At 37.4% G+C, this 112,680-nt stretch overlaps 4 protein-coding genes and 2 long non-coding RNA genes across 14 annotated transcripts in view; 3 read left to right on the forward strand and 3 right to left on the reverse strand.

Annotated features, from left to right (window-relative positions):
* Nucleotides 1-20,070, reverse strand: part of LOC133531897 (uncharacterized) — a 20,768-nt gene extending 698 nt beyond the window's left edge. Inside the window, exons 1-5 of the mRNA XM_061870309.1 lie at nucleotides 19,518-20,070; nucleotides 10,257-10,359; nucleotides 9,104-9,210; nucleotides 1,635-1,700; nucleotides 439-675 (exon numbers count right to left, since the gene is read on the reverse strand). Coding sequence (XP_061726293.1) covers nucleotides 439-675; nucleotides 1,635-1,700; nucleotides 9,104-9,210; nucleotides 10,257-10,356 — 510 coding nt within the window. The 5' untranslated portion in view covers nucleotides 10,357-10,359; nucleotides 19,518-20,070. The remainder of the gene's footprint in view (nucleotides 1-438; nucleotides 676-1,634; nucleotides 1,701-9,103; nucleotides 9,211-10,256; nucleotides 10,360-19,517) is intronic.
* LOC133531891 (uncharacterized) lies at nucleotides 13,015-14,613 on the forward strand. The gene has a single exon (XM_061870299.1). The coding sequence runs from the start codon at nucleotides 13,152-13,154 to the stop codon at nucleotides 14,610-14,612; it is 1,461 nt and encodes a 486-aa protein (XP_061726283.1). The 5' UTR covers nucleotides 13,015-13,151; the 3' UTR covers nucleotide 14,613.
* Nucleotides 20,071-31,840: 11,770 nt separating the features above from the next.
* Nucleotides 31,841-37,280, forward strand: LOC133531902 (uncharacterized). 3 transcript variants are annotated; one of them, XR_009801618.1, is made up of 3 exons: nucleotides 31,841-32,138; nucleotides 32,856-35,415; nucleotides 36,896-37,280. It is a non-coding gene; the product is annotated as an uncharacterized LOC133531902 (long non-coding RNA). The 3 variants fall into 3 exon arrangements; XR_009801617.1 differs by lacking the exon at nucleotides 36,896-37,280 and having other exon boundaries at nucleotides 32,856-33,226; nucleotides 35,235-36,461; XR_009801616.1 differs by lacking the exon at nucleotides 36,896-37,280 and having other exon boundaries at nucleotides 32,856-33,226; nucleotides 33,707-35,225.
* Nucleotides 36,406-109,972, reverse strand: LOC133531901 (uncharacterized). Of its 5 annotated transcripts, XR_009801615.1 has the most exons (4): nucleotides 107,745-108,107; nucleotides 106,734-107,091; nucleotides 102,748-103,869; nucleotides 36,406-36,746 (listed from the first exon to the last, which is right to left on the reverse strand). It is a non-coding gene; the product is annotated as an uncharacterized LOC133531901 (long non-coding RNA). The 5 variants fall into 5 exon arrangements; XR_009801614.1 differs by lacking the exons at nucleotides 36,406-36,746; nucleotides 102,748-103,869 and adding an exon at nucleotides 103,876-104,741 and having other exon boundaries at nucleotides 107,745-108,115; XR_009801613.1 differs by lacking the exons at nucleotides 36,406-36,746; nucleotides 102,748-103,869 and adding an exon at nucleotides 103,876-104,744 and having other exon boundaries at nucleotides 107,745-108,115.
* On the forward strand, nucleotides 44,646-54,101 carry LOC133531892 (uncharacterized). 3 transcript variants are annotated; one of them, XM_061870302.1, is made up of 3 exons: nucleotides 44,646-44,812; nucleotides 52,161-52,359; nucleotides 52,584-54,101. In XM_061870302.1, the coding sequence occupies exon 3, from the start codon at nucleotides 52,736-52,738 to the stop codon at nucleotides 53,954-53,956; it is 1,221 nt and encodes a 406-aa protein (XP_061726286.1). In that variant the 5' UTR covers nucleotides 44,646-44,812; nucleotides 52,161-52,359; nucleotides 52,584-52,735; the 3' UTR covers nucleotides 53,957-54,101. The 3 variants fall into 3 exon arrangements, with proteins under 3 accessions (XP_061726286.1, XP_061726287.1, XP_061726284.1); XM_061870303.1 differs by lacking the exons at nucleotides 44,646-44,812; nucleotides 52,161-52,359 and adding an exon at nucleotides 50,541-51,383; XM_061870300.1 differs by lacking the exon at nucleotides 44,646-44,812 and having other exon boundaries at nucleotides 51,986-52,359.
* On the reverse strand, nucleotides 55,508-97,765 carry LOC133531900 (pro-neuropeptide Y-like). The gene is made up of 3 exons (XM_061870313.1): nucleotides 97,560-97,765; nucleotides 60,491-60,661; nucleotides 55,508-56,961 (listed from the first exon to the last, which is right to left on the reverse strand). The coding sequence occupies exons 2-3, from the start codon at nucleotides 60,655-60,657 to the stop codon at nucleotides 56,838-56,840; spliced, it is 291 nt and encodes a 96-aa protein (XP_061726297.1). The 5' UTR covers nucleotides 60,658-60,661; nucleotides 97,560-97,765; the 3' UTR covers nucleotides 55,508-56,837.
* Nucleotides 109,973-112,680: the final 2,708 nt, after the last annotated feature.

Consider the following 112,680-nt stretch of genomic DNA (forward strand, 5'->3'; position numbering starts at 1 on the left):
TTAGAGATATATTCAGTCTCTAAATGTCGCACATGTACACAAAAAAAAATTATGGTAAAAAATATAAACAACAAATACTAAAATTCTTTAGATATGTAAAAGTCTCGAGGTGTCAGAGATAAAATATAATTAAATAAAAAAGCGGCCAAGTGCGAGTCGGACTCGCCCATGGTTCCATATCATTTATGACGTATTAAAAAAAACTACTTACTAGATCTCGTTCAAACAAATTTTCGGTGGAAGTTTGCATGGTAATTGTATATCATATATTTTTTTTACATTTTTCATTCTGTTATTTTAGAAGTTACAGGGGGTGGGGGACACACACATTTTTTCACTTTGGAAGTGTCTCTCGCGCAAACTATTCAGCTTAGAAAAAAATGATATTAGGAACCTAAATTCCTCATTCTTCACTTTAAAAATCATATTAACGTTTACCTGCATAACCTCAACGTCGCTCGCCCTCCACATATCCAAATCCCTCAACTGCTGCACCTCCTTACTCCTGACATTCTTCTTCTTCTTCAGACAGTACACCGACAGGTCTTCGCTAGGTGCTATGGAGGTTTCATCAAATTGTATGGAGTTGGCATCGCAGGAGGTCGCGTCGTCGTCTATTGGGAGGGTTTCATCGTGTTCGATGGATGATTGGTTGGTTAGGTGTTGGTAGTTCATCTGTGGACAATTACGTAGATTTGTTTTAACCAATGTGTGGCGGTCGGCTTCAGCGTCAATCGTGCAAGCTGAGCGTACGTTCACGGAGTCTGCCGCGAAAATCGACAGTTCGTTATCTGCCTCTCTTTGAGATGCATGCCTATCAAATATATCAAAACTATAACGAATTGTTAAATTAGAAGCGACCTCCGGACTGTATTCTGTAAATACGACTGGAATCCCGCAGACTTATTGAATAATGAATTTATTAATTTCTGGAGGATTTGTCTTCTATACCTAGGGAATTGTTCGAAGTAAGGTCAACGTAATGAGATAAAGAATGTAAACGAATCTTTAGAGATTATATACACCGTGGGTTGGTAAAACCTGACAGATTTTAATTTGATGTTTTAGTCTCTAAATGCGGTCCAGGGATTCTTGACCGCATTTAGAGACTAAAACGTCATACAAAGTGTTCTGAAATCGGTCTTGTTTTAGAGATTATGTAAATTTTTGTAAAATTAGTTTTTGTTATAACTTAGTGAGAAACGCCTTTTTGGCTGCGACGCTGCACTATGTGACTTGGTTTAGTCATACTTACTGACAGACATTTGTTTTAAAGAAAACTCTCAATTTATATCAGTAAATAAACAAAAAGTTTTCTTATTCGTGGTTATGTTTTTTTTCGCCAATAACAAAAAAAGAATTTTTTTGGGCAAAATTCAATTTGACCAAATCTCATACAACATTTTTTGATCCTTTTGACCTGGTGCTGGTGGTTTAAATCTGTCGGGTTTTACCAGCCCACGGTGTATAATATATGTATGTGACGTGGCCAGATCATAGAATCTGATCAGTTCATGATATGGTTAGATTAAATTTGACTTTTACATGATGTCCGATCATTTCATTTCAATAAAACCTGATCCTACCAATGATCATTTTCAAGATCTGGCCACGACATACGTATCTTAACTTACCAGTGGATCATCTATAACACTGCTTTGACTAACTCGTCTGGTCGGCGTAGGCTTTTCTGAACCGATCTGAAACAACATTGATCATAACTATCATAAGATGAGATTAGATATTTTTTTTATCAAGTAGGCATATTACAATGCGCTTATGAACGTCAAATAAAGCTACACCGGCTCTAACCCTACACCTCTGACCCGAGAAGATTTACATCCCTCCTAAATTGTAGGAGAGGATATCGCAATATGGGACCGGCAAGAAACTCGACGGGATACATCTTATCAAAACATTAACTCTTATAACTAACATGCATTAAATAAAAAAATACAATTTAAATTAATATGGAATTAAAAAAAACATACATAAAATAACATACAGTAGCTAATTTCTTATAGAAATTGGATGAACTAGATTGCTAATGCAGGACGTTATCATTGCCAAATATTCCATACAGGGTGTAATGTTGAAATGGGTGAGTTTATTTATTTATTTAGACACCAAACAATCATATAAGCATATAAAAATGCAATACAAAATGTACCCCAACAAAAGGAAAATACAACAAAAAACCTGGAGATGGGTTTAGGATCGGCAACGCGCATGTAACTCCTCTGGAGTTGCAGGCCTACATAGGCTACGGAGACTGCTTACCATCAGGCGGGCCGTATGCTTGTTTGCCACTGACGTAGTATAAACCGCTGCAGGGGACCATTGAATGCGTGGACTTCTGGCCGAAGGGTGTCGTGTTTCGGAGGTTCCGGGGCAAACTGCCGAATCCGACACAAGAGCAGCCGATTCAACGGAGCCATCGTTTTGTCGCCTAAATAGTGTTTAGTTGTAATTTTATAAAATATATATGTATGTTAGTCTGTAAGGTATTTGTAATATGGGCCTTGTTGCCTGAATCAAATTAAAAAAAAAAAAAGAATCATATTTATAAATTATGTTAACTGAAATAAGTAAAATTATATCAAATACATATTTATATCAGAGTTTTGGGTAAAATACCACCACTAGTTTTAAAGATACTGATGTTGATTAATCAATCAATCAATTGTCATAATACGGTTTACATGGATCTTGATCTAAATAATAGTACATGCGTATTCAAATTAAAAGTAGGTTTTAATATTTACCAGACTAACGGCCCGATTCGAAGAATGATTAAGACACGTTTAAGATCTTGGACAGATCTTTAAAAGATCGATAACTAAACGACATGTCGTGACGTTTATTTCGATTCCGCTGTGATCCCAATAAGATCTATCTACGATATTTCTAACGTCAAAGTGACATTGGTTGCCCGAATCAAGCTGCTTCTGTCAATTATACGGCATAGAAACGATATCTAAATGAGAACTTATCGTTATCGTATCTTATTCTTCGAATCGGGCCAATAGTGTCAGCAAAGAGAATGAAAAATCAATTCTAAACTTATAATTTCAAGGATGGTTTTTGGTTGCTTAATTTAAAAGTACACGGGTTACGAATAATCGCTGGTGTGTTATGAAGTATTAATTTATTTTTCGTGACAAACTCGAAGTTTTTGGTCTTGTTTATAGGATCGATGAAAAGTAATCATCTGCATTGTAAATATTTAAAGAAAACGCTTGTACCCGTTCGTGGTACACATTCCATTTGTTCGCACTAAACGGTTTGCCTCCTCTTTTTTGTTACGGACGGCTAAAGAATGGAATGCGCTCCCGCCCTCTGTATTCCCTGATAAATATGACCTCGGTCTCTTTAAAGCAAGAGTGAATAGGCTACTACTGAATCGGTGAGCTCCATCTTAGGCCCTGTCTTCACTTTCCATCAGGTGTGACTAGAGCCAATCGCCGATCAGTTAAAAAAAAAAAAAAATAACGAACGTTCAGGCAAAGTCAAGTTCCCAAGTCATTGTTCCAAAAATATGGTTGAGGTGTCCAAAAGGGGATGTTGTTAGTTACTCGAGCGCGTCACATTAAGATATTTATGAGTGATATCTTGCTACCCCGTGGAGTCTACGTGGCGCTCCTTTTTTATATTTAAAAAATTAACAAATATCAGTGAAAGTATAGGGATCAAAGTCAAATAGCGTTCTAAAAGATGGCAGTAAATTTACTGTGGTTACAAAGTTTTCTTTGATAATCCACCTCTACTTCAAATTCTCTTTGGTAATACTTGGTCTTTTACGACATAAGTCACCCGATAAGCAATAAAAAATGCTTTCATCTTTATATCGCTGTAGCATTCATTCCTTTATAATTATTGGGTCGTGTATCGTAGTATACAGGATGGAATAAGAGATGTGAAAAAATGTAACGACATAGTATAATCTTTTTGGGTTGGTAGTAGGTATGGAGTGTGGAATTAAAAGGAGTGAAATCTCTTATGGTAGACCTGTTGCAAAAATGTCCAGCTGTCAGCTATAAATAATAGTTCCAAATCTCTCCAGAGTAGCGCTAGAGTAGCTAAGAACCTAGGCGTTATTGACGGAGTGAAGTGCGCAGTCTATGATTTGATTCTTTTTTTCAAGTATTCTAGGTATTGTAGCGCCACCTATTTAAGGTTTTTTGATAACGCTTTTTGGGACCTGAAAATTCCATTCCTTACCTCCACCTTTCATAGTAGGTAGGTATAGTTCTTGTCATCCACGATAACTCGCAGATTTGTCAAATCTAACCTTTAATTATATGCCATTACGAGTCAAGTCACGTGTCGTCGTGAATGACATGATCTATATGTACTTATTATAATTATGCACTTTGAATTTTTAATGCTCATTATGGTATTTTTCAAATAGCTTGGGTACTGTGACAGCCGTCATCTTAATACTTTTTGCGTTTTAAGGTTATAAATTGTACGAAAATGATAGCTGTCAATGTATCCAAGCTATGTGAAAAATAATAGAAATTGGTCTTTATGTGTGGTTTTTATGTACTCTTTTTATGGTCTAAAGTTTAGTAAAGCAAAGTTATTTTTTACACGAAAGTCCGTTTATTCCATCAGGTATCAGGAGGCCTACCGCGAAAATCAAAATTCGCATATTGCGGGGATCTTTCTCTTTTACTCTCACTAAGACGTAATTAGAGTGACAGAGAAAAATGCCCGCAATTGACGAACTTCGATTTTCGCGGTTATAGCCCTGAACCGTAAGGGAAATAGTGACATAAGAATAAGGTATTTTTAATTTAAGGCCCACACTGCGGCCCAGACTATACTCTGCATCTTTAGGTATTTAAATCAAAGTATAAAACAAAATCTACCCTCAAATGGATCCTTAAGTTGAGGGTAGATGAATACATTACATGATCAAATAATGTAGCTTATAGTCAGGTCGTTCAGTGACAGATCCGGGTGGTTTTGTATTTGGTTGGCTAACCAATAAATGTTATAACTACCCGAAAATGTACAAATGTGTGTGTTACCTAAAGATACAGAGTATAGGCTATGCCTGTCACGTGTAGGGAGTGCTCCCGGTACTATTTTTCTATACAAATACACTTAAATACACCGGAACCGGGAATACCCAGGTTCATACCGGGAATACATAGGTTGCCAGAGCTCATCGAGGGGGGGCGGGTTTAGGGTCGGCAACGCGCATGTGACTCCTCTGGAGTTGCAGGCGTACATAGGCTACGGAGACTGCTTACCATCAGGCGGGCCGTGTGCTTGTTTGCCACCGACGTAGTATAAAAAAAAAAACCCGGTTCTCGCCATAAAAACTCAGTACTAGGAGCATTCTCTAGTCACGTGGCAGCCGGATTCGATTTAAAAAGGAGTAGTTACAATAAAATAGCTATTTTGGCTTAGAACGCACTGTGATTAATTTCTTGAGGTTTCTGAACCACAAAAAGTGTAACGTACGGCACGCTTCATAAGCGCGAGCACTTGCAAGACTGAAACTGCAAGGAGTTAATAGCAGCATTGGATTCTAAGCCTTTCTCCGGTATCATATGAAAGGAAAGGTTCTTGAGTGGCGCCCGCGAAACTGAACGCGCGCGACTCCATATACAGCTAGCGTGACCTCAAGTGGACTGGCGCGTTAGAACGCAACTCATGCTAGTTTGACGATCTGGTTAGAATTATAGGGAGCGAATGGATGAAGGGAGCACACGAACGGTTGTTAATGCTACTGGGAAGTCCTTTGAAGAGCAGTGGACATCTTTCAACTGATACATGATGGCGACAATAATCATTAACCGCCGAGCCTAATATAAAACTATAATTGTCCATTATATTATAACTTTTTAATCGATTTTTACTTGTGTTCAGCTGACATAATTACCCTGTATAGTAACAAGCCGCCAACGGAGTTCCACGAGTGTTACTCGATGCCGCGAAGTTTCCAGAAGCTTTTAAAGTAATTGGGCAGGAACGTTTTGGTGTAAGTGCTTGGCAGTAACTTGGCAGATAGGTTATAGGCGTTCCAAAATTGATGTGCTTATTTTACAAACAAATTATACACCTAAATCTTCCTAAAGAATTACTCTATTGATAGGTGAAAACCGCATGAAAATTCGTTTAGTAGTTTTTGAGTTTATCGCGAACATACATACACACGAGACAGACGCGGCGGTGGACTTTGTTTTATAAGTTGTAGTGATAATCTCATGAGCTTAAATTAAGAAACTTTCTGAAAGACACCGGTGTTCTAATTAACTTTATTTCGGAGATAATCAATAATTTATTTTTATCTTATAAGGCCCTTTCTATGAAAATATACATTTTTTTTAACTATGCCTAAAAGTTTCCTTAAACGTACTTACTCATACCCCAGAGTTAACGGAAATCAATAAAAACACGGTGTATAATATCATTGGCGTACCTCGTACCTAAGTACCGGCGGATGTATTTTTGACACAATTGTATTGTATCTTGCTGTAGCAATAACGTACCATCACAAAAACTTTCACTTAAAACATTTTCAATCTCTGTTTTATTTCACGGAAGCCACATAAATAATAAATAACCCGATGAACTGAATATTGGAAAACACGGGAACTTCCAACATCGTTCGCAGCAAGTTTATTGGAATAGAAAAAGGAAAGTCGAGCGATTTATTAAAAAACTTGGCTTTTAAAAGGAAGAATCGAAGTATTTTCTTGTAGCTTTGATAAGCTTTTAAAGTAATACAAAGGCAATGTCACTTAATAGATTTTTCAACACACTTGCTCAAAACAACGTTTTTATTCCATCGATTTTTGGCTCATAATCCTAGATATTAAACACGCGTGCTTTTTCAGTATATTATAACACTTGGGCTTTTTCATTATATTATCCGACTCAGTTAAGAAGGTAACTGATTGCAAATAATATGCATGGAAACGGAGCCTTCTTAATTTGGTCGAGTAATACATTTTTTTAAACCAACTATTAGGTTTCTAATGTTAGTTCAAAGAGGTTTTATCCCACCAAACATATTGTATAGATTACCTAAATTATCTCGTAGATTACATTAATGAATAAACATAAAATGTTATCGATTTGATCTCCATCCGTCGAATAGAAATACAAAAATATTAGCTTTTTTACATTTTTTTAATTGGCTGTTTGTCGATTTCGTTCGCGCCTTTGCCTTGCGCGCGCATTGGAATCGTGCGTAAAAAAATAACGCGCCAACCATTTTCCGTATTTGTCATAAAATTGGAATAGTTTGGCATGTTTTTAGTTTATATATTGACGAACATGTCATTTTCAAGTATTGAAAATGAAGAACACATAAAATTGACGCTGCCAGTAATACTAATAGAGGCAAGAGCCGAGAAGGATAGGGAGCGTGCATGAACTGTAGGAGGCAGCACAGGAGCCGTCAGATTTTTGGCGCGAGGCGTAAATGTGATGTTTTTTGTTCCGATGTAGCCCACAAGATGGCAGAACCTACTATGCACAAGAAAACACTTGACGTGTAAATGTGCCTGTTTATGGTTCCGATACAGACCACAAGATGGCAGTCCCTCCAACGCGCACGGTCCCTATAGCTTTTTACCATCGAAATCGGCTGAAAAATAATTGGTGGCATATGAAACTTTTATTCAATGGAAAATCAGCAAAAACGCCCAGTCCGTCTTGGAAAACGTGTTAGTAGCTTATTCCAATGAACTGGCAAATAAGTGCCTACAAGCCCAGCACGCTTTGGTGCAATTATTCGATGTCGAAACTGTAAGCCACCATTTTGAAAATTGTAGGTACCTTTACTGTTTTGACAAAAAAATCTGATTTATAAGTTTTGTTTTTTCCTCGCAGTGTGTTGAAAAACGTCGTATGAAACGCGTGTGCAATCGTCATTACCCACATCGGCTTTCTTATTGCGCGCTCGCTTACACAATATCGCCTCGTGTGTAATGACCAACATAGCACACTTGTATCATAATGTACTATTACATTCTTATTACATCTATATTACTATTATTACATTCTTTTAATGTCCGAAACCGGACCCGGATATGTCCATAAACAACGTACAAAAGAGAGTTATGGGCATTGTGAATATCATCTCGCTTTGTGTGGTAGGGCACAGCACAGGGGATGTCATTCGCGATCTAGAGCAGAGCCCAACTGGGGAAGTAACTACACCTTACAGAAAACCGCAGCCAAATAACACTTAACCCTACTCAAAGTGTTGTGTTCCTGCCGGTGAGTTAGGCTGCCACTTGCCAGAGAGCGTGTGGAGTGTTAGGGTCGGCAACGCGCATGTCTGTCTGGGTCTCCTGTCGAAGATGCCATCTTATGGACTGCTCGAAGAACTGTGAAAATGGATCACTAGCTTTTTGTCCGGCAGATTTATACGTGCCGTAGTAGACGGTAGCTGAGGGCCTACCTACCGCGAACCAGTCACCACGTTCGACGTGTTGCCTCCCTGTCACACTTACGCACGAATTTATAAGTGCAACAGAGAGGCAACACGTCGAACGTGGTTCGCGGTAAGGCCTCTGCTCACTATCCCCGACGCTGTTTTGCTGCACATCAATGACAATGTTGTCTATAGATAATATTAATTGCTATGCGGACGACAGTACTGAGGATGCTAATTACACAGGCCGTGCCAACATCCCTCGTTCCCGTTCACAAAACCCCTGCTACATTCTGTAATTTGAATTTCTGGAAATAAAGTTTTATTTTTATGTATAAATCTCGTGTGGATGGGATCGAGTAGCGTCTCTATCATATGTTTTGTCGTGCGACTATCTTGCGATTGTCTTGCGCCTATTGTTGGATAGTCGTGAAACTGTTGTGAAAATACAATAAACTCACGTCTTCGTCGTCGCTGTCGAGCTGCAACACTGATATGTCTGGTGAGTAGAAATATGCATCTGAACTCGCACTCTAACCTTTACTCGTCGATCTAGTGGTGTCTGTGACTATTGTGCGACCGTCCCGACTAACGTGCGATTGTAGAGCGACTATTGTACGATTATCGTGTGACTGTCGTGCGACTAACGTGCGACTATCGTGCGATTATCGTACAATGTTGTGAAAACTATAATAAACTCACGTCTTCATCGTCGCTGTCGAGCTGCAAAACCGATATGTCTGGTGAGTAGAAATCTGCATCTGCACTCTGCCCTTTACTCGTCGATGGTATTGGGGAGCCGGGCGTCGCTGTTGAAAAACGATTACGATTACAAGAAGGAAAAAACATTGAGCCCCCTCGGCTGTTTCTTTTTATAATATTTTGTTTCACTTGTAAATAGCTTCCTTTTTGAAGGTCTGAAGCCAGAGATACACTAGAGGACAAATGTCGTATCGTGGGACATTTGTCTCCTAATTTATACCTGACTTTAGGGCTCCTCTACACGATGGCCCAGCTTAGGCCAGTCTAAGGGACGTAGCTATGCGGTGGAATGAGATAGCAATATCAGTTGCTCCCTCTAACGCATAAATGCGTCCCTTGGACTGGCCTACGCTGGGCCATCGTGTAGAGGAGCCATTTGGGGCTTTTGGCAAACAACATTTTTTTATTGCCCTGATTCACGATTTCTTCAACCGATCTATCATATTAGTACACATAGGTACATAGATTATATAATAGTTCTCACGAACAGATACGTATCTCTATAAGAAAACGCAAATACCGCGTGCGACAACCAACTGGCTGGCTTTTGCACCTCATATGGTGAGAGAATTTTAGGCATACTCTTAAATCCGAGCGCACGCGGAGAGTCCCACAGGCCTGGCAATACACGTAGGGTCATTTTTGAGGCAAACTTCTATATTCTAATTCGTTGTATCTAGTTCGGACCTGGTGCTGTTCTGCAGCAGGTTCTGTATGGCAGGCTGCTCCTGTTGATAAGGACTCCTGGTTATAATCAGTTAACTAGCGCCATCAAGCAACCGACACGAGTTTATACTGATGTCTGTAGTGTTTGTACCTAGTTCGGAGCTGGTGCTGTGCAGCAGGTTCTCCATGGAAGGCTGTTCCAGCTGATCCCGTCTCCTGGTTTTGATCAGTTAATTAGCGTCATCTAGCAACCGACACGAGTTTATTCTAATGTATGTAGTGTTTGTACCTAGGTCGGAGCTGGTGCTGTGCAGCAGGTTCTCCGTGGAAGGCTGTTCCAGCTGATCCCGTCTCCTGGTTTTGATCGGCTAATTAGCGCCATCTAGCAACCGACACGAGTTTATTCTAATGTATGTAGTGTTTGTACCTAGGTCGGAGCTGGTGCTGTGCAGCAGGTTCTCCGTAGAAGGCTGCTCCTGTTGATCCCGACTCCTCGTTTTGAACAGTCCAAACTTAACTGGCGCCATCACCTAGCAATCATAGACACGGTTACTTTGATATTTTAGTATACAATCGCTATTGTATCGGAAAAGGTGTTCACAAAAAGCTGTACTAAGCCCCTATTATAAATGTACATGTTCAGATATTTTTGAGCGCATTGGCCGCTTCGATATATCGGTTCTTAGGCGGCGTGCGGCGCGGAAAGCGGCCGCCGCTGTCGTCCAAAACAAATTAATTCAATTCTACACCGTGTTTTTTTTATTTCAGTTAATTTCAAGGGTGCACCCCTGAGCTTAAATTATGTAACTTTCTCAAAGACTTTCTAATTAACTAAATTTCGGAGATAATCAATAATTAATATTTATCTTATAAGGCCCTTAAGAGCGTGTACACTTACCTTAGGGCCTGTTTACATATTGATTAGTGTTTAGTACGAGTTCATACATTTATTGCTAGTAAACGTAAGTACTATCTCGAACGATCGATGTGCGAAATGACATTGATATGTCACAATTTTCAATTGTTTAGTTGAGTTAAAATGCCTGTGTTACAACAACGTTAAAAAAAACGAAACAAAAAAAAAAGCATTTTTGTTTTATTAATTATGCCATTAAGTTTCCTTAAACGTACTTACCATTACCAATACCCCGAAGTTAACGGAATTCAATAAAAATACGGTGTATATATTTTGATCGTGCCGCGCGAACCACCGCTCGCATCGCCGGCTCCGAGCGGCACGATCAAAATGTATAGACTTGAATGAATCTGTTTTGGACGACGGTCGCTGCCGCTTGCCGCGCCGCCGCCGTCCGCGGCCCTGTTCACTGCGACGCGCGCCGCATGCGATCAATCCGCAGCATTATGCACATGAAGGGTCCTTATGCTTCATGGGCATAATAACCTTTCCATCAGAAAAATGTCCTTATATAGGAGGTAAGGAATGAAATCTCCATGTACCAAAAAGTGTCATCAAAAAACCTTAAATAGGTGGCGCTACCATAAAGCGCAAAAACAGAGGGTTGCACTCCGGGAGTGCCGGCAGAAGTGAAAACTTGAATATTAACGTTGTGCATTTTTGATATTTTGGAATGGTTAGGGAATAATTTTGGAAAAAAATATTTTGCACGAATTGTTTTAATTATTAGTATAAAAGTACTGTCATTTATTTGGTAAAATACAATATTCATTGCAAGCGCCCTGCGCCGCCTAAAACAGCAGGCATACATTTTCGCCGCGCAGTAGAAAGAGAGGGGGATACTTCCTCTCCTACGCCGCGCCGCCGGTCTACTGGCTTCAATGACATTATAACAGTTTTTCGATCAATTCACGTGTCCGTCTTACGAATTTTCAATCTGACGAATCTGTCGGTCACGTGACCTGTCGCGAGTTTAACTCCCCGTCACAAAAAGTGCACAGCGCCGCTAAAGAAGTTTTCACTTCAATATGTTATGGGTTTGGTTTTGATACGACTTTCTCGATCATCTTGCTGATCTTATCCACGACTTGCACTTCATTTCTGCACCAATCAGAGTGAGCGGTCTTCAAGGTAATATCAAAATACGATCTAATTCGTAATTCATTGTTACATCAGAATCGGCCTCAAGGTACAGACGTTCGACGTGTTGCCTCCGTGTCACACTGACGTACGAATTTACAAGTGGGAAAGTAATAAATAATAAATGGAATGAATTTGTTTTATTCGTAGGGTTACACAGCTAAAAACAAATTACGTATTTACTACTATTTGACGGTTGAATGCTAAAACCTTGTATCACAATTTGACGTTTAAAAACAAAATCTATCTAACTTTATCCACTTCAATAACAGCCTTAACAATATCGCAATCAAAATTTTTAATAAATTAAGTACCGACATAAAACAATGCAGTAATCTAAAAACCTTTGACATAAAAGTAAGAGATTATTTTATAAATAGACCATTCTACACTATTGACGAATATTTTGCCAACGCACTTGATTAAATTGTTTTATGGATACATTGTAAGGTTCACTTTTTATTATAATAATATTTGACATTCATATACCACAAGATTGACTCGGGTGTCTTGGCTGAAGGTCTATGCTGGGTGACGTTTGGGCTACCTCCCAGGAGGTGACCCTTATGACGCCCAGCATTGGAACTTCTACCGAGAAAACACGCTGTCTCCAAAGCGACCGAGCGGGTGGGCAGGTTGCGGATAGCCCCTTAGTCCTAATAAGGACCCGGACAATGGAGGTTGAACCCGAGCAAATCCCAACTCGTGGTACAACTCCTCATGAACCATTCCCAAATCCTTAAAAATGGGTCTTAGCAAGGCACTCTTTAAGCCGCCGCCTCGCGTGGACACACTTCCGACGCATCGACCGGGGAACCAGACGTTACTCTCCTAAAATCCGGTAAGAGACTTGTTCTCAGACCGGATAAAGGGAGACAACGTCAAGGGGCCAAGGTCGATGCAGCGGAAAGGTGTCCTGCACGGGGAGGCTCGGAGATTGAGGGCCATGAAAACGACCCATTTATCCCTTCCTATAAACCTCCAATTTACCCATAAAACCTTACCCAGACCAACCCTCCTGACTCCCCTTCCCATCTTAATCCACTTATCCACATCCCCCCTTCCTGGAGGAGACAACCTCGACCCCAAAAACCCTAATCCAAGGTGTAACTGATCGTGCCGATGGATGCATGGCTGAGAGGGAGCTCAGTCGCGAACGATAGGCCTCGGGTACCGGGCGAAACCCGTTGTATATAGCCTTGTCTACGCAAGCGGGGCTCTGCGTAGTACTGACCCTTTATATCCCTAGCTACTCGTGGGAACCATATGAATAGCAATAAATCAAAAAAATATATAACTAAAAACCAACAGAAACAAACGACCTCCTTAGATGAGACGGCACATGCTGAAGCACTAAGGGGGGCGAAACAAACAGAGAGCGGGAAGGCTAAGGAAGAGCCATCGAAGCTGGAGAGGCCGCTGAAAGCCGGGGTACCTATCGGAACCCCAGCCCAGGTGACTAAGCCAGAGACGATGGAGCTTTCAACAGCTGGACCCTCGACTGAAAAAACGATGGCGGCTGAGAGTGGGACGACACCTGTTGAACCCTCAAAGCAGGTCATAGATCCCGGCTGGGAGATCAGGTGCAAACCAAGAGGGAAGCCTGCCCAGACCGAAGAAGACGCACCTATGCGGAAAAAACTTTCGCAGAGGAAGAGGCAGCGGCTCCAAAAGCGAAGAGAAGCAGAAAGCCGCTCCTCTGGAAACAAACAGGAGGTTGACGCCCCGGAGGGACAGGGCGAGAGAGCGACGACCCCTGCGGAACAAACCCAGGCAAAGAAGAAACCAGAAGGGAAAGCCAAGAGGGCACGCCTGGATGAAACCATATCCCCCAGAGGCGACCACAAAAAACAGCGGACAGACGCCACCTCGGGGAACAAAGAACTACCCTCCTCCTATGCGGCGGCAGCAGCGGCAGATCTGACGGTGGCGATTACTAATAACCGCACGGGCAGACTGACGCAGCAAGATGCAGCAGAGGTGGAGAAGAAGATCGGGGACGCTATCTTCCAAGCAGCCATCGAAACCGATCTGGACACCGCAGCGGAGGCCCCAGCGTTCTCAGGTAGACCCAGTTTTGTGGATGGGTACCTGAAGCTGTGGTGCCAGGACGCGAACACCAAGGCGTGGCTGATGAAGTGGCTGGAGTCGGCCACCCTTCAGAACGGAGACCAGCTCGTTGGAAAGAGGGAGGACGAGATGGTCCGGAACACTAGGTGCGGTATCCTGATCCCGTCCCTGGAAGACAACCTCACCAAAATAGGCAGGGTCCTCAACTTCCAGAACCCGTGGGCCATGGTGAGGAAGTGGACTCTCCACCAGGCGATCCCCCTGAAGAAAAGGACCTGTACCCTACTCCTGGTGGGAATACCTGAAGACGTTGTTCCTACTGTGATGGAAAAGGGAAGAAGACTGAACTACCTATGTGGGACAGTCTACATCCGTTTCCAGCACGGCGGAGGACGCTTCAGAGATTCTCCACCGGAGAAAACCGCAACAGAGGCGAACACTGACGGAGGGGAGAACAAATCTGCAGAGGACGCGCCTGAAAAGAATACCCCCTCTGCCATGGACACCGACTGCGCGGAACCACACACCTCAGACATCGAGGAAGGCATTTTGCTGGACTCTGAGGACGAGGATGGCTTACCAAAGGGGATCAGTCTCCTGGACCTAAAGGGAAGGGCGGCGGAAGGGATATCCCCGGATGGCGCCTTCCCACTGTAAGGTCCTCCAGGTTAACCTCCAGCACAGCGAATCTGCAACGGCTCAACTTCGAAGATGGCTGGAGGTTAACCCAACATCCATAGCCCTGATTCAAGAGCCGTGGATCAGGAACACACGCATAAACGGCCTTGGTAATACCGGAGGTAATTTATTTTACAATACACATTTCAAACCAAGATCTTGCATATACATATCTCGTAACATAATGGCACAACCACTAACTCAATTCTGTTCCAGAGACGTGTGTGCCATAAAACTCCTCAGAACACAAAACTCAAGTCTACCGGAGATAGTCCTGGCGTCCACCTACATGGCGGCGGAGGACGAACCACCTCCAGTGGAGATGAACAACCTCATACGCTACTGCGAACGAGAAAGGCTCGAGCTGGTCATATCTGCAGACTGCAACGGCCATCACAACCTATGGGGAATGGAAACCAACAACAAAAGAGGTAACGATATTGTTGAATACCTTATGTCAACTAACCTAGATATATTAAACACAGGATCTAAACCAACTTTTGTCACTCGTAGGTGTAATACTATAATTGACATTACTCTAAGCACAGGACTGGCAGCTCAACACATATCCAACTGGCACGTGTCGGACGAGCTATCCTGCTCCGACCACAGATGGATTCGGTATGACCTGACAGCTGACATCCAAACATCCACACCTAGAAGAAACCCGAGACGCACGGACATAGCGGCGTACAAGGAACTTCTGGAAGGTAAACTACACAATAACACACACACTGACAGACCTAGCAATACGAAGGAATTGGAGGAACAGGTAAACTTACTTATTAAAAACATAACTGAAAGCTATGAAAACACATGTCCGCTATCGACTCCATCGGCTAGAGGAAAAGGTAGTAACAATAACAACAACAGCTGGTGGGGACCGGAGTTGGAACGAATGAGAACAAGAATGAGAAGGTTACTTAACAGAGCAATGAACACAAGAGCTGAAGAGGACTGGGACAGGTACAAAACAGCTAAAACAGACTACAAGAAAAGACTAAGATACAGAAAATCAGCCACATGGCGAAACTTCTGCGACAACATATCCACAGTAACCCAAGCAAACAGAACAAGGAAAATCCTTGCAGACCAACCAAGACAACTACTGGGCACCCTGAGGAGACAAGATAATAGTACCACCAGTAGCCCAGCTGAGACAGAAAGGCTGCTGGTGGAGACCCATTTCCCAGGATGCAAAGTAGTAAATGAGCAAGACCCAGAACAGGATACAATGAACTATAATCCAACGGAAAGCGAATGGAGAATAGCAGAATGTATAACAGAACATAACAAAACGACCTGGGCAGTAAATAGTTTTGATAACTTCAAATCGCCGGGAACAGACGGAATTTACCCAGCCCTACTAAAATGGGGTGGACATACATTAATCAAACATCTATCCAATCTACTGTGCAGCTGTATAGCCTTTAGATATATACCACATAAATGGAGGGAAGTGAAAGTGATTTTCCTCCCAAAGCCAGGCAAAACCGATTACTCGGATCCCAAGTCTTTCAGACCAATCAGCCTTACATCCTTCATGCTAAAAACACTAGAAAGACTATGTGACAGAGAACTGAAGGACACGGCCCTAAAAAACATAGAAATCCATCCAAACCAACACGCCTACAGTCAAGGGAAATCAACTGACTCAGCTCTCCATGCTGTAGTAAGCAACATAGAGAATGCGCTAGCAAGGAAGAACTCATGCCTAGGCACCTTCATCGACATAGAAGGAGCCTTTGACAAGACAAACTTTAGCAGCATTCAGCAAGCATTACAAAGACATGGAACCAATCCACTCGTAACCGAATGGATAATGAATATGTTAAGACAGAGAATAATAAGACTATCCGAAAACCAAACTCATCAAGCACTAGTCATGAGAGGATGCCCCCAGGGAGGAGTACTCTCACCACTGCTTTGGAACCTGGTGGTGAACGAATTGATAACAAAATTAAACAACAAACACTTTATGACTATAGGGTACGCAGATGACTTAGTAATACTAATCAGCGGCCTAGTAATAAACACACTGTGCGATCTCACACAGACAGCACTGAAAATAGTAGAGAAATGGTGCAAGGAGAATGACCTATCGGTAAACCCAAAAAAGACCGACACAATTCTCTTCACACACAAACGAAAACTGGGTACATACGAACTGCCAACCCTTTTTGGCACAAGATTGACACTTTCAAAGGATGTAAAATACCTAGGCATAATCCTGGATGATAGACTGAACTGGAACAAACACCTGGACAATAAACTAAACAAAGCAACAGTAGCCTTTTGGCAATGCCGGAGGATGGTGGGCAAGAGATGGGGACTTGCTCCTCACATCATACTGTGGCTATACAAAATGGTAATAATGCCAATGATCAGCTACGGCGCGGTCGTATGGTGGCCCCGCACCCAGTTAACCACGGTAATAGACAAACTAAACAAAACACAAAGACTAGCATGTGTGGCTGCGACGGGCTGTATGCGAACTACTCCGACTGCGGCGCTAGAAATAATGCTAGGACTCCTACCATTACACATATACATACAAAAAGAAGCGGCTGCCACGGCTCTTCGGTTGAAAAAGCTAAACCTATGGACATCCTTCAGCTCATCGCACAAGAAGATCTATGAAAATATGATCTCAAAACTACCCATGCTGGAGGCGCCCATCGACAAAACACCAAAAACTATGATCTTCTGGAAAGAATACGCCATATCATTAACAGAAGATCCTAAAGAAGGACTAGACCAAACCAACCTAAGAATATTCACAGATGGCTCAAAAACATTTGAAGGGACAGGATGTGGTGTCTTCTCGGAGGACCTGAATATACACATCTCAAAACCCCTGGGAGAACATAACACGGTATTCCAAGCTGAATGTGTGGGAATAATAGAAGCTTGCAATGCTATAACAAGACGACAAGTGAAACACGAAAATATACTAATACTATCAGACAGTAAATCAGTACTACAAGCGCTATGCAGCGACAAACTTAATTCAGAACTCATACTCGAATGTCATCGAAGCCTCACGGAAGTGAGCAAAGAAGGCAACAAAGTAACAATTCAATGGATAAAGGGGCATAGTGGATCAAGAGGAAACGATGCAGCGGACGAACTGGCCAGGAGAGGCTCAGAAACGCCGGCATATGGACCCGAGCCCATCATACCCCTACCAACATCCTATATACACAACCAGCTAGACCTACATCACAGACAACTGCACAATAAATACTGGAAGGAAATGGACACATGCAGGCAGACCAAGGATTTTCTACCGGAACTGAACCTCAAACTCACCAAAATACTACTGAAAACACCTAGACATCAACTACGTAAAATAGTAGGATTAATTACGGGACATAACACACTTAACAAACACCTACACAATATGGGAAAAACAGACAGCCCCATGTGCAGAGCGTGCATGGAAGAAGAAGAAACAACAAAACATATTCTCCTAGACTGCAAACAGGTAGAAGTATACAGGAACAAATACCTAGGGACTCCGTGCACACTAGGAGAGGCATTTAGCAACCTGAAAACTTTCCTAGGCTTCGTGGAGGAGCTGGGGTGGTTAGAGTAGCGCTACCTCGTTTCACGCAAAATAGGCACAATGGTTGTCGATTTGCGGAAAATGCCCAGAAGCACTAACTAACTAACTAACCACAAGATTGATGTAATATATTGTAAATAATTGTATATACCCGTATAACTGTATTTGCATGTACATGTACTTATCGCAAATAAAATAATCTGAATCTGAAAAGGATGTTGCCTTACAGGACTAGGTGTGTAAGGGCTGATTTAGACGACACGCGGACTTGCATGCGGGTTTAGTTACATTGCGGACTATTGAGGTTACAACCAATTCAGCTGACCGAGCAAATACCGCAATGTAATGAAACTCGAGTTCTCGCACCGTCTAAATGAGCCCTAAGGCTGTATTAAATTCCTTTAGATATCATCTTCACTCATCGCACCGGATACGTAATATTTCATTGCAAGTTTGAGAAAAAGTTATATGCATGTCAAGTTTCGTGCTTTCTGCCGGATGAGACCATACCTCTATACTAAATCGAGCTAAGAAGTCGCACTAATCCTAGTTTTATGACTTGAACGAATTTAACAGTACATAGGTATGGTGGTACTTTACCGCCCTAGTGCGGTAACTAGCACTATACGTGCGTATTTCGAAAATTTAAAGGGCCATATGTACTAAAACGTTGTACAATACACGTGCGAAAAGGTAATTTGCAACTCGTGTTGATTTAAAATACTTCCTCCGGTCGTGTTTTAATGTATCGCCACTCGCTGGGAATTTCCAACTTTTCGCACTTGTATCGTAATGTACTAATTCAGGAGCCTTCAGCAATTGGTTGAAGATTTTTTTTATATCAGTCGTTGCATAATATTAGTATGCTCGAGGGGGTTACATTGTTTTATTGTGGGTAATTACGGAAAAATCAAATTATTTAAATTATAAAAAACAGTTCTTTCGAATATCTAGCCATTAATTAAAAAAAAAACAGCATACTTTTCTTATTATAGCGAATTAACTGTAACTTGGTTTATATTTTGGTCATAAATGTCATAATGTATTTAATTAATAAGTTCTTTGCTTTAAAATATAACAAAACGTAAAAACGTGTGTTTCTATTATTGTAATGTTCTTAAACATAAACGTAAATAAAAAAATAAATGGTTCATTTATTTCTTTGTAATAATATAATAATACCTATCATGCATTTGCATACCTATATTAGGCGCCTAAACTATTTATTATTATTATGTATAATACATTAACATACACTTACTAATATTAAAAAAAAAACATTTTGTTAAACTGCATTTGTAACCCTAAATACTCACTTTTAATTATAATAAAAAATAAATTAAAAAAGAACACAATTTCACTACACTACACTTTATTTATTTTTTCTACACCACACACTAATACACATCAAAAAGGTTAAAATACGGGTATACGTCAAAATTCTAGAAAGTTCAGGTCAAAAATATAGCACGAATAGATAAACTGGAGTAAAAAATAGTGGTTTTTTGTGAAAAAGGGTAAAATTGAATATTTTATTGGTAAAAATATGCGAGCTCACTCGCCACATGAAAAATACTGCGAGGTTGTACTGAGGTTGTTTATGGGAGGGACGCACTACGTAGTATTTTGGAACAGGTATCTAGGATAGAGTATTTTTCATGGATATTTTTCACTGTTTATTTCTGAAAACTGGAGCTTACAAAGAAAACAAATACAAAACAGCGATAAATCCATTGTCAATTATAGGAAAGAATTGTAATTTTTTAGAAGAAATAAGTGTTTTCCTTAATTGGTTTGATTTCTCGAAAAACAAATTTTCATGTTCTTATTAGGTAAGTACCTATTTTTTTTTTAATTATGTACATACAAAACTACACGTTTTTAAAGTATGCCTTAATATAGAAAAAAAATATTCGCACCTTTTTCTACTGAGAAACTTGTTTGGTCGGCTATATTTAGATAGGTACTAAGCACGTACTAAGCAAAGATACATTTTTATCAAAATTGGCGGCGTATTCAAGTACCTATATAAAATAAAATGTAAATATTTTATATTTCTAAATAGCAAGTACGGCTCTAGCTTTACTAATAATAATTTACTATATTACTGTAGGTATTATTTTTGCATTTCTTCTATGATTGTTTTATAGGTCGTGTATCGTTCCCGTTTAAGTGAAATAATCCACCCTTCTTTTAAAATCAGGCTTAAAATTTCTAAAATATATTTTTAACTTCCACGCAATTACTCTAGTTTTAATTCACTGTTATATTAACTAAGTGTAAATACTTGCATCAATGTTTGACCCATAAAACACCTTCCGATTTTATGGCTGCGCGCGCATCGTGTTTATAATCCACTTTGCAGCGCTACAACGTATTTAGGGTAACGGGATAATTTGGAACTAATCATTTCGCGTGACTCTTATGTATATGATCTTATTGTCTAAATTCCATAAATCAAGTTGATTCGTGAAATGCTTTTGTATACAATACTGTAAGATAGTAGCGCCAGTGTCAAATGCAAATGTATGTTTGTTTTGCTATAGATTCGATCAAATCGAACTCTAGACTTGACTGTATTCAGAATTAGGATTTATTTCTAAGGCATTAGGGTACTATATATAGGGTTATCGTTGGGATACTGTTTGATTCGTGGTTATCGATAGTCCTAAGTCACAAGGTCACATGTCACTATGAAATTTGTATGGGAGTTGGGAATACATACTTCGCTCCGCGAATATTAAGCTATGTGCGTAGTGGTGGAAACGAACGAACCGCATGGAAGAAATATAAATCTTCATGGGACGAAATCTTAGAGATGGAACGGTAGCGGCCGGAAATATTCGGCCACTATTCTGTTCGGCCGAATACCGAATAATACGTTAACACGTAGATAACGGTAAACGAGAGCACAGATCATATAATACTAGTACAGATACCCAATCCCATACTAAAAACGCGCACCGTCCTAAGTATCCAATACCTGTAGGCTATTTTTTAGTTCACAGTAACGAACTAGATGGCGCACGGAGCTAATAAAACTCTCACAACTAACATGCGTTGAAATGGCGTCGAAATACCTCTCTTGCGACATCTGTTGTAGCTTTCACGCACTAAACCTAGAGGTCACATATATTGTTAAGGTCAATTATTACTAGATGGCGTTTCAGATATCGATGACGAAATTAAAATTTATTTACAAATTAAGTCAATTTACAATTATGATGTCAATTATAATTTTATGTTACTTTTTTTTGTACTATAAATAGTAGTTTGATTTGGTACTTTAAGACATCAAAGTTTCGTTACAAATCACAAGTCGTGTTCTTATCGCTTACCTTGCTTCGGCGCGACGACCATTCGAGTAAACCAGCGTAACTATGACTTTTAGATACACAATAACGCATAATCAAAGAGGACTCTTATGCTGGTTTGAAGGTATCTAGTACCTGGCGCTTCACGTTAGGGCAAAAAGAACACGGCATTAAGCGGTATGATTTGTTTTAATCACTCTTGGCGCTAAGCGTTGCATTGGTTGCTCGGCACGTGGCCTTGAGAGGCCCAAGGTTGCGCTTATACAAATGATTTAAAACGTTCGTCAAAATCGAAAGTAAAAAATATGTGCATATTCAATAAAAATATATATTGGTACCTACCTTAGAGATATATTAGGCAGTATTAATTGTCTTAGATTTATTATAATATAAAAAAGAGCATGTATACAGGAAAGGAATGAGTATTTTTAAGGATGATCAATTGATAATTTTGTGTTAAAAAATAAAGGCCACCACTTACAAAAAATAGGTACCTAAATATGGAAGTGTCTCGTTAGACAGTTTACGCACTTGCGATTTCCGTATGTGGCTATAGCGTGATAAGTGCTTAAGAGGAAAGAGGACGGCCGGTCCTCCATACAAACGTAGTCCCCATTTTCCTCTCTGGATGTTGACATTTAGGAAAATATTTTTAAGTAATTTGATGTATATTAAACATACCTTGTCTTTTCACTTTTTTCGATTTGTGTATTATTATAAAAATTAGGAGCGAAAAATAGAATTCAGATTTCATACAAATTTTTAATGCTTTTTAACTCCTATCGAAAAAAATCAAACGTAGAGGCATACTTGTGGTTGATATACAACAAATTGTGTCAAAATATTTTTAATAATGTTAATATCTAGAGAGAAAAATGTGGACTATGTTTGTATGAAAAGGTGATTTCGCGTGCGTCCTCCACTTTCTTCTTAAGAGGGAAGTGTGCCACGTGATTGTCCATACAAAAAGAGAAAACGTTTTTCCATGATTTAGTTGTAGGTTATTGACACAATGACAAACTAGATTCATAGGTTTCCTATTTTTAAATGTGCAAAACAAAAAAAATGTTTTTTTTTTTCAAAAAGCGAAACTTATAAACCTCTCTCTGATCTCGGAAACGGCTCTAACGATTTCGCTGAAATTTGGTATATGGGGGATTTTGGGGGTATACAATCTATCTAGATTAGTCTTATGTTTGGGAAAACGCGTGTTTTCGAGTTTTCATGCGTTTTTCTTTCGACGCAGAATATGGTCGCTTATTTCGTGTTGCCGGCCACTGTCCGTTTGGTCCAGCGGGTTAAGACGCGGACTGTTGAACGAGTGTTACGGGTTCGAATCTCACCAGGTGATAAACTTTTGTTTTTTTTTATATGTTCAAGTTTATATATAATTTTTTTAATTTTTATTGTTTTAGACAAGTTTGATTTAGTAAAAAAATCACCTATCTAATAAGAGAAATTGACAATAGATGGCTGACTCTGTGACAAGTGCTGTAAGGTTAAAATCGATTGTAAATAATAATAATTGTCACATTTTACTTTTTAAGTTCATGTAGATTATCACCTATACACCGCCATATTACAATAAATAGTTATAACCGAGCAAAGCTCGGTCGCCCATGTACTATATCATAATATGAACTAGAATGTTTAAAAAGGAGTACGGATTTTTACAGATATTTCTTAAAGACTTTATTCAAATATGGGTCGCATGAAAAATACTAGGTTTCTACGTACCGTACCTTCCCATCGTTTCATTATCTGATTTGTGCACTACCTAGATGATAAGAGAGACGATTAGCGCAACTCGCGCTATTGAACACTGTGCGAGTTGTGCGGATGAACGAGCTTGATTCTGAACGGGTGTTGCTTTGCGTGTTTAACATTCTAACATTGCAATAAAAAAAGCGTGTAACGTTTTTTTCCATAATTTTAAATTAATAAATAAAATAATTTTATTTCGTATTTATTTAATTTAATTTTTTAACCACCAAAGTGTGTTTTGTAGCTTATTCAGTACGGCTACCATGAGTTGGCATTTGACGTTTACCTAGCGTAGCCGACTGCTTGAACTTGATCGCAGTTTATCTCGCTCGCATTAAAGTAGGTATTGGTGCGATCGAGTTCACGCAGTCTGTGGCGTAAAAGTCAAATGTCAACTCATGGTAGCCGTACTTGTCCTATCATGTAAATATTTTTTTATATTTTTTGATATATGATATAAACAGATTATTCAACATGTAAAAAAAAAACATCAAATTAAAGTCACTGGAGCGCGTCAGCGGGTAGTCAGTCGCGCACCATGTATCCGAAAAAAAGAGGAGGGGAAATAATAAGGGTAGGTATGTTAATTTACATGCTCAAGGTGGTTTTTAATATGTAAGAGAGTAGCAGGGTCACAAAGTAACAAAAAAACGTGACCTTGATTTACTCGAGCGCGGTCGATCTTTTTTTTTTTGTAAATGTAATGAAGATTTCTTATTAGAAAACAATCAACTTGTAACGTTCGAGTTCATTATTTTCAACTGACCGAAAAATATACGGGAATACCCTCAATACCTCTTTAACTCCATTAAATAAATAAAAATCTTTTTTATTGTTCAGATTCTTGCCAATCAATTCAAACTATTAAAAGTTAACTTCATGTTAAAAAATTACATTGTCGTACAAAAGGCAGTTACACAATGCAAAAGGCAATTATGTTATAATTTTCCGTATGAATATACAACGTAAGCAAAATAATAGACTAATAGATAATGTTTTTTGACGTAAGTCGCAAGTATTAAGAGGAATTCCTAGTTGCGATTTTTCCATACAAACGCTCTCGACTGATTCCTCCCTGGATTTTTAACCTAGAGCAGTGATTTTTTCAAATAAGATCAATATCATCAATATCTGTGCCGCTATGTTTTGCTTTTTTGGATTATTTTATTTTGACGAAAGATACAGCGCCTCGAAAATCGCAAAAACGGCTAAATTGAATTGGCTGTAAAAAAAGGCACAGTATACAAATATGACAAAAAATATCCAAAAAATCAAAACATAGAGGCATAGATTATTTCTTCCTCTTGCAATTTCCAAAATTTCATAATGATTAGTTGCGTTTTGGAGGAGGAAACAGTCGAGAGCGAAACCTCGATTTTTGAGTTTTTTGCGAGTGAATTTCGGTCCGAGCTGCAGTTGTCCTTATCGCACGAATTGGAGGCGGAGACAGTTTCTAAATATACGTACACAGAAGGAATAGTGATGGGCATAACATCCTTATTAGGGATTGCAGAACCGGTACTGTTTTAAAGAACCGGGATTTCCCGGTACTTTCGGAACTGGTCTAATTATTTCATTATTTTAAATAAAACGACAGCATTTTGCGATTTGACCACCTTTCGTATTATAATTTAATAATCACATTTTCTTTTATTACGTAGTAGGCAATTTTTTTTAAGAAATATAGTATTTTACATTGCTCACACTTGTGCGTCACAAGTAAAAGATAACTACTTTGATGTTTGCCACTAGATAGCAAATTTAATGAAATTACATTGACGAGGGGATTTATATATAAGTATCGCAGTCGTATTGTATAATCCGCCGTATTACATTACGGCTAGCCGATATCAAAATAAGGGCCATTTTGAAATGCGGCGGTTCAACGATTAAGGTATGTTGGGTAAATACCGGATGCGGGTGAAGAACGTAGGACATTCATTTCCCCCTAATTTGGCCTCGACAGTCAGTGTCCCCGCGTCGCTCAGGGAGTCGGGCTTGTGCTATGTGCAATCACAGAGAGCAAGGTAAATTTCGCGAATTCTTCCTTCTATCCGATCTTCGCTCTGTAATTTATTTTGCGTATTGTGATGAAACTGTGTTTGTTTTTGTAATTGTGTTAACAGACCTAGCACTGCTGTAGACCGATATCCGATCTTGATCCTTCCAGGTAAAGATCGGACCAGAAACAATCAGATCTTTACCTATTTAAAAAACAGCAGTGATTATCAAACTTTAAATTTTCTTCAATTTACCTACTGACCTTAATTACCACATTTATTGTTTTCTTGATCACACTTTCGTACCATTATTTTTATCCAGTACCACTACCAGCGCGATGGTTACTGACAATGTAATTTTTTTAATTTCCGAAACCCAAAGGTTGCCTTTTAGCGATAAGACCGCATGTTGTTTACCTGTGCTTATGTGTATGTTTTCTTTTGTATTGTTTTCTTTTATTGAGGTGTGCAATAAAGAGTATTTATATTGTATAGGGATAATGATTGATGATACATGTTGAAATTTATAACAAAATCGAGTAAAATAGATAGCAAATGAGCAATTTTTCGCAATAAAGTACCTACACATACGGATGCATATGTAGATGTGCAGGCATACATACATTGCTAGTTTCGGATACAAAATAGAGATAGGGCTTCGAAATTAGTTTCCTTAAAATGCTTCAAGAGGGCTCTCTTTTCCTATATATTTACTTTACTCTTTACATACGATCATTACATTTTATCAAAAAAAAAAAAAAGATTGTATATCAAATATATATATATATATATATATATATATATATATATATATATATATATATATATATATATACATAATTACAAAATTAAACCAACAAAATCGCAATTTTTATTATTTTCCATACTTCAAGATGGGCTCTCAGTGACCTTGACCTTTTTAAAGAACTACTTAGTCTTTTTGATTTCTAAGTTTGATTCTTATTTTTTTGGCGACCTTCATTAAAAATGACTGGGCACGATTATTTTTTATTTTGATTTTTGTCCCTCCTATTTAAGTACTTAATATCTTCTAGTACATTCCATTCAATAAACAATACATTTACACTTTCCCTAAACCTGTACAGTTCACGAAATCTTAAATTGTCAAAACTTCGCAACGTATCTATTATTTTAGTGGTTTTTTTTTATTACTTCGGGTAAACCTTACAATAAGAGGTTTCTTAGCACATTGTTTACTTATCAAATTGCCTTATGACATGGGTATCAAAGTTTGAGAGCTACAATTTTACCAATTTTTGTATCAGGGTTAAGATCGGATACAAAAGGGTAGACACCGGACCTATTTCTTTGTGATACCTTATTCTCTTTCCATTAGAAGCAACTTTTTTTCACCATCCAATGTTCTCCCTTGATGGCAAAACACTCGTTACCCTAAAAAAAAGTATGTCTCATCTTTACACAGGTACAAAACTAAAACCGTTCTATATTGAAGATTACCAAAATTCAGGCCGAATCTACGGTTATTATTTAACGATTCGCTACGTACTTCAAGAATATGTCACGTGTTGAGATCTCGAAAAAACATTTTTTCACGAGTTCTCTCAATTGGTCCCAAAATTGTCCGGCATTATCCCAACATACTTTACCCAGATTGTCATTGCAATACGTTCTTCAATAAGGCGGCCCAAGTTTAGCCTCATCGTACTACAAGTTAAATAAATTGTAGTTTAACCATAGGTATATTTATACCTACTTACAAAATTCCACAACACACCATGATAACTCCCAACTTACTGATACGGATAGTACAGTCAAGTGTAAAAATATGGGTGTACACATCTTACTCAAAAATATGTCCCATAGCATCTTATTCCAGTGTAATAAGAGCGTAGTACCATATTTATGAGACGATTCTTTCGATACATATTTTTGCACTTGACTGTACGACGACAACCGAAGCTGAGACATCATTCTTTTTTGCAGTTTTTACCTATATTATAATTAATATCAATCAATCAATCATTTATTATTTCGTCATCATAGGTGTAAAATACATTTAGTACAGGTGATAGGGTGTTTGGTATTAGGGTGTAATAGATACAGTATAATATAAAAATGAAAAACAATATTACGTGGTAACAACAAAAACAACTTGCGTCGGGCAGCGCAGAATAAATTCCGTCTGGCTCGCGGGCGATGTCGACGGAACGGCGCGCAATGAGCGAGCGCACGAGTCTCGCGTCTGTGAGCGAGCGCACGAGTCTCGCGTCTGTGTGCGCGCACTCACACTTAGATAGCTCCGGCTCCCGCCCACCGCAGCGCGACAGAAACATAGCTTCAAAAATTTGAGATTTGAAAAGTTGCTCAGCTAGGAATTGCTCTTAAGACGATTGTCGGCCCAATGCCCTTGAGCGTCGGGGCCTCGGAGCGAAGCTAAGCGCTCTGTCCCCGCGACAATCTCATGTCTCATGACGATCGCACGCAACGACGTTCAAAGAATAAGATGCAGTGCAGAGGCGCGCGGGTGGCGCTATACTCGTATTTGAGTATCATCTTTTGCAGACGTTTTGTTGTTTGATATGAGTAGATCATGCATTTGGTGAAGGTACCGTAGTAACCTCGCAGTAGGACACACATACAAAATACACCATACACCACGAATTATTTATGATTTTGTGGCACACTTCATATATCCGTATCGAGTGTGGTTTAATAAAAATATTAGTTTTTGGTTTCTATGAAAAAGACACGCAAATCAAAGTTGTAATTTTAAGATTTTTTGATTGAAATTGAGTTTTACGTGCATTTTTATGCTAATCTATGAATTTCAGACGATTAAACATGAAACGGCGCCCGGGGCATGTTACACCGATACTAACTTTTCATATTAAATTGGCGGCTTAGGCCGGTATAAAGCCGTTTGAGTAAATGTCCTGTTCATATCTCGACGACAAAAGCGATTGTCAGCCTTATAACTTACATTATTAGTTTCCAAAATAAAATTAATTTCGTAGAGTAGAGTATAATTTCGGAATTGCACCACGTTCGGAGGCATTCGAAACTAAGGTACATAACAGTATTTTTTTTATTTCTTATTGCGCAAATAAATATTTATGTTGCCGAGCGCCGATTTTATACTCTTTTTTTTTACAATCCTAGAAAAAACTAACCACGTTTTAATAGGTAGTTTATTAATCCTAAAAATTATATGGTTTCTGAATTTAATCGATTAATTATCTATATACAACGTAAATAGATAGCCTATGTTAATCAATTAATTATATTTTTTTAGGAATCGAAATTTATTACAAAACTCAAAATTCGAATGCCTATATGTCCGCGCATGTTAGAAAACACTTATTATACACATATTTAAAAAAGCTTTCTCAAACACAACTGGAAATAGTGTCATTACGTTCATAACAATAAGCTGCGAAACACCATGTTTCGCGCGCTAAAGCGAGTCACAACCCAGCTTTCTGCAGTTATTTATTCTTTGGCCGCAATTACTCCGATATTATAGCACTTGGGAAATGCACAAGCATTCATAGTGCAAGGAAGGCACGGAGCGACAAGTGATACAGCCTCCTCGTCTAAAAGCTGGCACACGACTGACGTTCACGTCTTTTTCGAACTGCATACGCACGAAATGTCAAAAAATGATCGATTTCTTAAAAAAAATATTAACTTATTAGCAAAAGCTGTGTTGTATTCGCAGAACCTGTTAAAAAATATTTTTTTAGTTTAAAAATAATTTAATCGATTAATTTAGTAGAAATGAGCAAAGTTACCCGCAAAATTGTCCGTGTCTTTTTGTATGTGTATTTTTTTTGCCGTGAAACTATAAATGTTACGATAAAAGTCAAATGATGCTATTGTTGTACATAAAATGAACATTCATATATATCTTTTCCACAATTTTTTGTTAACCCATTTAGAAGAAATAGCCTCTAGACTAGAAAGCGTTTTTCGACGAAAACGGCGCGTAGCGCCTTAATAAGGTTATGTCCTTCGCGCCACCGTGCACCGCTAATAATACCTAGTTGTATGGTAGTATGCTAACGCACACAGATGCACCTCGGTGGCCTTCAGGGCCTGCGTAAGGTTCGCCTACGCCTCTATGGTTCCTCCGATACGAACAATATGAAATCGAAAATGAGCCCATATTAAATTAAAAACAAATGCGAACCTACAAATATAATACGTCGTATTGTCAATCTAAATTTGCAAACGCACACTGGTAAATAATAAATAATAATAAATAAATATTATAGCACATTATTACACAAATTGACTAAGTCCCACAGTAAGCTCAATAAGGCTTGTGTACTTAGACAACAATATATATAATATATAAATATCTATAAATACTTACATACATAGAAAACACCCATGACTCAGGAACAAATATCCATGCTCATCACACAAATACATGCCCTTACCAGGATTTGAACCCGGGACCATCAGCTTCGTAGGCAGGGTCACTACCCACTAGGCCAAACCGGTCGTCATAAATAAATAAATATCAGTCTTCGTCTTTTGATTGATATTTTGTCAGATGATGATAGTTTATAGAGTTAGAGCAGCTTATTTAGATGCACCAGGTTTCTATTTTATCACCAATATAGTTGAGAAAGATGCATAATGAAGCCCTGTGAATGTCAGCTGCCGCGAATGAAGCAGTTAAAAGTTTAACTCATTTAAGTTTAACATCAAATAAGACTAATTATTGCTCTAAGCCTGTAAATTTAAATGACCAAGATGACCATAAATGTCACAAATGACCGGTCATTTATCAAAAACGAGGGTCTCTAAAAGTGAATATTTATGTTGCCGAGCGCCGCTTGACGGACGCTTTGCAACCCTACTTGTGTTGTGACATTGCTTTCAATGCTTACATTTGACCAGTTGAAGCACTTTTTAGGGCCACAAAGTTTGTGTCTAGAGTCATACTGTGTCGATATGTACTTCAAAAAATGGGCTATGTGCGTTTTAAACCACGCATTATGGAGGGTTAAACCTTAATACGATTCTAAAAGACAAAGGCAGCGCTTGCGCGGCATAGCGAAGCGAGGTCGAGGTATCGCTCGCTACCACTAGGTCGGCTACGATTGGCTCGCGCGCTCCGGCACGTCGACGGTCCAGCGCGCGTGGCTATGAATTTGGCGCCTTTTAAAATAGATTATACTATTATAATGCAAGATATTCACAGAAATTTCTAACTTTCCTTAATATTTCCGTAACGCATATTAATTTTTAAGCAACTATCCTATTTTTCAAAATTTTTAGCTTTGTCTATTAACTTAAGAACTTAGAGGTATTGTCATGGATTTAATAACTTTAATTTAATGTCCACAAAACAAAAAGCTAATTTTAGTTTAACAAATTATCACATTTAAAAAATCTAAATATTTGAAGCTTAAACTTTGCACTTTAATTCAATATTCAAAAACCATGTAATGATTAAGTAAATTTATCCTATTGTGAACTTTACGTCTTAGCGCTAAGGTTGCAAATTCCATGTGACTTCCATGACTATGAAGGGTACAGTTGTAACTGATGAGCAATTTTCGTAACTACATTAACTGTCACAATGGCTCAGCGGTAGATGCGTAGACTAGCGAGCGGGAGGTCCGAGTATCGAACCCCGGCGAGAAATAACTTTTCTCCTAACTTTATTTGGTTTTAAAAATAACTGGTTTATTTGGTTTTTCAATTTTCGAATTACCGAAATTTATAGTCATAAATCCGGGGATCCCACTTGTTGTGGGAGATTATTTTTTTGTAATTAAAGTGCCCCACTATTTCACCAGAGCGTACCGACCGCTATGACCTTTTTGGATGGATGCACAACAGTGCACACACACTAGGTAGCCAAAGAAACCCCGTCAAACACCAGGCAAAATCCCTCATAGCGCCCACATAATTTTAATCTTGGTTTAATGAGGATAATAGATTAGGACCTGGGCGACCGAGCTTTGCTCGGTTATAACTATTTATTGTATTATGGTGGTGTATAGGTGATAATCTTAACTATTTTTTTTTACTAAATTAAACTTGTCTAAAACAATAAAAATTAAAAAATTATATATAAACTTGAACATATAAAAAAAAAACAAAAGTTAGTCACCGGGCGAGATACGAACCCGTAACACTCGTTTAGCAGTCCGTGTCTTAACCCGCTGGACCAGACGGACAGTGGCCGGCAACACGAAATTAGCGACCATATTCTGCGTCGAAAGAAAACAGCATGAAAACTCGAAAACACGCGTTTTCCAAACTTAAGACTAATCTAGATAGATTGTATACCCCCAAAAACCCCCATATACCAAATTTCAGCGAAATCTTTAGAGCCGTTTCCAAGATCACAGAAATATATAGGTATATACAAGAATTGCTCATTTAAAGGTATAAAATAAAAAAAATATCACTTAGTATACTGAGAATTACATTATTTTACCTCCCTCGACAACACATAACAATCATTAATAAAATAATATATATACCTAATTTATATCTGACGCTCGTTCTAACTTTTATATTACAAATATGCTTAAAAATATGTCCCATGCCATATAATTACTATTACGCTGCACAAATTTCTTCAATGATGTATAATAACTAAGTAGTAGGCGTTATCATGAAGCCTTCGACCATGAATATTCAGAGTAAAAGCTAAAATTTCTGAACGCAACGGCCACGTTCCCGCGAACAGAACTGTCAACTTCATTGTGTTTATTCATGTAAGCCGACGACCATTAGGGCATAATAAAATAAAACGTTTTTAACTGAAAATAACAGTAAACATTTTATAAGAAAGCGAACGAATGTTTAATGCATACATAACTAAAATTCCGAAAAGGAACATAAACGTCGGGTAAGAAATACAGTGGAGTAATATCAAGTGCTAATTTGTTTGTTTTTTGACGTTTCTGCTATGCATTCTGGAGCACTATTCTAGGTGTCTCTGTGTGCTAACTGCATATGGTGGTTGTGCTGTGCATTCTGGAGCACTATTCTAGGTGTCTCTGTTTGCTAACTGCATATGGTGGTTGTGCTGTGCATTCTGGAGCACTATTCTAGGTGTCTCTGTTTGCTAACTGCATATGGTGGTTGTGCTGTGCATTCTGGACCACTATTCTAGGTGTCTCTGTTTGCTAACTGCATATGGTGGTTGTGCTGTGCATTCTGGACCACTATTCTAGGTGTCTCTGTTTGCTAACTGCATAAAATGGCTGAGCTAAGCAGTTTGGAGTGCTAACCTAGGTATCTCTGCTGCTATTTGCACTTGCCAATCTTTCGCATACTATACTAGGTGCGTTCACTGCCAGTAGCCTTGGGATATTGTGGTGTTATCAAATATCCCTTACCAACAGCACTAAGACATTGCTCATGTCCTACCCGCCAATGGGTAGTGGACCATAAGCCACCTACAAGTCTTACTAGATATAATACCTACTGAGTTTTGTGGCGTGTTAGAATAGACACAGCTCTTAACCTCAAGAATTAATCAATGTGGTATGCCAGACTAGGCTGTCTCTTGATATATACTTATCTTCAAGTAGGTGAATTTAAGTACTTACTCTAATTTCAGCAAGTGAAGAATGAAGCGAGTTAATTTTGACTTTGTTGGAAGGAGGCACCGCGCCAGAAGGTTGAATATGGGAATAATCCTTCTAGGACAATCTTGTTGTTTGCTTGCAGATATATAATTACGAACATTACAAAACAACAATGACCCGGACAAGATTAAAAAAAAAAAAAAAAAAAAAAAAGTCTGCCTTGTTAAATTACTGGTGCTCTGAAGATGAACCCAGAGACTCAAGCTGTGGCTGGTGAGACGTTTGTCAGTTGGGAACAAGGCTAGGTATCGAAATGAAACAAAATAAAGTTTCCTGTGACCTGTTCCCTCACTGTGATGATTTAGCACTCAATAAATTGTCTGCTGTAACCAGCTATGAAAAGGTAATGTCACTCTTAAGTGACCACTGGTTTTTTTTGTGTGATTATTATCACTGAGAATCTTACCTAAGGCAGCTGTTCAATTATTAAATCACAATCAATGGCATAAGAGGTTTTTAAATCATTTACTTAAACATGCTGTTGACAAGTGGTGTTTTAAGAAAGTTTAGCAGAAGTACTAATGACTTATAAATTATTGTAAGTCCTAAAGCCCGGTACTTTAAACTTCAAGGGCTCAACTATCAATATTTTTTTCTAATGTATGTTTTGCTGTTGCTTTTCTTTGTTATCATATTATAAAGTATTTATTACTTATTTACTAACAACATACAAAAACCCTGGTCAAAAGCAGCAATAAGGAAACGGAGCAACACTTTCCCCTCTGTGTCACAATGTGGTCACACTCAGCGACACCACAACAGCCTGTGTTCATTTAGAACAAATTCTTGAAAGTTGTGGTTAACTTAAATACACTTTTTTCAGTGCAATGACATCATATTTACAAGGAGTCAAGGATTTTGTCCTGGTTAATCATACAAAATTCCCTTGTGATCTGTGCCAATACCTACAGTTATTCTGAAAAATGATTACTATTGAGCAATCGACAGTCAATACTAGGAAGTTATGTGACTGTGATATATACTGTGTGTACAAAATATATGCCTATGATGTTCTTACACAAGAATATACACTTTACACAGCTTAATATTTAACTAAAACATTTTATGTACAAAACCCTAAGGGAAGTAAATACAGTTATATTTTTAATATAAGTAAATTGATTGCAACTAAGCAGTTTAAGTTAACAAAGCATTGGAATTGCCATGAAACTAATTGTTGCATGAACACTTTTTACTTGATTTTATGAGTGTAGAAAATATCTCTGATTCATGTGGAAAGCTGAGATTACAGTTTTAAGTCCTGTCATTAGACTATTTGACTATATGTCTCTCTAGCTATGTGTCAGACCTTTCATGAAGTGTCCAAGATCTAGAGGTCACACAATGAGCAACTGTTAGATGTTATATCTATTGTCCTTATGATAAATGTTTTTTAGACTATGTAGGTACCTATACAAGATGCACTCTATTATTCTTGATACCATATGGAGCTAGGTATAATCAAATTAAACTAGCTCCTTAGTACCTTAGAAAGCTGTCTAATATCTGGACTTATTTCTTTACCCAATAAGAAATAATGTCAACATATCACCTAGTGTGACTTATTTTGGTGGCTAATTGAAAGTAAAGGGTTATAAATATACTTTTTGAAGATATTTATTTACTATACAGTAATAGTTTATCGACCTGCTGGGGCAACCGTGTGGAAATGAGTTATCTGTGGGATTATGGAAGGAGCCTATTAATAGAATACATTACATTAATTTTATTCACCTTAATGGTGGTCTTTATATTTAAAGACGTTTCTTTCCGATTTACCAGACTGACATATTTCTGAGAAAATACAACACAGCTATCTCAATTATAAACCGCTTTGGTGAACTGAAATACTACTGTACAATATTTTTACCTCAAAACAATGTTGAGGAACAATTGGCATTGGTGTGAAACGAGACATAACAATATTAGTCTTAAATATTATAGATGAACTGTGTCATAGCTGATTGAGAGATAACTATATAAGATTTCGGAGATTAAACGTAAATTAAACAACGAATATTTAGAAATTTCCTGCATCATTTTGGAACTCATATACCGAGTTATTGGAGTCGCGCAGATGAAATATGTGAACGCTATATATATCCTGGTGTAGTAACCCAGATATTTTTTCTACATAGATGCTTGCACATTTTCTTTGATGAATTATTTTATCTATGCTTTCCTTCCATTCGAAATGAAATTTAAGGTACCTATTAAAGTTTTAGGAAAAGCAGAAGACATGGCAATAACCATATTGTACACAGTTTTTACAAATACTTACATGTTACATACAATTGTATAGATTTGAGCCCCAGCTCACATTTATAAAAACTTATTCCATTAACCGGCAGTTTCAGTAGTGTCCTTGCCTGGTTACCCCGGTGTTATCCGGGAAGTTCCATCACTGAAGCAGCGGAAAAGAGGAGAAGGAGAAAGGAGGAACTTTCGATTGGTGCGGCCAACAGCATGGTGGGGTGGAGTCTCTTATGCCCAACACCGTCAAGCAGTATCGTAAACACTTGAAACACTGGTGTATGTTTTGTGGAAATAATTACATTAATTATCTTATCGCATCTGTTCTAGCAATGTTTGCCATTCTGCTAGCATTATGTGATGAGGGATCTAGGTATGGAAGTGTCCATTTTTCTAAATCTGCTCATGTGCTTTTATTGGGATATAGACGACTCCTCAAATGATAGAGTGAAACGCTTTATGAAGAACGTTTTGTTTCGATTACACCCACCTCAACCTTAAAGTGTGACCTGGGACCCTTAATCAGTCTCAAATTATTTATCAACAATGCCACCAATGAAAATCTTTCATTACAGAATTAAGAGAAAGTTATGAAATTGCTTAGGCACTTACCTTATTTGCTATTGTTACTGCGCGCAGCGTGCAAACCCTGTCCTTGATAAAATATGTAATTTTTACTATTATTCTGATTTTCTGACCAAGTCCTTACAAAAATTTCAGCTACCTTTGCTATCCGTAGCATTTTTCAAGGAAAAACTAATTTGAAATGGTATGAGGCTTGCTCAGGGCGAATATATTTTAGCTATATATAAAAATAACGAATGGTATTCATTTGTGATGGTAGTTGTTAGTTATTATTTATTGCCCTCAAAAACCTCATATGACCATCACTTCCCAAACGATTTGTTCTTGATTAAGTCAACTTTTAAAGATAGTGGTATTGATATTTTTGTTATCACCACCCATTCAACCTATTATGCGTTGGTTTCAGCCAAAATCATTTAGGAGTAATATTGATGGAAAGAAAAACATCAAGTCCGAGTCTAATGATTTTGCTCATTTCATAATAAGGCCATAGTGCCATCCAATGATTGTGCTTGATCCTTAGTTAAGGAGAAAATAAGTGTTACTAAAGGTTGTAAGTAGCAACACACCGTTCTGTTAAATGGTATTAATGAAATACCTATTAATAAGGAACAATTCATTTTTTGTTTCAACTATTGTTGAGGATGCCTAAGCAGGTCTTCAAGGAAGACTTCTTATTAAAACTTTTGTACTTGTATTTATTTATATAATAAATAAATAAGGATCAAATTACAGTACAACTTGTCGCTCGTGTCTTTCAGAGGATTTATATATGATGATATATTCTTTTTGGTGATCTCACTAGATCTCTAAATAATGTTGTAAGAACTAAATATCTATATTGGAAATACAGTTAATGATAGCTAAAAAAGTTCCTTTTCTAAATGAAATCTTAGATTTCATTATTGAAATACAAAGCCAAAATAAAAACTTTGAAAACCTATCTCTAAACATCTACTTAGTTATTATACATCATTAAAGAAATTTGTGCAGCGTAATAGTAATTAGAAATTAAACGAACTTACCTGTAAGTGAAGTTCAATTCTAATTATATTAGCTGCACAAATTTCGAAATGATGATCCCTCCCGCCCAGTACCCGGGTTGTCTTGAGACAACCAGGGATTCTAATAGTCTAATCCCTGTCAAAGTTTTAAAGCAATATTGGCTTTGCAGATTTGTGGGCCAAGCTGTTCCATCTGTTGCCATATTCACTGCCAGCATGAGCTACGAGCATAGCGGATACCAAGTGTTTTTTCCGCTTTGTAGCGACAAGTGCCTGAGAATAGAGAACCCTAGCAGGTTACTGGCAGTGAAAGTGTTGTGTCTTGGCTTGTTACTCTAAACTAAATGAAGTTGACAGTTCTGTTCGCGGGAACGTGGCCGTTGCGTTCAGAAATTTTAGCTTTTACTCTGAATATTCATGGTCGAAGGCTTCATGATAACGCCTACTACTTAGTTATTATACATCATTTCGAAATTTGTGCAGCTAATATAATTAGAATTGAACTTCACTTACAGGTAAGTTCGTTTAATTTCTAAGCATAACTTTTCCATCTTTAGAATTATCATAACTTTTAGGGCAAAACTCTGGTCCCACTATTGAGCTAAGAAGTTACGCAATGCGACGAAATTAAAAATACATTTTAAGATCCCTGACAACATAATCTATAATTTGGTCGGGTTATGTGTAGGTACCACAAACTATACTAAATTCACGGTGGGAATAAAAAAATGTCCTCACATTTCAACATTATGTGACAAGGACAAACAATAATAACGCTTTCTTTGCTACTCCTACTGAAAGATAAATTAAATAAGACTATCCCGTTCGGTCATTTCCCTCCACCGCTCATGGCTGATCCAGTTGAATACTCGATTCATGCGTAAAACGTACTAGAATCGTGGTGGCTCCATCTAGTGACGATATTCATTATTACTTCGACAGCTATATCCGTCGTGCGCTGTTGCCCATAACGTAGTCAGTCGCAAAACTCGCAAATCGCAATATAATTGTGGTATCAAATTTTGTAAAATAATGCATTGAATTCGTGTTGTTATTAATGTTTACATTTCATTTATAGTGTTTTTAATTTATGGCACGTTAAATATCTCTTAATATGAAGGATAACAATTTCGTAATGGCTGATTGTGACATTTGGCGCCATCTATTGATATCGATTTAGAAATAATTATAACTAGTTCGAGATGGGAGGGCATGACGAGAGGTAAAAAAACGTAACAAACTACAAGTAATCAATTATTAAGACCAGTATAATCTTTCAAACTACCTACCTTTATGCTCATAGGTAGTACAAAAACATGAGAAAAATAATACAATAGTTATTTACGATACAAGTGCGAAAAACAGGAAATTCGTAACGAGTGGCGATGAATTAAAACACGACCGAAGGGACTTTTTACTCGCCTACAGATGGCGCTACACTTCGCTCCCATAAAGGTAGCCCCTATTTTACTTTTACTTAGACAACTCGCCTACAGATGGCGCTACAAGTCGCTCACTTAAAAGGTAAAGCCCTATGATGACATGAAACTACGAATGATGAAAAAGGAAAACGAGCTATTTTATAAAAATGTCCACCCGCCATCCTGACGTTAGATCGGGGGGTGGATGTTAATTTGAGCGTACCTCATTCTAGGGAGAGGTATACATATAGATTTTTAATAAAGGTGCACTGAAAGAATAGGTCTAACCATACAGAAATAAGAAGTAATAGAGTGCTCACTCCATACATCAGTTTTGGTACCAAAATGCTTATTATATGTATACGCAGTCGACATCTAGCATCGAGTAGTGGAACTCTCAGTATTGCTAATCGACAATAGATATCGCGGCAAACAAAAAGTCTAATAGTAACCGGAACTCTATTTTCAACTCCTACACTTACTCTGGTTATAATATTAGCTGATAATCGTCGAGTAGCAGTACTGAGAGTTCCGCTACTTGATGCTAGATGTCGACTGCGAATATAATTATTATATTAGTGTTTTTAATATGCCATAAATGGTAAGGAACCCTTCATGGGCGAGTCTGACTCGCACTTGGCCGCTTTTTTTAGTTTTTGTTCTAATACATAAATATTCTACATAAAATTGTCTACAAGAAAGATTTGGTCCACTTTTTCGCTAGGATCAATATTTTAAAAGATATCAGGGTGGGAAAGTTAATTAAAATCAATTCTACAGTCCGTTTTTTTTTGCGCTGGTGGCCTAGCGGCAAGAGCGTGCGACTTGCAATCCGGAGGTCGCGGGTTCAAACCCCGGCTCGTACCAATGAGTTTTTCGGAACTTATGTACGAAATATTATCATTTGATATTTCAGTCGCTTTTCGGTGAAGGAAAACATTGTGAGGAAACCGGTCTAATCCCAACAGGTTGGAAGGTCAGATGGCAGTCGCTTTCGTAAAAACTAGTGCCTACGCCAAATCATGGGATTAGTTGTCAAGCGGACCCCAGGCTCCCATGAGCCGTGGCAAAATGCCGGGACAACGCGAGGAAGAAGATTTAGATATTTCATTTTAACTTGTAAAAATTACGGAGCGTCAAGACCATTTTAAAAAAATGTTTAAAAATTATTTTATTTTTTTATTTTTTTTGTTTGTTTTAGTCCCGCTACCCCGCAGCAGGAATTGCAGTGCTGAGTTAGAATATGATAGGAGAAGTTTCAGGCAAATTTTCAGCTTGCCTCAAGGACCTACACCAAAATGTCTACCAGCTCTTCGTCTACATCCACGCCATCTGGTTTCCTACCGCGAAAACCGAAATTCGCAAATTGCGGGGATCTTTCTCTTTTACTCTCACTAAGACGAAATTAGAGTGACGGAGAAAAATGCCCGCAATTCATGAATTTCGATTTTCGCGGTAAGAGCCGTGATTTGATCAGACAATTTAATCAGATTGGCGAAAACTTGTTCTGGTCTGGACTGGCCTTAAGGGGTCTCCAAGAATCCTCCTCTTAGTCTTAAGGGATCTCACTCTCTCTCTCTTTAAGGGATTTATCTACGTTACTTACCTATTTACGTGTCCCAAAAACATGAATAATGATATATGTCTTTGAGACGACTAATATTATATTATGTATACCTTTTAACTCAATCGGTAGAGTAATTTAGGAGCAAATGACTGTGACAGACGTACCGGATCGCAACTAATAGTTTTTTTACAAAAACTTTGAAATAACCATATATTTCGGTTAATTTTTGCCTTACAAATGTAGGACTCAGTTGTGTTTTAAGATAACGACTTCTTATTATTAGATTTCCCAATTAGAAATGAAATAATTAACAAAGAACGAAAAAATACCGTTATCGTTCCCATACAAAAATACCGGTTTCTGATCCCTGAGACGGGCAGACAGACATACGAGTGATCCTTTTATGAAGAGACAGAGAAAGGTATCCGTTATTTTCAACTCTTAGCAACAATACAGCAAAAAATGTCCGGTGATCTAATAACCGCTTCACACATTTCCAGTATTAGGTACTCATTGGCCATCATAACTGTGATAATATTGTCATTAAAGGGGTTATCTTAATGACCCTACGCCAAATTAGATAAGAAATTTGTCATTTAGGCAACATGTGAGGGTTTATCCCAGTGCGTCATAACATAACCCATTTTTTTGGAATGTGGAACACACAGTGATACAAACAACTGTATCTTTTTCTTTTTCCTCGCGTTGTCCCGACATTTTTCCACGGCTCATGGGAGTCTAAGGTTTGCTTGACATTAATAACTTTAACTATATATAAACAACTGTATATATATTAATAACTTTTATTATTAGCATTCTTCAAGAAGCGGGTATTTAGGGTTCTCAAGGGTCGGCAACGCTTAAGTGGCTCCTATGGTGTTGCTTATGTCCATGGGCGACGATGACCGCTTCCCATCAGGTGGCTCGTCTGCTCGTTTGCTGACTATGCTAACATAAACCACAAAATATAATGGTTCCAACAACAATAACAATGCCAGTGTCAGGTTGAGGTTTTAGTAAATCAATTATTGCATATTGTTTTGTCTTATTTTTACCTTTGTTGTAAATAAGCCTACTATTGACATAATGAGCAAATGGTAGAGTATCTTCGGAGCATTTGATGTCACTTTACTAAGATGGGATGATTTTTGACAAAAGTCAGAAACTGCTTACTTAGTAACGAACGATCATATGGTTTTAAATGTTTTTTTTATTTTATATTTTGTACTCACGGACTTTCGGAGCGATTATATCCGAAAATCTTCACTTTAATAAATTAATGTGATTTCAAAGCCACTATTTTTTTTAACACGAGGTCATTCTAAAAATATGTCCGCGATCCATACAAAATGACAGAGTTTGAGACATGAAAACATTCATGGGGGTCCTGTCGGCAAGGCTGATCGACGCCACTGGAGACCATAGGGCTGGCGCCTTCCTCTCCCAGCGTATATCCCTGACAATGTGACAATACAGAGAGGTAACGCGGCCAGCGTCATGGGATCTTTGCCGCAGGCGGAGACTTTAGAAGGGGTATTCTTTTTATAACTAATTTGTTCATTAGTATATCTTTTAGTTTTAGTTTTATTTAATATTAGTTAAATTTTTAAGTAGTTTTATTTTATGGCTAATTTAGTTTTAATTTTATAGCTTGTTGGTAAAACCCTGTCATTGACAATTAAAATTTTCAGTTGATAAAAAAGAAAAGAGTGTTGGCAATTAGACGCAACCACATACATATTATCAGATACCTAATGACCCACCCAACGACGCCTCACACCATAGGATTGAAGCGAGAAAAATTGCCTTTTTTTATACTACGACGGCGGCAAACAAGCATACGGTCCGCCTGATGGTAAGCAGTCTCCGTAGCCTATGTACGCCTGCAACTCCAGAGGACCTACCTTCCTTGTGCTCAAAATTATTGTCCCCTTATACCTAAGAAAATATTTTTTTAGATCATAATCGGTTAATAACCTTTCTAGCATGATTTTAGATACTTACTATTACGGAAGGTGGAGATAAGGAATGGAATCTCCATATACCAAAAAGTGTCATGAAAATCCTTAAATAGGTGGCGCTACAATACCTAGAATACTTGAAAAAAAAATCAAATCATAGACAGCGCACTTCACTCCGTCAATAACGCCTAGGTTCTTAGCTACTCTAGCGCTACTCTGGAGAGATTTGGAACTATTATTTATAGCTGACCACTGGACACTTTTGCATAAGTTCTGCCTATGGAGATTCCGTTCCTTAACTCTACCTTCCATACTTACCTACTATCTTAAGCATTTGTTATCGAAATTTATGTGGAACTATTTATTTATTACAAACAAGAAACATGAATTAGAGTTGTATTTGGACAATCTCACCAATGACCAACAGTACTGTGCAAAGAGAATTTGAAATAACCGGATTGTCAAAGAAAACTTTGTAGTACAGTGCAGTAAATTTACTGCCATCTTTCGACACAAGATTAAAACTTTTAGAACGCCATTTGACTTCGATCCTCTTTTTTTCACTGATACGTGTTAAGTATCAAAAAGTGGCGCCATCTAATAGATCAAAGGCCAAAGGTATGGCGGTATCATTTCGAGCTATGGCGTCACAACCTTTAGCCGATGCCCGGTAAGATGGCGCCACTTTTTGATATCTAACAAGATTAACATATATCAGTGAAATAATAAGGATCAAAGTCAAATGGAGTTCTAAAAGTTTTAATCATGTGTCGAAGGATGGCAGTAAATTTACTGTAGCTACAAAATTTTCTTTGACAATCTACCGCTATTTAAAGTTCTCTTTTCATCACACTTGCTCGAAAAAGATCTTATTTCATGCAGGTGTAGGTACTAACGGATAAAGGCCTATTTTGTTCCCGTGGGAGTTATGGATTGTGTTTAAAATTCTGACGTTTATAATTTAGTATTTTTGTTTATGGTTAAAATTATTTAATTCGATTAATTTAACAGCCGTTTAAAATATTTTTACATAATTTTCAATCGTGGCTGAACGCCGAATAGGTCTGTGCCTTCGATGCCTAACCTGTCAAGAAATTACAAAATGGCGGACGAATGTTTTTTTTTTTTTTTTTTATTGGTATTCAGGACAACAACAGCCGTAGATATACAATTTACATAGGTATTTTTACATGGTATTAGGCCAATAACAGTTATCCGTTGGGTGCAAAATAATATACAAATATAATTAGTTAAACAAAGTAAGTAATAATCAAAGTGAAACTGTGCAAGCCCACAGTAACAGTAACAGTAACAGTAGGTGATAATCAACATGAACATTGAAGTTATATCACCGTATATAAGAATAATTGCGTTTAAAATTTAGTTTTTTCTTCGCAAGTGTGATGAAAAACATTGTGTCTAAGAATATTACAAGCTCGGGTCTTTAATTCCCACCTTCGTATCCAAAATTTCACTTTCCCCCTCGCTGCACAATATACTATTGCTATTACTTACCGGAGGACAGTTATGACAGCTTATTGCGTCGAAATAGGGTTTATTATTGGACAGGGGACAGCTGTGCTGTCAATATATGGTACCTAAACAGTATTATTATTTTAGTTTAGTAGAAACGCATCGCCAACAAACTGTTTTACAGTTTGGCATAACTTTAATTATAAGCGTAATGTTTTGTTGAATAAATAAATAAAAAATCCTCTCGGTAAGCACCATTTGGTAGGAGTAGTTGGGATGCCGCTGGGATAGTAACCAGCTCCAACCCCAGAGAATCAAGCTGAATGAAAATAAATAAATAAAATTATTTATTTCTAATGAATATTTACATGGGTACAGTTTTTACTAATCTCCACACTAGGCAATGCCTGTCCTGTGGAGGAGCGATTGACAATTTGAATATTATTTAGAAAATTTTGAAACAGTAGCCGATCGACAACCCGCCTGTTTCAACCAGGGGGCCGATTTTTAAATTTCGATCGATCGATTTCGTGTTCTAAGGTGGTTCGCTTTCCAAACAAAATACAGTAGCGTTTCATGAAGTCATTACACACTATTACTACATAAATATGTGCGCATCTATCTATACTTTTGAATATTCGTTTGCGCTTAATTGATAGAAAAACTTTATTTCATAGAGAAATCACGCAAAAAACGTTATTTTGGTGTTACATTGATAAAAATTATTACATTTTTTACGTAATTTCTGTATGAAACAAAGTTTTTCTATCAATTTCTCACTCAAGAATAATGAGAACCTCTTCACCATCATGAAACACATCGGCGAGATAGTTGGGTTCCCGATACAAACCAACAGTATTAATTACATATCCCGGATTCCTGTTCACAATTCTAAAGAAAAATCCATCATCGTTAGTTTCGTTAATCGATATATTAAAGAGAACTTCATTGCTTCGGCGAGACTGAGGAGGACTATATCAGCGGAAGAACTCGGATTCAAGGATTGTCATAACAAGATCTTTGTAAATGATCATCTAACACCTGATTATAAAATGCTGCTAACAAAAACGAAAACCGAATTGAAATCCAAGAACTATAAATATGTGTGGGTGAAATTTGCGAAGATTCACGTACGCAAGGATGACAACTCGAAAGTTCACGTCATTAACAACGAAAGTGATTTAAACAGATTACTTTAATTTGGATCTTAGTTTTCTTTTTGTCTTTAACTCTGTTCGCTAAAGTTGTGTCAACCTGTGCTAACAACAATTTCGGCCATGTATGCCAAAGTTTGAGTATCACTGCATGGCCCGGCCCGGCCGGTCCAGCTATTTATTGTTATCGGGTGCACGGCTTATCGCTATACGCATTCCAGATGCGCCGCTCAGGGCATGCTCACTTAATTATATTTGTCTTCGTCTATCATCGACCTTTGAAGTTATGCTTAATTACTCGCTCTTTCGCACTTACTAGAAAAGTAGAAACCGCTTATGTCCTCTTACGATTTCTACTTTGCGTTGCATTTATTTCCAGTTGCAAATGAAGTTATTTTACCTAATACGCTTGTTTAAGTTAATTCACTGTTTACCTAGCTCGGTTAATTTGTTGATATTTTATTATTGCGTATATTGCACCCGTAAATGGCTTTAAATAATAATGAGGGAGGTATTTATCCTACAATTTATTACCAAAACGTGAGGGGACTCCGTTCCAAAACTTCTTTATTTTATCGTTACTTAAACATTTCATCTAGTGTCCGACCGAAATTTCGGTTTCGGTTTCGGTTTCGGCCAGTTTCGGCCAAAAAATCAAGTTTCGGCCCGAGTTTCGGTTTCGGCCAAAAACGGCCGAACCCTTCGGCCGCGCCGAAACTTACAACATCGTACCTTCGGGTCGCGCTCGGCTAACGTCGGGCGCGCTCGGCACGGCTGGCAATATGGCGTCGCTCGCCTGACTCCGCCGGGAACTACCTAAATCAGTGCGCTTTGCTCGTGTAGACGTATCAATACGTGTTGTGTTTGTTCCGCCAATAATGGTAAGTAGTTTGATCAAGTATTTTAGTTTGTTTTTGTTGTGAATTCGTCATGTCATAGTTAATATTTAACGCTTTATTTTAATAGTTTGCTAACCTATTGACGAATATATTTAATTTTAAAGGTGTAAGTGTCAAGGTCCGTATCCGCATTGGGCTAGCGTGGGGACTATAGCCCAAGCCCTCTTGCACATGAGAGGAGGCCTGTGCCCAGCAGTGGGACGTATATAGGCTGAATTATTATTATTATTATTTGTATGTCTTTCCATATCTCGGGACCATGGGGTCCCGGACCTTTGGGAGGCATGCGTGGGGCCGAAGCCAACAGCGCAGAGGCCCTTTTAGACAAATTTGATGTTATGTAATACACCAGCTAGAACCCATTCACGGGTACAAATAGATACCCGTAAATCGGTCCCAGCTGGTGTAGGGGCTATTGTAAATAAAGTGGATAAGAGGGCCGGTTATGGTGTTGAACTTTGGCTGGTCAAAAGATTGGGCTATTGTAAAGAGGTCCGGACACCTGCCATAACAATGCTTAAACACGTTATTGAAGCAGGCGGTGACTTGCCGCTGACTAGATGGGCCCCTGAAACTGCCGTCGTAAAGACGACCAGGAGCAACACCGGTGTGAGTGGCTCAGGGGTGTCGAGAGGTGTGCGCCGCTTTCTACCCAGTGGCTGATAACAGCCACTGTGCCAACTCGCGTCTTTGACTTCCACCCCCGGAGCATATAGCTCTAACGATTCCCCTCTGGACGGCCAATGAAGGCAAGCCAGAGCTGAGCGTCCTGCGGGTCCCCTTGGGGTCCACTCCGACCGACAAAGACACGCCGGAGACGGAGACCCTGACCGACTCTCGGGAACACTCGGGTCCTTGGGGTCGTTACTCCCCAACAGCTCGCCACAAGCTGCCCTGCGGGCTTATTATTATTATTATTAAGTGCCAAGGTTAAGTACCTGCTCCATTAAAGTTTAAAATTCATCTTAATTGCGTGTACTATTAATGAAATAATAATAACGATTGTAGGAAGTAGAAACCTGTAATTATAGGTCGGCGAGATATTAATTTTAGAAAAAAACGGGCTTACTAAAATTTTTTCGACTTTTTAAGGATTTTTTTTTTATAAAAGGTTCGGTTTCGGTTTCGGTTTCGGCCGAAACTACAATGAAACCGAACCTTCGGTTTCGGTTTCGGTTTCGGCAAAAAAACATGTTTCGGTCGGTCACTAATTTCATCTTATGACATAATTTTACTAACAGAGACGTGGCTACTACCTAGATGGAGTATTGGACACGGAGTTATTTGATGATCGATATGTCGTTTGGCGGCGAGACCGTGATCCGCTTGTAACTGGCCAAAATCGAGGAGGTGGCGTTATTATAGCTACTCGCAGGGAGCTGGCAGTCATTCCAACCTACCTATCAATCAACAGCCGAGGATCTATGGGTGACCTTGACTATTAAGGGCCATCAAAACACATCAATTAAACTGCACCTATGTGTTTTATACTTATGTAAACAAAATAATCTTCTTCTCACAGCAATTATCTAATTTCCTCAACAGCCTAGGTGAAGCGGTATTACGTGGGTGTGATGACAAGTATTTAATAATAGGCGATTTTAATATGAGCAATATTATATGGACACATCAGCATTCTACTTTGATTCCCTCGAATTATAAAACTAACGATGAGTGTAGTTTAATTGATGAGTTAAACACGCTAAACTTAAATCAATATAACGATGTCCGTAACCAGTATGGTAAGTTATTAGACCTTGTCTTGTCCAATGATGTAGTACATGTTAGTGAGTGTTCGGACCCTTTAGTACCGATTGATCCATATCATAAAGCTATATTAGTTTCGATTCAATTTGCAAAAATAAGTAGTTTAAAACCCGCTCCTCGCATAAAATATTTTTACAATAAAGGTGACTATAGTTCCATTAACAACGAGTTGACCTTGATTAATTGGGAGGATGAATTCTCGCGACGCTCATTAGAGGAGTCGGTTAGCTTTTTTTATTCCATATTTAAAAAACTGCGATTTAAATATATCTCTAGTAAAATATGTCATACTGATAGTTTTCCTAAGTGGTATTCGCCCGCGCTAAAAAAAGCTATCAAAGAGAAATCTAAATATCTAAGAAAATTCCGTACATATGGTAATATATCAGATTTAATCTCTTTTAATTTTCAAAGGGACAGGGTCAAAAAACTTGAACAGTCATGTTTTGCAACATATGTTCGACGCCTCGAAAATAATATCGTTAGAGACCCGAAGCAGTTTTGGTCCTACATTAAGTCGCGTTCTAGCTCACATGGTGTACCGAGTTGTTTAAAGTATGACGAAAGATTGGTCAATACGGCCGCTGATATATGTGAGGCTTTCTCTAACTATTTCTATACAACATTTTCTGCGCCTAGTATTGATCAAGCGGTGCCGGTTGACTCTGTGGGTGGTTCTATCTCACATATAAGTAATATAGAAGTTAACTCAGATGCTCTTATAAGGTTACTGTTAAAATTGGATTCGTCCAAATCAGCTGGACCTGATGATATGCCGGCCCTCTTTCTGATTAATTGCGCGAATACAATTGTGATTCCAATATCTCTACTATTCAAGCGCTCATTTGCTGAATGTAACGTCCCTTCCATATGGAAATCAGCCTACATTACACCCGTTCATAAGAAAGGCCCAATAACGGAAGTAACTAATTATAGGCCAATCTCAAAACTCTGTATACCTGCTAAAGTACTTGAAAAACTAGTTTATACTCAAGTATATGCGGCAATTAAGAATTATTTTAGTCCTTTCCAACATGGTTTCCTGCGATGTAAGTCTACCGTTTCAAATTTGATACTCCTTAATGATTATGTAACTAAAGTCATGTCTGAAGGTAGTCAAGTAGATGTAGTTTTCACAGACTATAGTAAAGCGTTCGATAAAATTGACCATAGATTGCTAATCCTCAAGTTAAGTAATATGGGTATTCACGGTGATCTGTTGCGCTGGTTCACGTCTTATATTGACAATAGGTCGCAAGCTGTTGTCATTAACAACTATGTGTCTGGATGGGTAACTGTTCCCAGTGGCGTTCCTCAAGGATCGTTGCTGGGGCCTTTGCTTTTCAATATGTTTGTCAATGACATCAGTGATTGTTTCCACACTTCCAAATTGATATGTTTCGCTGACGACATGAAATTTTTTACCAAAATTAATTCATTGGATGACTCTGCTCTTTTACAAGATGACCTTACACGTCTTGTTGCATATTGCCAGACCAATAAATTAGATCTAAATGTATCTAAATGCTTTACTTTAACCTTCACTAGACAACAAAGTTCAATTCCAACTTCGTACAAGCTAAATGATCATGTGCTTAAATCTCTGTCATGTATGAAGGACCTGGGAGTCACCCATGATTCAAAGCTTTTATTTGATACTCATATAGATAATATAGTAACTAGTGCTACCAAGACTTTGGGATTCATAATGCGTAGTTCTTTACATTTTACCCAAATTAAAACTATAAAAGTTCTTTATTGTACATATGTCAGAAGTAAACTTGAATATGCGTCTCAAATTTGGAACCCCAGTTATAATATTTATATTAACAGAATAAAACGTATACAGAAAAAGTTTGTAAAATACCTCTGCTTTAAAATGAAAACTCCTTATAATTCATCCAATTATGAGAATATTTGTAAAAAACATCACCTTATCCCACTACATAAACGTCGACAGATTGCAGATATTACTTATATATTTAATATTTTAAATGGTAACATTGATTGTCCTGAATTGCTCGCTAAGCTCTCCTTCAATACTCCATCTAGGTCTAAAAGATACTTCCCTCCCCTCTCAATTCCTTTTTCATCACGTAATTTCAGAAAGAATAGCTTTCTACTACGAGCTGGTAAAAGTCTAAATGAACTAACGAAGGAGCGGGATATAGACGTTTTTAATAGCAACATCACAACTATAAGACGGATTCTAACAAACAAATTACTTGAGTGAGCGAGTCGTATGTGTTGGCATATTATTGTATCGATTAACGTATTTTCCTACTCCTCTACTGTTATCTGTCATTTATGCATTCATTAACACGAATATAAGAACATACATAAAAGATTTCAAGAAAAGTCTATATTGTCTACCACATAAAAGCTCTTGTGCTTTTATAAGCTATAACGTTACTGCGATTAATGGCTACCAACATAACAAAACCAAAACGAATACAGTTTTAAACTAAGTGCATTGATGCCAACTTACAAAATATTCATTTGGTTGCATAGTAAAAATAATTACTTCATAAGTCAGAAACACGCATGTGACACCCGTAATATAGCAACACCCATAGACTACGAAGACCGCTTAGCGTTGCTTGTTAGTCTCCGTAGGCTACGGTGGCCAACTTTGAGAAAAAACTGTCCAAAAAATTAATTTAGCAAGTAGCAAGTACCAGGGCCTCATAAGTTACGAGGAGGTGTCGCCGAGCGGCCGGCCGCGGCCCGGGGCGGGCCGGGCGCGTAACAAGGTATGCTCGCGCGTCTTGGCTATATACTTTTGCTGTAATTTGTTTACCTAAATTAAGATTTATTTTTGTTGACTCGTAGGAAAAATATTGTATGCAACGTTGTATAAGTAGGTCAAAAAATTCTCGTGGCGTATTCCTTTACAATGTTCGCCTACGCCTTCGGCTCCGGCTCACATTGTAACTCACGCCACTCGCCTTTTTTGACCCTTCTTATACAACTGTTGCATAAAATACTATAAGTTTACTAATAAGTTTTAGTTTCTTTGTTCAGTATATAATATAATAAGTAGTGACCGACCGAAACATGTTTTTTTGCCGAAACCGAAACCGAAACCGAAGGTTCGGTTTCATTGTAGTTTCGGCCGAAACCGAAACCGAAACCGAACCTTTTATAAAAAAAAAGTCCTTAAAAAGTCGAAAAAATGTTAGTAAGCCCGTTTTTTTCTAAAATTAATATCTCGCCGACCTATAATTACAGGTTTCTACTTCCTACAATCGTTATTATTATTTCATTAATAGTACACGCAATTAAGATGAATTTTAAACTTTAATGGAGCAGGTACTTAACCTTGGCACTTAATAATAATAATAATAAGCCCGCAGGGCAGCTTGTGGCGAGCTGTTGGGGAGTAACGACCCCAAGGACCCGAGTGTTCCCGAGAGTCGGTCAGGGTCTCCGTCTCCGGCGTGTCTTTGTCGGTCGGAGTGGACCCCAAGGGGACCCGCAGGACGCTCAGCTCTGGCTTGCCTTCATTGGCCGTCCAGAGGGGAATCGTTAGAGCTATATGCTCCGGGGGTGGAAGTCAAAGACGCGAGTTGGCACAGTGGCTGTTATCAGCCACTGGGTAGAAAGCGGCGCACACCTCTCGACACCCCTGAGCCACTCACACCGGTGTTGCTCCTGGTCGTCTTTACGACGGCAGTTTCAGGGGCCCATCTAGTCAGCGGCAAGTCACCGCCTGCTTCAATAACGTGTTTAAGCATTGTTATGGCAGGTGTCCGGACCTCTTTACAATAGCCCAATCTTTTGACCAGCCAAAGTTCAACACCATAACCGGCCCTCTTATCCACTTTATTTACAATAGCCCCTACACCAGCTGGGACCGATTTACGGGTATCTATTTGTACCCGTGAATGGGTTCTAGCTGGTGTATTACATAACATCAAATTTGTCTAAAAGGGCCTCTGCGCTGTTGGCTTCGGCCCCACGCATGCCTCCCAAAGGTCCGGGCCCCATGGTCCCGAGATATGGAAAGACATACAAATAATAATAATAATAATTCAGCCTATATACGTCCCACTGCTGGGCACAGGCCTCCTCTCATGTGCAAGAGGGCTTGGGCTATAGACCCCACGCTAGCCCAATGCGGATACGGACCTTGACACTTACACCTTTATAATTAAATATATTCGTCAATAGGTTAGCAAACTATTAAAATAAAGCGTTAAATATTAACTATGACATGACGAATTCACAACAAAAACAAACTAAAATACTTGATCAAACTACTTACCATTATTGGCGGAACAAACACAACACGTATTGATACGTCTACACGAGCAAAGCGCACTGATTTAGGTAGTTCCCGGCGGAGTCAGGCGAGCGACGCCATATTGCCAGCCGTGCCGAGCGCGCCCGACGTTAGCCGAGCGCGACCCGAAGGTACGATGTTGTAAGTTTCGGCGCGGCCGAAGGGTTCGGCCGTTTTTGGCCGAAACCGAAACTCGGGCCGAAACTTGATTTTTTGGCCGAAACTGGCCGAAACCGAAACCGAAACCGAAATTTCGGTCGGACACTAATAATAAGTATTAATATTTGAAAATATTAGTGGTAACACGTTGTAAAAAAAAAAAAGAATCTAGTGCTAACCACCAATTATCTGTTAACCTGTTGCTACCGGTGGGAACCTATAATTGGCTCTTTATATATATATAACTATTGTACAATTTATAGCTGTTAGTTCTCCGAACAATAAATAATAAATAATAATAATAATAAATTTAGCGCAAACTAATATTCGAAAGTAGATAGAAGCGCAAATATTTATGTAGTAATAGTGTGTAATGACTTAATAAAAGGCAACTTAATTTTGTATGGAAAGCGAACCACCTTAATAATATCTCCACTACTAGGAATTTAAATTCTACTAATAGAATTGAAAACGAGTGATAAATTCCACTGGATTCCTAATATCTGTGGCTCCCACTTCAAAAATATCATTTCGCCGTTTTCTACAGATTTTCGAGTGACGTAAAATTGGCCCCCCAGGGGGCCGATTTTTGAATCCGACCACTCGATTTCGTGTATTTTGTTCAATAATATTTTCACTACTAGGAATTTAAATTCTCCTAATGGAATTGAAAACGAGTGGTCAATACCACTCGATTCCCAATTTCTATCACTTGTATTAAATAAATAGCATTTCGCCGTTTTCTACAGATTTTGGAGTGACGAAATCAAGCACTCGAAATTCAAAAATCGCCCCCCAGGTCTAGCCAAGATGACACTTTACTCTATACAACATCAACATCAAGCACCACTTGGCGAAGCGAAATGCTCTCGCAAATCATTATATCGAAGAGAGGAAACTGCTGATGAAGATCAAAACCGAACTTCCTAACAAAACTTTCGACATAAGGTATTGAACTTGATATGTCTTAAACATTATCTTTTTCTTGTTAATGTGACCTCTGCCTTTACCCTCTTATCTCTCGCCTATACTTTGTTTACACGTATCATTTGAATATAAACACAGCACAAGCCATATTGTGAGCATTCGAGTCGGGAATTTGAATTTGAATCATCGTGTGGTCCAAGAAATAATGGACGTCTTTACGTTCCTCCCCATCGCTATACTTCTAGTGGCTCCGGCAGTCATCGGGACTCCAGTTTCATTCGCTACATCGATCGATCACCGTGTGGCTCGTGAGTTTAACAACACCACTGCTTTCACAAGAATAATACCTTCTAAAGACATAACCATCCGTGATGCTATCTACATCACACCTGAACTCATGTTTGTTGGCAAATCGAACGGCGATATTTTTAGATGTCTGTACAAAGATCCCAGTGTCTGCGAGATGTTCTACTCCTACAGCAGCTCTACATCTGTCACTGCAATAGTTATTAATGGAGAGTATCTTTATGCATCGTTGTTTAACGGGGTTATGCTGAGATGCGGCTTATACGAGAAAAACTCTTGCACGACATTCAATAACCACAATCAGATGAATGCCTTGGTCATATCAGGAGGATATATACACGCGGGTATGCAAGATGGACGAATGCTGAGGTGCGAGCTTCACCAACCGAACACATGCAAGAGTTTCAATACTTTCAACGGTGCTGTAACAGCATTAGCGGCCACGGAGAAGTACATCTACGCCGCGTTGGTTTCAAGGGATATCTGGCGCTGTTCAGTAAGTTCAGAAAACAGTTGTCGCTTGTTTGAAAGTGGCTCAGCGTTGTACAGTGAACTACGAGGACTCACAGCTAGAAAATATTCCGTTATTGGTGTTACGAATGGTGGTACGATGTGGAACTGTACTCAAGGTCATCCTTGCACGTCAAATTCACTGACTGGCTCAGGTTACACGAACACGGCAGTTTTTGACGGTTCCCTTTACGCGGTACATTCTTCAAACATAGTGAAATGCGAATGGGATGCGTTTAACTGCTCAGGGTACGATGTTCACCAGAGTTCTGTAAGCATTGCATTTGCCTATAAAACTTATAAAATGCAAGAGAGATTCGCAAACGAAGGGAAGACATGTTTGTCCGACGCTCGGTGTCCGCCATTTATGACTTATTACAACATTAACGAAAGACCGATTCTGGAGGTGTTCGTCAAAGAAGGAAGACTGTATAATTCGCAAGGGATTTTAGTGGACACGAGAGAAGCTGATATCGGACAGTCGGGGCGAGCGGCGATATTTGCCATGGGAGCAGATGGTCAAATCTTACTGTCAAATGTGCATAACACTGTTCTGCGGACCTCCAGCCTGTTTGCTGGTCACCCTGTGGCCTCCGCTGGTGAGATGGTAGTCGAAGAAGGCGTTATAAAGTCTATAAGGGCATGCTCCGACCACTACCGGCCCGACGTCGAGCTGAATCAGCAGGTGGTCGATGTTTTAAAGATGACAGGGTACACGGACAGGATTGAGTCTCTCCCGTGTTGCAGTGACAACGTGTGTGGCCAGGAAAATGTGGAAGAAAATACAGTTGAGAATCAATAGCTGATTTTTCTACCTTCTGTCTGTACTCTGTACACTGCCGAGTCATACACCAAAACGGGCGATGTGTCAATGTTGTATTATGTTGGTCTTAAAGGTATGTAATTTTTAGGCCCTGGACTCAAGAATAAAGTTTATTTTATTTGTTTCTACTTGTTTTGTTTTCATCGGCAACCATTGAATATTAGGGTAGCTTGGAAAACGATGTAATTTAGAAATTAACAAATATCTACGAACTAGCATTTTCTGCTATAACAACAGTAAGACCGCACTCCCTTGGATAGCGTTGCAGTAGCGTAATTGTTGCCAAAGTATCAAGTGCCTCTGGTTTAGTAGATATCTATTAGTGATTTTAAAATTTACCCCACTGCCCTATTGCACAGAATTCGTATCCAAGATATTAAGTAGACTTTTTGCCCTTTTTTCGATCCTGTTTGTGCCTTCTGCTTCTGGTTATTACTAAAGTAAATTCGTCTTCGATATTCCTCTTCTAGGATGTGAGCTGGCCATACCTTCACACTGTACTGGTCTTATGACTAACTCTTTCGCAGTCCAGGCTGGTCGTTTTTGGAATTCACTCCCTCTAAATATAAGACAAGCTCCAAGTAAGTTTTCTTTCAAGCGGATGTTACGTAAGCATTTGACGACCGGTTTGGCCTAGTGGGTAGTGACCCTGCCTACGAAGCTGATGGTCCCGGGTTCAAATCCTGGTAGGGGCATTTATTCGTGTGATGAGCATGGATATTTGTTCCTGAGTCATGGGTGTTTTCTATGTATTTAAGTATTTATAAATATTTATATATTATATATATCGTTGTCTAAGTACCCTCAACACAAGCCTTATTGAGCTTACTGTGGGACTTAGTCAATTTGTGTAATAATGTCCTATAATATTTATTATTATTATTATCTTTATTCATTCAATATCTTAGGTTAGGATTTTTTATAATATGGATATAAAAGTAAAATATAAAAACACTTACAAAACAATACAAAAGATATAAACACATTATAAAAAACCTAACCTAGGGTGCCGCCAGCAGCGGGGCAGGGCCCAAGCTGCCGGTGGTCAGGGCCGCAGAGAGAGGAACCGACGTACTATACGCGCCGTATTATTATTATTTATTATTATTTGCTAAAACAAGAGTTCGAATAATATCCATCATTATTTATAGTGTGTATTTCATAAATATGTGGTAGTTTATTTATATATATTTTTAATTATTTATGTAGTTTATAAGTATATTTTGCTTTTTTTTATTCATTCAATATATTTCTCTCTCTCTGCACCAACTGTAGGTATTTTTGTTTGGCCCTATGGTTGACTGGTAGAGAATGCCATTTGGAATTAAGTCCGTAAGTTTAAATAAATAGTTAATTAGTTAAGGATTATTGACAGTTCATACATACATTTGCTATATAATTACTACTCGCATGGCAAATGTATGTACTCGTAATAAACTTCTCAATGGTAAATAGGCCCCAATATGAGGGCCAGCCACCTCTCCTACAGACACACTTGCCCGTATTGACCTTACCTAAATAAAACAACTGTAACTTTGAAACTTTTGCATTTTCGAATACAATTACAACTAACCCATAACTGTTCATATTTTACACTACATTTTATTCGAATTATTAAATCCCTGAAAATAATTTATCACCCAGCCTGTAAATTATGTTTAGGGATATTAAAATAATAATTGACTAGACAGGTAGCAATAATTGACTAGAATAAATAATCGATTTATACTCGTAGATGTTTACAGAAAATTATTCAATTATTGTAAATTTTACATGTGTTAAATTTTCTTTAAAACTTCAAATTACTTTTGCTTTTTACATTTTTGTTTTAAAATTATTATAAAACTCAACAAACATTCTATGACAATAGTATATAATAATAACAAATATATCATTTGCGTCAGAATCATCCATTGGGCAACCTTACGGCTAATTTTAAAAGTCCACCTTCAGATACCTGTAGGTTTACACGAATTTTTAGTCAAATGCTAAAATAAATTATACATTATTTTATGTCCCACAAATAAAATTTATATGTAGATAATTAACAAATACATATTGCTATTTTATATCTTTCATTATTGCAACAGTAAGAGTTCATGAAAACAGTTTTAAATATTGATTTAGGTAATTTCTTTCTTTTAGTCACTCTTATAAAACAAAATATAATAAATTGTATTAACCATATATAATTTTTGAGCCTTTGCAATATTTAAGGTGTTTTATATTGCTAGCAATATTTCCAGGGAGATCATTCTAGAAATTACTAATCAATTGACATATATGGCAAAAATCAAATTAGTGTAAAGAAAATAATATTAAATTAAAACCTTATTGAAAGTTTTTTTTAAACAAACAGATCATGTATATTTTAGTATCTTCATTTGTTATACATTTACGGGTATTCGTAATGTCTTCGTTGATAGTGTCGGACCAAACTAAAACGGCACGGCATTGGCAATGACAAATTGTGGCAATGTCGTCATTAATGTCATTTTTAAACGAAAATATGACGTTTGTAAAGACACACCCTCGTTATTGTGTTCACGTCAGTGCTAATTCAGTTTATTCAAACTATTTTTTTTAAAGTAGTATTACAAATTATAATTTGCTTTCCAAAAAAATCGTCGGGAATACTACCAACAAAAATAGTCATCATATTTATGCTTCGCAAAAATCTTTGCTTAATACTCACTTGTTTATGTTTATTAACAAAAAATACACGGTAATGTATACCAGGAAACGTATTTAACATATACAATTCTAAGAAAACCTCAGCAATATTTCCGACTATTTTGATAATATTTATACATCGGCAATATTTCCGGCAATATTGCGAAAGTCTAATGCAGTCATCATTTTACTGGTACGCGAGGGCCTTAAATACTGTATCGTCGTTCAGGTTCTGAAGGCTGTGGTCGAAAAAAGGGAACTCCTTGAATATTACCGACGCGTCCGATATGTGCATCTGTCTTTTACCGTAACTGGAAAGAAAAGAGTACTTTTAATTAAGTGAAAACAATTAAAAACTCTAGTTTAATGAGTGAAACGAATCCGTCGCCAAAGACCCGCTCCCATTGAAGTTACGCTCTTGGGACTGGTACCAGTAATAGGATAGTATAGACAAATCCTGTAAAACAAGTATTTACCATCAGTTTTTAAAAGGTGGCAACATTTTACCATAAACAAGAGCCAAATAGCGATTTATGTAAAAATTACCATTGACATTTGTTAGTTTGAAAACTAATGGCGCCATACATCCCATGACTGGAGCATAAAAACATAGTTTTAATTTGTTAATAATATTGAAACCAATTGCAGTAGCTTTCATTATATAGGGTGACCTTAGCCATTGGACAAACCCTGAAATCCCACGTAGGGTTACTTCTCAGGAATGCTCTGACGTTAATATTTTTTTAATTAGAACAAAAGAAAAAGAAATCGAACAAAAGTTATTTGCAATAATCGACAACAAAAAGAAACAGACTGTTAATCTTTAGCAGTGTTTGTGACAATTTGTTCGAAATATTTGATAATGATGACATTTTTCAAAAGTCAGAAGCTTATTAGTGTCATAAATAAAAAAGATAATCAAAAAGGTCGAAGAAGGTTCCATACTATTCTTTGAGGATATTACCTTAGGAGCTAATAACACATACAGGCGGCTCCAAAGTAAAAATTGATAATTTGTTAATTTCTTCGAAACCGCTACACCGGCTGTTATGATACACTGGTTCTTTGTACACTGGTTCTAAATATCCTAATGCATATGTACATTTCGGCTTTGTCCAATGGCTAGGGACATACTGTATATATAGAAAACATAAAGGACGAAGGGGCATTCAACTTCTAACGCATAAAGCGGTAGAAATTTTACAAGTGTCGGTGAAATGTCAAAAATACTCCTTCTCTTAAATGTTCCATGATTGGTGCCATATAAACATTTATAAGTGGTATTCATTTTTTGTTAATAAAAATTATAATACAATGAATTAATGAATTGTAATTACTTTGTGTAGGTACCAAAAGTTTTAACCGTCTGTAGATGGCAGTAAATTTACTGCGGCTACAAAATTTTCTTTGATAATCCACCTCTATTTCAAATTCTCTTTGCTATTAATGATAGCTCATACGTTCGGTTTCATCAAAATGTTATGTCTGTAGGATACAAGAACATTTAAAAGTTATCATTGTCATAAGAAATCTAATACTATTTTTGTAGGAGTAAACGCCATCTGTAGTTCTATGTAGGTACTAAAAACATTCTTCACTAGCGACATCCCGCAGGGAGTAGCGGAACCAGCGAGAGTTGAGGACGTTAATTCCATGGTCTACCACAGTTATTTAAGGTAATTTTCTAGTTGGAGTGAAATTACTTTTTAAGGCTAAAACTAGTTTTTGTATTACATTTTTTTCTTTTATTACATAATACGAATCAGACCAAGATAAGCATCGGTTTTGACAGCTTAGACACTGCAGGTTATGGAAGGTGGAGGTAAGGAATGAAATCTCCATGTACCAAAAAGTGTCATCAAAAAATCTTAAATAGGAGGCGCTACAATACCTAGAGTACTTGAAAAAAAAACTAATCATAGACAGCGGACTTCACTCCGTCAATATCGCCTAGGTTCTTAGCTACACTAGCGCTACTCTGGAGAGATTTGGAACTATTATTAATAGCTGACAGCTGGACACTTTTGCAACAGTTCTACAATAAGAGATTTCACTCCTTTTAATTCCACACTCCATACTGCAGGTGTTATTTTAACCATCAAACTTCTATTGACATTATGACATTTACTTAAGAGGGAAGTATATCACGTAGGTACTCGTCAATACAAAAGGAGAAAATATTTTTCCACTTCTAAATATTTTCCATTCTCCATGATTTTTAGTATGTTATTGACACAATGAAAAACTAGGTTTGAAGGTTTTTCAAAATTTTCAAAACAATTTTTTTTTCCAGAAAAGCGAAACCTCTATAAACCTAGCATATATTATGCTGTAGCGATTGTTAGTGGACATCGTTTTCTCCCTTTTTTTCGTTAGGATCGCAAAGCTATTCTTCCCTCCTAACCACTTGCACAGGCTCGGTTATCAAAATCGCTGCCAACTTGGTCTGACTCTATATACGTATTTGACCATAATACCTTCTGATCACGTTAAACAGTAGGCCTATAGTTTCTATCAGGGGCCCATTTCTCGAACGGTATTAGTCTAATATTATTAGTGTGTTGCCATAGTAACCAATGCGATTTGACAGTTCGTGGTATAATACTATTACTCTAATACAGTTCGAGAAATTGGTCCCAGATCAATTAGAAGGTGCATCGAATTCAAAGAGGGTCTACCGTGAACACCGAAGTTCCCAAATAGGGAGTATTACTGCAATTCTGTCGCCAGAGTGCAGCACTAGCACCTTTCGTAAACCATTAACTTTATGCATACTGTGCCTTAATTAAACTAAAAGAAGGTGGATGTAAGGAATTAAATCTCCATGTACCAAAAAATGTCATCAAAAAACCTTAAATAGAAGGCGCTAAAATACCTAGAATACTTGAAAAAAAAAATTAAATCATAGACAGCGCACGTCACTCCGTCAATAACGCCTACGTTCTTCGCTACTCTAGCGCTACTCTGGAGAGATTTGGAACTATTATTTATAGCTGATAGCTGGACACTTTTGCAACAGTTCTACCATAAGACATTTAACTCCTTTTAATTCCACACTCCATACCTTAAACTGTTTTTTGACAAGTTTTCACAGATAATAAAATATGACATTGATGCACCAAGGTTTGTTTACAAAGGGCCTACCGGGAAACGCGCAGATCGGCAGAACATTGCAGTAATACTCTCTGTTTAGTTCTCATTTTAAAACTTTGCACATACAATGACATGAGGTAAGTATATCTAGGGCTGTAATTAGTTTATATTGCTCCATCCTTATAAAACAAACAAAATAAGAGGAAAACAAAGTTTTGTATGAAAATTTTAAATTCACTGTATTTTTTAATATCTGAGGCTACATAAACTAATTACAGGACTAGATATACCTTATCCTATTGTATGTACAAAGGTTCAGAGCAATCTCGCTAGTCGTATCAAAATGAGAGCGTAACTACGTTTGTATGGACAACCGAGCTTGCTGTGCCGGGAACCCGCTCGGCGGGTTTTCTGTTCGTAGTCGCTTTCCTCTGCAAAGTGGGAAAACGCTGGGTTCGGCTACGAGCGTACCGCTACGAAAACGTTGGCAGTAAATGTGTTAAGTTATAGGCTAGCAAGGCAAGTTAGTCAGAAGAAAAAGCCGGCAAATTAGAAAATAATAAACGCGAAGGATATCTCCCATACAAAATTTGAATTTCACGCCTTCTTCTCTTCTTTCTTTTTCTACTGACAAAGTTTTGGTTGACCGCTTAGCCCACCCCTGAATCGATTTATCATGGAGGAATTCGAATGCCCCTTAGCCTCCCTCTAAATAAGGGTACAATGCCAGATTATAGACAGTCTCACCGGCCCCGGCCGTGCACAGAGTAGTATTCCTGCAGCTCTTTCAGATAGTTGGAGATCTGTTCAGCCGTGTCGAAGCGCTCCGGGCGCCGCGGGCGCGGGCTCAGCTCGAGGCCGTCGCTCCACAAGATGGCGGACACGAACAAAATGGCTGCCACTAGTAGTCTCATGGTGCTGGAATGTGAAAGATTTTATACATGAATAATCATTTCGAAATTTTGAGGAAAGAAGCATTGGTACAAAGAGTTCAGTTTTCAAATAAAATATATTTTCTCTTTGTATTGACTACCGTTAGTGACTTTATAAAAAATAACGTTGTAAAAAACTTGGGAAGCGATGGAGTCCATCTGAACTAACTTTGCAGCGACTTGAACAAAAAAGTGAGTCAGAGCTATTATAAACGTCATATGATGACATGACCACACTTAGTCATTGAAAATGCTGTGCAGACGATTAGATTAGTTCGACTCTGATTCATTTGAATAAATTTTCGAATAAGTAAGTACAGTCAGCTGCAGAGAGAGGTGACACTCCCTGCATACAATCAATCTATGCAAGGGTGGTCATACATACATTCATAGCTACTTTCTTTGACTTATTCGATTCATTATTTTTGAATCTGTATCTGCAAGATAAATTAAATTGTACAAATACCATCAAAATAGAAATAACTGTATTTTACACCGGCCCACCGCCTACAGCTTTATAAGGCGCAGGTGCGCCCGCACATGGAATACTGTTCTCATCTATGGGCAGGGGCACCCAGTACCAGCTTCTCCCTCTGGACCGCATCCAACGAAGAGCGACTCGAATTGTCGACTGCCAGCGTATTTCGGATCGGCTTGACTTCTTGGCGCTGCGTAGAGATGTGGCCTCGCTCTGCATTTTCTATCGCATGTACAACGGGGAGTGCTCCGAGGAATTGTTCGGATTAATCCCTGCCTTTTATTTTTTTATTTTATTTATTAATCCCTGCCGCTTCTTTTCGCCATCGCCCTACGCGACAACATTTCCAGCCTCACCACTTAGATGGTTGGCAGTCCTCAACTGTGCGTTTCTCCAGGAACTTTCTGCCTCGCACAGCTAAACTGTGGAATGAACTGTCGCCTGCGGTATTTCCAGACCGATACGACCTTCAAACCTTCAAGAAAATAAGCGTACTCCCATCTTAAAGGCCGGCAACGCACTTACAACCCCTCTGGTGTTGCAGGTGTCCATGGGCAGCGGTAATCGCTTACCATCAGGTGATCCGTCTGCTCGTTTGCCTCCTCTATCATAAAAACAATTGATTATTTAATTATATCTGAATATATTGTTACGTCATCAGCGTCATCATATTTAAACACCACTAAAACGGCATAACAACCACGACCATAAATAGCGCTTAAGCTCTTTATCCCTAAAGGTCTTTAAATTAAATGAAATATATTTATTTGCATTAAGTGTGGTAAACATTAATAGTCATCTTTACATATGTAAAATTATATTACATGCAAAAAAAATATACACACTAACAACTATATTTAGTATACTTACAAACATGAAATGATTTGAAAATTAATACAACATTATACTACAAATTTCAATCATATTGTGTTTCAATCATATATGTTTAACTCCCGTATTTCAAAATGGCGGACGCAAGTCACGTCCCGATGATCAGCGATCCGGGGAAGTTAACCGTTTCATACTTGATATGCAGGTTGTTTGATGAATACTGAGTTTATTCTATTTATTTTGCATAGGTAGGTAAATATGGGAATGTTGCTTGTATATAAGAATGGGCATTAGGTTCGTTACATAACATTATACACGCTAGCTGAAATGTAGCTTTCATACATGCCGTTTTCCGAGTGATAATGCGTGACATGCACACATTGGAACTCCGTATTTGCATTTGCTACCAGCGCTCTCTCTTACCGCTAGGCTACTTGCGCGCTTTCTCTCTCTCTCTCTCTCTCTCTCTCTCCATTTCTCTCTCTTATCGATAGGCTACCTGCGCTGTCTCTCTCTTTCCGCTAGGGTAGCTGCACTCTCTCTTACCGCTGGTCTACCAGCGCTCTTTCTTATCGCTAGGATACCTGCACTCTCTGTCTCTTACCGCTATTATGCTATGGGAGCAGCAGGCAGCCATACAAACGGAATGGCGGGCTGCAATATTGCCAAAGTAGCTGAATTTGAATCGCGTTGACGCTTAGAGCTGGATGCTAAGCGCGACGATATAAAACCCAGACTACCTGCGGCAATACATTATAATTACACAAATGGTGGTCTCACATGCCCGCAATGTTCGACAGCCACTTGCAAGCACACTAGAGACAGCAACGAAGTTGATAGCAGTCACCGTGGCCAAATCGGCCTTGGAGTTATTATTAGTTAGTATTCCAGCGCTTACTGCTAGGCTACCAGCGCTCTCTCTCTCTCTCTCTCTTAACGCTACACTAAAGCCATCTCATTTACTTCGTTGTACGAAAACCCGCCGATAGCAACGTCTCCTAATCGGCTCTCCGCGTCCTTTGGTCCAACCATCTGCCTCTATCCGTTCAATCCGTTGTCGCCACGAGCGATACATTTATGAAAGACATAAACTTAATCGATATATGCACTGATGGCAGGTAAATTTCTAGAACAAACGCGTAAAAACTATCAGCAATTTCGGTACAGTCATCTATTTCTACGACTGTCAGTCAAGCCCCTCAAGACAAGCTGGGCTATATTGACCTTGGACTCTCTCCTGAAGACGCTAAGATCAAGATTCAACAAAAACAATACCGCCGAAATTTATATTCAGCTCCGCAATTCATTGCTTCGCGATTTAATCGTCCCTATTCTCGCATGCACGCCAGTTCATTTTTTTTATTTTTTATTAAAAACTGATCGGTGATTGGCTCTAGTCACACCTGATGGAAAGTGAAGGCAGGGCCTAAGATGGAGCTCACCGGTTCAGTAGTAGCCTATTCACTCTTGCTTTAAAGAGACCGAGGTCATATATACGAGAATATCATAACCTCCAACGAGGAATATTTGTTTGAATGAGTGACATTTGTTTTTTTCACCGACGCGACGTTTCGGTAACTCAGCATACCTAAAAGTGCACAATCCCTTGCAATTTCAAGAAGAGCAATAGTTAACAAGGAAGACTAGTGACTGCGTTAGCTCAGGCGGAAACTAGCGCATGGGATACCTCACACCGCCTGTTCGTTACTGATCAAGACACCAAAATTTAATTCCTTAGTATTGATACTGGCGCAAATATATCTGTCATTCCAAAGCCTAGAGGATTCCATGGCCAACCGACCTCCTTCAATCTTTATGCAGCGAAAAGCAGCATAATACCCACTTTCGGCGAGAATATATTGGATTTCAATTTAAAACGTTAATTTAGATGGAAGTTTATTATTGCAGCAGTCAGTAAGCCTATCATTGGCGCTGATTTCCTGAAGTACCTCCAATTGCTCGTCGATATTGACAGACGATGTCTGGCCGACAAGAAAACCAACCTTGCTGTCAAAACTCCAATCTGTAAGACTTCGCAGCCAACGATCTGTATTATTGATCTTGAACAAAAATCACATTCTGTGTGGTCCGCGATATTATAAGGTCATCCTCAATGAAGAGTGCTCCTAAGCACAACATCGAGAACAGTGGAGCTATCGTACATTCACGTCCACGCCTTTTACCGCCACACCGGTATCTCGCAGACAAAAATGAATTAATTAGAAATGGTTTCAAGTTTAGTAGATAATTGCAATTTACAAAATTTCTCCCGTTTTTTCGAAGTTACCCCGATATACCTTATCCAATAATCCTTCTTTGTTTTTGTACCAAATTTGTACTGAAATGACGATTCGAATAAATTTTAGTAAGTATCTAGGATATAAAAATTCAGACTTTCGTAGTATTTTTCCTTGAACTATAGCGAGTAATCTAAAATCGCAAAGAACGCTAAGAAACTTGAAAGTATAAGATTACCTGCAATCAACTTAAACTTGTCAGTCGTCTGTTACAGTTTTCTTTAATAAACTTTTAATTTATTTTATTAAGTTTCAGGCCCGGTAGAGCAGTAGGCGCGTTTTTGCTTTAAATCAGGGGGTCATGGATTCTACTTTTCGGCGAAGAAAAAATCGTAGGGAACTCTGAAACAGGAGTTTTTCAAACGGGGGGTTTTCCACCTATGGTTAAATGTGCGATTCGTCAAAGTATTTTGACGAATCGCACCTGTATGTCAAAGGTGCTTTTCGTCAGATTGCGTTTGTCAAAAGTGCGATTCGTCAACATATCCTTTTTGACAAAGGTGCCTTTGTCAAAGGTAATTTTTCATACTTTTTCATAAATTTTTAAAGTTAAGATTTTTCATTTAATAAAATTAATCAAACCTAGGTGGTCGTTCCTAATGTAAATAAACTGGACAGTGGGCACTAAGGCAGTGTACACGAGGGTGTAAGTGAGGTTTCGGCGACGTCTGAGGTTAACTGATTAAGTTCACAAATTACGGGGATCTTTCTCTTTTGCTCTCACTAAGATATAATTAGAGTGACAGAGAAAAATGCCCGCAATTGACTAACTTCGATTTTCGCGGTTATAGCCCAGATTCTAAGCGGCGAATCTGATTGGCCCGAGGCGCCAAATATTTAAATGACGCCTCTTCCCCCCCAATCTTCGGTTCACGAAACGCCGTATTTCATCGGCTGCAACGGCCACTATTATGATGATAAACAGTAAAATAAATTTGAAATGTAATATTTTGAGTGTGTCTACTTCAGTCCAATCTGTCCGATTGCCACTTCACCACGTTTCCGCCTTTTGGAAGAAACATTATCCTTCTAATATCAACTCTTGTAGGGTAGCGTGGGGGAATGGGAGCCTACTAAGGACATTTATTCATAACTTTTATCAACATTCGCTTGCCCTTATCCCATTCATTTGGGGTCGGCGCAGCACGTCTTTTTCTTCCATAGATTCCATCCGGTCCATTAATAACTTTTATATTTATTCTAATTAAATAAATGTCTTAATTATGGACGAAAGTGTTGTTTATCTGCCTACCCATCAGAGGCAAAAAAAAAACAAAAAAAAAATCATCAATCCATCATCATGGGAGCGAATTCAATCGTTGGGGCTTTTTGTGTCTTACCACAAAAAAACCAAAAAATTGAATTCGCTCTCATAACCCTGCAGTTTGGGTAATCAGAGCCAAAGAACAAACCATATCTCAAATAGTTTTGGATTACATTTCATAATGATTCTAATGTCCAAGACGCGTTTTTCGTTGTAAGGGTTTTTCGTGGCATTTAGATAGGTAAATAAAGTCAAATACATAAGAAAAAAATATAACTGCGTTAGGGTGATGAGAGCTAAATTCAACTAATTCTGCTGTTGTATAAAGGCTCTCATTACCCTCCATGAAAAAAATAGAGTTATAAAAATATACGATTTGTAGTTGCAATTTCAGAAGTATTGCCGAAGATTAGTATGTAAAAAAAATAGTTTTTGTATGTAAAATTTATTTGTAGTTTTACATTTATGTCAAATGTATAATTATTAGTGCATTAAACAATACTACTATTTACTTACTATGTAATACATATTTTAACACTTATAATCAATTATGAATATTAACATTTTTTTAACCTCGGAGCCAAAAACAAACATTCATCTCGTGCAACTAATCGCGGGGTACTACGGGGCAGTGTTGGCCGAAACGTTAATGCAATTAAAAAGTATTGGCCATTAACCATTACGTAACGTTATAAATTGAACCGTAAACCGTAACGGACGGTTACGGTTTACGGTTCAATTTATAATGGTTAATTGCAATTAACGTTCGGCCAACACTGCTACGGGGTTGCCCAATGCCCATGGGAGGCAAGCTCCGGCGAATGATTCCGGATACTCCTGAATGACATTTGTATAAATACGATTGAGTAAGTCTCCATTGACACCGCTATTACCCGCCCGCTCCCATTACCCCACGCTCCCCTAAATACGAACAGATATCGAGAGTTTTTATGTTGAATAAAGTCTCCCATTCCGTTACTGATATGTAACAATGTATAAAAAATGGTAACAGATGTGAAAAAAAACTGTGACATATACTTTCTGCCATAAGCATAATATTGAGTAAAAATATGTCCAAATTAATACAAATTATGAGATGCACAATATAAATTTAAAAAAAAGGTCTAACTAATAAATACAAGAGGTAATTACTAGATACATTTGTGTACAATTGTCCTATACTTAACATATATATTTCTTATGTTCTTTATAAGATATATATTAATGAAATGGTTCAAAAGTCTAATATAAGAATTTCATGGTTTTTTTTTTCTATTAACTATAATCACCAAGCTCGTCCGAACTTCACCTTCCCATAGAAACGGAGTTTCGTACTCATTTTAAAACTACATGCTGGATTGTAATGAAACTTTGCACATACATGAGGTATAGCTGGCTGAAATTAGTTTGTATTGATCCACCTTATATAACGAAATATTGCAAAAAAAAAGTTTCGTATGAAAATCTTTAATTCCCTTTATTTTTTAAACTATGGTAGAGTCTGTGGAATGTATGGGGCCCGATACTTTCCACAGAACAGACTCTATCTGTGGCAAAATAAACTAATTATATATATCCTTAGATATATCTTATCCTATAGTAAGTATGTACAAAGTTTCAGAGGAATCTAGCTAGTCGATTTAAAATGAGACTGTAACTACGTTTGTTTGGAGAACCGAGCTTGATAAAGCTGAAGACATTTTTTTTTTAAATTCCAGCAATTCTGTTGTCAAATAGAAGGCCAGACTATTATTATTCACCACGCCTACTGGTAAAGGCCCTCTTGATTGTACAAAAACGAATGAGAAAGTTGCATTTTATCCACATGTGGGGCAAAGTAATCAGCTGCAAATTTTGAGTTGTTTTCTTATATTAGCTGGTAGAATTACTTTTAAATAATGATTTTGAATGATACTTTTTTTTATGATAGAAGAGGCAAACGAGCAGACGGATCAACTGATGGTAAGCCGCCGCTCATGGACACCTGCAACACCAGAGGGATTGTACCTAAGTGCGTTGCCGGCATTTAAGATGGGAGTTTACATTTTCTATTACGTTCATTTGGATTTGATTTGGTTTGATTTTTTTGGTATATCATAGTTAGTATTTTCCTCGCGTTGGTGTGGTGAAAATTTTCGTGTTTTACTCGGAGGCAAAATTTGTTCAACTTCGCCTTAAAATCCTCGCGACACTCAAGATTACACTCTCGAACCACACGCTACAACGCTCGTGGTCCAATTTTGGAATCTTCCGCTTGCTCGGGTATCAATATTATCACGAGCAGTTTAAAAAAACTGCACGTGTGGCGTCGCCGCCGCCCGCCGCTGCTGGCCGTACCCCTTGCTCGCACAAAACTGCTGAGGGAAGCCCCGCTAACGAGGGCCATTCGCATTCGCACTATCAATAAACTTGCGTTGAAGTTGGACATATTTACGTGCTCTCTGAATGATCTCACACAGGCTGCAATGATAACATTAGGTTAAGTTTATAATTATATAGTCAATAACTCTGATTATTGGTTTGTCGCTTATCTATCGCATTAGGCTAAACCTGTAATGATAGATTTAAGTTTTATTAATAAAAAAAAATAAAAAAAAACTTTACCCCTACAAATAACTACTTATTAAATGGCTCTTGTTATTTATAGCGCTACCACGAAACATTCTATTCTAGTTGTTATCATAACCCACACATTATCACGGAGATATAGAATAATCCCATAACTTATTATTAATTGCATAATCAATATATTAATTTAGAATATTTCGAGATATCAGTGATTGGTGTGATTTTGTATTCCTAGAAATTGTTATGGAGTAAAAATGCAAAATATACAGTGTGTCCCTAGCCATTGGACAAAGCCGAAATGTACATATGCATTAGGGTATTTAGAACCAGTGTACAAAGTATGATAACAACCGGTGTAGCCGTTTCGAAGAAATTAACAAATTACCATTTTTTACTTTGGAGCAGCCTGTATGTGTTAGTAGCTCCTAAGGTAAAGAATAGTATGGAACCTTCTTCGACCCTTTTTGATTATCTTTTTTATTTATGACTTTATGACACTAATAAGCTTCTGACTTTTGAAAAATGTCATCATTATCAAATATTTCGAACAAATAGTCAAAAACACTGCCAATAACATTGCAAATAACTTTTGTTTTTTATCTTTTGTTCTAATTAAAAAAATATTAACGTCAGAGAAACTTCTTGAGAAGTAACCCTACGTGGGATTTCAGGGTTTGTCCAATGGCTAAGGCCACCCTGTATAAGAATGAATACGAAATTCTCACCAAGGATTAAATTATACCTACCACGTATAATATATGCCTATACTGAGCGATATTCGTTAGGTGATACATGGTATATGTATTACCAATTTATGATCGACTTTTATCATAGAAGTAACTCTAAAATCACAGAAAATGGTCTCCATGCAATTTGTTCGAATTGAACTTTAGTGTGGACCACCAGATTTAATGCAATTTCGAAATTTTTCTCATAACTCGGCATGGGACTTTTGGATGCTCGCCGTGGTTCTAGAATCCACGGAGTAGCCTGTATGTTATAATATTGTTTTCAAAGCCAGTGTATAAATAAAATATTATATTAGATGTCGTGATTTATCCTGTTATATCGGTAAACACGTTATTTTATTTAATTTAATCATTTATTTCGGATTTTCGGATAACAAGACCCATACATTACTTATTACACAATATAATAATAAAAACAGAAACATTTAAAAATTAAAAAAAAAGTCATTAAGTAATTAATTTAAAGCATTGTCAATTCATAACATCACTAATAAGAATAAATTAAAAATGAAATAAAATTAAAATGTCAGGTTTTAAAATAATAATTAAGTTAAAAATATTAATTTAATATTACAACGTGATGATAATAATGTCATGATTTGAAATGCAATAATTTAATTTAATTTATCCATATAATACAATAAATTAAATTAACCTAAATCTAAGTCTTATAACTAAAATAGCCCAACAACACCTCTATTGTTCAATTTGTTCATGTGCATGGCGTTCCACTTTGCAACTATTGGACAATCTAAACTGTCAATAACAGTGTTCAGAAGGCTGTTGGGGCTGACTCTAACACGGCGCATCAGGGAGGCCACTCTCTTGCGCATTATGGCTTGAAAGCTATCTACGTGAGCTTCCGCAAACATCCCCGACGCACTGCAAAATCGAGGCAACCCCAAGAACACCCTGAATGACTGCGATTAATTTTATCATAAATCTATACTATTATCATACACACAAGTCAATGTCACAGTTAACAGCTGACGCGATATGCATTATGCATCCTCTTTGATACTTGTGTTGTGACAGACTACTGACATCTTTTTTATGGAAGGTAGAGGCAAGGAATCTCCATAGGCAGAACTGTTGCAAAAATGTCCAGATGTCAGCTATAAATAATAGTTACAAATCTCTCCAGAGTAGCGCTAGAGTAGCTAAGAACCTAGGCATTATTGGCGGAATGAACTGCGCTGTCTATGATTAGATTTTTTTCTCAAGTATTCTAGGTATTGTAGCGACACCTATTTATGGTTTTTGGTCGGACACTTTTTATTATATGGAGATTCTATTCCTTAATTCTACCTTCCATAATATTTTTTTCAAAATAATATAAAAATATTTGAATAATAAATTGTCATTTTTGATTAAAGGCGGTTTAAGCAATTTCTGATATAATTTAAAATGAATAGTTTAACGACTTGGGAAATTGAGTCCTCGTTAAAGCTGTATAAGGAGTTAAAATATGATGAAGAAAAGTCTTGTATATTTTGTCATGCACTGAAAGAGGGTCATTGTTGTTCTAAAAAGTGTGCAGAAAGTGATACGTTTCTGCACTAGAGCATTTTACTTTCCAAGTACGGTTTTTTTTACGATAAGCAATTAAAATTAGATTTTAAATTGATTTGTTATACAATGTCCGTATATTTAATTCTCAATTCTTTGAATAACGTTAATGTTACTATTGGTTAATTGAAAGTACCCTCAAGAAATGCTATTAAAATTATGTTGTAAAAAAACATGTTTTTTTTTTCATCGTATTCGAAACGGGTGAAAGGCATCATTCAGCCTCGGACTACCTCGACAGAAGTGATTGCTTTTCATACCTTGGTTAACAATCTACAATTTCATTTCTCATGCTCTGAAAGTGGGTAGTTGTTGTTCTAAAAAGTGTGCAGAAAATGATACGTTTCTGCACTACTGCATTTTACTTTCCCAGTACGTTTTTCCTTTATATAACGATAAGCAATCAAAATTAGATATTAAATGGATTTGTTGTACAATTTCCATTATAATATTTTACTCCCCATTCCATTAATCACCATACTTTTACCTAGATTGTTAATTGAAAGTACCCGTATGTAAGTTTATACTTAGTCATGTTTTTTTTAATACACATGTATTTAACTTTTCTTGTATTCGAAATGAAAAGTAGAATGATGAAACTCGGGTTAAAGGCACCATTTCAGTCTCGGACTATTGGCGCTCTCACTGAAACTGAGCTACTTATATTAGAAAATATAAGCCATACTATAGATAGATAGAATACTCTTTATTGGCACACCTCAGATACAGCTTTAAGAAAAACAATTGATTAGTGATAGAGGCAGACAACAGGCGGTCTTATCGCTAAAGAACGATCTCTTCCAGACAACCTTACTATACTATAAGTATTAGAAAATATAGACCTATACTTTGCTGTTGACTTTCCCTGTAACTAATTATCAAAAATTAACCGTCGGTTATAAATAGCCCGGTGTTCCAGCGTGAACAAGCGGCTCGCTATGTGCTCAGCTCTCCAGCTTGCCGCTAAACTACCGGTAAATGAATTACTTCGTCGTCGAACGACATGTGGGTTGGCATTTGACAAAACGAAAGCAACCGAAGGCCTAGTTACCTAGTTAAATGGATAATAGGATCAATCCATGGTCCAATCCAATGGTCCCGTATGGCTAGACTTATTTTCTTACACCTAAGATTAATCCAATTTTGAAACTCTAGGTCCATGGGGTCCCAGCGCGCACAAGTTTTTTGGAGAAATCGCGAAACGTCTGGTTGACGTAACTGGTGACCGAAGAGCTGGCGGCTTCCTCGCACAACGTATCAGTATTGCGATACAACGAGGAAATGCCGCCAGCATCCTTGGTACAATGCCTCAAGGGCCTATTTTAGATATAAGCTAGTTATAGTAATCATCTGTATATATCCATTATGTATATTGCTATTGTCAATAAATAGATTGAATAGTAAAAAAAAAAAAAGATTAATCCTACTAAGGTAAATTAATGAGTTTGTTGTTCGTCAATGACCCGCATTTAGTGCAGAACTCGAGAATTGACTTAAAAACAATATACCTACTCCGTAGAGTCAGATTAAGATAAATTGGCAGCGGTTTTGACAGCCCCGACAATGCAAATGTTATAAAAAAAAAAAAATGTTTATTTCGGACCATTAAAAAAAAATCCATAGCGATATTAGTAAAAATCTTAATAGCTATCTTATTATCTATGTTAATCAACTACAAACTAATCCATGCCTTACCACCTCACCAAGAGGCTTTGCCCTACTTATCCCTCCCAATCACCACACCGACCCAGTATTTAGTGAGCGGGCAGTCGAGTCTCTCGGCCAACGTCCTCAGCATGCTGTTGTTGCTACCGCGCACACGTTTCAGCAGAGAGGCAATTCGTTGGCCTAATTGCAAAGAAGTCATCTGCCCTTGCCTCTGCGAACATGCCAGAGGCACTGCAGTGCTTTGGTCGCTTCAGCAGCATTCTGAGGACGTTGTTGTACTGAACACGTATCGTGTTATATGCCTTTTGTGTAAACCTCACCCACAGGCTGCACGTGTAAAACGACTGGCAATAAGCCTTGAACAGTGTTATCTTTACTTCCTGTGTACAGCGTGCAAACCTGCGGGCGAGCATATTTCCTCGTACTGCCAACGCTCTCCTCTCTCTTTCCACATCTAGATCATCATGTAGATCTTCCGTGATCAATTGTCCTATGATCACGGATATGAAATGTTGTGTTAAACTTCAAAATTCTATGAAATTATGACGTTTACTTAACACTTGCACAGGCTGGGCTATCAGAATCGCTGCCAACTTAGCTTGGTCTGACTCTAATCTCGTGGCGCTGTCACGACCAACACGACCGATATTACGATATTTTAATACTTTTGATCTTTTGAGGTTACCTAATGTAAGATTTTGGTTACTAATTTACATTTATAATAACAGAAATGAGATATTAAGAGGGCGCTGACCGTCCAGGGCCCCCAGATTAGGGGAATTGTGTTTTAAAATAAACCAATTCATTTCTGTTTAATCCAGTATATTAGTTGTAGTCCTACTGATTCCCCGCCTACTTTTGGTCTTTGTTACATAGTTTTTTTTTTGCTTCATCATCTAAATGACAAATGGCCACTTTCTTCCGTTTAGGTAATGAAGTCAAAAGTAAGTAGGTAATATTCAAAGAGAATTTTAACTAGAGGTGTATTGTCAAAGAAAACTTTGTAGCGACTAGCGACGTAAATTTACTGCCATCTTTGGACACATAATTAAAACTTTTAGAACGCCATTTGACTATGATCCTTATTCGTGTGTACGAATATCGTGTCATGATATGTGTTAAATTTGTTAAATATCAAAAAGTGGCGCCATCTTACCGGGCACTACCTAAAGGTTATGGCGCCATCACTCGAAACGATGCTGCAGTCCCGCCAAGTCGAGCAAAAAAGCGGCACAGTCGTACCATCCTTTTCTCAAAGCAGTTCAGTCAGGGCATTTTCGACCCCCCTATAACTTCGTTGTGGATTGTATTAACTTATAAAAGAGGCCTACTAGCACAACACAATGCATAAGCCTAATAATATATAAAATATATGTAATATAGTCCCATTGTAAGTATTTGTTATACTTTAAATAGAGCTTCTTGCTAGACCTAATTGAATAAAGAATATTTTGACTTTAAGTAAGTATACAAGAGCTATAAAACAGCAAGTCCGGTGCTGCCATCTGCGTCGTAAGTTTGAATTACGATTTTAGCACACCCAATTTATCAATTCCAAGCTGTGTCCAAAACCTCTCTAAGCTAAAATTGGCCCGCCGGTGAAAACAATCATGATTGCGAATCGCCACCATTGTTCTCGCGGCAAATCGTCCGTAGGGACGTACCGCCGTACGGATGTATCGAGTATCGAAACGGAAATGTTTTGACGCAGGTATGGATAGCGCTTACGTTTCTTTCTTAGATCGTTAGCAAAAAGAGAAAAGTGGTAGGTATAAATCTTTCATGTTGCTCCCGATAAGAGCAACTTTAAATAAGTGTTGCATATCTCTAATTTAACGTAATGGTTAGACGCGATTTACTTAGTATACATTTCATTTTGTCACTTGGAGAGACTTTACATCTCGAAATTTTATTAAAATTAGTAGTCTGACATTGGGGACAAAAAACATACATTGCAAAAAACATAACCTAGGGTGCCGCCAGCAGCGGGGCATGGCCCAAGCTGCCGGTGGTGGTCAGGGCCGCAGAGAGCGGAACCGATTTACTATACTCGTTGTGACCAAAATCGCCGCCTTCTGCATCTGACCCTTGATCCAACCACCCAGCGAGAGTCTCTCATGGTTAGCTTTAGTAACAAATGGTTATTTGGCAAAGATAATTATGAAACATGTATACATATCGTTTATCTAGCCCCAAGATAGTGCCACAAGCAAGTACGTCACAAAAATGGCCCGCAAGAAACTAATCATGATTGCCAACCGCCACCATTGTTCTCCCGGCAAACCGTTCGTGAGGAGGTAACGTCTATGGAGTATTGATAGGAAATGGTTGCGCTTGCACAAGACATGATAAATCATACCTAAGAACAGATCTTTCGTCGGAAAGTTTCCACAATTGCGAAATTTCTACATTAAAAAAAAACCGAAAACCTCATTTTTGTATGTAGATCAAAATTTTCCGTTTCCGATGTGAAAGTTTCCTTAATTTGCTATAAAATTTTCTTGATGTTTCCAAGTTTTCAAAATTTCCGCTACTTATGTAAGCAAAAGTTATAATTTTTTGACACCCTGCGTTGGTAAGAAACTCGGTCTCGAAATTTGGAGATGTAAAAGATACCTAAAAATACTAACACTAATAATTAGTAGGTATAAACGCTTTCCAAGCGTCAAAAGTAAATCTTATGAAATAAATGTTTCGCGTGAAAACTGTTAACCCTTTTCTTGGCATTAATGTATATTAATAATTTTCTCTATCAGGCGCAAGCGAGTCTTGAACTCATGATATTTTTTAATTTGCCAAAAAAGAGTTTTTAAGCTAACAAATAATAAAGATGGCTAAAACTTTAAATGAAAACAAAACAATTGTTTGACTAGAACTCAATAGGTATTTATTTCATTAAAGTTAATTGCACATTAAGTACCAATGTCGGACTTAATGCCTTAAGGCATTCTCTACCTAAAACGGAAATTCTTGAAACCATAAGCAATTTTGGATAACTATTAACAATATTGGACATTGTCAACATTATTTACAATGTTACACATTATATTAAGGTAAATATTAGATAAATTTAAGTTCGACACCAGCACATCCCTAGTACCTGTTGAGCGCAATTTTCCCCTCAAAGGGTTGCTAGACGCGCGAATTTGACGGAAACACGGCGCAATCTTGTAAATCTGGCTAATGTGCTTTTATTTTGTAAAATAAAATACTTGTTAGCCAATTTCACCGGGAAAAACGTGTTTAAATACAACGAGACATATTGTACTTGGTTATAATAAATTAAAAACAAAACCAAATATGAACAGGAGAAACAAAAACGGCTAAATCGATCTTGTTCCAAAATAATTTTCTTTGGAAGTTTGTTTACAGCAATTATTTGGACTTCTTTGGACGGATGCCGCTAAAATCGAAAATCCCAATGCTACCCAGGGGCCTCGCCAAGATGACTTGGCTCCTAAGTATGGAAAAAGTATAGAAAGTATGGAATCAGTCATCCCGATTCATTTTTTTATCGTTTCGTTTGGCGTTCGTCGGTGTACGATTTTCATCTTAGCTATTAGGTCTTCTGGTAGGCAGGTAGCTTTAAAAAACCATGTAGGTAGGTATGTACTTCCATGATCCAAATGCGCCAAAAATATTACCGATAAACTTTGTTTTTTTTTTTTAGGTTGGAACAAGGTGACATTTAGAGGTCCGGCAAATGTTAGAAATCCACACCTTTTTCTCAATTATTGAAAACTATATATTAAACCAACTAAATTTGAAATTTTGATCAATTTCACTAACTCAAAGGCCATATTCCAACGATCCTAACAAGATTTATAAGTAACATCTGTTACACGTATGGTAGGCCACGGTGAGTAAGTTAACAATTGGCCAAATTTCAAGAATCCGCTCCTTTTTCAGAACTCAATTTAAAACTAAAGCTTGACCAGTAATATATGGTCACGCGCCATTGCGGAATTTCATTAGAACTACATTTTTATACTGAACTGAACTATCACCCTATACATGATAATAACACCGCCCTCTTGACAATGATCATATATTTCTGGTCGGGCTTTACATTAAAACGAACTAAATTTGAAATTTTGATCAATGCCGCCAACTCAACGGCCATATTCCAACACCATCTTATATTATTTTCACGGTATCATAAGCACGTTTTTGACCTTAAATAAGATTAATAAGGAAGGTATGTTACACGCATGATAGGTAACGGTGAACAAATTAATAATTAATTGGCCAAATCTCAAGAATCCGCTCCTTTTTCGGAACTCTATTTAAAACTACATTAAACCGAACTAGATTTGAAATTTTGATCAATGCCGCCAACTCAAAGGCCGTATTCCAACGTCGTCGGATATTATTTTCACGGTTGGCAGCGCCATAACGAGAAAGCGAGACGTGCGCAATTTGACTTCGCGACTTTACTCCTACCTGTGGAATTATGCGCGAATTAGGGTATTTATACATGCAAGATAATTTAGTCTAAATATAGTTAAAGGTAAATTGACAATCTGGGTTATGGTTTTATTGTCGCCTCCGCAAATTATATAAGGTGAGGGAGCCGAGTAACGGCCCGATTCGTTTAAGATCTTGGAAAGATCTTTAAAATATCGTTAACTAAACGACATGTCAAAATTGACGTTTATTTCGATCCGGCTGTGATCCCAATAAAATCTATCTACGGTATTTCTTACGTCAAAGTGACATTGGTTGCCCGAATCGAGCTGCTTCTGTCAATTATACGACATACAAACGATATCTAAATGAGAACTTATCTAAACCAGAACTTATCGTTATCGTATTGCATTCTTCGAATCGGGCCGTAAGTGCGCCTACCTTTAATATATCGAATACTGCTTACAGAATACTAGTAATATTACTAAATAATCTAAGACATCTTTAAATATAATAATTTGATTTGTTTTCTAAGTAACATGTTTTTGCTAAAAATAATACTTTCACATCTGATGGTGGTTTCTTGTTCAACTTTCAAATATAATTTGTCAAGACAAGAGGATGTAACCCTCAGTTTGACTAAGAATTAGACCAAGAAAGTTAATTAACAATTAACCAAACTTAACAACACCGTTAAATCCTAGCCATATTAATTGGTTTTAATTACGAGTACGTTTACGATTTAACATGTAAGTAAAATTAATGATGCATTCAATTAAGGAATTAACTCTTGTTATATAACCTCTTATCTTTTTGTAGGACATAGCCCAGTAAAGATACGGTCGCGCAAAACATTAAATTATAATAGCCAGATTTTTTAAATTACTATTCTAATAAGATATACAGCCAATACCTATATACTGAAATGCTACAAACATACTGACACCCACCATAACAATAAACCCGTTTATTTCACACAATAATAATTAATGTGCAAGCGTAACGACCTTTTTGCCTAAAACAGTACATAAAAAGCGAATTCAAAGCACATGTATGCATGCAATTTTTGTATTTGTATTATGTATGGAAAGCGAATAAATCTACAAATACGGTGCGAGTGATACATGTCTTAATTTGCTAGAAACAAATCTTATTAAACGACCTAGAAAATATATTTTCATAAAAATGCTACAGCAAAAACATTTGTACTTGTATGCTTTGTAGGTAGATAGATGGCATACAACGATATCATGTAGCATTCTAGTTTCGTATATAATATAATATAATCATGATATATACATATATCCATCAAACTAAAAACATGAGCTATTATTTCCAACAACCACCCTTCAACAACAAGAAGCCTTCTTGAGTTTACCGTGAGATTTAGGCAATTTCGGTAAGAATGTCCTATAATATTTATATCTACATTTATTTAATTATTTCCAATTCGTCATAGTCCGTAAAATAACTGGAGTAACAAGTATAATGGTAAATCAGATTCCTAAAAGTAGGACGTATATTTACGTAGCCAAGGCGTTTAACTTGTATGTATTATTTATATAACTGTAATTTAATATTTATCGCAAGTAAATGGTGGCCAATAAAAATTTGTATTTTAAAATTATGTAATGGGTCTATTGCTTGAATAAAGAAAACATTAATTCATTCTTCTTCTTCTTATGGTGCCATATCCTATCGGATATCGGCGATCATCATGCGAAAGTTTTCTCTAATCTTTGCCGTTCTAGAAAGAGTGGCGGCGTTCTTGGTACCAGTCCAATCCCTAATATTTTTACTCCATGTTGTTCTAGGTCTTTCTTTACCTTCTATTTTACCTTCTATAATTTTTCTCAATATGCCATATTTTCATTCATTCAAAAACCCAAATTTACAAGAAATTACAGTAGTTGCTGGACGTTTTCCAAAAACAATATTAATAATCTAATTCTCAAAATCCTGATCTTTCTGGGTTCATCCAACGTAAAATCACTAGCATATTCAACCCTGATGCAAAAATAAGGCCCCATTTTATTTTATTTCCGCTAACGTCACACACATACAAGTAAAAAAAAAACACAAAAACGTGACGTAATGGAACGGATATTTTTTTAATGGTAGGATAGAGAATGCTGACGATTCTGAGTATGAGCCCAAGAAAGTCCAAGTTTGTAAGAATCAGGTTTTCCCCTACCTAAAGGTTGTCTGGAAGAGATCGCTCTGTAGCGATAAGGCCGCCTGTTGTTTACCTCTATCTTCATGTTTTTTATGTGTTTCCATGTACATTATTTTCAGAGGTTGTGCAATAAAGAGGATTTGTATTGTATTGTATTGTTTTCAGTATTTTTTTGGACACGCTCTGCTACAACAATATATCATTGTTTCCAACGGCAAAGGATTAGCCAACTAAAATTTTAACAAAAGATTCTAAAAGTAACAATCCAATATATTTAAGACAATTAAGTTAAGCATTCTTCAGAGGAAAGGGTTACTGAGGGGAATTCATTCAATTTCTTAAAAGCTCGAACATCGTTCGAAGTATAACTTCATGTCTTTTATATTTTATTTTGGGATTTGTAAAGGACATTAGGACATTACTCTTGAGAATTTCTTAAGGACAAAAAATAGTTGATCAAAAATACAATTTTGCGTTTTAAGAGAGAAGTGATCGCCCATACAAATGAGAAAACGTTTTTCCACTTCTTAATATTTTCCATTATTCATTATTCTTTAGTATGTTATTGACACAATGAAAAACAGGTTTATAGGTATTCCGTGTTTTTTTTTTCAAAATTATAATAATAATACATTTTTTTTTTTTTAATAGCGAAACCTAAAAATCTAGAATATATTATACTAAAGCGATCGACATCAAAATCAAAGTGATTTGTTAAGATTTAGTTAGTGGCTCCCGAAATGGAATTTCATAGAAAAATTGCCGTTATTTTGTTAGATTCGAAAAGCTATTCTTCCCTATTAAGGTTATAAGTTGTAGGAAAATGACAACTGTCGCCGTATCCAAGCTATATGAAAAATACTGTAAGGCGTAAACGGTAAAATATTATTATTGGAAATTGTCGGAGACCTCAAATCTTTAGTTTGATTTAGAATAACAGCAAAGGATTTATACACGGTGTTTTTTTTACTTTTTTTAACTCCATTAATTTCGGGGTATGGCTAAGTACATTTGAAGAAACTGAATGGCATAATGTAATTAAATAAGATAAGATAAGATGTTTATTTGTAAAGTCATGTACATAACATGTTATTAAAGTTATACAGTAAGCTTCCATGACACCCTGTCAGGCCACACAAATTGTCTTATATCTAGCTTAATACTAAAGTACCTGGGCGACCGAGCTTTGCTCGGTTATAACTATTTATTGATATGGTGGTGTATAGGTGATAATCTTAACTACATTTTTTTACTAAATTAAACTTGTCTAAAACAATAAAAATTAAAAAATTATATATAAACTTGAACATATAAAAAAAAAAAGTAAATCACCGGGAGAGATTCGAACCCGTAACACTCGTTTCTAGCCGTCTGTGTCTTAACCCGCTGGACCAGACGGACAGTGGCCGGTAACACGAAATTAGCGACCATATTCTGCGTCGAAAGAAAAACGCATGAAAACTCGAAAACACGCGTTTTCCCAAACATAAGACTAATCTACATCGATTGTTTACCCCCAAAAACCCCCATATACCAAATTTCAGCAAAATCGTTAGAGCCGTTTCCGAGATCCCGGAAATATATATACAAGAATTGCTCGTTTAAACGTATAAGATAAGATAAGATAAGATGTTTATTTGTAAAGTCATGTACTTACATAAGATGTTATTAAAGTTATACAGTAAGCTTCCATGACACCCTGTGGGCACACAAATTGTCTTATATAATTAATGTAGCTATAATTAAAAATAAGTCAAACCAAATTTTCGTATATGGTATGAGGTATAAATAATTGCATATGGCCCGCCTGATGGTAAGCAGTCTCCGTAGCTTATGGACGCCTGCAACTCCAGAGGAGTTACAAGCGCGTTGCCGACCCTAACACACCGCACCCTCGTTGAGCTCTGGCAACCTTACTCACTGGCAGGAACACAACGCTATAAGTAGGGTAGGGTTTATTTTAATACGCAGTAATTCTATATAAATATACCTCCGCAGACGTTAATTTTATCTAATCTTGGTTTTGTCCTTCATAAATGCCACTTGTCCTTTTTAAAGGTTATTATTATAGGTACGTGTTATGGTTTCTGCATATCGTAACGAACATATGAATAATATTTCCTTAGAACACATTTCGAGAATCGTATTATCTCTCCCGGACCCATGCAAAGGCTTATTAAATTAAACTAGCTGAAGCTAAAACTCCTCATGTTTATTTTAAAACGGTAAATTCCTAGAGATTAGAAAACTTAGCTGCATTTCTACCGATTTAAACAGAGGAGGGAAAGAGTAAGGTATTTAGAGTTAGGTATTTTAAATTTCATTTAAAATGTATATAAGCAAACTAATTGACATTTAATAGTAAATATATTTTTCACCGCACCAACTGGTAAAGGCCCTCTTGATTGTTCAAAAACGAATGAGAAAGTTGCACTTTAGCCACATGTGGGAAAAACTAATCAGATGAAAATTTTGAGTTGTTTCCTTATGTTAGCTGATGGAATTGACTTTTAAATTATGATTTTGAATGATACATTTCTTATTACGTTCATTTGGATTGATTTTTTTTGGTATTCCATAGTTAGTATTTACCTCGCGTTGGTGTGGTGAAATTTTTTATGTTTCACTCGGAGGCAAAGTTTGTTTAACCCTCGTGCCTTAAAACCCTCGCAACGCTCAAGATTCCACTTCTTGAACCACTCGGTAAACTCGTGGTTCAATTTTGGAATTTTTCGCTTGCTCGGGTATCAATATTAGCACGAGCGGTTAAACAACAACTTTGCCCCCTTGTAAAACAAATAACTATTGTACCTTTTATATTATGTGTATTTGGAGAACTTTGAAATTGGGGAACGTGTGAAAATATTTACTAAACTAAATAAATAATAAATATTATAGGACATTCTTACTCAGATAGAAAACACACATGACTCAGAAACAATCACACAAATAAATGCCCTTACCGGGATTCGAACCCAGGACCATCGGCTTCATATGAAGGGTCAGAACTCTAGGCCAGACCGGTCGTCAAACTAGAAGCATTATCTGTTGTAGAAGCAATACGCGAATTGCTTGGTTTAGCAGATATTCAAAATTACCGCGTTTTCGAAGTTAGGTACCTCAATGCATCTTAATATGGCTGAGTTTATTCGAAATTATATTTTCGTGAGACATAACCTAAAGTATTTAGATACCACGACACTCACTTGCATTTTTCGTCGCTATTGGCGACATTTCGAACCCATCGGAGGTCCTTCTTCAGGCTTGAGTGCTCGCGTCGGCCGCACATACACAGCATTAGACATACGGGGACTGGACCTTTGGGGGCATTAGACATACGGGAACTGGACGTTCAGGGCAATGGACATTCGGGGACTGGACGTTCGGGGCAATGGACATACGGAGACTGGACGTACGGGAATTGGACATTCGAGGCCAGAATGGTCACAGTGACAGTAGTATGAGATTTCTTATGGCTGTCATACTAACGTTAACTACATTTCTAAGTGTCGCCCCATGAGTAAGACTGACTGCTATCAAAGGTGACATTCGAAATATGGATTTTTACGGTCGAGAAGATTGATTCTTTAACAGCTCACGGTTCACTTTACGTTGGACTTCTCTTAGCATAAGTATGTACAGCCAAATTTACTTAAACCGCAAATTGCTAAAGAATCACTTTCCTCGCACTTTCCTTGAACTCGCACTTTGTACCAAATTCGGAACTCTTCAAACCATCAATGTTTTCCTTTCCTTCCGTATTAACATTTTACTTTTCCTACCATCAGATTTTCTACATTAACTTTAACGCAACAGATTCGACATTAAAATCCCGCTGCACTAAAGTATGACGCTCTACACACTCTACTTTGATTGTAAAATGAATTTTATGATTATTATGATAAGATAGAAAATCTAATGTTAAAAATCATCTGTCAACCACAGCCAAGGTGTATAATATGGAAGGTGGAGGTAAGGAATGAAATCTCCATGTACCAAAACGTGTCATCAAAAAACCTTAAATAGGTGGCGCTACAATACCTAGAATACTTGAAAAAAAAAAACAAATCATAGACAGCGCACTTCACTCCGTCAATAACGCCTAGGTTCTTAGCTACTCTAGCGCTACTCTGGAGGGATTTGGAACTATTATTTATAGCTGACAGCTGACCACTTTTGCAACAGTTCCATAAGAGATTTCACTCCTTTTAATTCCACTCTCCATAGCGTATAAGTTAGTGGATTAGTAGAAAGGGACGTTCGATGTTCCCATCGTTTACATAAAATGCAAAAATATTACAATTCGTGTAAAGCTTCTATTTTTGCCCGCCCAATGGGACACCGCAGTCCATGGATCCTGTAACATGCGAGTTGCCCCTTTAAAAAATTGAACCCAGGCCAGATTTAAATTGACCAAGACTTTAGTAGAAGAAAAAGTAAACAGAAGGTATAGGATAAAAAATACATGGCAATTGTTACCCCGACCGTTACTGACGGAAGAAATGGCCATCGTGCGGGTTTTTCTTTTACAAGCTTTTATTTAGTTTCACCTGACCCATTGCCTGTCTGTAATCAAATCTTGCAAGTTAAATTTTAATCCACTTCCCGGTTTCCGATTGAGCTGACATTTTGCATGCATGTATAAATCGGATGACAATGCAATATTATTATGATATAGAGCTGATCTGATGATGGAGCTGGAAAGTGGCCATGCGAACTCCGTAATTAAACGACGCATCCTAATTGTATTTGGTGTTTTTAGAATTCTCTCGATGAGTAATTATTAGTTGCCTGTGATAAGAAAAGTACAGTCAGCGATAAAAGCTGCAAAAACTTATTCTTATTACATTTTATCTTAATTACTCTACAAATTTGCACATCAGGTAGGGACCTGATATCAGATATCGAGGGCGATATCTCTACTTATTTTATACTAAAATTTTACTTCATGATATTGGTTGGTATGATGGTGGTATGGTTGGTACGATGGTGGTGGTATGGTATGCGTATGGTTCTATGGTATAGTATGATATGGTATGGTTCAGGGTAAGGATAAATAACTGAAAATAAATGAAAAGTAGACATGGTTTCGTGACTTTTCTTATCGAGCATACTTTACCGTTTTAAGGTTTTGGTTGCGGCCAGTGCTTGCAAATTTATTCTAGTTTCCGTATGAATTGTTAATGGCATTTGCCTGTGATTAAAGCATGCAAGAAATCAATATAAAAAGTACTTTTTTTTTATACGACGTCGGTGGCAAACACGCAATACGGCCCGCTTGATAGTATAGACGCCTGTTACTACCCTAACACTCAGCACCCTAGTTGACATCTGGCAACCTTACTCACCAGCATACAGCACCAGCAACATAACTCTACGAGTACGGTCTAGTGTTACTTCCCCAGTTGGGTTCTGCTCTAGATCTGGAATAACATCCACTTTGCTGTGCCCTACCACACAAAGCGAGGTGACATTCACAATGCCCATACCTCTCTTTTAGCCGGTGTTTAAGGATATAAAAAAATTAAAAATATTTATTTCAGACTCATTGAATCCATATCTTGTTAGTCTCACTTAAACTCGGAATCCTATAAACTAAATGTTAGTAAATTTATAACAAAACTAAAACTATAAGTTAAATAACACTATCTATTTCCCACTTATTCTGCACTCCATGTTACAATGTTGACCCAATGCCTTAATATAGGGCAGTCAAGGCGTCCGGCTAACATCCTCAGGATGCTGTTATTGCTGCGTCTCTCTCGTCTCAGCAAAGAGGCTACCCTCTTGGATATGATGGCATGGAAGCCATCCGTGTGCGCCTCGGCAAACATGCCTGACGCACTGCAATGACGAGGCAGCTTTAATAACATCCTGAAGATATTATTATACTGTATACGGAGCGCGTTATAAACATACATATACCCGGGTCCTATTTTGCTTTAGCCCTGTCTTAAATACGTGACGATGAGACCTCTAACATGAGAAAATCTCTACAGAAATCTAATCCTCTACCCTATCTTACCCTGTATACCTAAGGAGTTGGTTGAAAATGAAAAGCAATTTGTGTAATACCAACAACAGATGTATGGGCTCTGAAAGTTAGATTACCCGTATACGCGTTAGGATCAAGTTTTGCTTGTCCACTTATGAGTCGTATTGTCACCATTATGAGTCCGCAGCAAACTCGATTGAAGATAAAAGATACTTTATTTTCCAAGTAGGCATATTACAATGCGCTTATGAACGTCAAATAAAGCTACGCCGGCTCTAACCCTACACCTCTGACCCGAGAAGATGTAAACCTCCCAAATTGTAGGGTATCCCAATATCGGACCGGCAAGAAACTCGGCGGGACACATCTTTTCAAAACATTACATCTTATAACTAACATATTATTACTATACAAATTAATACGAAAAAAAAACATAAAATAACATCTTCATACAAACGTACTTACGCTCTCATTTTAAAATGACGAGCTATATTGTTCGGAAATGTTGTATTTACAATAGAATAAGGTGCCTGTAATTAGTTTATGTAGCTTCAGCTTTAGGTTTGTTTTTCGGTGAAGGAAAACATCGTGAGGAAACCGGATTAATCCCAACAAGGGCCACAGAGGGACATACATTATATGTAGGGCCATCTCTAAAATTTGGAAACCAGGCAAGACGCGTGAAAACCCCGGATTTTGGAGTCCGGAACCCGGACATGTCAACAGGTTTTTTTAAACGGGTTGTACGTGTGTCGCGGGCGGCCAAAGACTTTAAATTTTTAAACCCGGACTACAAATGAAGTCCTTCCCGGACGCTCCCCGGATGCCCTCTAAACTAGGACAAATCCGGGAAACCCGGACGGATGGCAACCCTAATTATATGTAATATTAGACGACCGGTCTGGCCTAGTGGGTAGTGACCCTGCCTACGAAGCTGATGGTCCCGGGTTCAAATACTGGTAAGGGCATGTATTCGTGTGATGAGCATGGATATTTGTTCCTGAGTCATGGGTGTTTTCTATGTATTTAAGTATTTATAAATATTTATATATTATATATATCGTTGTCTTAGTACCCTCAACACAAGCCTTATTGAGCTTACTGTGGGACTTAGTCAATTTGTGTAATAATGTCCTATAATATTAATATTAATTTATTATTTATTTATTAGAGTCAGTAAAAGTGTAACAGTTTAGGCAGCTAAAATACTGCCAACACATAACCTTTTCTTTTCTGCTTTCTATTTTCTCCAATTGTAACCAAATAATAAAGGTAACTACTTCAATCACTCCAAAATGACGGACATGACAAAGTACCCTTTAGAAAGGCTCTTTAATCTTAAGATGACATGGAGCCTTGTATAGCCACAATGAATCGAATTAACTTAAAATGTGATTTACAATATAAGACATACAATGAAGCTCTTTTATCAATACGAAGGAAAATAGAAAATTGGATCATTTCAATTTTATTAGAATTCTAGTGTACATGTAATATCATGAATTGCCTAATCTTATACCTTTAAACGAGCAATTCTTGTATATATATATATCTCTGTGAAATTTTGGTATATGGGGTTTTTTGGGGGTATACAATCGATCTAGATTAGTCTTATGTTTGGGAAAACGCGTGTTTTCGAGTTTTCATGCGTTTTTCTTTCGACGCAGAATATGGTCGCTAATTTCGTGTTACCGGCCACTGTCCGACTGGTCCAGCGGGTTAAGACGCGGACGGCTAGGAACGAGTGTTACGGTTTCGAATCTCGCCCGGTGATTAACTTTTGTTTTTTTTTTATATGTTCAAGTTTATATATAATTTTTTAATTTTTATTGTTTTAGACAAGTTTAATTTAGTAAAAAAATGTAGTTAAGATTATCACCTAATACACCACCATATTACAATAAATAGTTATAACCGAGAAAATTTCGGTGGTACTGCCTATATATACACATTCCTGGACCCATACAGGATCTGTTTCACACTGTCCAAAGTATTGGAAAGCTAAGTAACAAATAAATTAACTGCCAGATAAAACTTCTTGCAAAACTTAGCACGTTATCTACCAGTTATAGCTCATTGTGAAACGCCAACGATAACTTTATTCGTCAGATTAGTGAAAAGTAGCTTATTCAGTAGGGCTAATATGGTCGGCTCTTTATTACTTGTCACTATGCCTGTCTCATTCTAACAAGTATGTAAGTGCGAAAGTGACGCATGGCATGGCAGGTGATAAAAATGCGACCATGATACCGCTGCAGGACTTTACTTGGACATTAGGCCCTTAGATTATAATTTTTTCTTCTCTTATTATTTATCTGAAAGCGCGCTTCGTATGTTTTTAAACAAATAGGGTTGTTTCCAATTTTTTCAAACGCTCGTATTACGTTCTATATTAACTAAAAGTTGACCTAAAATTCAACTTTTATACTAAAAACGGCTTTAAATATGTTAAATTAACAAAATATATTTTGACAGATGCTTTCGCGCCCAAAACGCTCTTTGAAAATTGTGTGACTCACAGTTTACGATTTGACACATAACTATATTACATACGCACATAGAAGATACGAACTGTCAACTGACATTAGTATTTTGTTGTTTATCGCCTAACTGTCAACAGTGTCAATCCGAGAGTTGTGACGTCATCAGAATCTTCAACGACTTTTCGAGTTTGGTCACGTGACGTGTGCCGAAAGATATTTTTAATTCAATATTTACAAAAATATGGTCATTACAGGTCCCCTAAAAGTAGTTTAACATGTTCTTATAATCCAAAAGAATTTATTGGGATACAATTCTGCCCTAAGATTTGTAGATGGAAACAACCCTATTATGCAAGTAATTTATTTGTTTATGCAATGAAGAAAATTTATATTGTATTACACGATGTTTTTTTGAACTCCGTTACTTTCTCAAAGACACCGGTATTCTAATTAACTCCGAGACAATCAAAAATTAATTTTTACAGTACATATGGGGCTACTTTATAGCACTAGTGCGAGAAGTAGCATATTACGTTACTGTGTCGAACATTTAAAGGGCCATATGTACTGTAAAACGTTGTACGATACATGTGCGAATAGGTAATTCGCAACTCGTGTCGATTTAAAACACTCCCTTCGGTCGTGTTTTAATTTATCGCCACTCGTTTCGAATTTCCTATTTTTCGCACTTGTATCGTAATGTACTATTATCTAATAGGTAAAGTAAGGTGTACACTTGTCATAGGGCTTGTTTACATATTGATTAGTGTTAAGTATGAGTTTATGCATTTGCTACTAAACGCAAGTATACTATCTCGTCTCGGACGATGCACGTTCGAAATTATATTGATATGTCAAAGTTTTCAACTGTCCATGTTACAACAACACTATAAACATTATTTATTCCTATCAATTTAACATTGAAATTCTGGCAACCTTATTCACCGGTAGAACACAACACTATTATGAGTAGGGTCTAGTGTTATTTGGCTGCGGTTTTCTGTAAGGTGGAGGTACTTGCCCATACCTCTCTTTTGGACGTAGTTAAAGAACGGTCCCGGGTGCGGGTTGGCACAAGTTGATGTGAATTATGACAACCCTAAATAGCCGAAAAGGGATAGTACCACACTTAAGAAAGGCACAGCATGATTCGTCCCTGAATCGCTGTCAAACTTCGGTTTTGTAGGAAGTTTATTTTCTGTACGATAGTACTATTAGTCTATTACATATTCTGTGGTACGGCTAAATAACAGTTATCCTCTAGTTTGCGAGGTCTACTTGATTTCGTAAAAACTAGTGCCTGCTCCAATTACCGGGATAAGATTTTCAACAGGGACCTTAGACCCTATAAAGTTCCCAGAACTGCCGGAACGGTTTTATCATAATAGTTAATAACACGAATGATTTGTGGGCCAAGATAACCACGGAGTGGGTGCCCCACGAGTAAAAGGAATAAAAAGCGAGTTTCCTGTTCCCATGAAGTGGGCGGCAAGTTTTGTAATTTATCAAGGATTAAACTAACTATCGGTTTACACTGATTGACACCGCATTACTGCCCTTATCACCACTTAGTTATATTGTATAAAACCATATTTATATAAAACGCAGCGGATAAGTATTGCCATCCAGCGAGGGAATGTGTTGAGTACTGCACATTCTCACGGGCGGTGGCGCATGGCGCGCGGGCGGCGAGCAGTACCCCTAGTGTAAATAAATTCGATTTCCAAACGTGACGTACGCGTTTGCGTTTAGTCTCATTTTGTATTGGATTTCAAAAGAGCGCGCCAAGCGGGACGTTTTGGAACCTCAAAATCCTATACAAAATGAGACTTAACGCAAACGCGTTCGTCACGTTATGATGTCGATCAAAGTTACACTAGGGGTACAGTACCCCTAGTGTAAATAAATTCGATTTTGAAACGTGACGTACGCGTTTGCGTTTAGTCTCATTTTGTATGGGTTTTTGAACAGCGCGCCAAGCGGGACGTTTTGGAAAGTCAAAAATCTCATACAAAATGACACTTAACGCAAACGCGTACGTCACGTTTCGCTGTCGAAATTAGTTACACTAGGGGTACAGAACGCGGCTCGGCTTTACCTACTCCACCGGCAACGGTCGAATACCAAATAATGGCCCGATTCGAAGAATGATATACGATAACGATAACTTCTGGTATAGATAAGTTCTCATTTAGATATCGTTTGTATGTCGTATAATTGACAGAAGCAGCTCGATCCGGGCAACCAATGTCACTTTGACGTTAGAAATATCGTAGATAGATCTTATTGGGATCACAGCGGAATCGAAATAAACGTCAATTTTGACATGTCGTTTAGTTATCGATCTAAAGGTCTTTCCAAGGTCTTAAACGTATCTTAATCATACTTCGAATCGGGCCGTTAGTTTTACATATATATGTAACTTAAATTTAATTTAGTTCTTAAATTAAAGACATGCATTAAATAAGAAAAAAAATACAATTTAGATTACTATAGAAATCATGCAATTACATACAGTAGTTACTTTTCTTTATAGAAATGTGATAAAAAAAATACATATGTCATATCAAATCATACAAATACGTAGCTCTTTCACTTAAATTTATATAATTATCTACGTAACCCTTTACCGCATGCGCAGCCCTATATGGCAGTTATAATATTTATAATTTTCAACTCAATTGATAGATATTAAAGTTCATTTTTAAACAGAAGTATTATTTTAAAATTAATTAGAATTTATTTTCGTTACATTTTATTTTCACCATCCCCTAAGTTTACCTAGTCATAATATTATATTTTAAGCCCATATATCATTAGTATTTTTGTAACAAGTATTTTCGGGATTCAAACCAAGGGCCATCTTTTTCTCAGTAACGATTAATGTCGACTAAGTAAAAATGGCGGCTGAAACAATTTTCCTATTCTTTTTAGCAATAAACACCACCGTAAGAAGGGAAAGCTCTGCATTAAGATTAATGATTTTTTGGGCCACTAATGCCATATTTTGTTAAGATAGAATTTACTTAAAATTAGATTTCTTTATTGTACAAAAGATCAATGAAACATGAATGAAGTAAATATTAGAATACAAACATTGGCGTATTTTATACGTAGCTAGTTTACACATTTTAGATGTAACTTTTTTAGTATTTTGATTTTTATGTTCAAAATGCATAGATTATCATTTATATAAGTAAATAATTTAGTTATTCTGTCAGGCTATTATTAAGTATCATGTACATTACAAGCATAAGGGAGTAGCTTCGTAGCCCTTTGTACGTCTTTTAACTAAGAAGAGAAGATTTTTTTGCAATAACTCAAAAATGGCTGGACTGATCATGTTCGCTAGTTTCAGCGAAAGTATTTACTTAAGCTTTTTTACTATTCTTTTTCATATTTTTTGGCCCTATGGTTCAGAAGTTTTTGGAGTCCCTCATTCGTTTCGAAAAACCTATGCAAGGATAGTACCACACACTATTGGGTTAAAGAAAAAAACTAAGTATCTATAAAAAAAATTGTATGGGAGGTAAATTAAGATTTATTAAGATTTTCTAGCACTAACGATTACGGAGCAAAGCCGCGAACGGACGGACAGACCTCACTATAACTATAAGGGTTTCTATGTGATTTATTAATTATTAAAACCTATAGGTAAAATTATTGGCCCAGATCGCCGTCAACGGGAAAAGTGCCTAGAAATAAATTTAGTAAAGTAAAATTATAATGATGGGATATTAATAAATAAATTTAAATAAATATTGAACAATATGGTAAATATTATTTTAAAGAATGCGTACATGTCAATAAATTGTTACCTACAATAAAATTTACTCAAATTAATTGCTATAGGCGTTGAAACTCTGGGTCCATGGGGTCCCAGCACGCACAAGTGTTTTGCAAAAGTTGCGAGGCGTCTGGTTGACGAAACTGGTGACCGAAGAGCTGGCGCCCTGGCGGCTTCCTCGCACAACGTATCAGCATTACGATACAACGAGGAAATGCCGCCAGCATCCTTGGTATAATGCCTCAAGGGCCTATTTTAGATTTAAGCTAGTCATAGTAATCCTCTGTATATATCCATTATGTTAACGGCACCGATCATGGGACATTTAAGAAAAAATTTGGAGTATTTATGATATTTCACCGACATCTGTAAAATTCCTACCGCTTATGCTTTAAAAATTGAATGTCCAATTCGTCCTTTATGTTTTCTATGTATTTAATGAAAGCTACTGCAATTAGTTTCAATATTATTAACCAATTAAATCTATGGATTTTTGCTCCAGTCATGGGATGTATGGCGCCATTAATTTTCAAACTAGCAAATATCAATGAAAAATTAAACTTTGGCTCTTGTTTATGGTAAAAAGTTGACAGCGATTAAAAACTCATGGTAAATACTTGTTTTACAGGATTTGTTTAAACCATCCCATTACTGGTGGCTGTTCCATTATAGGGGTCTTTACTATATGTATGTCGCAGGGAAAAGATGAAAACAGAGATTTTCACTGACTCTGTTTAGTTAAAAGACAAAATCGGCCAATAGACGCGACACGCTTTTTCATATCACGAAACGAACTCAAAAAGTCGACTAGTTTTATCATTTCGCTAAACAAGTTTAGTGAAACGATAAAGTCTCAACTGGAAGATTTTTATCATACGGTGTTGTTGCTACCGACGTAGTATAAAAAAAGTTTCGTCAACTTACTGTCGTGGTTAGGGATTTTGTCAAATTCCTAAACAAATCTAGTGATATGTCTATTGGCCGATTTTGTCTTTTCACTAAACAGAGTCAGTAACTCGGTCAAATTACTGAATTTTCTAGAGAAATAATGATATGGATTCGCCATTTTAACATCCTGCGCAATTTGATCATATCCCTTAGAGATTTGTTCAAATCTCTGTTTTCATCATTTCCCTGCGATATGTATATTGTTATTGTAAATAAAATGTATATAATCAATTTGAAGGGGTTAAATGCCAAAAGAAACATCAACATTCCGAACAGCAATCTCGTAAAGTTATAACCGAATGATCTAATCTCATTTCACCCGTTACTATAACTTCTAAGTGGAATTAGAAAACTCTTCATCTTAAATCTGCCGTGAATTTGCAAAACTTACTTAGTTACACTTTGCGGGAATAATTAACTTGAAGATTTTGAATGTACAGTTTGTATATGTATCGTGTACCTGTGTATACAAGGTGAAATTTTAACCACCGTTCATACTCTACGTAGTGACTATTGATAGATAGATAGATAAAATCTTTATTCAACCACAACTTACATGCTTTGTGACACAAACAACAAAAAAAAGTAACACACAATTTGACACTAATAGCAATAACAATGAAGTACGTGTCTTATTTTTAGATAGTTGAGGTATTATTAGAGAGTATGAAAGTATAAAATTGCGTGCTGCGTGTAAAATTGTTACCCGAGCCAAAGGCGAGGGTGGCAAACACGCGGGATGGAATGTCCTACGTTTCCTCCCGTGGTGCGCATGCTATTTTTCTGTGTTGTGGTAAAGAATAGGCGCTGACTCAGCATAAATGCTGCGGAGACCACAGCGCTGATCTTCCGTCATAACCTTAAAACCTACACTAATAAACGACCAGTGCAGCGCTAGTCAATATACTTATATGTATAAATATACATATATGGATATTACATATATTTGTACTGTAAGTATGTAGGTACTGTAAATATTTGCAAGAAAGTATGACACGTAGTTATTATACTTATTAATTTATAAGATGTGAGCGCAAGATAAGTAACGGCAACGGCAGGTAATGGTGTGGTTAGGTGGTATAATGTAACTATCATACTGAACAACTTCTATTATGGGGCCAATGCAGAAATCGCGAAAAAAATTGGCTGTCCCATAGAAATCCATGACGACCGGTTTGGCCTAGTGGGTAGTGACCCTGCCTACGAAACTGATGGTCCCGGGTTCAAATCCTGGTAAGGGCATTTATTCGTGTCATGAGCATGGATATTTGTTCCTGAGTCACGGGTGTTTTCTATGTACGGGTGTTTAATATGTAAGTATTCATAAATATTTATAGGTATATATCGTTGTCTAAGTACCCTCAACACAGGCCTTATTGAGCTTACTGTGGGACTTAGTCAATTTGTGTAATAATGTCCTATATAAAAAAAAATCTCAGCGGCATCACATCAGCCGGAACGTATGAAACAGAATTTTTTTTTTCGTGATTTCGGTATTGGTCCATAATGAAAGTTGTTCAGTGTGACCTAATATAAAGTCACTACGTAAGGTATAAACGGTGTCTAAAATTTCACTCTGTATATCCATTATGTGTATTGTAAATAAAATTTTATTAGGATAATAATGTACAGTATAATGTGGAAACAAATACAGTGTGTAATTTCAATACAGGCGAATATTTAAGCGGTGGTTAGCACAGCACCTAAGAAATATTTTGAGATAAATTTTGCTCGGAAATACAATTATAATATTAACCATATAAATATTTTGGCCCGCAATGTAAAGCAGCACAATTTACAAGATACGAGCTTTTTAAAGTAACTGACAACGCTTGTTGGCTATACTATACTATAAAAATCGGCAAAGAGCATGTCAGGCCATGCTCAGTGTAGGGTTCCGTAGTTACTATTCTGCCCGAACAGTCTAAATGGGGGCTATTAGTAAGTATCTTGTACATTACAAGCATAAGGGAGTACCTTCGCAGCGCTTTGTACGTCTTTTTACTAAGAAGATTATACGCAACTAGTTGAGTTAGACTGCACGATTGGCTCGAATTCGTTAGTGACACCGCTGAACTAGCACCATTCTTAGTACCCGTAAAGCTTGGCCTAGATGTATTTATTTATTTAATCTTTATTGCACGATACATGAAGGTACAAATGGCGGACTTAATGCCTTAAGGCATTCTCTACCAGTCAACCAATATGTATATCAGTATATGTATGTCAGTGGGCGAAACTATAAGGGTTCCTAGTTGACTAACAATTTCATATCTCGTAATATCATGTCATGTTATATCTCATAATGTTTGGAGTACAATACTGCTCGGTACATTTTCAAAAAATAAATACGGGTTCTTAATAAAGTGTAACTTAAAAAAACTTCTTGTTTAATGATTACACGGATAAATTCTATATCTGACCTATATATTCACCTCGTAAATTTTTGCAGGTAAATAAACATCCTGTATAAGTCCTTGAATAAACCACTATTGTAGAATTAAAAAAGATCTTTCCATGACCATAGTTGCATTTTCAAAATGTGAAATCTTTTTTTACGTAGGTACAGTCAGCTGCAGAGAAAAGTGGAATTTAGAAGTTTGTATGTAAAAGTAGTAATATTATTATTGACTGTACACAAATTCAAATAACACTTGCACTGCGTGTGCTATCAAAATCGTTGCTGAGTTATCTTGGTGAAATAAAAACCGGAAAGAAAAATAATCCCGGGGGCTATTTCTGATTTAGCGATTTTTAAGGTCTTATCAAAACAATACGAGTAACAAAATTATAACAAATAGTTAAATTAAATAAATAATAGAACAGTCTTACACAAATTGCCTAAGTCCCACGTTAAGTCAAGAAGGCTTGTGTTGCTGGTACTCATCAGACAACGATATATACCTACAGGTTGGCCAAAAAATAAGTCCATTCCCGTTGCCAGGGAGATATTGGGATTATACTGAGCTACTATGGGACCAACCCCGAAATTGCGAAAAAAAATGTTCCCTTCCCTTCCATAGAAAGTGGACCAGCCATAATGTATGAAACAGCTATAATTTTTTTTTGCGATTTCAATAAGGGTAGTAATAGATGATTTTACGTTGTGCACTAGATAAAAAGCAGCTTTATGCCATTTGCCCGTGATTCTACGAGCATAAGCAATACTTTATTGTACAGTATAAATTATAGGACAGAACCGAATTAATTCCGTTTATATCTTGTTGTAATTAATATTTAATAATAGCAAAATGGCCGGGACACTAACACTCAAGGAAGAAAACATGTTGCTAGTTGCTGGGAGGAAAATCCTCCGTAAAATATTGGGCCCCAAACGAAGACCGGATGGAAGTTGGACAGTCCTTAAGAACCGTGAGATTGAAGACCTAGTGGCTGAACCTAACATCATGGGAGAAAGTAAAGCCCACAGACTCCGTTGGTTGGGCCACCTTGAGAGAATGGACGAAGATCGGAACGTAAAAAGAGCGTACTTGGGTCGCCTAGCAGGAGGACGTCCTATCGGACGCCCTAGGTATCGCTGGAGCGACATGGTGGAGGCGGATCTGCGTGAGCTTCGAGTCGACAATTGGCGAGAGGTCGCACAGGACCGAGAAAGTGGCGCTGTCTTGTGTCGGAGGCCTAGTCTCATTTTGGGTCGCTGAGCCAACGGAGTAAGTAAGTAAGTAAAATGGCCGGGGCCATGGGGACCCATCGTGCGTCGCTTCTCTGAGGAGTTGTCAAAGCGCCTTATAGAGGCTTCTTATGACCAAAGGGCGGGCCAATATTTTGCTCAGCGGATCAGTATTGCCATCCAGCGGGGCAATGCGGCCAGCCTTCTGGGCGGGTACCGAGCAACGTGTTTTATTATGTTTTGCATACTTGTTTTTTGTTGTGTCATATTAGTACCATATTATTAATACCAGTTCGTGTTGTACAAATACTCGTCCACCTCATTACATTTATGGGTCAAAAAACTGAGTTTTTTATTTATAAAAAATAAATAAATAAATTATTTATAGGTAAACTTTGTGATTTGGCTAAATAAAGAATCATTTATTCAAATATTTGTTCATTGTTACACAGGGAAGTTATTCAAGGTCCTTACCTTAGTTGTAAAACTTACTTAACTGATTTCTTTAAATTGGTCATAATGATAATTAGTACCTAAGCATTCGCATTTTCGGAAAAACAAGTATTAATATTTTATCATAATTTTAAAAACTCGATTATTCCTGCTTAAATAGAAATAGAAAATAAACTTATACAAGAAATAGAAAAAACGTAAGTAGTGCCTCGAAATGGTCATATCTCAGCGTGATGCTGGCGACTTCCAGCACTGATCTTCTTCATCAATGCTAAGTCTTCTACTTTTTCATAGCATTTATCCCAACTAATTGCCATGGGTCATGGGAGCCTAGGGACCACTTGGCAACCAATCCCGAAAATAGGCATGGGCTCTAGTTTTTATGAAAGCGACTGCCACCTTCCCTTCAACCCAGAGTAGAAACTAGGCCTTATTGGGATTAGTCTGGTTTCGTCATGATGTTTTCCTTCACCGAAAAGCGACTGATATATATATATATATCGTACATAAATTCCGAAAACTCATTGGTACGGTCACGTCTGAAAATATCGATACGGACAAAGTGCCAAAAATATGTATACACTACCCTAATATATGGGCCATAAGGTCGTGTATACGTGACTGTACGAGCCGGGGTTTAAACCCGCGACCTCCGGATTGTAAATCGCACGCTCTTACCGCTAGGCTACCAAAACTTTTTAAACAATAATGCTAAGGGTGGTTAAAAAAACATTGTCAGTTTTGTGTAGTCTTTTCAGATACATTTTATAGGTAAAATATTTATATGAAGGTAGATTTTTATATCATAAGTAGAAATAACCAAAAATTTTCTAACTTTTGTAAGTACTTACAAAATATGTGCATATTGCAGGAAATTTCCAAAAAGTTTGAAAAATTATCGGAGATTTCATGGAAATTTCACAATAAATGAAAATATATGAAAGTGTCATATTATTGAAAACTCGTTCGCGTCTTTCCTGTAGACATCGCAAAATTAAGGGTTAAAGCTATTTTACGCGGCAGCTTTACAGGCGAAATACATTTTACAGTACATATGGGGCTACTTTATAGCACTAGTGCGAGAAGTAGCATATTACGTTACTGTGTCGAACATTTAAAGGGCCATATGTACTGTAAAACGTTGTACGATACATGTGCGAATAGGTAATTCGCAACTCGTGTCGATTTAAAACACTCCCTTCGGTCGTGTTTTAATTTATCGCCACTCGTTTCGAATTTCCTATTTTTCGCACTTGTATCGTAATGTACTATTTTCTGTACTTGAGACTCAAATAAGAAAAACTCGATATCTATGCAGAGTCGTTAACTTTTATTGTATTTTCCACAGAAGTGACTTTTTCTAAAATGGACTCGGCATGGATGCCATTTCCCATACAAAGTTAAAATAAGTAGATTAAAGTTTATTTCCATTAGACACCAATACTTGGCTACGATGGTCTTGTTTGCCACTGTCATGGTATTAAAAAAAATACCCTTAATCTGAAAACGCCTACTAGTTTTCTCGTACAAAATCGGTTGTCAATTCAAGTTACATCAATAGAGGGTGTTCAAAAACTTACCTAATTATTTTATCCGGATTGATGACAGGTAAGCTCGGAGCGGACTGCGAGCGAGCAGTCCGTGCGGTGCTTTTATAGTACAGACCCAACAGGTGGGCGGAGCTACAGGAAATGCGTGGAGTAGCGCGAGAAAATTTGGTTTGAAAGGATGAAAATTAAAATCTTTATTCTTAAATTTTGGCCCTTTGAAATCGTTCCAAATAATGATTGAAAAATTTTGAATATTGTATCATATAGTACTCCGTGGCTATAATCGTTAGATTTGTAGCTGGCCCCCAACGGCTTATCCTTTGTCTATTTATAACTAAAACGGCGCGTGCCACTACCTGCAAAAAAAGGGCCCGGTCACTTTAACCTGTTATTTAATTACAACTCCTATGGTAATTGAAATAAGATTCAAAATGAACAAATGGAAAAATAATTTGCGATTTCTTATGTGGTCCCTATACGGTTACCGAGTGCCGGCGAGTCGAACGCTACCGAACCAGTCTAAAATGTGTCCTCGATATGCGTAACAAAGGCGCGTTATTGGAGCACACCTACACTGTTTTTTTGAGCGTTGGACTAGCCCGCGCTCAGGTGCCAATTAGAATTATACTACCCTTTCTTTGCAGGTAGTGGCACGCGCTGTTTTAGTTAACAATAGAAAAAGGATAAGCCGTTCGGGGCCAGCTACAAATCTAATGACTATACCACCAGTTCGGCATAAACGCTATAGAGAACGTAACTTACTTTCTAAGCATCTCGCTCGTACTCGCATATAAGTGCGAACGAGATGTATAGAAAGTAATTTACGTTATCGATAGCGTATATGTCAGTTTTAACACTGTCAGTGACTCATGGTATGAGTATTAATATTGAAAAAATCAAGCAACTTTCGGGCAGCTCATGCAGTTTGCGTATCTCAAGGCATACAACAAATCTGCCTCATTTTGATGCAAATATAGTTTTCTTAAAACTTTCCTTGGGATCTTTTACCGTAACATAAGTCTTCATTCAAGACAATTTTCAATATCTTGATTTAGATTCGAAAATTTCATGGCTTCAAGTATTTGACAATGATCCGAACAGAAACTTGAATTTAATAAAAGCATTTTATCGTTATTAACATATAGAAAAACCACGTGACTCTTATTTCGAAACACCTGGCACTTTTATTTATACCAACACCGAATGGATGTTTGCAGGTAAATGTGTAACTTTTAATTATTTCGTAAAGTTACACATTTATTTTTATTAAAACTTACTCAGTAGTAAATAAAACAGGAACAACTTTGTCATGCAATATTTGCCTATACTTGATTGTATTTTGCGAGGACCCATATTCAATGGCGTTAAAAACGGATGTTACAAAAAAGCAACATGTATATTTTATAAATAAAGATAAATAGGTACGTTTCAGACAAATTTATTTTAGCCCCTTGCTATATTATTATAAGTCAGTACCATTTAATATAAAAATTTCACGATTGGCTCGATATCTTCCCCTATAAAAAATCTAAATAATTAATGTTTTTTTTTGTAACACCTACTCTTTTTGATTAAATGCTTTAAAAGTTGTCTGGAAGAGATCGCTCTTTAGCGATAAAACCGCCTGTTGTCTGCCTCTATCTTTAATCAAATGTTTTTCTTTAAGGACTCAAAATCTAAATCTTTCAGTCATCAGATATCAATCACAATAACAAAATAATTAGAAGTGTTCTAAAACTGTTATTGCATTCGGCATAAATTGTACTCGTTTCTAATATTTATGAATAAGAAAAAATCTACCTTTGGCTCTCCTCATTATAGACCGAAACGTTCATACTTATATTTTTATTTTATATGTCTGAATCTCACTGGAATATATTAGCACTAATTAAAGAAAACCCTATAACTTGGATGTTAGGAACCTAATAACGACTCCTTTCATCCCGTAGCCGCGATAACGCGTATCGCGGCGCATCGCACGCTGCTGTATTACCCGCTGGGTTTCAGTTCGTACCCTTTTGCTAAGACATTGCACAAGTTCAACGACAACATCATCTAAGCACAAACGTGCTGACTTTCTGAGGTCTTATTAAGATGCAGGAAGTTCAGAAAACGGATTTAAAAAAAGTCGTAAAACTTTTTTGGTTCACAATACGGCAGCCATAATATGGATTAGCAAACTTGAGCCCTTTCTCAAGGGCTTGTATCGATTAGAATCATGAGTTTTTGACTTTAGCTTTATAGAAAAAAAAAACACGGACATACACTTCTGTAAAATCTAAAATGCACTTGAAAAATTCGCAAAAAATTATGCACAAAATATAAAAAAATGAAAATTACTTCTAAAAATCGGCAATGTCATGTTTGAGGGGAAGTATTGATTACTATTTTATTTATTTAAACGTACAAATATTTAAAAACATAAAATTTGCGGTCTCTGAGTGATATAAGACCACGAACTCACTGCAGCTTAACAAAAGGTCATGTTATTGCTGACGTATGCGATGATTTAACTTTTTGGTAAGATATTGATTCAGCCTATATACGTCCCACTGCTGGGCACAGGCCTCCTCTCATGCGCGAGAGGGCTCGGGCTATAGTCCCCACGCTAGCCCAATGCGGATTGGGGACTTCACATACACCTTTTGAATTTCTTCGCAGATGTATGCAGGTTTCCTCACGATGTTTTCCTTCACCGAAAAGCTAGTGGTAAATATCAAATGATATTTCGTACATAAGTTCTGAAAAACTCATTGGTACGAGCCAGGATTTGAACCCGCGACCTTCGGATTGAAAGTCAGACGTCATATCCTGTGGTCACCACCGCTTATAGGTAAGATATTACAAGCTCTAAAAGTCTCCAGTACCCCTAGTGTAAATATTTTCGACAGCGAAACGTGACGTACGCGTTTGCGTTAAGTGTCATTTTGTATGAGATTTTTGACTTTCCAAAACGTCCCGCTTGGCGCGCTGTTCAAAAACCCATACAAAATGAGACTTAACGCAAACGCGTACGTCACGTTTCGCTATCGACTAAATTTACACTAGGGGTACAGACCGAACAAAGAAGAAGACCTGAGCCTATTTTCTGATTTGTAATAAATCATTTTTTCGTGGCAAAAAATAAACGATAATAGCGAATAAACGATTTGAAAATTTTCAAATAATTATTATATGGTGCACTCCAGAAAAAAAAATATTTCGGAAACGGCTCCAAAAATTTCGATGAAATTTGCTAGGAGTCATTATGTTACTCGAAATAAACGGATTTTAATTTTTTTATATATGAGGGTTTTCGGGGGCGAAAAATCTATCTAGCTAGGTTTTATCTCTGAGAAAACGCGCATTTATGAGTTTTTATATGTTTTCCGAGCAAAGCTCGGTATCCCGGATGTTATATATCTATTACAGAACAGGAGAGAAGAGATCTCTGCTGGGAACGAATGAAAACAGAAGGGGAAACATATTGGGGCACCTGATACGGCACTTATATAAAGTCTATAATTGAAGGAAGAATAAAAAAAGAGAGGCAAGGGAAGACCGAGACGTTCGTATTTGGACCAAGCCAAAGAGAAAATCAACGTAGATTGTATCCAAATTGAAACTAATTCAAAATTTCTCAAAAATGAAAGTAAACCGTCAACCCATATGTCCACCCAAAATATGTCCCATTTCATGCTAAAAGATGCTGGGGGGGTCAGGGGGAGGAGGGGGGGGGGGGGGGGTAAAGCACCATACTCAAAGGTATGATTCTTCATTTGTTTCAAGCTGGATATAATTTGTTTGTCTTCTCCATACATTAGAATATAATCGAATCAAATGTTACCTACTTGTAAAATAGTGTCGGGTCAGGTACAGTCAAGGTATTAAAAAAAAAAATAAATAAATAAATAAAAAAATTGCCCATCCATTAAGTTAGTGTGTACATATTTTTGTTTTGGCACTTTGTTCGTGTCGATATTTAATACTTTGATTGTACGTGACGCATTTTTTATGAACATCTGAGAAAGCTTAGGAATCGATATTTGGCATTATGCCTTAAGTTTAAATTCAAAGTTCAACGGTGTATAATACAGATTTCTGCAGGTTATTTAGGTAACTGCCATACTCATTCTCGACAAAATTAGACCTTTTGTGGAACGCCCTTATGCGTCGCGCTGACGAGGGTGACCCTTAAATCAGTCAATCAATCAATCAAAACTGCAGGTTCGATGAAAAATCCTGAGTAAAAATCACAAAAATCGAGGTTCCGTCTGCGACTGTTTCCTCCTTCAATGCTTAACCAATTGTAAATACATTTTTAAAACTGATTGAAGAGGAAATATTCTGTGTCTGGGTTTGCTTGGTGCGCTTGCTGTTATAAAGGGGTCCACTGATTACCAGTTCGGGGGACGATATCGGCCTGTCAGTTATTCGCAAAAGCTGACAATCGCGAATAACTGACAGCTCGGTATCGTCCGGGGAACTGGTAATCAGTGGGGCCCCTTTAACGCATTCACTGCAAGCAACCCGCCAGGCGGGCGCTCAGTCCGTAGTCGCTTTTCGCTACATACGCATTTGCCTATGTTATCGGCTACGCTCGTAGCGCGTAGCACGCGCTGGCACTGAATGTGTTAAATTTGAATACTAAGCTTCTGTTTGCGACCTAGTTTATTAGGCCATTTTAGGTATGGTTTGGGGGTTATAGATTTACAAAAAAAGAGATTTATTTTGTTGGATAAACAAAATTCTAGGGTCAGAAACCACGGAGTAAGCAGTTGTGTTAAGACCTATCTTAACAAGTTTAGGTATTAGCATACCTAAATACCTACTTACCTAATCTAGATAGATTAAGTCTCTCTATCGTCGGTAGGTGGCACCACCTATGAAATGTACCTAATTAACCTCTTTAAGGTGACATCTACCGAAAACTTGTGTACTTGCTCTCTAAGCTTAGCCATATCAATGTATGCAATAGTTCATAAACAATCCATAGTGTGGCGCTGTACGCGACTATATAAGCTTCTACATGTGTATAGATTAAATCACTTTTTGCAACTAGCCTTCTGTTAATATTAAATATAACTATTGTAATTCTCTGCTTTGATTCGGTCTCCATCACCTCCAACGCTAAACAAGTTGAGAACATTCGAATGGAAATCGAGTTAAAATTAGGCTACTTAAATATCGCATAGTATTTTTTCCCTATTTGGATTAATTAGAAATTAAACGAACTTACCTGTAAGTGAAGTTCAATTCTAATTATATTAGCTGCACAAATTTCGAAATGATGTATAATAACTAAGTAGTAGGCGTTATCATGAAGCCTTCGACCATGAATATTCAGAGTAAAGTTAAAATTTCTGGACGCAACGGCCACGTTCCCGCGAACAGAACTGTCAACTTCATTTAGTTTAGAGTAACAAGCCAAGACACAACACTTTCACTGCCAGTAACCTGCTAGGGTTCTCTATTCTCAGGCACAAGTCGCTACAAAGCGGAAAAAACACTTGGTATCCGCTATGCTCGTAGCCCATGCTGGCAGTGAATATGGCAACAGATGGAACAGCTTGGCCCACAACTCTGCAAAGCCAATATTGCTTTAAAACTTTGACAGGGATTAGACTATTAGAATCCCTGGTTGTCTCAAGACAACCCGGGTACTGGGCGGGAGGGATCATCATTTCGAAATTTGTGCAGCTAATATAATTAGAATTGAACTTCACTTACAGGTAAGTTCGTTTAATTTCTAATTACTATTACGCTGCACAAATTTCTTCAATGATGTATAATAACTAAGTAGATGTTTAGAGATAGGTTTTCAAAGTTTTTATTTTGGCTTTGTATTTCAATAATGAAATCTAAGATTTCATTTAGAAAAGGAACTTTTTTAGCTATCATTAACTGTATTTCCAATATAGATATTTAGTTCTTAAAACATTATTTAGAGATCTAGTGAGATCACCAAAAAGAATATATCATCATATATAAATCCTCTGAAAGACACCAGAGCGACAAGTTGTACTGTAATTTGATCCTTATTTATTTATTATATAAATAAATACAAGTACAAAAGTTTTAATAAGAAGTCTTCCTTGAAGACCTGCTTAGGCATCCTCAACAATAGTTGAAACAAAAAATGAATTGTTCCTTATTAATAGGTATTTCATTAATACCATTTAACAGAACGGTGTCTTGCTACTTACAACCTTTAGTAACACTTATTTTCTCCTTAACTAAGGATCAAGCACAATCATTGGATGGCACTATGGCCTTATTATGAAATGAGCAAAATCATTAGACTCGGACTTGATGTTTTTCTTTCCATCAATATTACTCCTAAATGATTTTGGTTTGGATCCTGAAACCAACGCATAATAGGTTGAATGGGTGGTGAAAACAAAAATATCAATACCACTATCTTTAAAAGTTGACTTAATCAAGAACAAATCGTTTGGGAAGTGATGGTCATATGAGGTTTTTGAGGGCAATAAATAATTACTAACAACTGAATGAATACCATTCGTTATTTTTATATATAGCTAAAATATATTCGCCCTGAGCAAGCCTCATTCCATTTCAAATTAGTTTTCCTTGAAAAATGCTACGGATAGCAAAGGTAGCTGAAATTTTTGTAAGGACTTGGTCAGAAAATCAGAATAATAGTAAAAATTACATATTTTATCAAGGACAGGGTTTGCACGCTGCGTGCAGTAACAATAGCAAATAAGGTAAGTACCTAAGCAATTTCATAACTTTCTCTTAATTCTGTAATGAAAAATTTTCATTGGTGGCATTGTTGATAAATAATTTGAGACTGATTAAGGGTCCCAGGTCACACTTTAAGGTTGAGGTGGGTGTAATCGAAACAAAACGTTCTTCATAAAGCGTTTCACTCTATCATTTGAGGAGTCGTCTATATCCCAATATAAGCACATGAGCAGATTTAGAAAAATGGACACTTCCATACCTAGATCCCTCATCACATAATGCTTTCAGAATGGCAAACATTGCTAGAAAAGATGCGATAAGATAATTAATGTAATTATTTCCACAAAACATACACCAGTGTTTCAAGTGTTTACGATACTGCTTGACGGTGTTGGGCATAAGAGACTCCACCCCACCATGCTGTTGGCCGCACCAATCGAAAGTTCCTCCTTTCTCCTTCTCTTTTCCGCTCCTTCAGTGATGGAACTTCCCGGATAACACCGGGGTAACCAGGCAAGGACACTACTGAAACTGCCGGTTAATGGAATAAGTTTTTATAAATGTGAGCTGGCGCTCAAATCTATACAATTGTATGTAACATGTAAGTATTTGTAAAAACTGTGTACAATATGGTTGTTGCCATGTCTTCTGCATTACCTAAAACTTTAATAGGTACCTTAAATTTCATTTCGAATGGAAGAAAAGCATAGATAAAATAATTCATCAAAGAAAATGTGCAAGCATCTATGTAGAAAAAATATCTGGGTTACTACACCAGGATATATATAGCGTTCACATATTTCATCTGCGCGACTCCAATAACTCGGTATATGAGTTCCAAAATGATGCAGGAAATTTCTAAATATTCATTGTTTAATTTACGTTTTATCTCCGAAATCTTATATAGTTATCTCTCAATCAGCTATGACACAGTTCACCTATAATATTTAAGACTAATATTGTAATGTCTCGTTTCACACCAATGCCAATTGTTCCTCAACATTGTTTTGAGCATCGAACATCGATGGTTTTGAGGTAAAAATACTGTACAGTAGTATTTCAGTTCACCAAAGCGGTTTATAATTGAGATAGCTGTGTTGTATTTTCTCAGAAGTATGTCACAGTCTGGTAAATCGGAAAGAAACGTCTTTAAATATAAAGACCACCATTAAGCTGAATAAAATTAATGTAATGTATTCTATTAATAGGCTCCTTCCATAATCCCACAGATAACTCATTTCCACACGGTTGCCCCAGCAGGTCAATAAACTATTACTGTATAGTAAATAAATATCTTCAAAAAGTATATTTATAACCCTTTACTTTCAATTAGCCACCAAAATAAGTCACACTAGGTGATATATTGACATTGTTTCTTATTGGGTAAAGAAATAAATCCAGATATTAGACAGCTTTCTAAGGTACTAAGGAGCTAGTTTAATTTGATTATACCTAGCTCCATATGGTATCAAGAATAATAGAGTGCATCTTGCATAGGTACCTACATAGTCTAAAAACATTTATCATAAGGACAATAGATATAACATCTAAACAGTTGCTCATTGTGTGACCTCTAGATCTTGGACACTTCATGAAAGGTCTGATACATAGCTAGAGAGACATATAGTCAAATAGTCTAATGACAGGACTTAAAACTGTAATCTCAGCTTTCCACATGAATCAGAGATATTTTCTACTCTCATAAAATCAAGTAAAAGGTGTTCATGCAACAATTAGTTTCATGGCAATTCCAATGCTTAGTTGCAATCAATTTACTTATATTAAAAATATAACTGTATTTACTTCCCTTAGGGTTTTGTACATAAAATATTTTAGTTAAATATTAAGCTGTGTAAAGTGTATATTCTTGTGTAAGAACATCATAGGCATATATTTTGTACACACAGTATATATCACAGTCACATAACTTCCTAGTATTGACTGTCGATTGCTCAATAGTAATCATTTTTCAGAATTAATGTATGATTAACCAGGACAAAATCCTTGGGTCCTTGTAAATATGATGTCATTGCACTGACAAAAAATGTATTTAAGTTAACCACAACTTTCAAGAATTTGTTCTAAATGAACACAGGCTGTTGTGGTGTCGCTGAGTGCGACCACATTGTGATGCAAAGGGGAAAGTGTTGCTCCGCTTCCTTATTGCTGCTTTTGACCAGGGTTTTTGTATGTTGTTAGTAAATAAGTAATAAATACTTTATTATATGATAACAAAGAAAAGCAACAGCAAAACATACATTAGAAAAAAAATATTGATAGTTGAGCCCTTGAAGTTTAAAGTACCGGGCATTAGGACTTACAATAATTTAGAAGTCATTAGTACTTCTGCTAAACTTTCTTAAAACACCACTTGTCAACAGCATGTTTAAGTAAATGATTTAAAAACCTCTTATGCCATTGATTGTGATTTAATAATTGAACAGCTGCCTTAGGTAAGATTCTCAGTGATAATAATCACACAAAAAACCAGTGGTCACTTAAGAGTGACATTACCTTTTCATAGCTGGTTACAGCAGACAATTTATTGAGTGCTAAATCATCACAGTGAGAGAACAGGTCACAGGAAACTTTATTTTGTTTCATTTCAATACCTAGCCTTGTTCCCAACTGACAAACGTCTCACCAGCCGCAGCTTGAGTCTCTGGGTTCATCTTCAGAGCACTAGTAATTTAACAAGGCAGAGTATTTTTTCATAATCTTGTCCGGGTCATTGTTGTTTTGTAATGTTCGTAATTATATATCTGCAAGCAAACAACAAGATTGTCCTAGAAGGATTATTCCCATATTTAACCTTCTGGTGCGGTGCCTCCTTCCAACAAGGTCAAAATTAACTCGCTTCATTCTTCACTTGCTGAAATTAGAATAAGCACTTAAATTCACCTACTTGAAGATAAGTATATATCAAGAGACAGCCTAGTCTGGCATACCACATTGATTAATTCTTGAGGTTAAGAGCTGTGTCTAGTCTAACACGCCACCAAACCCAGTAGGTATATCTAGTAAGACTTGTAGGTGGCTTATGGTCCACTACCCATTGCCGGGTAGGACATGGGCAACATCTTAGTGCTGTTGGTAAGGGATATTTGATAACACCACAATATCCCAAGGCTACTGGCAGTGAACGCACCTAGTATAGTATGGGAAAGATTGGCAAGTGCAAATAGCAGCAGAGATACCTAGGTTAGCACTCCAAACTGCTTAGCTCAGCCATTTTATGCAGTTAGCAAACAGAGACACCTAGAATAGTGCTCCAGAATGCACAGCACAACCACCATATGCAGTTAGCAAACAGAGACACCTAGAATAGTGCTCCAGAATGCACAGCACAACCACCATATGCAGTTAGCACACAGAGACACCTAGAATAGTGCTCCAGAATGCACAGCACAACCACCATATGCAATTAGCAAACAAAGACACCTAGAATAGTGCTCCAGAATGCATAGCAGAAACGTCAAAAAACAAACGAATTAGCACTTGATATTACTCCACTGTATTTCTTACCCGACGTTTATGTTCCTTTTCGGAATTTTAGTTATGTATGCATTAAACATTCGTTCGCTGGCACTATTAATGTAGGTACATCCATGGCCTGCTACATTTTTATCTCGATATTTATCACGTCCGTGTAGCTATGCTATCGACGAAAGGACGCCGCAATTGACCTTGAACGCGAAAGTTGCATTTTCTTCTCCGATCTTGTGGTTTTTTCCCTCCAATTTTGCAATTCGTCACTGTTAACACTATTTTCTTTATTTTTTCATATTCTTATAAAATGTTAACTGTTATTTTCAGTTAAAAACGTTTTATTTTATTATGCCCTAATGGTCGTCGGCTTACATGAATAAACACAATGAAGTTGACAGTTCTGTTCGCGGGAACGTGGCCGTTGCGTCCAGAAATTTTAACTTTACTCTGAATATTCATGGTCGAAGGCTTCATGATAACGCCTACTACTTAGTTATTATACATCATTGAAGAAATTTGTGCAGCGTAATAGTAATCACTGACATCACTCTGTATATTTAGGTTATTCCCACTAGTTACCACTAAGTTGTTACCAGTGGTAACTACTGGAATTTTATTCCCAGTAGTTACCATGAAAATGTTCTTAGAGTTCAATACTAACAAAAACAGTAGAAATATTATAGTATAAATATTGCGACCGCGGCCGGCAAAACGTCACACTTTGTCGCTTGCCATAAACACGAGATTGACTTGTAGCTTTATGCGAATACTCGTAACTTGTCAAGAGTGTTTTAATAAATAATTATAAGTTGATTAATCTTACAGTAATCTTGCGTTAGCGCTGTTACCAGCTTTTACCGTAATAAATATTAATCCCGTTTGTTTGACAAATGAATTCTTTTAAAACGGTTAATGGCTATTTCAAAGTTCATGACAGTCCATTCCATGACATTAGGAAATAATTGGCTCTTTACATTCGAAGTGCCATGCTGTACCATGGAGCTCGATTTAGATTTAAACATTTGATGTTTTGATACAACTGTGACGATCGTATATCGTATCGTATATACACTAGTAAACACCCCTATAATGGAACAGACACCAGTAATGGGATGGTATAGACAAATCCTGTAAAACAAGTATTTACCATCAATTTTTAAACGCTAGCAACATTTAGCCATAAACAAGAGCCAAAGAGCTGCTTAAGTTTAATTTTTCATTGATATTTGTTAGTTTGAAACTTAATTGCGCCATACATCCATGACTTGGGCAAAAAACCATAGTTTTAATTGGTTAATTGATAGTGAAACCAAATGCAGTAGCTTTCATTAAATACATAGAAAACACAAAGGACGAATTGGACATTCAATTTTTACAGGTGTCGGTGGAATATCAAAAATACTTTAATGTTCCATGAATAATTTCAACATAGTAGTGTGGCTACTTGGTGTATTCTCATCTGTGCCCGCCCCACGTAACCACCGCCATACAAGAGGCGGGCACAGATGGGAATGATTTGTATATAGCGCCTATTCCCATCTGTGCCCGGCGGGGATGGGAATACTCGTACACTGACTACTTTAAAAAACCTGATTTGTTTCCTAGTTGGGCGATCGTCTTTGTGATTAGCGCGCATCTCACGAACGACTTTCGGTTCATTTCAAATGCACCAATCAACGTTGGCGATCTTCAAGGTCGTGTCAAAACCAGTTCTAAATCCAAATTGTTCCGAGCTCCATAATCACAAAAATAAAGCAATTAAACTTATTATTAATTAATGATTGTCCTATTTTATTAAATAATATAATAATTGTAATTTTATAAGTTTTATACATATGTAAGTATATTTATTGCTGACGTTTATGGATTATTTTTTAATGACATGTTTTTATGTTTTAATTAATTTACAACTCGTGATGCTAGTCAAAATACACTATTATTTTTTTTTTATCAAAGTGTGTGGCTCATCAATTATTGTATTGTACCCTAATACTGTTTTGAATTTGGTAGATTTTGTGAAATTATAACATTAGTGTGTAAATGTAAATTTTGTTACTAACACTTATATAGGTTATGCCTGAATTAAATGATTATTTTAATTTAATTTATCACCTGAATTTAATGTATACAATACAATAAAATACAATTGTAGGTTACGGGATAAAGCGCTCGTGGCCTAGCGGTAAGAGCGTGCGACTTTCAATCTGGAGGTCGCGGGTTCAAACCCCGGCTCGTACCAGTGAGTTTTTCGGAACTTATGTACGAAATATCATTTGATATTTACCAGGCGCTTTTCCGTCGAAATCGGACTAATCCCAATAAGGCCTAGTTTACCCTTTGGGTTGGAAGGTCAGATGGCAGTCGCTTACGTTAAAACTAGTGCCTACGCCAATTCTGGGGATTAGTTGTCAAGCGGACCCCAGGCTCCTATGAACCGTGGCAAAAATGCCGGGACAACGCGAGGAAGAAGACTGTAGGTTACTACGAGATGTTTAAAGGCTGACCATAAGTAGTAATTAGTGAATTTTATAGTTTTCCTACTTCGGGGTATGGCTAAGTACATTTAAGGAAACCGAATGGCAAGGTAATTTTTATGTGTGTATTTATTTTTGTAAAAAGAAATTAACAGCGTTGCTGTAACATACATACATACATATAATCACGCCTATTTCCCGAAGGGGTAGGCATAGACCACGGATTTCCACTTGCTACGATCCTGACATACCTCTTTCGCTTACTTCACTTTCATGACATTCCTCATACACGCTCGTTGGTTTAGGGTGCTCTTGACCTGGCCTTTCTTCAGGATTTCCCCGATTTGATCAGAGAAAGTCCGCCGAGTTCTACCCCTTCCAGCTCCCTCTTCATACACACTACTACTACTCTTCTTACACTACTCCTTTTCTTCTTATATACTGTTCTTGTTGTAACATATTATATTTAAATCCACCAAACAATTGAAAATTATGACAAAACAATGACATTTACGAATAACGAACCTCCGAGATATTACTTACAATTAGTAGCAAATTTATAAACCCATACTAAACACTACGTAATCATTACGTTAACAGGCCCTGGTGTTTAAGAAAAAGCCTTTTAAAGTTTAAACGTTTTGCTTGTTTCATTGCAAAGCAAGAAAAATATAAAGAGGTAAACTAGTTTCTTAAATATAAACGGTTACAACAGTTTAGGTACATCAGTTATTAAAAAGTTTCAGGTTTGTTGTTTTGCAATCATCCCCTGAGAGGCTACACTGCCCGACCGCCAAAAACTTTTAGGTAACATGAAACCCCTCAACTATATTTTAAAAGGCATCAACTACGGCCCAAAATATTTAATTGTAATACGTATGATTATTGTTTAAGAATGACGCAAGTCTGTGGTAAAATATATAAAAAAATATTATAGGGACATTCCTACACAAATTGACTAAGTCCCACACGATAAGCTTTCCTGCCTACTGGAAGCTTAACTATGAACATCGCATATTCGGGCGATAGAGAGGCAGACAACGAAATTATATTCTATTTTCAATTTTCGCTTTCTAAATGCATTATATTCGTTGTTCTATGATGACACTGCTGTATCCTCAACTATCACATAAAACTATTGCTTTTAGAATCAAAGTCCATCAACGGAACGCACAATATCGTCGCATTCTTCTCATCACTCGGGGTCTGATACTCAATAGCCCTATCATCAGCGCAGAAGAGCCACGTTCTGAAAACTTGGACGAAGGAATAGGTGATGAGAAGGGCGCCGAGGATGTACAGTGATATCTCAACCGCTAAGAAGATGGCAGGGCCGGTCTTGTACATCAAATTGAGTTGGTCTTTGGTGTGTTCAGGCAGAGCTGGGAGTATCTGGGAACAGGCGGGCTGTTGATCACTTTTCGCGTTCATTCAGCCCAATTCCCGAAAGTTTCATCCATAGTTCCTTCCATAGTTTCTTTGCTCCCCTGCCTGCAGAAGATTAGCATAGGGTTAATTTAATTATTGATTTAAATAAGAAACAAATTACTTCTTTCTTTTCTCATAGCATGTTTTGGCGTTTGTAAAGTCTTTAATTCTGTGCTAACCTGTAATATGACTACCTTTGTATCCTGTCTGTGGAAACCTGTAATTGGCTTCCCCTGATACATATTTATGTTAACCTAGTTTTAGTTTACTTAAGCTGTTGGTTTTCCGAATAAAATAAAATAAAATAAATATAAATATAATGGTGTCTCGGTACCCATGCCACCGTAACCCTTCTTTGCTTGCCTGTCGAGTTAAGCTCCTCTCGACATTCTCTCACGAGAGAGGTGACCGATATTTTCTTTAATATATTTCAGCGCTGCCCGGCTATCTTTGTATATTACAACAGCGGCCTCTTGCTACAGACTCTCTTTGACTATATGTGCACAGCTCGCTATTGCACATATCTCTGCTTGGAGCACGCTAGCATATCTGCCCAATGATATTGATACTTTCTCTCCCAATTTAGGGATCACTATGCCCGCTCCTGCTAGTTTCGTAGAGCTTCTTCTTGAGCCATCCGTAAAGAAGAAATAAGAAGAAGAAAATACATGTATTTATGACAAAAGAGACACGAATGACAAAAACATGTTGACAATATAATGAATTAACATTTAGCGCAAAATGCCATAAAAGGGTCACTACTCAGCATGGAACTGGCAAAACCAGCGCTGTTCTTCCGTTGTGACCCAGGAGTACGCCGTTCGACGACGGGGCGGTTATGCTTTAATTAACTAAACTATTTATACACTGCAACATTGCGGCAATTGCCGTATCTAAAACAACCCTGACAGCCAAGTGACAGCTGGCCGCCAGACCGGCTGGTCGGTTGATCTAAATCAAAGAGCATATAATCACTACGTTTTATCTAAATATACACGGTATTTTTTTTAATCCGTTAGCTTCGGGCTATGGCTAAGTGTATTTAAGAAAACTGAGAGGCACAGTTTTTT

The sequence above is a fragment of the Cydia pomonella genome, chromosome 26 (assembly GCF_033807575.1).
Source record: "Cydia pomonella isolate Wapato2018A chromosome 26, ilCydPomo1, whole genome shotgun sequence".
Taxonomy (NCBI): domain Eukaryota; kingdom Metazoa; phylum Arthropoda; class Insecta; order Lepidoptera; family Tortricidae; genus Cydia; species Cydia pomonella.

Excerpts from the sequence above, each read along its gene's own strand:
- LOC133531892 (XM_061870302.1), top strand. The coding sequence starts at position 52,736 with ATGTTTGTTGGCAAATCGAACGGCGATATTTTTAGATGTCTGTACAAA.
- LOC133531891 (XM_061870299.1), top strand. The coding sequence starts at position 13,152 with ATGAATAGCAATAAATCAAAAAAATATATAACTAAAAACCAACAGAAA.
- LOC133531900 (XM_061870313.1), bottom strand. The coding sequence starts at position 60,657 with ATGAGACTACTAGTGGCAGCCATTTTGTTCGTGTCCGCCATCTTGTGG. Across the intron at positions 56,962-60,490 it reads TCTGTGCACGGCCGGGGCCG|TTACGGTAAAAGACAGATGC; the intron begins GTGAGACTGTCT and ends TTTTCTTTCCAG.